Source organism: Callionymus lyra, chromosome 10 (genome assembly GCF_982586985.1).
Source record: "Callionymus lyra chromosome 10, fCalLyr1.hap1.1, whole genome shotgun sequence".
Classification (NCBI taxonomy): Eukaryota; Metazoa; Chordata; class Actinopteri; order Syngnathiformes; family Callionymidae; genus Callionymus; species Callionymus lyra.
In genome coordinates this window covers 18,829,247-18,951,569 of record NC_141827.1, presented here as the reverse complement: position 1 = coordinate 18,951,569, position 122,323 = coordinate 18,829,247, and the positions used below count along the sequence as shown (strand labels likewise).

At 39.1% G+C, this 122,323-nt stretch overlaps 6 protein-coding genes across 12 annotated transcripts; 3 read left to right on the top strand and 3 right to left on the bottom strand.

Annotated features, from left to right (window-relative positions):
- Positions 1-10,965: 10,965 nt before the first annotated feature.
- On the bottom strand, positions 10,966-15,842 carry LOC148070848 (protein unc-119 homolog B-like). Its single transcript, XM_087800737.1, has 5 exons — positions 15,559-15,842; positions 14,668-14,784; positions 14,497-14,596; positions 13,316-13,488; positions 10,966-11,770 (listed from the first exon to the last, which is right to left on the bottom strand). The coding sequence occupies exons 1-5, from the start codon at positions 15,788-15,790 to the stop codon at positions 11,658-11,660; spliced, it is 735 nt and encodes a 244-aa protein (XP_087656863.1). The 5' UTR covers positions 15,791-15,842; the 3' UTR covers positions 10,966-11,657.
- Positions 15,843-20,562: 4,720 nt separating this feature from the next.
- Positions 20,563-40,161, top strand: tnks1bp1 (tankyrase 1 binding protein 1). 2 transcript variants are annotated; one of them, XM_087800162.1, is made up of 10 exons: positions 20,563-20,703; positions 23,340-24,264; positions 24,953-27,428; positions 35,275-35,375; positions 36,276-36,369; positions 36,441-36,585; positions 37,503-37,627; positions 37,723-37,916; positions 37,981-38,053; positions 39,449-40,161. In XM_087800162.1, the coding sequence occupies exons 2-9, from the start codon at positions 23,342-23,344 to the stop codon at positions 38,048-38,050; spliced, it is 4,128 nt and encodes a 1,375-aa protein (XP_087656288.1). In that variant the 5' UTR covers positions 20,563-20,703; positions 23,340-23,341; the 3' UTR covers positions 38,051-38,053; positions 39,449-40,161. The 2 variants fall into 2 exon arrangements, with proteins under 2 accessions (XP_087656288.1, XP_087656286.1); XM_087800160.1 differs by having other exon boundaries at positions 37,978-38,053.
- Positions 40,162-41,540: 1,379 nt separating this feature from the next.
- Positions 41,541-82,573, top strand: cita (citron rho-interacting serine/threonine kinase a). Of its 5 annotated transcripts, XM_087800086.1 has the most exons (50): positions 41,541-41,595; positions 42,838-42,934; positions 43,015-43,156; positions 44,457-44,632; positions 45,134-45,235; positions 46,837-46,979; positions 47,383-47,476; positions 47,542-47,748; positions 47,825-47,978; positions 50,149-50,338; positions 55,373-55,478; positions 56,250-56,393; positions 56,973-57,092; positions 57,466-57,636; positions 59,607-59,660; positions 59,739-59,792; positions 60,411-60,551; positions 60,671-60,799; positions 61,075-61,170; positions 62,006-62,122; positions 62,547-62,656; positions 62,742-62,916; positions 65,051-65,248; positions 65,441-65,494; positions 66,026-66,223; positions 66,302-66,495; positions 66,665-66,800; positions 66,868-66,972; positions 67,587-67,727; positions 67,802-67,909; positions 67,996-68,191; positions 69,372-69,533; positions 70,340-70,363; positions 70,745-70,882; positions 72,685-72,865; positions 72,934-73,025; positions 73,093-73,197; positions 73,834-74,003; positions 74,304-74,348; positions 75,087-75,167; positions 75,253-75,388; positions 75,819-75,958; positions 76,054-76,146; positions 76,215-76,323; positions 76,421-76,549; positions 77,369-77,449; positions 77,524-77,602; positions 78,902-79,084; positions 80,245-80,632; positions 81,166-82,573. In XM_087800086.1, exons 2-50 carry the CDS (start codon positions 42,839-42,841, stop codon positions 81,187-81,189), a joined length of 6,411 nt encoding a protein of 2,136 aa, XP_087656212.1. In that variant the 5' UTR covers positions 41,541-41,595; position 42,838; the 3' UTR covers positions 81,190-82,573. The 5 variants fall into 5 exon arrangements, with proteins under 5 accessions (XP_087656212.1, XP_087656214.1, XP_087656213.1 ...); XM_087800088.1 differs by lacking the exon at positions 41,541-41,595 and having other exon boundaries at positions 42,579-42,934; positions 60,674-60,799; XM_087800087.1 differs by lacking the exon at positions 41,541-41,595 and having other exon boundaries at positions 42,579-42,934; positions 67,999-68,191.
- A 2,438-nt stretch (positions 82,574-85,011) lies between these two features.
- Positions 85,012-90,300, top strand: LOC148070845 (myosin regulatory light chain 2, ventricular/cardiac muscle isoform). Its single transcript, XM_087801896.1, has 7 exons — positions 85,012-85,064; positions 85,809-85,901; positions 86,381-86,456; positions 86,522-86,626; positions 89,749-89,827; positions 89,913-89,961; positions 90,023-90,300. Exons 1-7 carry the CDS (start codon positions 85,062-85,064, stop codon positions 90,125-90,127), a joined length of 510 nt encoding a protein of 169 aa, XP_087658022.1. The 5' UTR covers positions 85,012-85,061; the 3' UTR covers positions 90,128-90,300.
- An 822-nt stretch (positions 90,301-91,122) lies between these two features.
- LOC148070844 (interferon-induced GTP-binding protein Mx-like) lies at positions 91,123-97,680 on the bottom strand. Its single transcript, XM_087801155.1, has 12 exons — positions 97,411-97,680; positions 96,516-96,653; positions 96,299-96,453; positions 95,791-95,929; positions 95,530-95,728; positions 95,226-95,304; positions 95,033-95,155; positions 93,305-93,446; positions 93,031-93,189; positions 92,887-92,963; positions 91,985-92,224; positions 91,123-91,920 (listed from the first exon to the last, which is right to left on the bottom strand). The coding sequence occupies exons 1-12, from the start codon at positions 97,595-97,597 to the stop codon at positions 91,696-91,698; spliced, it is 1,863 nt and encodes a 620-aa protein (XP_087657281.1). The 5' UTR covers positions 97,598-97,680; the 3' UTR covers positions 91,123-91,695.
- Positions 97,681-99,663: 1,983 nt separating this feature from the next.
- LOC148070843 (interferon-induced GTP-binding protein Mx-like) lies at positions 99,664-104,245 on the bottom strand. Of its 2 annotated transcripts, none has more exons than XM_087801154.1 (12): positions 103,956-104,245; positions 102,963-103,100; positions 102,746-102,900; positions 102,448-102,586; positions 102,187-102,385; positions 101,883-101,961; positions 101,690-101,812; positions 101,321-101,462; positions 101,064-101,222; positions 100,919-100,995; positions 100,312-100,566; positions 99,664-100,187 (listed from the first exon to the last, which is right to left on the bottom strand). In XM_087801154.1, exons 1-12 carry the CDS (start codon positions 104,140-104,142, stop codon positions 100,023-100,025), a joined length of 1,818 nt encoding a protein of 605 aa, XP_087657280.1. In that variant the 5' UTR covers positions 104,143-104,245; the 3' UTR covers positions 99,664-100,022. The 2 variants fall into 2 exon arrangements, with proteins under 2 accessions (XP_087657280.1, XP_087657278.1); XM_087801152.1 differs by having other exon boundaries at positions 99,664-100,247; positions 103,956-104,244.
- Positions 104,246-122,323: the final 18,078 nt, after the last annotated feature.

Sequence of the window (122,323 nt, the reverse complement as noted above, 5' to 3'; positions counted from 1 at the left end):
ATTTTACAGGTTTTTAGTATTAAAGTATTAAATGTAGGTTGCACTGTATGTGTAATACGGTACACATGGCTGCAGTGAGTGTAACACTTTAACAAGAGTATAGAGTGCACTATGTACTTTTTTTTTCTTTTTTTTTTAACTCAGGCGTATTGCATATATTTTCTCACTGACTTCACTTTATATTTATGAACTTTAGGAGGTTTATATTTTTTCAACGTTTAAAAAAATAAAAAAAAGGTCAGGGTTGTTATATATAGTATGCTACACCTTTTTCTGCACTTACTGTTAGCTTGTAGCTTTTTCACACTAGCGTTTATTGTTGAAAAATACTTGTTTGAAAAGTATTAATATTGTTTAGGATTCATTGTTGAATCGTCCTCAATGAATGTGGAGGGTTTCTTTTTTGGCTTTTCCGTTTACATTACTTCTTTAGGAAAACCCTTAAATTATCAGTTGATTTACTTGTCCTTCTCTTTTTTGTAATAGATAATAGATAAGTTTTTCCACTAAAAGACCCTTACGTTTAAAAAAAATAAATTGAAGTGCAACCTCAGGAGTCAACTCAAAATAGTCTTTTGAGTAAAGATGAAGATGAGTACAGAGCCCCAGACATGACATATTTAAAAAAAAAAAAAATTTGTCTGTGCTTATTATACAGTTGTTGAGGCTGCAGTAGCAGACCTGCGCTCTTTGCCTTCCTTCTAAAGACTTGTGTACCTACAATATAATCAACTCTTTATACTGCATTATTCGTCCTGAGAACGATTTAATAACCACAGCAAGTTGAAGTTGAGTTGAAATGTGTATCGTGTAAACAATGCTACTGTTTCAACCACATTCATTTTCCTATGATCTCATTTTTCACATTTGTTTGTCCTCCTCCTCCTCCCTCGCTTCTGGTCCAGCCCCAAACACCTGTCTCCCCATCATTTACATCTCCAACAGCTGCGGTCACCTCTCCCTCCTGACTCTCTCCATCTCCGCCCTCGCTGCTCTTCTACTTACCCTCACTTGGTATTTTAGATCTCACCTTTACCCCCCCCTCTTTTCTCCCTCCATTTCCAAACCCCCCACGTGATGCGGTTCTAACCAGCTAAGTGGAAGATTAGCAGCATTAGTCCTAAGTCAGCCATTCTTCCTTGGAGGACAAGCCTGGTCAGCTGAGTGCTCTTGACATGGCAGCTATCTTCAAGTAACACGCCGGGCTTACTCTACTCATCAAATAACCACCCAGATACTCTGATAAATCGTATTCTGAAACACAGCCCCGGGAATGATGAGTTAACTTTTCCCAGCACCACATGATGATGCGAGCGCTGGGGTGGAGGGCGGGGGGGCGTGACCGTGGCCGAGCCCGGGAGAGGAGAGAGAACAGTATGTAGGACAGGGCCTCGCACCACGCTAGCCTATCCTGGCCGAGCCACAGTCGTGGGGCGTGTTGGATTTCTGCATGCATGATCAATGCTGCCGCAAGCCGGGATAGGTGGGTGTGTGGGAGGGTAGGAGGGTGGGACCTGCTCCGACTCGAATGTGCCTTCTAAAGACTTCCTGACTAAATAACAAACTCCATATACCTTGTTCAAGAGGGGCAGAGGACTTGGGGCAAAACCCACCAAAGAGAGAAGATGTTTCTCAGTTGACCAGAAATGTAAACTGAAAGAGATTCAAAAGGTTTTTTTTAAAGAGTGAAGTCTTGAGTTCTTTACTTTGCCTGATGCCCCCTCAACCTGCCCTGGGTTTGAACGAGGAAAATAAATCATTGAATAGTAATAGTAAAAGTAATTTTTATTTGTATAGCGCCTTTTCCAGACCAGGGTCACAAAGCGCTTAAACAATCATAACAATACTCAATAAAGTATAAACTTTAAAGATCAAGATAAAACTGATAACACAACAGGAGTTCCAGAAAATCAAGGAAAAGCCTTAACAAATAAAAACGACTTAAGATGTTTCTTGAAGGAGTCAGTAGATCCATCAAGCGCAACAGAAATAAGTCAAACTAAACGCACTTAACAAAATGAACATTCTTTGCAATGATCACCATCTGTACAAATAGTGATTTAATTTAATACATTCCATGCACTAACCAATTCATGTTTAAACTGAAATACCTTATATATATTTGACATTCAAAGGGGTGATAAAGAATGTTAAAATCATGGCCTTTTCAAGCCTTTAAACAAACATTTTATCTAATCAAGGATTTTTTAAATGTTGCAATCAATGGGCTAAATGGACAAGAAAAACATTTATACAACAAAATAAACGACTGTTTGACGCTTGTCTGACTGTGTTAAATTGCTTTTGTAAGAAAGAAATATCAAATGCCTTTTATTTTTTGTATCAATGGCTTTATTGTTTGATTGAAAATCAAATAACTAAGTTTAAAAACAAGTCTGAATAAGATTTTTATTTTTTATTTATTTAAAAACAATACAAATAAAATGAAACTATTAGAAAAGAAAAGCTTCAAACAGAATCATAGATATGATGCATGAATAGACAGTGGATGGACTTAACTTTTTCAAACTATAGTCATGTCAATTGCTGTCGAAATAACCATAAATCCTTCATTAACTTTCCCATTCACATACCTCAGATTTAATATAAAACAAATTCATGATAACTTACTAACTAAAATTACTTTTATAGATGAAAATGTTTGAAATGTATTATAAACACAAATACATATTTAATATACTCTCTACTACATATAGATGTGTCTATAATAGGACAAAAACATACATTTAAATATATTTTTTAAAGTAAATAGCATCATGTATCCAGAGGCTTGACTGCTGCATCGTAAAATCAGGTTCTTCAGAATCATTGTGTGACGTCACTGATTTTAAAGTTTTAAATCATCTCAACATCAAATGTCGGTTCTGTAAGAACAGGAAGCTTCTTTGGTTCAACAAAATGAATAGCTCTCTAGTTCGTGTTCCTTCTGCCTCCTAGTCACCGCCCCCTTTTTCTTTCCCTCGACCACATCTGACCTAGGGTGGGCGCTATTGTCTCCCCGTTGACCTCTGACCTCTGGGGCCTGGGACCTGCACACTCCTCCAGAATCAGAGGAGCCATCTTTCGGTCTTTCCTCCCCGACGTTGGCATTGCCAGACACAAACGCAGAAGAAGTCAGAGAGAGGTTGTTGCCTGGATCGCTGTTTGTTCACGGATAAGATCACAGGAGGGCTTCAGAGAAAGGCGGGTCGGAGTTCGCCGTCTTCTCTCCAGCTGGCAGGTGGCGAGGCCGACATGAGAGAGCCGAGGGGCGGAAACAAGCACACCTGTGGCTGCACCTCCGCTCCGGAGCCACAATCCCTGCGTCCCTGAGGGGAAGGTGTGTCTGCGAAGCGAGAGACAAAGGGACGAGTAGAAAGGAAGGAAGAGATTGTTGGGGGAGATTTACCGGCCTCTGGAGCTGAGTTAACCTTTTATTAATCAAACGCACACAAACAACTCCGGCAACCCAGAGAGTTTCCGAAAAGACTTCCTGTGAACAGACCACAAGATATTTACTCTGCTTCTGTCGACACACACTCACACACACACGTATTTCAATTCAGCAGAAAGTCAATGCTGCGTTTGAAGGCACTTTGTATTACCAGCTGATCCTCTTTTGTCGGACAAGAAAAGCTTTTATTTGAGTGATATCGTGTTGCCGCTCCACAGAGGGATCCATGACGAGCTTTTTGCTTTTTGAAATAAATTATTTTTAGATGCCACGCTCAGATATGATGTCACCTGGTGGGTTTCTGTAAATGACATCATGCTGGCGGCCACGCTCGTCTTTGAGAGTGTAGCGGATTGTGCCGTGAGTCATTATCTCTTTATCTCTCGGGGTAATGTTGTTAACACTCGAGGGGTTTAACACAGTTGGAGAGGAGAGCGAGTGACGGATGGAAGGTGGAGGAGTTCTGGACACGGCATGAAAGAACCACAATTAGGTGAATGAGAAAGTGAGCTAAAGCTAAAGGCCGATAAGCGATGATTTGGTTTTAGTATTTTTTAAACAAGTCTATTTTTTAGAGTAGCAAAAACTTCAAAAACAATAAAGCACTCATTTATTTATTCATACATTTATATATATAATATTTTATTTTAAAATAAATTAGTTATCCACTGTAACTGTCAGACAAGGTAACCAACACATTTATTTGAGTTTGTAATATTGTTTTTTTGACAATTTTTTTAAAAATTAAATAGAATAGACTTTTATCCGGAAGCCCGTAATCTCTTTTTTAATAGGAAAAGAAATTGCCATATGTTTAACCTTTAGAGGGAATTTTAGTATTTCAATAAAATGCACAAATTTGACTAAAAGAAGCAACATTTATGAATGAATTCGTTTTTATTGTCTTAAATCGGTTACTCAAAGTGTTTTGAATATTAAATATTTCTTGTGGAAAATGATAAATATTGAACAACATTTTTTCTGAAACAGTCTTTTTTTTCTTATAAAATGACATTGTAAATCAACCGAACCCACATAACCTACTTCTGTCAAAGATGATGGAGCTAACACCTGCAAAAAATATGAATCTTCTAACGCTTGTCCGGGGAGTTTTTGTCCAGGGGTCTCAGGCCCTAAAAGTGAAGTCACTCCACCAATCTATCACACGCCATCCTTGCTTTAACACATTAGATAAAACGATAACTGAGGTTTTAATCACATAATAATAAGAATAATCCCAGTCATTCTACGTCAGAGCTGAACACTAAAACACAACATGGATATCATGTTAAGTTCATTGACCCGAAAAGGTGAGGGACAGGTTATATCTAACAGGTCTGCCTCTGTAAGGCACTCCGCAGAAGTGACTCGCAGACGTAGACTAAGGTCCAAGTGGAGCGACTGTTCGTCTCTGTAGCACTTTTAATCCTTTTTCCACTCCCCCCCCCCGCCATTTCTCTTCACTGGACCCATCAACGCCATTCCTGCCTGCTATTTATAGGAGACCACTGTCCCCCCAACGTCCCCCTTTCCTGAGTGTGGATCTGCGAGTGCTTCGGCTCTGATATTCTCACTCTTAATCTGGCCGCCGTGTAATTCGGCGAACAGGATGGACGGCAAAGCCAGATACAAAGAAAGGTGTGTGTGTGAGGTGGGAGGATAGAGCCCGGGTGATTTATACGTCCTGTCCACTTGTTTCCGGTGTCTCCTGTGTCCCCCGTGATGCCTGTGCGTGATTGAATAACACAATCTGTGTATTCCGACAGCCGTCTCAAACCCTCTGACAGTTCCGCTAATTGATTTATGAGTTGACATTATCGGAGGCTGATCTCTGACACGCATGTTCTGATGGATATGTTCTTGGAGTTCGAACTGGTTAGATTATGGGATACACCATCACAAGGAATACAACGATGGTTATAAATAACACAATATATATTTTAAAAAAAACTACAAGGTTATTGATAATAAAGTAAATACTGTTTATTTTTTTATCCTGTTAAAGGACTGAGGGACTCAATTAAAGTGGTTTTGGGTCCAGATCCCCCCCAGATGAGGGCTGGAGTCTACCTCAGCTACATGGGGGGAAAAGGTGGGGAATGACCTAGGAAGGTCACTAGTCCATGAAAGGACACATAAAGACAAACTGCCGTGGTCGTTTATTTGACAAGGTGTTTATGCTTTTAAAAAAATTCTGTGTTTTTATTTTTTATTCCAGGAGAGGATTCTTTTGAGGGGTGTGAAATTTGATCACTCAAAATCCGTCCAAGTCAAGATCCTGGGCTGAAAAAAAAAAGATTATCACCAAACTAACTGCAATAGGAAGTATGAGTCTAACTGTGATACCGTCTTTTCATTCTTAGAGGCTCAATCTTTCTCAATTATCTCTTGTCTGTTCTCCTTCATTAAACCCATCCTTTACGTTGACGTCCAGATCTTAGTATTCCGCCTTCTGACCAAGCTACTCTATTGGTTAATCCTCAAGGCACTGCCTTGCAGCTGAGTAAGCTCAATGTTCTCGCCACCTCTTTGATGTGGACATCTGTGTGAGTGTGGAGTCTTCGGCTCCCGTAGGGAGGGAGGACACCCACGTCTGGGTGCTGCTCACGTCATTACGAACTGAGTGGCCTACCAGAAGATATCGGCCATCAGGGGGCAGCAGGTAGCATTCAAGGTGATAAGGGCTGAGGTGCTTCACCCCTCCAAGTCATGGATCCACCATCATTACGGGGGAACAACAGAGTGATGGTTGACCCTCTAAAAGTCCACTATTGCAGTGGAAGTGCAGAAAATGGTTGAGTTCCGGAGAATGATGATGGCTCGGTGTCCCCACGCAGGTTAGCAAGCTAAGCTAATGTGTTCTGCAATTCATAGTCAAAAAAGTTGTTCTCCTGCTACATAATTTGAAATCGGGACATTGGCAACTTCGTCCAATGACCCTTTTCGGGAACTCAATGCCCCTGGGTCCCGAGGCGGGGTCTTTGCATATCAATGAGGGACAGACCATGATGATCTGCCACATGTGTTCCATGATGCGTTTTTTTTCTTTCTTTATTTATTTTTTTCTTCTTCCATCTTGACATCTGTGTCAGTCCAAGGGTTCCCGTCACTCCGTTTCGATCCCGTTTCCGAGCCGGGCTCAAAGGAGCAGCAGTAGCAGTGGAGCTAGCAACAACGGTTCCGAATAGGTCGGAAAAACTCTACGCAACCAGAGGACAATCCTTGACCTGGGGTTGTGAAAGTTTTTCAGGCAATAAAAGATGAAGCCGCATGCATGTTACTGCATGCTAGTGACTATAACCTACTCCTACGCTTTGGTTAAGGCCTTTGCTGCTAATGCTAAGCTAATTTGTTCTGCCACTTAGAGTATGTGTGGCTTTCTTACTAAAGAGTTGGGAAGAGGTTAGGAGCATATTTTTTGGTTTGTAGCAAGGCCCTCTGATATTTTCTCACTTGGTGAAGAAGGCGGCTAGTAATTCTCCCATGGTTGTCTAAGGGGTTTGTTAAATTGCAGTGTGGTCCTCCTGTTGGGGTCACTGCAGAGGACCCTTGCGCAGCTGTGTCTTAGGCCTTCACCTTGACGTTCACCCCCTCACTGTGACAACAGGGTCAGTAGCCTACGCTTTCTTGGGTGCTGCCCATTCCCGAGAAATTCAGTCATTCAGTCATTTGACTAACAAACCTCTTCTGCGAGGAGTGGCCATCAGCTGGTGGTACAAACACCCTGTTGGTCTACGCCTTGGTGTAAAAGCAAAGCTGTGATAGACGGCGAAAACACTACGATGCTCAACCCTATGAACAGCGTGAATCCCTCAAACACGTTGTCCCGTTGCTCACCCTTCTGGGCTTAAACTAAATAGGAGAAAGTGCGGCACGAATCCCTTCCTTTTATATGATCTTTCTCAGCTGGGGATTAACCATTTACTATTTGTAGAACCTGGGTTATAATAGGGATCTTCTTACTCTAAGTATATTTGTTTGTCTGTTTACAAGCTTAAATACTGGTATGTTTAAAAGTCACAATATTAACATCCCACATTGAATGTTTATCTATCCATCTATATTTAGTTATTTTGTTTGGGCTGAAAAAAAAAAGTTGTTCTCCTGCTACATAATTTAAAATCGGGACATTGGCAACTTCGTCCAATGACCCTTTTCGGGAACTCAATGCCCCTGGGTCCCGAGGCGGGGTCTTTGCATATGAATGAGGGACAGACCATGATGATCTGCCACATGTGTTCCATGATGCGTTTTTTTTCTTTCTTTCTTTATTTTTTTCTTCTTCCATGTTGACATCTGTGTCAGTCCAAGGGTTCCCATCACTCCGTTTCGATCCCGTTTCCGAGCCGGGCTCAAAGGAGCAGCAGTAGCAGTGGAGCTAGCAACAACGGTTCCGAATAGGTCGGAAAAACTCTACGCAACCAGAGGACAATCCTTGACCTGGGGTTGTGAAAGTTTTTCAGGCAATAAAAGATGAAGACGCATGCATGTTACTGCATGCTAGTGACTATAACCTACTCCTACGCTTTGGTTAAGGCCTTTGCTGCTAATGCTAAGCTAATTTGTTCTGCCACTTAGAGTATGTGAGGCTTTCTTACTAAAGAGGTTAGGAGCATATTTTTTGGTTTGCAGCAAGGCCCTCTGATATTTTCTCACTTGGTGAAGAAGGCGGCTAGTAATTCTCCCATGGTTGTCTAAGGGGTTTGTTCAATTGCGGTGTGGTCCTCCTGTTGGGGTCACTGCAGAGGACCCTTGCGCAGCTGTGTCTTAGGCCTTCACCTTGACGTTCACCCCCTCACTGTGACAACAGGGTCAGTAGCCTACGCTTTCTTGGGTGCTGCCCATTCCCGAGAAATTCAGTCATTCAGTCATTTGACTAACAAACCTCTTCTGTGAGGAGTGGCCATCAGCTGGTGGTACAAACACCCTGTTGGTCTACGCCTTGGTGTAAAAGCAAAGCTGTGATAGACGGCGAAAACACTACGATGCTCAACCCTATGAACAGCGTGAATCCCTCAAACAAGTTGCCCCGTTGCTCACCCTTCTGGGCTTAAACTAAACAGGAGAAAGTGCGGCACGAATCCCTTCCCTTTATATGATCTTTCTCAGCTGGGGATTAACCATTTACTATTTGTAGAACCTGGGTTATGATAGGGATCTTCTTACTCAAAGTATATTTGTTTGTCTGTTTACTAGCCTAAATACTGGTATGTTTAAAAGTCACAATATTAACATCTTACATTGAATGTTTATCTATCATATCTATATTATATGTATATTATCTATATTAGTTATTTTGTTTGGGCTGGATTTGGCCCACATGACCCTAAACGATGCATGATGTCATATGACGATTTACCTTCATATTTAAAGTTCTGACTTGGACATGACTCTGAAAAAAAGATCCGATTGCAACGGCTTACCTGTGGCTTACCCAGATGTCTAACCTACCGCTAGGGTGTCTTGGGTCCTCGCAATTGAACCCCTCAATGGGGGGAGGGGGGGGGGGTGGGCGACCAGGAGCCATGGAGGACAAGAGGTTCTCTTCTGAGTATCTCCTGGATAAGCGAGGTTCAGAGTCCAGTTCTTAATGTCCCTCACTCGTGGTCAAAGCCTCAAGCATAAGATCAGAACGACAACATATTTACGTGCCTCCGTCCTGTGGAGCCAATTCCATTAGATACTTTATTAGCTTAACCTTTTTTAAAATGAAATATCCTCTGGCAATTTTAGCTATTTTTTCTATACACAGCACTTTTAATTGTCTTTGTGCTGGGATCAGACGAAATAGGAAGCTGGTGTGTGTGTGTGTCTCTCTGTGTGTGTGTGTGTGTGTGTGTGTGCGCTCTCATGTACTGTTTGCTGTATGAATGTGCTTCTGTGCCGGATAGAAGCGAAAAGAGAGCAGAGGGCCCATTGTGGATCTTTGTGTGGCTCAGATTGTCCTCTTCTCTGGGAAAGTGGAAACTCAACACTCATCTCCCGAGGTCTGGTTACCAGGTGAGAGCTTTGGAAAGAAAAGAGGAGCTGGAGAGCAAAAAAAAAAAAAAGGAGGGAGCGGCGTAAAGGTGTGGAGAGAGAGACACTGCAAGAGAGAAGCAGGAGAGCTGGAAGAGAGAGATGGAAAGTGTGAGGACCGTGGAACGAGAGTCCAAAGGCACTGAGGTGATGCAATAATCACAGTCCTTCAAAATGAGCAACAACACAGATATATCGCAGTGGCCAGTGGCTCTTCTCAGAGGTCATTCTGGTCTCCATATTTAGAGGGTCATAATCTATCCGTAAGACCTTGAAAGCATTCATCTCTAGAAGGATTACATCACATGCTGGTCCATTCCCCGTGATCACGTGATCTCCTGCACAGCAACCCGTGTTGATCTACGGTGACGTCATCGAGCACTATTGTGTTTACTATGACTGTGACGTCAATGAACCTGCAGAGCTCATTTAGCGCGCAGCGACACCCAGTGGACACACGTTAAAGCGCATATGGCTAAACTCTACGTTTTCAATTTTCTTGCTTTGGTCAGTGGTATGTCCACTGGTTTGCTGGCATTACGTCATCGTACGTCATCAATCAAATCCAAATATCAACTACCATGTTTTAAAAAAAATCCAAATTGTTTTATGTATTTTATTCATTAATTAAGTTTTCGACTGATTGTATAATGTGTATAATGAAGTTTTCTGGGTTAAATAAAAACAAAAATTCAAACTTTATTTTTTAAATCTTCAAACTTTATATTTCACTTTTTTATTTAACAGACAACACACCTGGACATTTTTAAGATTGACGTTGATATCTTAATTAAACTTAAGTACTGTGAGGAACCAGCTTTAATGAATACTCATCCTAACTCTTCTTATGATCGGGTTTCATTATTTTTGCTCTACTACGTGTATGTTTCTGTCACACATTTGTTTAACAAACTACCTGCGTTGTAAATGTGGGCACTCCAAATTTTCCACGTGTGTTGCAGCCAAATATATTCACATCTCCTCCAAGGAACTTTATAAGCGCTTGTAAACACCAGTAGAACACTTATAAAGAGATCTTTGTTAGAAGTGTTTTTTTTCTCAGAGTGAACGATAAAATACACCGAATAGTCCAGGGAAAGAGGAGTAAGATCAGTATTTGGATGTGTAAAACAGAAAAATAATGTAGCAAATAATGAGTATAAAGATAAATAAAAACTATTATGTAAACGTTTCACCTGAACACTACTGTTATAAGCGTTGCGTTCAGGGACACTTCTGTAAAAAACAGTACTAGACGATTAACAGTTGATTTAATGACTAACTAGAATGATTTAAAATAGAAATAAACGTTCCTATCAAACACATGTCACAAACTTTATCGACATGAATGTTCAGTGAAGACTTTAAACTTACGATATGTTGTGAAGTGTTGAAAAACATTGTGCGCAATTTAGTTATTTACCTTTTAAATATTTATTTTATGCTTTTGGAGCAACAATACACACGTGTTGAACATAATGACAACAAAGAATAATTGATCACTGACAGGTAACTGTAATATGAAACAACAACTTATTAAATAACCAAGAAAACATTAACATGTCTTCAACAGAAGTGAAATAATTCGAGGGAAATTATTCCCAAATGTTCTTTGGGAATTTGAATATAATCCTGATCGTTTCCTTCCAACAGGCTGATATTTACACAATCCGAGTCATATCTTTTGTCACAGACTTCTATGTTGTCTTTGTTCTGCTATAAATCCACCCTCAGCCTACACTTGTCTCACAGCAACACCTAAAAGCCAAAACACAGTTAAGACTAATTCCTGTAAAGAGGAATATTTTCCATACTCTTTCGGTATATAGCTCAACCTGAAAAATCAACCTGAACCAGGACGTCGAGTTCAAGTGAGTGGAGATTGCTCACCCTTTGTGCCCGTCAACACAATGGTACCAAACTGCCTGTCGTTCTATTGTGTGTGAGAGGAGTGTGTGCCGCCGTTGCAAGAGTGACCATGTGTGTTTGACAGAAGTGTTTTCGTGGACGGTTTCTCTCTTTTCTCCCCGGTGTTTGTCCGTCTGTGGGGGCGGCAGCTGTTTCTGACAAGCGCTGGGCTAAACACTGAGTGTGGAACGATTGTGTTGGTAAAGCGGATTTGAAAAATAACTCGTCAAAAGGTGACGTCTCTCAAGCTATCCGTGGATGGGTTTTTTGCGGTCAATCACTGTCCTCCGTCGTAAGCGTAGTCCGCCTTGTTGTGCATGACCAGTTTACTGTCCACAAAGTAGAAGCTGTCGGAGCGCGTTTCGTAAGGACACTCCACCATCTGACGCACTGAAAGACACACAGCAACAAAATCATGTCACAACTGGATGGCAAAGAAGTCTTTGAAGGGTTGAATTTTAGGCACTAATCTTCCTTGTTGGAACAAGCCCTGAAGATCCCATTTAATGAACAGTTTATGCGACACTTCCTTGAGTCTGCCGGAGCAGCCGGTCATTATAAGTGCAGCAACAACCCGGCCGTGGATCACAGCCTAGTTTACATGTCGACAAACACTGGCTGTGATTGTGATCCGAGTTGAGCCGCTTTCGACGTACATCTATAATCATGGATTCCACAGGTGGTGGAGTTTAGGCGTCTTGAGGTCTTGAGTGCCAGGACTCTACTATCACTGTGGTCACCAGCTTCTTATAGTGACCGCAAGAACAGGAAAAGAACCAGGAGTTTTTTTTCCCAGGTTTCTGGCCTCCCTCTTAAATGAAGAAGCTCAGTCGAGTCAGAGAGGAAACTCTGCTCTCCCAAGAGAAGCTTCCCTGGCTTTTGTCTAATGTGTGTCCCATTGAAGTCCGGGGCTGAACCCATGAATGGTTTCTAAGGGAGAGAAAAGTCTGCGACTGTCACCCGACCTTGTCAGCTGGATACAATTTTCCTGGAACAAGCCGCCAAATGATCTCGTATCCTGAACCAGTGCTGGCCATTAGTGCTATTATGACAACAGTTCCTACAGGCAGCACAGATTTCAGTGCTTTCCAGGAACAATTTAGTCTGAACATAATACTGAAAGAACACGACACAAAATGTATCAATAGGAGCACATCCAAAGTTAGAAAGAGGGTTTCAAACTGCGTGTCAAAATCGTTTTAATAGTAGTCGAAGCTGCGGTCCAAAAAAAAAACAATGTCCCAAACTAAATGTAAGTAAGTAAGTAATTTTTATTTGTATAGCGCTTTTCTAGACCAGGGTCACAAAGCGCTTAAACAATCAAAACAATATTCAATAAAGTATATACTTTAAAGATCAAGATTAAACTGATAACACAACAGGAGTTCCAGAAAATCAAGGAAAAGCCTGAAAAAACTGTCTTAAGATGTTTCTTGAAGGAGTCAATAGACTCCATCAAGTGCAAAGAGAGAGGAAGATCGTATGTAACAGGAAGTAGGAGTCTGATAATAATAATAATTCTTGGTGGTTTGATTTAGAGTATTAATCTCCATGTTTGATCTTCTTCAACAAAAAAAAACATTCCTTCAACATTATCTGAATGTTTCTGAATAGTTGCTGAAATAAATGGTCTCAGTGTCTTGACTTATATTAAACCCTGGCATCTTTAAAGGTCATAGTATCAACATAAACATAAATGAACTACATCAAATGACTTGGGCAGCCACATTTGGCCCCCAGGGGCCTTGAGTTTGACTCATGTGAGGTAGAACAAAACGATGCCCAATGAAGTGGCCATTGGAATGTCACATTTTGAACTGGTTCTTGCCGATTTAACCACTTCATGGATTAAGGCTTATGAATTTGAACTGTCTATGCATCTGTGAGTCACACCTGACCCCAAACCTGCCTGAAGTATCTCGACCACAAACGTACCGAGGCTGTCGGAGAGCTGGGGAAACTCGTAGATGTGCTCGCACGTGTTCCGGCTGTTGGGGATACAGAAGCCGAAGTCGAAGTCGAAGCTCTTCAGCAGCTGCTCGCGGAAATAATGTCTCTCGATCATGCGGAAATTGTTCAGAGGTCTGTTCCCGACTGTGAATTCCACCCTGCAGGTAAATACAGAGATGATGGCGTTATGGAGAGTGATTGAAGCCTGAATTCTCTGAAATCATGTTTGAAATGATTAGAAACACATCCAGGTTTGAGTGTTTGAAGTATAATGTGTGCCTCACCTCGACCCTAAGTAGCTGGGATAGACTTTCCTAGTTTATTGTTTTCAGAGTGACACATAGTGTCACCTTTTAGAAGTGAAAAACCTTTTAGAAGTTAATACGTATTTACTTATTTACTCTTGTGAGCATATAAGACTGTTCCCATTCCCAAAAGATTATCATAATAAAACTATATATAGATTTACAGTCCGTCACTCCATCATATTCATCCATACATAATTAATACATCCATCCATCCTTTTATCCTTTCATCCATCCATTCATCGATAAGTTTTTAAGGTAAGGTAGAACTTTATTAAGGTAGAAATTGTTTTTTTCCAGTAGCCACAGCAAATACAGCAATTTTTCATTAAAAATAAATCAAAATAAAATAAGAACAAGAACAAAGAGAAATAAAGAGAAAGAACAAGATGATACAATCTAAGTCTAAAGATAAAGAACATATACTATGTATACACTATATACAGAAAATTTGTTTTCAAAAGGTAAAAGGTTGACGTTTTGGTGGAGGATTTCTACTTTTCGGGGATTTACATTTTTTTTTCTCATTGGCTGTATTGCTTGTTTAATTTTGGGTCCTTTTCCACATCCTTTATGTATCCAACATTGCCTGTGCTTCGTTCTTTGGTCTTGTATATCTGATCTGGATTTGTCATTGACTTTTTTCTTTTCAAAACTTGGAATGATATAAAATAATTTTCTCACTTCAAATAAAATAATCTATCTGTCCTTAGCAGCTAAAACATTTTTTTTTACTACTCACTGGTTTAGTCAGATTCTGATGGTGTTTTAAGTGAAATTTGCCAGCGCAAGAAAGCAAACATTTACCTTATTTTAACAGTTGATCTGTTTGACTTTCAATGAACTGAATCAGCCACTCACGTCGCTCCGACGGTTCTCAGCCGCAGAAAAGCAGGGGTGAACTGGTACCGTACGAAACGTCCGGACGGAGCCTCCTTCTCTCTGCTCCCCTCATCCTCATCTGCAATCACAAACGTTTGACGTCATCTCCATATGCTTGTGATGCGACACAGTCAACATCCAGAGTCAGACCCGTCACGTTGGGCGGTTTGGCGATCTCAAACAGGACAGTGCCGGTCTCCAGGTCTCTGATCTTGAATCGGACGAAGTCGATGTTAAAGATGTTGTCCTCAGGCTTGCACAGGTAATCTGCAGGAGAAGGAAAGAGCTCAGAAACATTTGGAATCAGGACAATAAGTCACATGTCAAAACAAAAAAGTGTTTATTTTTCCTTAATCAACTATGGTCTTACTTCAACTGTATAGTGTCTTGAGATAACTTTGTTATGATAAGACACTTTAAATACAATTGAATTGAATTGAATTAATGTTATTCTCAACTCTCCTGCACTCGCAGTATCACTGTCCAATTTTTGAAGACATTTTTATCTTTTTTGCCAATTAATTCAGATTTGTTATCAATTGCAATGGTTACCACTTTTAACGAATACATCTTTAAAACGTATTCATTAGTACAACAGTGCTCGTGCTAGCAAAGAAATAGAGAAAAGTTCCAGATGGTGTTAATGAAAGTCTTAAAAAATGTATTTGGAAAATGTCTGAAATAAGCTACCAACAATAAATAATAAAGGTAAAGGGTACATTTAAATAAGAGAAATCAATCTTGTGAAAAGTTTCATGAACCTGATTTGACGACCAATACGAGCAATAAAAGCCATAATGTTTGGAAACTTGCCTGCTTGAGACCTTGGCTCATGCAGAATAATGTTATGTAACTTCTCTGCAAAAACACATTTTATAGAATAACCCTCTTTCGTACTATTCTGAATAAATATACATTCCTTTTTTCCCGCCAAACCATGTGACGCTGAGTGAAACACCGACACCTGTCCTCAGGACACATCCAATGATGGAGACTCGTTCTTTCCGATTTAACAATGAAATAAAGATGCCATCAACAGACCGCTGGTCGCCATCCGCAGCCCGAGCACATCCTCCGGGCTGGCGTGTCCCTGCTGGGTCCGCAGGTCCTCCTCGGTGACGGGCCTGATCTCCACCTGGCTCTTCCGGGACCTGAGCCTCTTCAGGACGCCTCCTCCGCCGGGCTTGCGCTCCCGCGGTGGAGCCGCAGCGTTGAGGGCCATGTTGTCCCCCTGGACAGGAGCGTCGCTGCTGCGGGCTTTGGCTCCGCTCATCTCCGGGCTTCTTTTTCCCGTCCGATGGAAGATGGCGCCGTAGAAATGTGGAGGAAAGTGTCAGTGAACGTCCAGGCTCTTGTTTATGAAGGCACATGCTAAAGCGTTGCTATGGCGACCGATGCAGTGGGCAGGGTTGAGCGTCCAGTAGGGGGCGCCAGAGACACACACACGTCACTTGACAAGCAGATATGAATTGTCGTTCAACAACTTCTAACGACAACCAAAATAAAGTTCCAGATTCTGGGGCCACTTAAGTAGTTCTCATAGTGACACAAGTAAAAAACTTTTTCGAAGTTGATACGTATTTACTTGTTCCCATTCCCAAAAGATTATCATATTAAAACTATATATAAATATAGAGTCCGTCTGTCCATCTCATTCATCCATCCATAATTAATACATCCATCCATCCTTTAATCCTTTCATCCATCCATTCAGTGTTTATACAGTATATATGGTAAATTTGTTTTAAAGGTAAAGGATTTGGTGGAGGATTTCTACTTTTTGGGTATTTCAAACTGTTTTTTTTTCATTGGCTGTATTGCTTGTTTAATTTTGGATCTTTTTCCCACCCTTTTTCCTTTTATTTATCCAACACTGACTGTGCTTTGTCCTTTGGTCCTGTATATCTAAACTGGATTTATCATTGACTTTTTTTCTTTTCAAAACTATGGAATGAAAATAATTTTCTCACTTCAAATGAAATAATCTATCTGTCCTTAGCAGCGCATATATTTGTTCACTACTTACTGGTTTAGTCAGATTCTGATGGTGTTTTAAGTTAAATTTGCCAGCGCAATTAAGCAAACATTTAACTTTTCATTTCAGGATTGAAGGAGTTCTTGTTATCTACAGTTGATCTGTTTGACTTTCAATGAACAACCAAATAAAGTTCCAGATTCTGGGGCCACTTAAGTATTTAATTGATCTCTGAATATATTAAGAAAGTATAATTGTAATTCATATTTCATGTCTGCTTGTTTTACTATAGCTTAATTTAGCAGCACCACCAAAGTGTTTAAGATCAGAATATACTAGTTTATATAGGTACAAGTATATTTATACTTCAATCAATAATTTTCACTGTATAGTGTTTATGTTTGGAAAAATAAAATCATAAAAATGACTATTCCTTCAACATCATCTGAACGTCACGCTGAAGTCAATGGCCTCGGTTTCTTATCTTATATTGAACGCTGGCTTTTTTAAAGGTCACAATATCAACATAAACATAAATGTATTCAGGCAACCTTTAGACAGTATATATATATATATTATTTTACTTTAACTCACTTATTTTAATTTACTGAGTGAATTTCCTGTACTTTTGAGTTAACCTTTTGCCGGGATTTTCCGAATTTTTAAAAATTAATTATTAAACTGCTCTATCTTGCCTTTTTTGTACATTTCTTGGTGAATAATTCTCAATGTCCCACTCGTATTAATTAAATAAAACTTTTTTATACGCCCTCCTTTTTCTACTATATAAAATAAAGATGTCTTAAGTTTTATTAATTTACTTTTCAGAAAATTTGTTCCCACATCTGTGATTTAAATAAAATACATTTGAAATTGGAATGTATAAATTCAAATGATTATTAATAGCATTTTAGGTAGCAATGACTTATACAGTCATGTTAACCAATCTTCAAATTGTCAACTGAATTTGAGTTGTTTATTATTACTGGAGTTGATACATAGCGGCACCTCAGGGTCTGTCGATTTATTTAATATGTGGTGAGTATAACTGCAACTGCAAGACTTCATCCTGACGAAGTTTAGTCTGAAGGTTTTCCTGCATGACAAGCAACTGGTGGAAAGAAAAGCTTCAATCACATCTTTAACTTGTGAGATCAAATCTGTCACCTGCAGCTGTCGTGAGAGAGGATAAAGAAAGCAGAAAAAAGGTCTGTGTGTTTGTGTTTGTTTCCTCGGGGCCAAGCAAATGAAGCCAGTATAGTCCATGTGTTATGGAAATGAGGGAATGCAGAGAGAGAGCTGAATGCTTTTGTTTGAGATGCTGCCCCGGGTTACCTCGGCGCTGCCGTCACTCTCAGTGGATCCATTTCCTGTCCACTCCTACAGAACCCGTTTATCTGGTGAACACTTTTATACAGTGGCATGAGTGTAGTCAATCTTCATAGCACACACAACTTCCTGCCCAAAACTGAGTTGCTACACGAGGAAGTAAAAATAAGTTAACTAGTAATTTTAAAGTGTTCATGTTTGAGTTTGTTCCAGTGTTTGTTTGTCTGAGTCCTGTGATGGACTTGAGACCTGTCAGTGGTTCCCCCACCTTTAACCCCAGATAGCTGAGAGAGGATACAACTCATGAAACAACATGGTCAATAGCTGCCTCTTTCCTTAACCCATTATCACCTTCTCTTATTTTTGTAAAAATCAATGTGCTTTTTCACCAGCTGACCCAATTCCAGTGTTGTCTAAAAACCTCACACATCATGGTTTTAAAGATTGTAGAAGAAAGTACAAAAGTTTGGTAACTTAATGAGTGACCCCTGGGAGACTAGCAACGTAGAAGAAGGGCCTTTTTAGTTCATCCTGAAGGTGACGAGTCAATTGCTCATTTGTAATTGGTAAGGAGAGGTTGGATATGCTTTCTTCAATTAAAGTGGGTAACATAAATAAATGATATACCAGGCTGTTCATGTACACAGCTTTGCAAATCATCTGTGGTTTCGTATGTTAAAAGCACGATTCTATGAAACTGTTTTCTTTAGTTTTTGCAAACTCATAAAATAGATCTTTTGTTTTCAATTTCAAGAACAAGAATGGGGATGACGTCCCCAAGTTTGGCATAATCCACCTAGAATAAGCACGAAATATATTCATCCTAATTGTATTTTATTTAAGCAGATTTGTATCTATTTTTCATGATTTTATAAAAGTATCCTATTTTGTGTTTAAAGAATTATCTTTCGTAGAAACAATGATTTGAGCAATTTAAAAGTTAGACAGGGTCTTTTAAAAAAAACATTTTAAATTAACATTTTACTTGAATAGTATATTTTCTAGATTAGCTAATTGATAACAGAGATAACTGCAGTCATTTTTAGCCGTATTTTATTCAAACCTTAAACAATGTCAGAGTTACAATGCAAAGAGTGATATAACATAAATAATGTATTATTAAATGTAAAGTTAAATGATTAAAACCTTAAACAATGTCAGAGTTACAATACAAAGAGTGATATAATATAAATAATGTATTATTAAATGTAAAGTTAAATTATTAAAACCTTAAAAAATGTCAGAGTTACAATACAAAGAGTGATATAATATAAATAATGTATTGTGAAATGTAAAGTTAAATTATTAAAACCTTAAACAATGCCAGAGTTACAATACAAAGAGTCATATAATATAAATAATGTATTATTAAATGTAAAGTTAAATGATTAAAACCTTAAAATACAAAGAGTGATATAACATAAATAATGTATTATTAAATGTAAAGTTAAATGATTAAAACCTTAAACAATGTCAGAGTTACAATACAAAGAGTGATATAATATAAATAATGTATTATTAAATGTAAAGTTAAATTATTAAAACCTTAAACAATGTCAGAGTTACAATACAAAGAGTGATATAATATAAATAATGTATTGTGAAATGTAAAGTTAAATTATTAAAACCTTAAACAATGTCAGAGTTACAATACAAAGAGTCATATAATATAAATAATGTATTATTAAATGTAAAGTTAAATGATTAAAACCTTAAACAATGTCAGAGTTACAATACAAAGAGTGATATAACATAAATAATGTATTATTAAATGTAAAGTTAAATTATTAAAACCTTAAACAATGTCAGAGTTACAATACAAAGGGTGATATAATATAAATAATGTATTATTAAATGTAAAGTTAAATTATTAAAACCTTAAACAATGTCAGAGTTACAATACAAAGAGTGATATAATATAAATAATGTATCATTAAATGTAAAGTTAAAATATTAAAACCTTAAACAATGTCAGAGTTACAATACAAAGAGTGATATAATATAAATAATGTATCATTAAATGTAAAGTTAAATTATTAAAACCTTAAACAATGTCAGAGTTACAATACAAATGTAATGTTAAATTGGCACCTGTTTTGAAGAATGACACAAGTAACCTGAGGACGAAGGGTTTGCAAGAGACAGGAACTACTGCACTAGGTTATTTTCATATCTTAACAAGAAGGGTCTGTCTTGCCTTCAGTTGATTCAGAACTCTGCAGCGAGAATTCTGACCTGCTCAAGTAGAAGAACTCACATTTCTCCGATCCTTAAAACTCTTCACTGGCTTCCAGTTCCTTTCAGGATCAACTTTAAAATTCTGGTTCTTACTTTCAGATCTATTCATGGTCAGGCTCCTCCTTACATCACTGATCTGATCCAGCCTTACACCCCAGCTCGGGCTCTGAGGTCTGTGGATCAGAATCTACTGATGGTTCCACGCACACGGTTCAGGACCAAAAGAGATAAATCCTTCCAGGCTGTTGCTCCTAAGCTTTGGAACGATCTTCCTCTCTCTTTGCTTTAAAGTATATACTTTATTGAATATTGCTTTGATTGTTTAAGCTCTTTGTGAATTGTGACCCTGGTCTGGAAAAGCGCTATATAAATACAAATGACTTACTTACTTACTTACATTGCAATTAGTTACGCTTTTATTGTGAAGGCAGTCATGGTTTCCGGTGTCGTTCCAAATGTGTGCGCGTGTGTGAGCGTGTGTGTGTGAGGAGGGAGTTGCCTGCTGGCTGCAGAAACAACTCTGACGTCTTGTTTCACAGACTCGACAGAGAGAGAAAGAACGAAAGAGCTGAAGAGACAGTCCCGGGAAAAAAAGTCTCTAAACTACTTCCCGCTTCTTCTTGTCCGGATGACAGCGTGAGAAGGTAACAACAAACTCCAAGAACAGCAGCTTCTTTAAAAAAAGTGTCTTAACGTCGAACTTGTTGAGCAGGTGCAACATCTTGTCAAACAATTCTTCTCCTCTCTTTTTTTTTTAATGTATCCACCTTCTCTTTTTCACTCGAGAGAGTCGTCAAACAAATCCATCTTTCTTTTATTTTGTTAGCGTGTAATAACGTCGACATAACGCCGAGTAACAGTCGCCACAGCATCACGTCCAGATTGCGAAGAGAAAAACGTTGAGTGTAAACACGAGTATGTAAACACAGATAAAAGCTGCTGCTCCGTTTTTTTTTTTTTCGCTGAAATGTGACCTAAATACACAAGAATGAATCAACATCAAGTCAGCAACAGCTGGACAGCTTTATCTCTCGAGGCTCGAACCCAAATGTTATTTAACCATTAACCCGCAGCCGAAGGAGAGAAACAGTATTAAAGTGAATGGAGTGGAGATACCGGTTGGTTGAAAAAGTCTTTCAGGTCAAACCAGATGACGCAGAGGATACAACAACGCCTGTGGTGCTTTGTTGAACAGATTTTGTTCTGATTATGTCTGCTACTTTATGGTGGTTTTCACGGGAGTGTTGGGTTTTTTCCTAAACTTTCAGTTAGTGCGGTGACTCAGCTAACACTCAGGGGCCAAAAGTTTTACAGGGTCATTCAACTGGTCACATCTTTCTCTAATATTTTATATTTTCATTATGGCTGTGAAAAACAAGGCAAGTTCAATTTAGATATAGTGCATAGGATATTCATATCTGGTATTTAGGGGTGTTAGAAAATATCGATAGGGTTATATATATCGCAACATTTTTTTTACCAAGATACTGTATCGATATTTGATAGCATTGTACCGATTTAATTTTAAGGAAATTAAAAAGTTGAATCATATCTATATTTAGTTTTATCTTGCCCTTTAAAGTATTTACTTTATTGAATATTGTTTTCATTGTTTAAGCACTTTGTGACCCTGGTCTGAAAAAGCGCTAAATAAATAAAAATGACTTACTTACTTACATATAATGTCTTACCACAAGTATGTAAGTAAGATTTTTCTCTAACTATTGTGTGGGTTTTAGTCGTATAATGTGTGTGTAAAATAAAATAAATAATTCAATTTTTTTTTAGTAAACACCATGTTCATTTTTGTGTGAACATTGAATTTACATGTGATCCAGGCGATGGCTGAGGACAAGAGGATAGCCGCTTTATCAGGCAATGTTTCGACGTATTTAAATTTAAAAACAAACAAAAGTACTTACGACTTGATCAAGAGTCATGTAGTTTGCAAATTCTGCAACACCAGAGTCAAGTACTTGGACAAAACAGTACTTGTTTCAACAGTATCACAATATATCTCAATATATATAAATATATCGTACCTTTTCCACTGTATCAAGAAATGTGTCATATCCCCAGACTCTCGCCCTCCAGTCATATTTATCTCCTTAATTTCGTATTAAAATGTATAGGTTTGTTATTTACTTCAGAATTCAATCTTGTATTTCAGGTTGGTTCAGTTAACTGTCTTATGGGGTAATTATAATATATACTGTATAGTATTTACTAGAACAGTTTCAATCATTCTTTTACAGTATGACATTCACAGTTTGAATGATTCTTTTAAATCAGATCTGGGAAACAGTGCGACCCAGGGGCCCTTTTCAATATATTCACGTGACCCTCATAAGGTCAAAGATCATGAAGAAACTAACTATTTTATTTTGTATTTATTTCTATTATTCATGACTTGTCTTCAAAAAATGACGATAGTAGTTTTAATAAGGACTTTTTCTTTTGCCATTTTTGTGTATTTATTTAATTATTTACATAATTTCTCCTTCAAGGTTCAATAAAGAATCTTTCTATCTTATTGCTCCTCAAAAAGGATTTAGGGAAAAATAAAAATATGGTTAACTTCGGCATATTAAGTTTGATCTTATTACTTGTTTAGAAAATGTGGCCCCTGGGGACCCACCACTAATTTAAATACATTTGAGATGCATGAAATGGACCTTATTTAAATGAAACCAAAAAAGTGACCAAGTTTCAAAGTTTAAGATTAAGCAAAGACAGAGTAAGATTCTGCTTCACGTAAGCTACTGAACCCGAGAGTCCAAATAGAAAAAGTCTAAAAGCCTCTTCTATAACTTTGACTTCAGCTATGATGTGAGTGGTCAGGTTTTGTTTCCATTTCATGGCTGCAGAATTGTGTTGGGGCGGTCCTGCTGCCGAGTAGCTCGGGGCTACCACAATGACAGCTCTCTGGTTTCAGATAGTGTTTACATTTTCGAGACAGGTGAGATCATTTGAAATGTCAACTCACGGCAGAAACAGGATTCAAGGGTTGAACTGAAACGCTATAAAACCTTTGTGGTTAGTTATTGTCTTAGTGAATTGAACTTGAGAAAATATGTTTGAATTTGTACCTGGGTAAGGAGCACACTCGTTGGTTTCGGTTGAGAGAGTGACAGCACGAGTGTGTTTTATTAACTAACCTTGGAACAGGGTTAGATTGCAAAAATCCAGACCAACAGGCTTTATCCGGCTTCTCACTATTAAGTGTTGACTCAGCTTTATTGTCTAAACACAACCTATCTTTATGTTCTGTGTCATGTAGTCATGGAGAGCTCTGTGGAAGCTTCCCGGACTTCAGGTGGGACGAAACCTGTGCTGGCTCCCAAACCTCTGCTCGCACCAAAGCCCTTTTCACTTCAGAAAAACACCTCTATTCGCTCCATCCATGCTCCGAGGACTATCACCGCTCCGAAAACAGCGGCTCAGCAGCCTAGAGGGTCAGTTTCACCAGCCTCGCCAAAAGCCCCGGTTGTTAAGAGGCCGCCTCAACAAGCCCCTGTGAAAGAGGTCACCAAAGACCCACCGGCTAAAGAGCCAGACACCACTGGTTCTCTGGCAGCAAAACCTCAACCGGCACCAGAGAGCGCTCTGCCTAAGCCCACTTCGGAGCCGGTCCACAAGGAAGGTCTGATCAAAGAGGAGCAAGTCAAAGTGCCTACCAGCACCAACAAACAACCAGATGCGAAAACCACAGCGGAGACGAAAAGCGGCCCCGAAACCAGCAATGGTAAACCTGCGGAGCAAACCCGGTCAGGTGACGACGATCCCCCCTCATCTGATTCTGCCTTCACATGGGGCGGCTCCAGGAAGCGTCTGTCTACACACCTCACCTCAAAGTTTGAGTCGGGCGGTCCGCCCCCGACCCCCGAGCCCACGAAAACCCCTAGCAAAGATGCAGCCCAGACAGTGCCAGTTCAAAAAAAGCCAAGCGAGACAACATCCGAGACGAAAGAGATCGACGGAGACGACCCTAAGGAGGAAACGGAGGGAGGGGGCAGCATAAAAGACAGAATCAGTCTCCTTTTTGACTCCTCATCGAGGCCAGAGGTATTGGACAAGAGAGACGAGCCAGACATCGTCAACGGAGGAGGGGTGAAGGAGAGGATCAAAAACTGGACATCAGAAACAAATCCTGAATCTCCGAAGACCGAGAAGAAGCCTCAAGTTATATCTCGAACTCCCAAAAGGTCAGTATGCTGTGCTTTCTCAGCTTGACGAGACATGAAAAAAAATGATCAGAACTTTCAACAAGTGCTTTCACGTAAGGCACGTACGAGTGCCTCTTGTTTCATTAAGACCCTTTCAAATAGAAAAAATCCATTACAAGTGTCACCTCAGAACTAGGTTTTCGACAATCTTGCCCAAGGGCGATTTCATTCTTTCTGTTGTGTAACACAAGGGTGAATTGGAATTGCCTTACAGAGAGAACATTGTAAGAATGTGTCGCCGTAGAGAAGACACGACTTGACTGGGGTGAAGACAAAAGGGGTTAATCAAGTCCTAAAATGTATTTGTAGAAAACAACAGATTCCTAGTAAGGGAATATTTGCATAATATAGGGTTTGCTATTAAACAAATGGCTATTCTACTCTATTGCATGAGTGTTTATTAATGGCTTCAGATCATCAGGATTGCTTAACATAAATAAAATGGAAACTTAGAAGGAATTTTGCTTGATCTACCTGTTCGTGAGTCATGTTATCAGTATTCCATTGTTCAGGGATTTGTAGATCGTCATGCACAAGCTCTACTCATTGTAACTTAAACTCATGGTAAATTGAGTCACTACTTTTCTAGTTTATTTTGTGACATTCTGCCATCAGAAAACCTTTCAATGCTAAACCCATTAATTGTATTCTTTCTCTATTTTCCAAGTGTTGAATCCCCGACTGCTCCGACGAAAGAGGTCCCACCTATAAAGTCTGAACCAGAGAATGAACCGTCCGCTGTTTTTGAGGAAGAGAAGGAGCGATCACAAGACAAAGCCCAGGATGCTACACCTGAGGAGTCAGTTCAAAAGCCAAGCCAAGAATCCAAAAACAATATACCAGAAGTTCGGCTAAGATCTCAAAGCCCTGCTGTTGAAGGGGCTACAGTCGAGCGGCCCCTAAAGAGGGACAACGGTAAACGTCGATCCGTCCACTTTGGTGTGGTGGAAAGAGATGACGGAGGACCACCCATCATCCTTGGCCCTGCGTCAGACTCCAGTGGTGATGAGGAAGAGGCACCAAGAAATAAACCTACTGAGAAGGTTCCAGATTCCGTGCCTACTTATAGACGGGTGGGAATTCTACACGACAATGACACTGGGCTCCAAAACCAACAGGACGAACAGCTGAAACACTTGGCGTTTGAGAAGCGACGGAAAGTCGAGGAAAGTACGCAGCGGGATGAAGAAGAGGAGGCAAAGGGAAAGCAGTCTGAATGGGAGATAGAAAGAGTTAAAGAGGAAGAGAGAGAACAGAAAAGACTGAGAGAAGAAGAGATCGAGACAGAGAGACAGACAGAGTTGATGTTGCAAAGACATAGAGAGCAGGATGAGGAAAAAGCTAAGCGAGAAGTTGAAAGACTTCGGATTCAGAAGGAAGAAGAAAGACTGAAGGAGCAGGAGAAGGAAGAGAGACACAGGGAATCAAGGTGGAAGCCGAGACATGAAGAAGAGGAAAGAGAGCTTCATCAAGAAGTTGCAGTGGAAGGAAAGCGGCAGGTGGCTGAGATGCATGAGGAGAGGAAACGAGAGGATGAATGGGAAACAGAATGGGTCAACAGAACAGGGAAGTCTGCCACGGATGAACCGAGAAACGAAGAATTGATGAGGGAAAGATCGAGACAAGAGGCTGAGGAAAGAGAGAGGAAAGAAGATGAGCGGCGGAAAGAGGAAGCAAGGATGCACCAACAGATGGAAGAGGAAAGGAGAAGAATAGAACTCCAAAGGAAAATGCAGGAAGAGGAACAAGCGAGAAATAGAATGATGGAAATGGAACTGGAGAGAGAGAGAGAGGAGCTGAAGAAACAGAGAGAAAGAGTGATAGAGTTGGAGAGACAAAAGGAAGAGCGAGAGAGAATTCTAATAATGGAAAGACAGAGAGAGGAGCAAAAGAAAGAACAAGAAAGAAAGGAGGAATTTGACAGACAAAGAGAGGCTCAAAGGAGAGAACAGGAGAGAGCGAGAGAAGAAGAAATCGAAAGACAGAGGGAGGCTGAAAGGAGAGACCAGGAGAGAGCAAGAGAAGAAGACATGGAAAGACAGAGGGAGGCTCAAAGGAGAGACCAGGAGAGAGCAAGAGAAGAAGAAATGGAAAGACAGAGGGAGGCTCAAAGGAGAGACCAGGAGAGAGCAAGAGAAGAAGAAATGGAGAGACAGAGGGAGGCTGAAAGGAGGGAACGGGAGAGAGCAAGAGAAGAAGAAATGGAAAGACAGAGGGAGGCTGAAAGGAGAGAAGAGGAGAGAGCAAGAGAAGAAGAAATGGAAAGACAAATGGAGGCTGAAAGGAGGGAACAGGAGAGAGCAAGAGAAGAAGACATGGAAAGACAAATGGAGGCTGAAAGGAGGGAACAGGAGAGAGCAAGAGAAGAAGACATGGAAAGACAGAGGGAGGCTCAAAGGAGGGAACAGGAGAGAGAAAGAGAAGAAGAAATGGAAAGACAGAGGGAGGCTCAAAGGAGAGAACAGGAGAGAGCAAGAGAAGAAGACATGGAAAGACAGAGTGAGGCTCAAAGGAGGGAACAGGAGAGAGAAAGAGAAGAAGAAATGGAAAGACAGAGGGAGGCTCAAAGGAGAGAACAAGACAAGGAAATGATGATAGCATATGAGCAAAGAAAGAAAGAGGAATTGGAAAGATTACAGGCAGAAGAACGGAAGTTGAGGGATCTCGAGAGTCAAAGGAACCAACGTCTCATCGACTTCGACTCAGAAGAGTTTGCCCCGAAATCTCCTGTGTCTCCAGAAGGTCGGATCGAAGTGGTGTACGACGACTTCTCCGTCAAGAAACCTCTGATCGACGTCGACTTTGACGACTTCTCCGTGAAGCCAATAAAATGGGGTTCGCAGACGAAAACGGAAACTACTCCCGTTGAGAGGAAGCCCATGATTTCATGGGACGAGGGACTTGTGAAGGAGATTCCGGAGTCAACGATCATCCAGCCGCGTGTCATAGAGCATGAGGAAATTAAGAAGGTGATTCCGGATTCATCACCTGTTTTGGAGGATCAGAAGCTAGAGGACGAAGAGAAGGAGGAAGACGATGCTGCGAGGCCAGATGGGGAGAACATCCTTATGAAGCTTCTGCAAAAGGAGGCGCAAAAGGAAGAGCCACGTGCAGATGACCGCCAAGATGATCTCGCACCAGAGGTAAAGCTTCTTTCAAGCCTCATTATTGTCAAAGAAGTTACTGTAAAAAACTCTCTGTTAGTCACGCGTGAACATGTGGTTGTGTGAGCCGTGAATCAAACTCTCGCCTCACCTCTCTCCTCTTGTGCGAGTGGAGCGATACATGTGTTGCTTCAGCCCGATGAAGCGTGAGAACCAGTCCGTATGCTCGTCCACGTAGGTGGGCGTGACTGCAGAGACATGTGTGGCCGGATATGATATGTGTGTGTGAGACCTGTTCAGCGTCCCAGACATGAACAAGAACAGAGCGCCGAGCTCGTGTGGGTATGTGGTGACGACGGAGCTAACGTTTTCACAGGTTTACGATACAAAACTACAGTAGCTCTGGTTCTCAACAATACACTGTTGTCGTTCATTGAAGTGTCATTTCATGATGGCACTTTCGAACTTTGAACGTTTTTGTTGAGGTTAAATAAGAGCAGTAAGAATGTGCACGTGTGGAAGAGAGATTAAAAGAGGGCTGTGGTGGCTGTGAGGAGGAAACAAACCCGAATAACGTGCATGCAAATCCTTTGAGGTTGCTCTTACCCTTTCATGACTACTTTGTTTTAGATGGTCTGGCGTTATCTTTAAGTTTCAGAATTCTGAGTATCCCTTCGACTGTATTTATGCGACCCTCATGAACGTGTTTCTAACAGCTAGCCATTTTATTTTTTAAATGAAATGCTTAAATCCCCCCCAAAACTTTCTGGTTTGTATAGCTAGGGGTTGGAACCCATGCATAGAAATTATGATATGTTCAAAATAATCACTTGCCTAATAATTGAGCACACAGGCTTTAGTGGATATTTACCTTCATGCCATCTTTTGTAAGCTCTAATATTCTACTTTCATAAATTGTTTGGAATGAGTTTGGAATTTATTGTAACGAGAGTTTAGTAACACTCGACACATGTGCAGGTGAATTTCCTACAGATATAGAGAATTCCATTAAAATTCAACTAAAAAAGTCAAATGAAATATATGTATTATGATTTGAGAACTATCAGGCATACACTAATACTCTTCTTTGTATCAGAAGTGCGCAGCACATGCAGAGGCCTGAAGTTCTGCAAAAACGATAATATAAGAGCAAAAAACAAGGTTTCAAATTGTGAGTTGATTGATGCTGAAGTTGATGATTTATTACGGAGAATAGACTAGTGACAATTAAGTGGGCGATTAAGGGACACAGGTAGAAGATCACATACTCAAAAAGCCAGGCTTAGACCCGGATTGACCTCAGTAATTTCAGGCCTATTTCTAAGCTCCCTTTCTTGTCCAATATCTTGGAGAAGGTGGTGTCTGAGCAGTTGTCATTGTTCCTGGATCAGAGCGACATCCATGAGAAGTTTCAGTCGGGCTTCCGCAAACATCACTCGGAGACGGCCTTGCTAATAATTGTCCAGTGACATCATGATGTCGGCTGATTCGGGTAAATACACCGTTCTGGTTCTCTTGGATCTGTCCTCATCTTTTGACACAGTTGATCACCAGATCCTGCTGAGAAGACTGAGGGATGAAGTGGGACTGTCTGGGTCTGTGTTACAATGGTTCTCATCATACCTTTCTGGGCCCAGTTTCAGTGTCTGCCAATCAAATGAGGTCTGAATCGGCGGACCTGTTGTGTGGAGTCCCTCAAGGTTCTGTTCTGGGTCCTTTATTGTGTTTGCTGTACTTTATTCCCCTGGGTAAAATCATTTAGAGATTTCCTGAGTTTCTTACCACATATTTGCTGATGACATCCAGCTCTACTGCTCTTTTGAGCCAAATGAGCTCCAGAGGCTGAACAGCTTAGTCAGTTGTTAGAAATACTGAAACTGAAACTCTGGTTATTGCTGCTGATGATAAGGTTCCAGGGTTCAGGGAGTCAGTACTTGGGTGACTTAGGCCAGACTGTCAAACTGAGCCTGATTGGATTTGTTGTTGTATTTGTATTTGACAAAAGACATGTCTCTAGTTCAACACTGCAGAAAACTGACCACAAACGGTTCCCTTCAACTGAGAAAAATCTATAAACTTAGGAAAATGTTGTCACAATATGATCTGGAGCTAGTAATCCATGTGTTTGTGTCTTCTAGTTTAGACTATTGCAACAGTTTGTTTTCATGTCTTAACAAGAAGGAGCCGTCTCGCCTACAAAACTCACTGGAGCGAGAATTCTGAGCCGATCTAGTAGAAGAACTCACATTTCCCTGATCCTTAAAACTCTTCACTGGCTTCCAGTTTCTTTCAGGATCATTTTTAAAATTCTGGTTCTTACTTCCAGATCTATTCATGGTCAGGCTCCTCCTTACATCAGTGATTTGATCCAGCCTTACAACCCAGCTTGGGCTCTGAGGTCTGTGGATCAGAATCTACTGATGGTTCCTGAACACGCTTCAGGACCAGAGGAGAGAAATTCTTCCAGGCTGTTGCTCCTAAGCTTTGGAACGATCTTCTTCTTTCTCTGCGTTTAATGGATCTACTGACTTTTTCAAGAAAAATCTCAAGACATTTTTATTTGTTCAGGCTTTTCCCTGATTTTTTGGAACCTGTGTTTGTCCTATGTGTCTTGGCCTTTTAAAGCATGTATTTTAACTGTTTTTGATTAATAAAGCGCTTTGTGACCCTGGTCGAGAAAGGCGCTTTACAAATAACATTTACTTTTCTTACTTTACTTACTTACTCTCGCACATACAGACAAAGAAGGTGCAAATGTTTTGGTAGGAATACTAGAAGATTTTTAATTTTTTGAAACCATTCATCGGTGAAAACTAGGGAAGCCTTGGTCTCTTTGCTTTGGCTGCTGCCCCTGGGACCTGACCTCTAATAAATAGCAGAATATGGGTGAAAGAAAAAACCTTTTACTTCTACATGAGAGACTCAAAGATGATCCAGTGATGCGCCACTGCAGGAGAAGCCAGTTGAGATCACTGTTTGGCAGAAATGTTTTAGTGCAAACAACTCTGGAGCTGGTGTTTTTTCTGGAGAACTCCACCTTGTTTTCCATCTTACGGGCAGAACTGTTTCCACATTTTTTCATTGTTTCATAGGTCTGAGTTATTTTTATATTTTGTTTTTGATAGTTATCTGGACTAATTTTAGTGGGCTAAATCAGTAGGGGCAGACCAAATACACTTCTCAGCTGATCTAGAAACACCTCACTATTCCTTGACTTCATAATTGTTCACATCAGCTTAAAAAGATAACATTATTTAGCCAGATCACACCTTTTAATATACTCCTATGGTAAGGAGGAGGAGACACACGGGTTAAAGCAAGTTTGCGTACATCATTAGAAGCACATATCTACACGAGCTGCCACTCAGATATATACATTTCTATTATACATATTTGTAATACTTATCCAGTGTTATTTTCAGTCATTATTTAAACTGAAAAAAAAAAATCTCCTTCTTCATATTTTTCATTTTAATCTTCACATTTTATATGATTGATATGTATTTGCCATATTATATATTTGCATTCCTCTCTTATATTCCATGATGTTAACTTAAACTCCTACAGGTTTTCTTCATACTTTTCTATCCAAATATGAACTTGCTCATTATTAAATTATACATATTCAGATTTTCCTTAAATGGCTTTGTTGCATATTTATCCATTTTTCAAAGCACACTTGTACATTTATCTGTCAACTATGTAAAAAATATATAAACTTTTTTTTCTTGATTTTCTGTTTACTTTTTTTATTTTCAACACTGTTTACGACACTTAATAGTGTCAACATGACAACACAACAAGTTTCAACCAGATCAACTGATAAATAATACAAAAAATAATTTCTATAATTTATTTGAAATAATAATATCAAAAACTAAAATTAAAAAGTGCAACTTGCACTGACCTGGTATTTTCTTTGCCTTATTCCTCTAAAAAGGTTCATTTTTTCAGGATGCTTTTCAGATATGTGCGTCTTGAGGTTTCGCCACAAGTGGGTTCTTCTAATAGCTTGTTATTTTAAGCATATTAATGATGAATAGACTGGTGGACCCCTAGTGTTTTCCGGACTCCTGGTTGTACCCGTGTTTTATTACATCGCAGCAGAGCTGCATTCAAATTTTATAATTGCAGATGATATTAGTTGTTTAATATGGAAGCCAAATCTTAATTACAGTTCAAATTGATTAAATGCACAGCCTTTTTCAACCTGTGCATGATTGAATGCTGAATTGACATAATGCAATTTATTCATTTTGACATTATTTTGTTTAGTGTTTTTTTAATTTATAAACCTCTTTTACATTGAGAAGATTAATTTTGCACCCATAATGGAAATAATGCAATTAATTTGATAGATATTGTATTAATCAACTGTTTACGTCAAAAAACATTCACAATTTTGAGTAGTTTCTCTAGCAGCTGGCGTGGCAGATCAGATCTCGGCCTGTTCGTACATGCAGCATATTTTGCAAGGTGAAAACGGTAAAGCTCTAATCTCTCTCTGCTGGTGTACGTCATAGTGATAGACACGTCTGTGCTTGTGGTGAAGCAGACAAACAATATTCCACATTCAGACACTATACAACGGTCCTATTATTATGAGGTGTTTTTTTCTTGCCGTGCTCTGATATCATCGACCACCAGATGTCAGCGTTGGTCATCAGAAACGAAGACAAACGTGAGGAAGAAATGAAAATAAATATGTAACTCATTTAATCTGGGGTTGTGTCTACAGTACAAAGAGAGTATAAGGGTGACACGTTAAACTGTCACACAGTTCTTTGGATTTGTTGGGCAGAGTTGACCATACATGGTGCTATTATCTGCTTCCTTTCCACCCTGATACACACACACACACACACTAGCCATGACCCCAAACAAGAGCAAAGAGAATCCTCTGGTTTGCTCAACTTAACTTCCCACTGCACTTCTCTGTTAGGAGATCTTGAGGGAGGAGCTCCTGGATCTCAGACGTACTGTGACTCTCAGTGTGGACTACCATTGGATGGATATCATGCTCTGTTTTTGAGGGAAAGAGAGGAGACTGAAGATTCAAATACATGATCCAACAGGTCGGACAGTAAATCAGCTGTGAGCCTGTTTTGAGCACAAAAAAATACAGCTTGATGCTGAATAAGAGAGTTCTAACTTTTGAATCTTGTCTTAAGCTTAAGTTGAGCCTTACAATCCAAAGTGTTTCCGACAAAGTGTCAATGAGGTTGATGCTGGATTCACATGCAGTACTTTGAGGAAAAGCTTTCCTCGGCTCAGCTGCAGGTGGCAGGCTGGGTAGGCAGCGTCCGACACTCCTTACGAGAGGCTCTGGACATCATACGGGGCACACAAGACGAGACAAGGAAGAAGGACTATGTGGATGAAAGAAACAGATATGGAGGACTCCAGGGAGCCATGTATCCTCTTAGGAGTCTCGCGTGGCGTATCAGGAGGTCCTGGCAGAGGTTTTCCCTCAGAGGTCATGAGGAGGGATCCACCAAGGCACGCTCTGTAAGAGACGTCTAGTACTTCTTCTGATCACTCACACATTCGTTGAATTCTGGCAAACCACCATTTTCACACTGATGGCAGAGCTCAAGCTACAAGAGTCATTCCACTGTCAAATTTCCAAAGATTTTGAAATACATTTGACAGTTGTTTTACATGATAACTAAAACCAGACAGAAATAATGATTCCGCCCTTGATTTTAAAAGCTATTCTGAAACATTAATTTCTTCCTTTTGAGAGCAATAAAGGTTTTAAGTTCCAACCCCTCAGTTTTACCAAAAGCATGTTGCAAAAAATTCTGTTCTCAAGCGTCTCAGCAGTTGCATGATGTGGCGCCTTCTCTTAGAACTCTACTGTTCTGTTTTTGACACTTGCTCTGGAACTCCAGAGTACAGTTGATCATAGAAAGACAGTTGATTTAAAGTGTAAAGTGTATCAATATGTAACTTAACAGTGAATCATCAACATCAGATCTTAGATAGTTGCATGGGTATTAGGGTGCTGGATTACGGTATGATTTGAAGACGTTTACCTTGATGGTGGAAAGTCACAGAATATAAGTTACAGTTTACACCAGCAAAATAAAATGTAGCTGTTTTGTTCCTTGAATCCTTTGATCCTTTGAAATGCCCTAATTTCAAAATCAGTTTTGTGGTCAGTGAGCACAACCAGAATTAATACATAAGGCTCATTGGCTTGTAAGGCAGTGCACTGTCAATAAGAAAAATAAGAGAAAATCAAAGGATTTAAAGAGCTTATCGTCCAGAAAGTACAGGGTATGGAGTCTGCCGATTTATAGACAATCGCTGGTATTTCCGATTAACCAGGAAACAGTAAAAATAAGTTCCTTAGTGGAATGTTCTCTTATTGGAACAACTTGTTTCCTGGTAGGCGCTTATGAAGTTGGGTCCGATTTCAGATCTGTTTGTCAGCTTCACGTCTATGTTATCGAAAAGTGTTATGGAAGTTTGGAGGTCCAGATAAGAGGGTATAGGAGCAGGTTCTTCCAGATAGTTTGTCCGTTAAGACAAGCACCAATATTAATCCGTTAACAAGAGCCAAATAGGACTGTATTGTGTGTACAGATAACGAGATATGGAAATGAGTTGGCACAGTGGGTTGTATAAAGAAGGGCAGTTATCTGATAAAAAAATACATTTACATGAAAATGATGATGAGATGATAAAAAACACAAACACTTTGTTTCCCTCCCGTAGTCTGTGTGTGTAGATGTGTGTGTTTGAGTAAGTTGTTGTTGCTCTAAATTATTCCAGGCTTCAGAATCTGCATGGGTCACATGAATAGTAGAGCAGTTACGATAACTCACTTTTTCATCAACAGCGACTTGAAAGACCTACAACAGCTTTCCAAAAAATGCTTGTTGCTCGTACTATTTCATGTTAATGACTGGCCCGCCACGCTTCACTTTCAGACTTTAAAGCCTGCAAGATGAGACTTGAGTGTTGCAGAAACGGTCTGGAGGTTTTAGCATACAGACGTGCTATTTGAGTTTAAACAGTGTGACATGAGCTGAAGGGTGTGTTTAAGGATACTTTTGACTTGTGCCTTTAAGTTAATGTATGGTTTCCTGCTTACTTAAATATCATTGCATAATTAGTCTTGTGTTTATGTGACAACATGGTTTATTTCTCTGTTTCCTGCTCATTAAGAAGAATGCTTGGCAGTCTTGTTTTGTTTGTCTCAATGAAAATAAAAATAAATAAAAACCTTTCCGTTTGAGTTCAGGTTAAAAGTCCTGCCGCAACCATCAGAGAAACAGTACAGGAGTTAAAATGTACTCCTTTAATATATATATAAAGCAGGTTTGGGCAATTCAATTTCCTCAGGGGCCACATTATATACTGTGACTGTTATTTGGGGAAAAATAATAGAAGCACCTTGTCATTTTGACTTCCGTTATAAAAATACAGAGAAATAAGCATGAATCTAATGATGATGACCGGATAGATTTGCAGCTCAACTGAAATAAACCCTATAAAGATCAAACTCTAAATAAGAATGTGAGTCTGAAGCAGAAATATATACGACTACATCTCAAACACCAGATTTTTTAATCATCATAAAATACTTTTTTTTGGAAAACTAAACACACATTCAGGAGTTGACGACAAATTTAGATCTTGTTTGCTCTAATGGTTACATTTTTTTTAATGTGTTGATATGAATGATATGTAGAAGAATATTATATAAATATAAGCTTGAAACAAAAATGTAACCCAGATAACCCAGAAATTTGTCTCATCAAAGTAATTTGCAATACAGCTGTCATCCATCGCGTCTTTAGCAAATATAGAATATTACAGCAGATAAACAGCAGTAATGAACTCATCTTAATCTCTCCTTAATCTCTCCTTCTAGGCTGAAGTGGACCGACATGATGTGGACGACAAAGATACAGATTTCTTAATGGAACAGGAAGAGAAGAGCGGTGACGATGAACAGACGACTGAAGTCAAGGGGTATGAAAGCACAGTGGAGTAAACATCACAAGCAATGCTTACTTTACGTTTCCTTCTTACGTTTTACTTCTGTTGTTGGTGTCAGTTCTGTGCTTCACATTGAGGTCTGGACAAGGTTCTCTTGACGGGACCACGCTGTGGCTGTGTACTCTCTTTACTTAACTTGGGAAATATAAAATGACATTGTTTTCTCTGTTATTTAATTGGATGCGCGAAGCAGAATGAGACCAATGTGTCAATATACGAGGGATATATAAAAATACAAATGACTTACAATCACGTAAAAATAATGTATAATTTCCGAGAGTGTGGCAGTGGCTCACACGAACTGAATGAGGTGAACGCAATATGGGAGCGAAACTGAAAAATAAGGAACACATATTTTAATGAGTACTTGATAACAAAGCTCGGGGACACACACAATCTAACAAACATCCACAAAGAATGCCTTTAATAATGAGATTTTTACATTTCTCAATGATTTGGGAAAGATGTACTGGGGCCTTGGAATTGCCACGTTCTTGAATCTGCTCCATGTTCCAGTTGACAAGCTGTTTCAAGCTGTGTGTACGTCCAGCTAAGAGAGCAGAGGAGATAAAACAAAATAAAGTTAGCAGGAAATGGCAGATAAGTAGTCTCTGCTTAATCTTCCCAGTGGGGTAAGCAGACATTTACGTAGTGTTTCTGTTAAAGCATTTTATATTAATACTTAAAATGATGAATTAATCACCAGTTTATTTTAAAATGTTATATTATTTTAAAGTTGAATCTGGCATTACAATGCAATATGTTTGAAATTCACTTTCTTATCTACGCCTCACATGTTGAGCACTCCTCCCCCTTGTGGCTGTTCAGTAACACGCATGGACATAATGACCACTTCCTGTTTTTTCTCCTCAGTCCTACATCTGCCGTCGAGGAGTTGCTAAAGGAGCTCTCACAAAAAGACGATCCAGATGTTTACTCAGAACCAGAAGTGGATTCTTTCCCAGAGGTACATGTGCTGACTCAGGTCCGATCACGTGACTCACAATTGCCTTCTTTCTGCACTCCCTGCGTCTGCAGAGTTCGAGCCTGCTGCTGGACAACAGTGCTCAGAGGTCAAAATTATACCTGAGTAAGAGGAGGAGTCGAAAACGTCCGTCACGCTCTCTACGCCTGGTGCCGGCTACGAGTGAGAACCAGGACTGGAGGGCCTGTGACTCGACGGGTAATTACAGCAGGTTAATTAATCAGAGGGTCTTCCCGGATAATGACTCTAATTATCATCAGTAATGTTCCTGAACGGCTGTTATGAATACTCTTTAATGACCTTTTTTGATGGGATTCTCTTCCAAGATATTGACGTGAATGAGCTATTCATTCTTTTTTTGAATCCAACCGGTATTCAATTATCACAGTCTGTTTTTGATTTTGTTCAAATTGTTAAAGGCAAACAAGACAAATGCATAACTTGGAAATAATTCTAAAATTACATGAACAAAAAAAAAAGCAGATGATAAATTTAAACTACTTACATGTACAATTCCAATGTCACCCTCCAGATGTTTTGGCTCATCGACTAACCCACAAACACAGCTCACCCTTTACCTCACTCCCTCTCAGTGAACTCATCACTGCTGCTGCATGTGCGGCACACTTTTCCCTTCATGTCTTTATTCGATTCTTTAAAACATCTTTCCCAGAACTGCCATTAACATTTTCTCACACAGTGTATACACTCCTACCATTATTGAAAATTCATAATGATTACTCGCGGCGTAAAATCTATGTTGCACTGCAGCAGAGCAGACGTGAGCTGCAGCTTTAGCGGCGCCGGCGTGTGACGTCAGCGCAAAAATATATATATTTTTAAATATCGATACAGTATCGTGAATACAAATATCGCGATATATCGTTGTATCAATATTTTCTTACACCCCTATTAAATATGCAGTACTATTGTAAAAAAAAACAGTGAGACGGCAGAAGATGTACAATAAGTTGAGGGGCCGGTGAAGAAAGTTTTCGGCTATTAGTCATTTTGGCATAATTAGTCCCTGTGTTAAGCCGTCTAGTATGTTGGGCAACGATTCACCAGCAGAAAAACATTCCAACTTGCTCACTTTCTTCCCTCATGTGGCGCAGATATCTTTCGCCCACGGACGGATTCAGATGCCGAAGACGAGTCGTCCCCGCCGAAGATGGTCGCCACACCCCCCTCCTCTCAGAGAGTGCCCATGTTCCCCGGCATGAGCCCCGCAGCCCTAATTGTAAGTTCACCCAGGGTTTGAGCGGTGCAAAAGATATTCCTTTTGGATTTTCATCATTTTAATATGTAACACGATTGCATCGCTCGCTCCCCAAGGCTCAATTAAAAAAGAGGGGAACAGGCGCCGGTGAAGCAAAAGAGGAAGAACCGGAGGAAGACCAGGGGAGAGACGAGAGTCAGAATGAGGAGATCGCACCTTCTCCCTCGGTGCTGTCCCGATCTCCTCGCTCGGCTTCTCACATGGCAGGAGCCGCCAGAGTCCTGCCGCCGATCGGAGGAAAAGAAGGAGGGTGAGGACTTGATAAAGGATATGTGCAGGCTACTAATTGATGGATTGATCTTGTGTGTTAGCAGTGTAGCCTCACCTGCCTGGCTGAAAGAACTGAAGTCAAAGAAGCGACTGAGTCAACATGAAGGTGTATAGCAGGTGAGTTTAGTTAACTATTAGTATTGTGTCGGATGATGACAATCCGTTTTGAAAAAGATGGCTGCATATATTGATAATTTTACTGTAGTTTAGTTAAGTATTCTATCGATTCTTTCTGTTGGTTAATAAAGAAATCACCAAAACGCAATAATATGCATCACATGTTGAAGTTTTCTTCTACAAGAATTTATCACTTTCTAAAGTTCTCCCTCGTCTGAAATCCCTGCGAACAAGAAGTTATGAGAGCAGAGTCCATTATGATGTAATAATGGGCTTCACTACTCCTCCAGACAGCTGTAACAACGCCCTGTTTTCATTGGATGAGGCTAAAGCACATTTTATAATGTAAATATTTCAATGAAAAGAGAGTTTTGTACAAACAGACACATACTGATAAGTACAATAGAGGACCAAGATCAATTTAAGAGACACTTAAATCAACACATTAGTTTCCCTTTAAGTTAATCTTAAAGCAGCACTATGTAAAATGTTGATTTAAAAAAAAAAATTAAATTAAATTAAATTGTATTTAAAGTGTCTTATCATAACAAAGTTATGTAAAGAAAAAAAAACAGATCCCAGCGAATCAACAATGAGGGAATCACAGTGTGGCAGTGGTTAGGAAAAATGTCCTTTTAGAAGGCAGAAACCATGAGCAGAACCAGACTCAATGTTTACGACCTCGTACTGCGAACGACTGGGAGGGTGCATGCAGAAAAGGTAGAGGGAGGATACAGTGAGACTTTTTTAAGTTACCAGGAATATAAAATGAGTAAACCAATAAACCTGTTAGAGGACTCACGTGTACTTAAAAGAACTGCAGGTGTTTTCAGGTAATAGTAAATTTGGCACTCTTTCAACTGTCACACTGAGGTTGATGCCAGTATGATACACAATCTGTGAATAACAGATAATTTTATTGATATTGTGAGTCATTTAGAATCTAAAGTACATTTAGATCAAATGCTTTTACTTAACTTGTGGCATTTGAACGAGATGTCACATAATGGGCGACAGAATGTTAACGATCTTTTGTCAATTTAGCAACAGAAATTGCTTCGATCTTCCTCTCATTCTGTGTTTGATGATCTACTGACTCCTTCAAGAAACATCTTAAGACATTTTTATTTGTGCAGGCTTTTCCCTGATTTTTTGGAACTCCCTTGTTTGTCTTATGTGTCTTGGCCTTTTAAAGTATAAATTTTAACTGTGTATTGTTGTTTGTTTAAGCGCTTTGTGACCCTGTTCTAGAAAGGCGCTTTACAAATAACATTTAATTACTTACAAGTGTCTATAGTGGCAACATTCTGGATGTTTTCTTTATAATAAAAAACAAATAATCAATACCTTAAAAAAGTTACCAGATTAATTGTGTGTTATCTTTATTTTCCGCAGGAGTCAGACCAGGTGACTGAGCAAGAATCCATCCAGGTTGTTTAATCCAGGAACATTCAGCTTCTTGCACCCATGAGTGGTTATGTTGGAACTTTAATTGCAAGAAGAGGAACCTGCAGAACAGCCCTAGTGTCTGGTGCCAAGTCATGTGTTGCCATGTCCATATTTGTAACGTCAAATCCATTTTAAGATGGTCTAACAAAGCATGTTATCTTGCCTACTTTGGTCTGTCCGATGCTCCTGATGACACTAGAACTGTAATGGAATATACTATGCAGAGCACAGATATATATTTGTATATCTTATTTTTCGGTACTCACATGGTTGTAGGGAATAGTTTGAATGTTCTATTTGTACAAAGTGATTTTAATGTCACAGAGATTCACCAGTGAACTTACTTAGCACTTTAAAATAAAAAATAAAAAAGCATTTTCTGTTTCTAGCTGCAGCGTCAGGGAACGAGGGAATCAAAGCTTTTATGTCACGGATGCCTTTCAGCCTCTTTATGCGAGATAGAGTCACACAGTTTTTTATGAGACCTGTATAAGTGAGGATGAGGAGCGAGTGTGTGTTATAGAGACTGGTTTCTATAGCAACGTGTGTTGAGTCTGTGTCAAAGTGCCTCTGTTTTTAATGGGAAATGCAAGAATGATCTAAGATGATTGATAAATGGAGTTATGGGAATTTTTATTAAAATATTTTCTATTATCTGACTTGTTTCTTTAATGTGGTTGCTTTTTGTCAATAACTGACTAAATGAAGTGTTCATTTAGTCAGTCCATCAATTGTTGCAAGGTTTTAATTGTCATTTATGTTTACTAGCACAGGGCAGAAATAATACTTATGGTGAATGTAGATCCTGGAAGACTAATTTTTTTATGTTGTGTCCTAAAAAAAATGACTACCTTTTGCTAATGCTAGTTAGCAACCTGCTAATAGACCAACACACAATTTTACAGGCAGACATGGGTAAACAACAACATGCCAGACTCAGCCTGCTACTATAATACAGTTGGTAAGAACTAAAGCCTAAAACAATATCTTAACATTCACAAAACATATCTAAACACAAATCTGCATCATCAAAATAAAAAATAAAGGCTATAAACGGTAGGGTTGTTTGGAAATACTAATCAACACAGCGATTTATGGTGATAATATTTTTAATTTCCGACAGCAATGTGTTGTTGTTTTTGCTTGTACGGTTAATAGTTTTATAAAGAGTGTTTGAAATAATCTAATTCGATGTTTAAACTTACCATTACATGCAAATATTCACATGTTGTGTTGCAATTAAACTTCATCCCGCTAGATGGCAGCAGTCATAACTGCCAGATCCTGGTGATGACTGAGGACGAGTGGATACATGAATTGTACGTGAGTAGCAAGTTTAAGAAAATTCAGATTAACGATTCATGAATCCTTGTTATGATGTTGAAGGCTCAGTAGTTGGCTCCCTCCGTTTAAAAAATGATCTGAAGTTTAATAAAAAATGGTTATTTAAAGCACAATAGAATAAAGGAGAGTGTGTCATCTAATGTGCTTTGATGGACTTCAAAGCCGACTTAGATATATCTTAAGAAGCATTGATAAAGAAACAAAGATAGTCTCTAGACTCATGATATTAAAATATGACGCATGTCGGTTCCAGACACACCTAAGAACAATGAAGCACTGGCGCTTTGACAATGATCTTTGACAAATCTAACAAGTGTTTTTTCCATCAGCTTGGCTTTCACTATCAAGTACTGTAAAAGGAGAGAAAATAAATATAGACCAGTCAGCTGAAATGGTCAAAGACGGCCCTAGTTATATATACAGTCTATAAGGTTATTAATAATTGAAACTGGATCTGACATCAGATCTCGCTGGAGAAAGATGGTGCATCATTAACTGAGATATTCCGTCCTCCAGTTCTACAAGACTTTCAAGGAAAGTTGTCAAATTAATTTTACAATGTTCTTGCGAAGGCCGGCTCGGTTGAGTCACTCATCATCAACCATTCATCTCTGAATCATCACTGGCCACGTCAGCCTTTTAGATTGTTGCAATGGATAAACCTGTCTCCACAATAGTCTGATGGTGGAGAGTTGAGAGACACACAGAGCACCTTGACACTTTCAGCCTCAACCCACACAAGGTTCAAGGTGTGTATGAGCGACACTGAATATAAGAACATTGTTCTCTAAGTTTAAAAGTTTTCAAAACATAAACATGAATACCCAAAAAGAGTCACAAAATGTTAAGGTTTTTGAGGTTGTTTAAAGTGTTTTTTCAAGTGCTTCTAACTAGTTAAATGCATATTCCTGAAAAAGATACTTAACCAGTCAGACATATTTGTGTCTATATAACTATATTTATTCATCTTAAGCATGTCACAACAAAATGATCAGCAAAAAACACATGTCCTCAACAATTGTCCATAACAATTGTGTATAAATATTTATTTATTTACAAATTACCATGTAATATCTCCCTTCATGTCTATGAAATCTTAGGGAAACTTAGGCAGCACATTCTTCAGAATAAACTCTATGGTGTCATTTATGTAAGAATAAAAATAATGTCTGAACAAAAGGATTTTTTTTTTTTTTAATTTGAATGTGCCCACCTGTGATCACCTTAATTAAATAAAATAATAAAAAAAAATAATGAACTGAGGATTACAAAGAGCTTCTAAGTTCAAATTCTAAATTCAAATAAAAATTTAAATAAATGACCCCCCCCCACTATTTATTCAAAATATGGAATTTGCGTGATAGTTTCTGATTATTTGGGATAAATGTGTGTGTTTTTTTTTTGTTGTTTTGGCATAAAAATGGACGAATGTCTCTGAAATAAGAACAATTCGGTTTTTGAGCTGTAAAATTACACATTTGATCGTCCTTTTAAATAAACTTCAGTGAGAATAGTCTAAGAGCATTAGCCTATAACAGTCTTCACAACAGCGTCTGCTTTGATAGCGGGAGCAGAATCGAACTGCACCGATTGGTTAAGATAGCGTTTAGTCCCGCCCTACTTCTCTAATCTGACCAATCGACATGCAGCTATAATGACGCTACCCGGTAGTTTGACAGGGAACGCGCAAAATTTGAAAGTTAACCGGAAACCACGTTAGCGGGGTAAACAGTGTGCCGAGTTAGTAGCGATGTTTTACAGCAGCTTTACGAATATTGTTTTTTTTATCAACTTAACAAAGTAGGGCGTCATATTTGGGACATGGTTTTTCAGTGAAAGGGATAATTTCGTGTTGTTGTTAGCAAACTAGTGTTAGCTAATATCTGTTAGCTAATAACGATGTGGCCACTTTAGAGTCGTGAAGACAGTTTTTTTTTTTAAATGTATTGAATTTGTTTTAGGTTATTGTTAATTTGCTCGATCATCATCAGGATGTTTAAGTTCAAGTATCATGGAAGTCTCAAGTCGCTTCCCACTTCCACGGATCCCATCACCAGCCGGAGCTCCAGACTGAACCAGGTTTTTCAGGTGTGTATCCTTTAATTCACACTAAAAATGTCTTTCTGGAATATTTCTAATTCTGTGACTTTTTTTAATTTATTCCATAGGGTCGATGCAATCTGGATTGCCAGCAAGGAGGCTATAGCCTGGGTCGAGAGGAGCTTCTGGACTCTTTGATTCTGTTGTATCAAGAGTGTTCCTCCCCTGAGCTCATGAAGTTACAACATGTGGCCAATTTTGTCAAGAAATGTAAGCACCTCTTCTCTTTCCATGCTGTTCTTCTTCATCTAAGTACATGTAATCATTAAAGGATGTTGACAACCAAGCACAAATGAAAGTAATATTTGTAGAGTGCTTTTCTAGACCACGGTCACAAATACACCCCAGCTCGGGTTCTGAGGTCTGTGGATCAGAATCTAAAAAAATAAACAATTTCCCCAAGAAGACTTCCTGAGGGATCAATAAAGTTCTATCTAAGTATCTGCTGATGGTTCCTCGCACAAGGTTCAGGACCAGAGGAGAGAAATCCTTCCAGGCTGTTGCTCCTAAGCTTTGGAATGATCTTCCTCTCTCTGTGTTTGATGATCTACTGACTCCTTCAAGAAACATCTTAAGACGTTTTTATTCGTGCAGGCTTTTGCGTGGTTTTTCTGGAACTCCTGTGTTGTTCTCTGTGTGTTCTTGACCTTTTAAGTATATATTTTATAGAGTATTGTTTTGATTGTTTAGGCGCTTTGTGACCCTGGTCTGGAAAAGTGCTCTATGAATATAATTTACTTACTTACTTACAAAGCACTTAAAAGATCAATACAATACCAAGTAAAATAAATACTTAAAAGGTCAAGACAACACTGAGACAAACACAGGAGTTTCAGAAAATCAAGGAAAAGCCTGCACGAATAAAAGTGTCTTAAGGTTTGGACCATTAGTTGTATTGTGAAATGGAAAAGAAAAATGGAAAAAAAATGGATTGACCAATACATCCTTATTGGTCAATCTTATTTATAATAAGTAAAGAGAGTGTCTATTATAACTTTAATAAAATAAGTTCAGTTCGTCCCAAAAATTGCAAAAACCTTTACAAATTAGCCCAGGTGTTCTTTGGCCCGTACAGTGTACAGCTCATGTGCTTTGTTTATTATCCTGGCCTGTCCTAGCTTTGACTTCTTCCAGTTTTGATTTAGCTATAAAAACCCTTCTTCTTCATTCTTTTTTAATAATATTTTCATTTATGACAAAAATAAATTGTATGGTAAATGGCTTTTCAATGAATTAGTCTCAGATTTTTGGCCCTGGGTCAAAGTCTGGGATAAAACCTGAAATGACTGATTTGTATCTCTTATTTTAAACTCTACAGTGTAGTAAAGTACATAACATGAAAAAAAAAACATCCATACAAAGTTTGCTGCTTACTGCTCTTGGATCCCAGTGCCGGAGTTTAATCAAATATGGGCACAATGTGGGTCTTGCTGTAGCATTGGTTTTAAAATGGTATTGTTTTTAATTGAATTTCGGATTTTTTAACTCTATAATGTTTCATGTCTTACAGATTCAGAGTCGATCACCGAGCTGCAGGCTTTACAACCAAAACTTCAGGACTTCGAGGTCCGTGCCGTGGTTGGCCAAGGTCACTTTGCTAAAGTCCAAGTGGTGCGGGAGAAGTCAACAGGAGACGTTTGTGCCCTCAAAGTTATGGAGAAGGCCGTTTTACGGACTCAAGACAATGTAAGAAAATGTATTTTACAAATTTATTTTTATAATTGATTCTTTAGCTTCATTTACAAAATAATTTAAATTGTTGCAAAAGTAAAAGTAATAACAGCAGCCAAAAAAGATTACGTGAAAGCCTTAATCTTGCATAATTACCACCATTTTGATAGATAAATAGATGGATGGATTAATGGATGGGTGGATAAACTTTATTTTTATTATATCCATCTCCCGGGGAACACTCAGATTCTAGTCGTGGCTACACCGACATAAGCTCAAAGAAATTACATTTTTAATATTTTCTAGATATTCTAATAATTCAAAGTGGACCATGTTGTTCTTTATTAGATTTCGAGAGCTAATTTGTTTAGCAGTTGAGTTATACACCTAAACACAAGAGGATGATGGTAGGCTTCATTGAAAGTTACACCATTTCTTCCCCTTAACCTGAGTCTGAGAGTTAAAGATGATGATTGAACGGATATAATCGTGTTTCCTGCTTTTTCTCTGGACTAGGCTGTGTTTTACGAAGAGGAGCGGAGGATTCTGGCCATGAGCAGCAGCCCGTGGATCCCGCAGCTTCTTTATGCTTTTCAGGATAAAGATAATGTTTATCTGGTGAGATATACATATAGAACTGTTTTAAAACCCCCTAATGGAGTTATAAGAAGTAAGCACTTAAGCTGCTTAACCCTTGTGTGGCCTCTGGTTCAAGGTGAGCCGGTGGCTGAAAACAAATGTGTTTGAGGTATCCCTTGTGTTCTATTATCCTTGTCTTCCAGATATACTGTACATATGCAGTTGCAGAGGTCGTCCCACCTGACCCAGAGACGACAGAAGGGATGCCACAAACTAATTTGTTTTCGGGTCACCTTGACCCAGAGGATGCTCGAGGGTTAAAATAATTGATCTTTTTGGGGAAAAAATAAAATGGAGTGGCAAAAATATATTGTTTGAAAATGGAGAGGGCTGGTATTTGTTCAAAGGGTCTAAAAGAGTAGATGAAGTAGAACTTAAAAAAAAAAAAATACAAATGTAAATGTTTGTTGTATTTTTACATTTTTAGAGAGATGACAAGATAAAAGGGAAATATTTGTGTGATCATTAAACAGTTATATAATAAAACAGTTTCCTGTTAGAGGAGCGGGGGTTGAAGTTATGGTCGATCCAAAATGTTTTTCAAATAGGTTTCAAATTTAAAAAGGAAGGAGGCGAGCTTGAGCCTCCGTCGGTCCCTAAGACGACGCCGTCGGAAGTCAGCTGCAATGTAATAAAAAAGCATAGTGAATATACTCTTTAAATGTCACCTTGAATAAGTTTAATAAATCTGACTCAATATGTTTCACAGTGAGACACAGCAGTCAGCACAGGAAATGAAATGACCAGTCAATCACACAAGATACCGTGTGTTACCTAATTATATTTAATTGACGTAGCCATTTAATCGCGTGTCTGGTCAGGAAGTTATCTTCAAACACTCGTGGGTCGTTGAGCAATCTTTTTGAAAGGGAGGGCTTTTTGTTTAGAACGATCGTCCAGACAAGTCATTCCTTATTTTAATTCATTTTGGCGTTTGTCTTCTGCATGTTTTCCATTTATTCATCCTCTGGAGTCTTAGGCGTCTCGTTTAGGGAGCGTGGTGTAAAATACAAAGCATCCATCTTTATCCGTTTGTCAGAGGGGCGCCTGGTCTCCCTGTTGCTAGGTAACACTAGAAAAAGCTCCCGTTCATTCAGACTCGCTGGCCATTCATGCACCAGGGGCTCCTCTCTTTTGGCTGTGTGCTGTCGGCTCATAGCTCAAATTAGGTTTCACTGCTGCTGCTCACCTCCAGATGCAGAGTGGACAGTCAAAAATGTGAAATTCCTTGCTTTTTATTTTTTAAGATGCTTATTTTGAGAAAAAAACGCAGATTCCCAAGGGGGTTGTTTATCTTGTAAGATCTCCACGCTTCATAGCACAATCTTGTCAATCAGACGTTCTCATTTTAAAGGAATCATCGCAGTCTGGTGTTGCGTAACCGAATCTAATGTGAGAACCAATGTATAATCTAAAAGGAATGCCCCTTTGATGTAAGCTCAGACACGTGTTGCCGTCTTTTCTAAATATAGCCGCACTCCCGAGTCTCCATAAATGTTTAAAAATCAAAACCATACTTGTTAATTTGAACTGCTCTCTTCACGAGGCATTGATCACATCTTTTTTTTTTCTCGCCTCAGGCGATGGAGTACTTGCCAGGAGGAGACCTGTTCTCGCTCCTGAACCGCTACGAGGACCAGTTCACAGAGTCCATGGCTCAGTTCTATCTGGCTGAGCTGGTGGAAGCCATTCACGCTGTCCACCAATTGGGATATGTGCACAGGTGAGAAGTTCAGAAAACCATGCCCAGACTAACAAGCTTCGGACACGTGTTCTCAACATTCATCCTTAGCTCAACACGTTTCTTGTCTTTAATGTGCATGTAGTGTTCTACCATCTGTCCTTCAATCAGCAAACCTTCTATCAATGCATCAGCCCTTTTATTGTGTGCACACATACATCACTTCCTTTCATTAATCAGCTCCTAGAGACTAATGACTATACAGGTGGGTTTTGTGCCCTTCAACTTTTGTCCCGATCTTATGCATCTTACAGTTATTCAGCATGATGAATGAAGCCTTTCGACTATGGCACAGTTGATTCCGATCTCTATTTCTAGATAAGATATGGCAACGCGTGGCAACGTTGTTTTCATTGGTCAGAATCACTGACTCTCCTTCTTACAGGGACATCAAACCAGAGAACGTTCTCGTTGATCGGACCGGTCACATCAAGCTGGCAGACTTTGGATCAGCTGCCAGACTGACCGCTAATAAAACAGTAAGCCCCGAAAAACCTGCTTAATCTGCAGTATTTAAGGCACTGACCAATTCCTGTTCCTCTAGGTGGCATCTACCACGGTGCCTGTGGGGACGCAGGATTTCCTCGCCCCCGAGGTCCTCGCAGCAATGAACGGAGGCTCCCAAAAGACTTACGGAATTGAGTGTGACTGGTGGTCTCTCGGGGTGATAGCTTATGAAATGATTTACTTTAAATCACCATTCTCAGACGCCTCACCCATCAAAACCATCCACAACATTCTGAACTTCAAGGTAGCTGCGGCTTATTTCACTAGCATTGTTTCCACACACATTTCCAGTCATTCATTTTCTTCTTGTTTGGGTCTAGAATTCACTGACGATTCCAGAGGAGCCAAAGGCCAGCAGGCAGTTTGTCGATCTGGTTCAAAGTTTGCTTTGTGTAGCTGAAGAGCGGCTCGGATATGATGGATTCCACTGTCACGCATTTTTTAACAGCGTGGACTGGAACAACCTTAGACAAGGTAGGGAATTTTGAAATGAATGATTTCACGATGAACGAAGAGTTCTGTAATGTTCTTGCAGAGCAATTGTTTTCAAAACTGTTGTGTTTTGTGTGTGTCTCTTAATCATTTATCACTAAAGATAGTTGTTATGGAGCACACAAAGCTTGAAAGGTACTTCTCTTGTTCTTTTTCTCCTCTTCTCAATTACAACTAAGGTGACAGTTTCTGTCTGGAAAAATAATAACCTCTGCCAAGAAGGTTATATGGTCCTCTGTCTGATGGCAAAATTGTATACACATATTTTGTTTGTTCTCATTCTGGCCCCTTGAGTGTTTGTCAGGTTTCCAATGTCACATATGTGTTCTTTTTATAAACAGAACTGCAGATTGAAGGATAGTAACTCAAACATTTATCTTTCTCTTCATATCAGCCTCTCGCTGTTGTAATTTGAATATGATATGCGTTTTTACTGCAATTATTAGATCATCTCTCCTCTTAAAGCAAAATGTTTAAAAGGTAGTGGCTTTTATTGTTGAATTATTGTTTCCTCAGAATATGTTTTATAGTGAGGAAATGTTTTTGTGTGCTCATGAAATTGCCCTCAGCTTCTCAGACTGCAAATGATGATGTGGTTCATGTAACCTTAGTCAGTTTTCTTTATTCATGTTGCTAATCTTAGGAATGAAATTGGTTTTCAGAGAATTTATACAGCTTCTCTCCATCTTTTCTGCTGGGTTAAGTTGTTTTGATAAACCTTAGTTTGGCTTGAGTGTGTTGGGTTCCGTAAACTTTGATGTGTCCATTTGGTTTTGTGTTTGTTTTCATCTATGCTAAGGTTTACCAAAGACGGTGTCATGTTTAACATTTTCTCTGCCAGGATTATGATGCATTAATGCAGTTGGCTTCATCGTTGCCCGAAGACCCCTTAGGAAGTGCCAAATTTCTGTCTAATCTCACCATCTCAGGCAATTTTACAAGTGTCTTTTGAGCCTCACTGTAGTAAATCTGATGTTTCTTCTGACTATTATCCACCCCATTTCCTTCGCGCACACGACAGAAACTCTGATTGTAAACATAGTAAGGAATGCATGTTATGCACTTTCATGATTGAGGGTTTTCAGCACCACAAATTTAACTGCTAATTTGCAAAGTGACTCTTCATCGATAGGAGCAGACGAAAGGTTGATTAAAGATGGATTCTCTAAGACTTTTCTTTCTTTGAAAATTCTCAGGTTATCATATACAGTATATATCTGGTGTCATCATTCCACTCTTGCATACATAAAATAGCTTTTTTTTATCCAAAATTGAGATATCAACCACATCTCTGAATCTGCACATTAGACAGAAACAGCGCTTGCCTTGTTGGGACTATTAAACTAATGAGCTTCTGTTTGAAGTTGGTCATTTGCCAGCTCTTTCTCCAACAGAGGAGCAGGAGGGGAGACACCGTACACACCAGTTCCAATGGTTGCTCAAATATTTTCACACCAAACACAATCACGGTATTTTAACTCGCACTTGAAGTCAGCATACATATCTTAGATCTTACTTGCCTCCTTTTAAAACCTTTTTTATAAAATCCCGCCGTGCCATTTACTCAAGCCTGGTTATTCCGACTCATTTATTCACTGCTAAATAATGGAAAAAGAAAGTTTCTTTTGCGGTCATTAATGCGCTTTCAACTGTTAAACTATTCACATGGAAGCGCTTAACAAATTCTCTCATCGGCATCAGCGTTGCCGTGTTTCATCTAGAACATTTTGTACATATTACTTCCATTCATTTTCTATTCATTGTTAATTCTTCTTGTGGTTAATGGAAAGTCAGGGTGGTTATTTAAAATGCAGCCCTCTGATAACTGGTCAGAGACGATGGTTTTAAAGCAGCGGCTCGAGCTGGGTATCCTGCTTTGCTGCAGTGAGGAAAAGTGAGTGAGTGTGAGAGCGATAGAGAGAAAGAGAGAGAGGGAATGAGGGAGGGACGGAGGCAGCATGTGCACCAACGTGCGACTTACCGCACTCTAGGCTTGCCCAGCTTCCGCTCCTTTCTTCCCCCTTTCCTCTCTCCCCTCTTTCTCCTTGTTGTACGTTGTTTTCTTCCAATTTACCTTTTTTTTTTTTTTTTTTTTCTCCTGGCCTCTTGCTTTAACCTCATTGACATCCTCCTCTCATCCCTTACTCTGCAGTTCTCCCTCCTTTCGTTCCTGCGCTGCACGCCGAAGATGACACCTCTAATTTTGAGGAGCCAGAGAAGGCAGCCCCCCGGCCAGCCTCAGCAGCCAGGCGAGGAGCTGTGCCAGCGGGCTTCCACGGTCAGGATTTGCCCTTTTTAGGATGGTTCTTTAGCCGAGCGTTGACAACGTTGGCCAAAACTGAGTAAGTGTCGCTTTTTTTTTTGTTGTTGTTTATTGTCTTCCATTCATCAGATTTTGATGGATTAACCCTACACACCAACACGAACACATGCGCACATTTTCCAAGACATATCAAACAAATTAAAAAAAAAACTATAATAAGCAAAAAAGCTGTGTATTCACATCAACAGATGGGGGGGTAACATATTTTCGTGACCACCCTATGACCCTGGTCAATTGGTTTGCCTTCCGGGGCTACAGTGTTTTTTTTCCTTGACCATCCTGATCGGCTCGCTTTTATTTCAGTTGTCTCAAGCTCCCTGCACGGATCAGATGAATTGCTTGTGAGACGGTGTTGTGTTGCTGTCTGCGTTGATTGGTATTCAGCAGCGTGCGTCCATGGGGTTTGATGAGAGGTGGAACCCCACACGCACACACAGTCCCACCCTCTTTCCTGCTACAGCGCCGCACAATGCCTCGCCGTCTCAAGAATGGGTTCTGGGAGTATAATTTCCCCTAATGGTGTTTGGCATCTTCACCTTCTTTTTTTTTTTTTTCTATTACAACGCGTGAGGATAGATTTCTCCTTGTTGCCACTCTGGCAGACGGCTCGTGGGTTAATGATGCCGGGGACTGCAGCTCATGACAGCAGCTGCAGGAAAAGGGGAAAAAAAAAGCAGATTAGACAGCGAAAAAGAAGAGGGCTAAGATAGACGCTATTTCTATGGTTACAACCACAGTGTTTTCCCCCAGTCCCCACCCCCCATCTTCACTCTTCTTATCGCCTCCTCTTATTTTCTCCATCAGCTAATGTCTCTTTTTGTCATCTGCTTTTTTTCCCCCACCTGAACAAGCCCTTTTTGTGCTGCTGCATTTAATAAAAGAGGCTCCCTGTAGAGATTGCATCCATTTGTCTGCACACAGCAGTGGCCGGTGATGTACCAGAGTCGGACTTAATCAGATGCTAATGATGTGTTTTGGCCGTCCTAGGTAGTTTTCTGTCATTTTCTTGTGTGAACTTTACTATTTTCTTTCTCATTAAACGAAAGCCCAGAGGAAGCTCCCTCGGAATTCCCAGGAGGCTTTTAATGATTCTCCTGGTGTACAGAGTGCACTGCAGTGTAGATGCTCCTAAACTTTGAATATTCGCTTTTCCCAAAAATACTTGTTTTTGTTGCCAGTTATGAATGGGGATATTAAACCACAGGGTCAACGGTTGTTGGGAGTGGGAATGTCACAACTGCTGGCCAAATGACAATGAACGAATGTAGCCAGATGGAGATTGAAAGAGGTTTTATAGCCCCGAGGGAATAATTCAGGATGATTTAGGCGTCCAAGTGACTTTTCTCAGCCTACATGGTCTCGTAGAATTTCTCCCTCACCAAGTATCTGAGGTAAAAGAAGAAGCAAATTAATCTTTGCTGGATGATAATGGTTTTTAAATTGTAAAGATTATTTTAAACTTAATTTTTTTGATCCCATCAGGTCAGATGAGTTAAAAAACAAAAACAATTTGTGCCTAATTTGACTGCCACGATAATTTATTAGCACCTTTACAGCATATCCATTTTCTTTATTATTTCATTATAGCATCTTTACAAAGACAAAGAAATCAAAATAGCTGCCCATTTCTTTCCATCCAGCAACATACTCCTGTTTGATATTTTTCTCTCTAGTCTTTGAGAAGCATAAACAATATCTAATTTATGTGATATTTCAAAGCTACTCCACTTTTATTTTGTGGTAAAACTGTTCTATTGTAGTTGTTATTTTGTTATCCAGCTCCTGAAAATCTCAGTTTGCCAGAAATATGCCTGACTATACAATACCTTATATATGCTTGATCATTATAATATGAAACTGTTGGTGATGAAAAATGTTAAAAGGATAATATTTGGAAACAATCTGTGGGATAATAATTTAATATTAATTGACCTATGACTCCTATGATTTGTGTAAACCCTTTGTAAAAATTAAGAAGTTAAAATATTCCATCCCAATCTATAGAACCTTAACTTTGTTCTATGTATTACTTTTCTTTAACAATATTCAAATGTATCATATTAGAGCGTTAAAAGTTTTCTTTTTAATTCAGGTCTAAAACCTTCACCCTTAAGACACTTTTTGCCTCAGGAAAAATCCCCCAAACAAAACACATTATCAACTGAAAAGGTGGACAAATTAACACGTTTCAAATTGACACTTATTAATTTTAAACAACATATTGGAAATTGAAAAAATCTTAACAATCTAAAAATCAACGGAAGTATTTTTCCAACACTAACCTTGTTCAGATGAAATAAATGCTTAATATGAAAATGAAAACTGGCTCACAATCAAAGTTGTGTGTGGACTCCAGTGGTGGTGTAGATTTGGTCATAAAACTGTTATTCTAATCTCGCCCACCAGTGGCTAAAACGCATCTCTGTTTTCACCCCACTGTTCCGGAAATCCCTTCCAAAGCAGTGGATGGGTTGGAGCTGACAGGGAGGATATTTTAGCCAACAACGTTCAGTCGGCTGATCGATCGGAAATCTCCACTGGTTGTTTCAGGAATTTCCAATCCGTAATTTACACTGATATTGGAACCCAATACAGATCCTGGATCGGATCAATCCCATCCCTATAGTCTTGCCGATAGTCTGACATTGCAGTTGTCTTCGCCCATTTTTTACCCTGCCTCTTCTCTAACTTGCTTAATCTCTGACCATTGCTCTGGATGATCGATCCCGAATCTACTCTGTGCATCCCTTCTTTCTTTCTTTCACTGGCTGTTATTTATTCCTTTCTCTTAAAACTGTAAGACACTCTAGATTAACAGGAAACCTTAAATTCATGTATGTATTCTTTAAAATACATCCTGCACCACTTCGGGTTTCTGTAGTCTCTGGGCTTTGTTTTCCTTTAGCAATTGAACGAGAAACAGTCACAGCTCTTAACTGTCTGTAACTAATTCCCCAAGAATCTCCTTTTAAATGCCACCATAAACTGTCATTATTTGCTTCGGTGAGACTGTTTGCAAGCCTCTTGAGGTTCAGTTCAATAACACAGCTGGCAATGGCCACCTATTCATTCTCACTCCGTAGATAAAACCACCACAATATCCTGTCATGAAAGATTCCCAATACTGCTCTTCATCTTATTTCTTCAAAACACTCACACGCTACCCTCAATGATCCTTCCATCACCTTGGATGTGAAAAATGAATCTTAGCAATCCCATTAGGGCCAATTATAAAATGCCCATCCTCATATTTACTGATCTTGATGCGCCAAGTTCACTGTGGCGTAAAGGCAGACACACACTAAGAGGCCGTGGGGAATGTCTAATTAAAAGTCGGTTTTTGTAAATGAAGAATGTGAATGAAAAATACAATTTGGCGCTCAAATAGTCACTAATGAAGACCATTAATGCACCTTGTTTGAATGAATGAAGATTATTACTCTAAAATTGGTAGCATTTGGTTAGAGATAGTTTTATCTGAATGCATGGTAGTGTTGTTTTGACCGAAAGGTAGTTCTTAATGCAGAAATCATTGCTCACTTTCAGGACTATTTTTAATACGCTGACTCACACTGCCAACTTTATGGAAGATCTTTTGCTGTGGTTCTTGTAGGCGTGGTCTTTTTTTTTTCTGATAAGGGCTTTTTATCAGTTGGATGTGAATCTTTGTTTGTTATATTAGGTAGGTAGGTAGGTAGAACTTTATTGATCCTTCAGGAATTATTTTTTTCCAACTAGCCACAGCAAATACAGCAATTTTTCATAAAACAATAAATCAAAATAAAATAAGAACAAGAACAGAAAGAAGAGAAATAAAGAGAAAGAACAAGATGATACAATCTTAGTCTAAAGATAAAGAACATGGATCAAAGAAAAATAACAAGGACAAAGGATACAAAGACTAACATAGAATAGAACATCCAGATACTTTTACTCCACTCCTGATATATATATATATATATATATATATATATATATGATATCCTGATATATTATGTTTTGGATATGCGTTGTTTGGGCGACAGACTGTATTTTCATTTTAGTCTTCTCTGTGAGTTCAAGTCTAGGGCTAAACGGTTAATATCTTGACATGGAAAAGCCAATTTTGTTTAAAACTGAGTAATACAAACTTGATTTAAAACCTTTGGCTGTCTTTATAATTGTTGTCATTGCAGGACTTAAAGAGTAGAGTTCAGTTGATGCAGCATTTTTGTGCCTTAAACATATTTGATAGACGGGGAGACGGGTGGACTTAATTGATGAACCCCATTTACGTAATTGTAGAATCTGCTCGAGATAAATTTACTTGGACTCGAATTTGGTCGACTGTGCTTTAAGACTACCTTCTTTGGAGGGATTTTTTTTGTTGAAATAGTATTGAATACATGTTTGAAGCTCTTCCAGCCCACATGGACTCTTGACTCCTGACTTTTGTCAACACTTGTTCAACCCCGCCTTCACGCTTATCCTCATCTGTCACACCTTCTCGCCTCTGCAGAAATGTGCCAAATATTTAGTCAACATTTCACTACTAATAGATCCACAAATAATAATTAGTTGTGAATACATATGCATACATTTAAATAACCTAAAAACTAAATGGTTCTTCCTGTTGAAGGAGGTCTGGCTACACTATAGATATATGAAACCTGTGATCACCAAAATCTTTTGGGCAGCCTACTTCATGTTTTCTTGCTCATATTTGTATGTGAGACAAGTGACTCAAAATAGGTTCCATCTGGAGGATGTGAGAAACGCAGTGTCTCTCCTCGAAAGGGTCAAGTGTTGGTACGCAAGGAAGTACACAAATTGCAAAGTGGTACGCGACAACAGGGAAGCAAGTAATGTGTCGCAGATTACGAAATGTAGCAATCATGCAGCAAAAGATTTTATACTTTCGAAGACCAATTCAAACATTTTCCTTTCGATGTATTCCATGAATTAATTGGCCAAACATTGTCGGGTATAAAATGAGTTATTTGGAGTCTTGAAATTAATCAACTGTTGCCTGTTTCATCATCCAAGTCATAACACACAACTTTCAATGTTACAGGTCAGTGTCTGCAGGACTCAACTCTCCGGCCAAGACCAACTCCATGGAAAAGAAGCTACACATTAAAAGCAAAGAATTACAAGAAACTCAAGACAAATGTCACAAGGTGAGATGATTAACCTTTATTATTTGATTTACAAAACATCTAATTAGAAGGTATTCTAGTCTAGCTTTCCGTAACACCATTTTTTAGGGTGAAAACAATCTCACTGACCAGAATTTCAGATGACTTAATAGAAAGGACTTGTATTGCCGGACTACAAAGACACGTAGGTGTGTCAGCATGAAACATTGCTGCAACATACTCAAAATAATAAAGTCGAAGGGAGGCAACCCAAGTTCCATGCCAGACCGTGTTATTCCTCAAGACCAAGGATGGGCAATTTCTTCAGGGGCCTCAATATATATTGCGACTGTCACCTAACCATGACTTTTTATTTAAATTCACCCAAGAGTCGAGAAATATACCAAACGTATACAAAAGTACTTGAACAAGTTTTATTTACAGAGAGTAAAATAATAAATATAAAAAAATATAAGCTTCTAAAAAACACTTTTTTAATGTTAAATACTGTCAGGGGCTGCATGTGTCTGCCAAAGACCCTATTCCTGCGCCACTTCTCATCAGTATTAGAAGCTTCCTTTTTCTAGATAAGAGATTATACAGTATGTCTTAATTTCCATGATTGTGTATTGTCTTATTGTTCAAAATGGTCCATGGTCATGCTTGTTATAGTAGACAGTACAACCCTTTTGCCATCCAAAATTATTTTTTGTACATACAGGCAATATTTTGTTTTTATATACCAGCCACTGTCGAAGTCTGTTTTTTCCTTTTCGTGCAAAGCTGATCTAACACCTACACCTGTATGTCTAGATGGAGCAGGAGATTTCGAGGTTCCAGCGTAAAATGAACGACCTGGAGTCAGTTCTCCACCAGAAGGATGTGGAGCTGAAGGCTTCTGAGACTCAGAGGAGCATCCTTGAACAAGACCTTGCGACTTACATTACCGAGTGCAGCGTGAGTTTAAACCTCCAAATATTACATGTTCCTCAAAGATGCTCCGAGAGGCGATGAAATGGTGGAATACTGTATTGTCTTTCCTGGCTGCTCCTAATGAGGCTCCTCTGCTATCATCAGATAAATCTGCGCCGCAGCTTTGGGCAAGAGAAAGTCAAGAAATTAAAAATGAATACTTATAACGTTCACTGCGGAAAACAATGAAACACAGGGCTTCTATCGACCAGATGGAGCTCAATTTAAATTAGTTTCATTATGGCTACAGAATTTGAAAATTCATTAAGTCTGACTTCAGTGCAATCTTTTGAGTTTCTACATATAGTCTTAATACACCACTATCTATCTGATCCACTTAAGTTGGTGGTTTCAATCCTGAGCGTAATCATTTTCAAATTTCTTATTTCTTCTTATTTTAGATTTTCTGTGACAAGCTATAATGGTATCTGGAGGCAGGTTAATCAAATACTATCACTTTTAGTTGAACAAGTTTTTCAATATCAAAGTCAAATCAACGTTGTACCTTGAAGACCATTGAATGTAGGTCGTCTCACCCCTTTATCTTTTTTAACCTTCTTGCAGAGTCTGAAGCGAAGCCTGGAGGAGGCGCGCGTAGAGGTCTCTCAAGAGGATGACAAGGCTCTACAGCTGTTGCACGACATTCGGGAGCAGAGCAACAAGCTCCAGGAAATTAAAGAGCAAGTGAGTAACTGTTCATTCATGGTATCTGCTTTCTTTTCATGGTGATACTAAAGTGAAGCTTGATGCCTCATGTCATTTTCTAAAACGGGATTCTTTTGTACAGCCACTACACAAAACAGTTGTAGCCTCTCAGTCTAATGATTAAAACAGTTGTCAGACTTGTTTAGTTCTGTGAATAAATATAATAAAAGCTGTTGCTCTCTTGCTACTATCCCATGGGAAAACAAAGTCTATGGCGGTGTCCATGCAACTTGTCATTTTTATAAAGCTGAAGTAATACATTCTGTGTGTGCATGTACGATTGAAGAAACTACTGATTGCCATCATGTGATGAAAAATAATTGATGCATTCTTTTATCAAATCTGACTTCAGGAGTACCATGCCCAGCTGGAGGAGATGCAGGTCACCATCAGGCAGCTGGAGGAGGATCTGTCCGCTGCCAGGCGTCGTAGTGACCTCTACGAATCTGAGCTGCGAGACTCCAGACAAACCAGTGAGGACCTGAAAAGAAAGGCAGTGGAGTACCAACAGAAAATCCAGAAGGTATGTCCCAAGTTTTTTTTTTAGAAAACAAGTTTGAACCTAGCGTTTGCTGGTCTGGGGAGATGCTAGTGCCCAGGAAGCGGAAAGAGTCTGGGGGGAGAGTGGGGGGGAGTCTGCCAGGGTAAGGGGAGATGATGGGTCTCCTCTGTTTTCTGGGCGTTCAGCTCCAGGTTGTTGCTTCTACACCAGCACACTAGCCGATCCACCTCCCTCCTCGGACCCATCCCCGTCCAAGATGAGTCCAATGAGGGTGGTGTAATGAATGGTTGGTTTCATTCTTTCATGACTCGCAAAACTCTATTTTATTAGTTTTTATATTAGCAAATTGCAATTCTCTTCTTTCGCAACTTTGTGTGAGAGATGGTGTTTTCGTATGACTGCAGTACCGGAAGACTTTCGGAAGCTACCATGAATTTAAAAACCTGCTGTTGTACGACTCGGAGATATTTGTGACAATAGTAGAGATTGGAGCTAATATAGAATACAAACTATAAACTATGCTGGGCAAAATTGGGAACAAACTTTACACACCTTAGTTTTGCCTAATACTGTTCAGGTTACACAAGCACCCTTCCCAGTCTTGTTGAGACACTCTTGATGGCTTTGTTACCAAGTACACATTGAAAGTGTAAATTTCCATCCCGTTTGTGTGCCAGATGGGAATGCTTCCAATTAACGTTTCAGACACATACTATTACTTTACAAAGCAGATGCTACGGGAAAGTAACCAAGAGTGAATACATTTTTGGTTTTTGATGATTAATGACAAAGATTATTCGGAAACCAAAACTAACACATTTGTTGTGTTCATTTTTGTATCACGACAGTTAAAAATGGTTCTACAGACAAAAAAAAAACCTCTTCCCTCTGCTTTGCTGATCTAATGCGATTACTTCCCATCCACCCGACATTATTAAATACTGCGCACTCCTCGCACAAATCGCTCCTGTCTCTCTTCATGGATCAGAATCGAGTCGCTGGGATCTTAATGTGTCTGGATGGAGTCCAAAGCTCAGTGGGAGTGGGATGCCTTTTCAGTTGGGAGTTTTTCAAGAGTTGGTGATTTATAGATTCACTGTGTAAACTCGTGGATTCCATTGTGCTTCATTTGATTTCACAACATCAATGAAGCATGAATGTTAATAAATCATAATGAATAATATTAATAATAATAATAATACATTGGTTTGTACCTTCCAAAAAACTCAAGGTCGCTTCTCAGAAACCAACAATAAAATCACACAATACAATAAAACCAGGAGGTGGAGGTCAAAAAACCCCCCACGGATAAAAGTGTTATGAGGGGCTATGCAGTGCCGAACAGGTGGGTTTTGAGGAGGGAGATAAAATCACAGTTGCAGAGGTCTGGTGGAAGAGAGTTCCAGAGTTTGGGAGAAGAAACTTCAGTCGCTGCCATGGCAGAAGGCACAGGATTTTTTTTAACTTGTTTTTATTTGTTTATGTCTTGTATGCTGCTGCTTCTGTATTATTCTCATTTTGGGTTATATAAAGTACAAGTTTATTGAGCTGCTGGGAATGTTTGTTTAAAGTGTTAAATAACCATACAATGTATTTGTATAGAATAATTAAAACCTCCAAACCTTGCAAAAGAACACTTTTACATTTTTGCCTTGGAACCAACAGTCACATGGTGATCTTATCTAACAACCCTAAAACACATTTTGCCAACAAAATCACATGAAAGTAGATTTCTTTGGACGTTGTTTAGATTTGTACAATGTGTTTAATTGAGTCATTAATAAAATACAATACATTTCTCTGTTTGTATGAGCTTACATTTTTTCATGGATTTCAAATTGTGTATATTTTTACTTGAACGTCCTTCAAAGAGTCATTAAATCCTTCTTGCTGTAAACTACTGAACATTTTAGTTGAAACAAGGGAGAGCCATATTAAAAGGAGATGTTTTCATGAGTTTTCATTTGCAAACGTCTATTATTAACTTTCAGGCTAAAGAGCAGGGAAGGGCAGATGTGGAGGAGCTTCTCCTTAAACTTGAGAAGGTAGAGTGAGAACAACAATGACATAAACCTTAAGGGCTTGTTACAAGTGGATTTATGCTTTTGTTTTGTTTTTTTAAGACGAACTCTGAGCAACAGATGAAGGTGCAAGAGCTTCAGGATAAACTTTCCAAGGTAAATGCAACGTTTTGTCTTCTATGAAAGTCGTGATGTGAAAGAATAGCTTTTTGTCGAACAAAAAAAATGCTGCATGATTATAAAAGTTAGTCATGTTCTCGTGCATGTCTAACTTGAAGGAGGTCCCAGGAAGGGCTGAAGACATGCAGGAAAAATAGGGGAAAGCTAAAAAATACAGATATACAACCTTGATAATGTTATGTTTAAAATTTCTATAGAATTAAAATGTAATTAAGAATTCGTTAAAACATGAAAGTAGAAAGAAGTAAACTTCTGGCTATGGAAATTTAGACGAAGTATGAGCTGATGTCCTTAAAAATGAGCTTGTGATGAATTGTGGCAAAGCTAAGTGAGAGCGAATTCAAAATAAATGATTTGGTAGATGTTTGTGAAGAAATTAACGACCAGATAATCGTCACACAATCAGCAGATGGTTTTATTCCACTGTAAAGTAGTTAAGCTCCACTTGCTGTGATTTAACTCTTACACAGAAACTGTTGCACACACAGTGTGTTGTGCTAGTATTCCCTAGGCATGGTCTTCTCATTAAGTATTTTTTGGAAACTTCTCCAGTGGCCTACCAAATAACAGTTTTGACACCCTCCCGTCCCTTAGGCAGTGAAAGCCAGCACAGAAGCAACTGAACTGTTGCAGAACGTCCGACAGGCCAAAGAGAGACTCGAGCGTGACCTGGAGCGTCTGCGAGGCAAGAGCGATTCCAGCGACACGCTAAAACGCCGCCTGAGAGAAACGGAGGTACCAAACTAAACTGGAATAGTTTGAGTGACAGGCTGTTGTTTTTAAGCTTCTGAATGTCATAAAGAGTCTTTCTTTTTTTTTGTGTCTTCCTTACGTGGTCCGTTTTGCTGTGTAAGCAGGAGGGCAGGAAGACGCTGGAGAACCAGGTGAAGAGGCTGGAGATGGTGGAGCGGCGTGAAAACAAGCTGAAAGATGACATTCAGACCAAATCCGGGCAGATCCAGCAGATGGCTGAAAAGATCCTGGTGAGAGAGATCTTGATTATACTGGCTAATACCCCCACAAACCCACCCCCTTTCTTAAAACCCGGAACCCCTCTTCTGTGGACAAATTCAACTTGCTCACCAGACTGTCGATGTTACTAACAAGCTCAAGTCAGTAGGTAGTTGGACTAGTGAGTCAGCATGAACAAACAAAGCTACTTCCGCTTGATGGATTTTCATCTATTTAGTGCAAGTCTTCTTATTTATTCTCATATCTTTCATTTCAAATGTGAAGTTAATTTCTTTTACCCCTCTAGGAACTGGAAGACAGCCTTCGCGATGCTCAGACAACGGCTCAAAGGATGGAAACCCAGCTGGTTCAAAAGGAGAGGCTTTTCGAGGACAAAATTAAGGTTGGCTCAATTATTTCATATGATATTCATGGTTAAGTTGTGAGTAGATTGATATTAGGATGCATTAATACAAATTAAATTTGCCTTAAGATACAGTCTAATCTTTGCTTCAGGTAATTGTACTAAAGTTTTATTTCCCTGTCTCAAGATAAACAAATCAACAATTCAATTGTTACCACTTTAAAAGAGAAAATGGGTTTACAGTGTTTTTTTAAAAACCACCATGTTTAGTTATTTAGTGCCAAATTTAAATCGATAAAAGAAAAATAATGTAGTTGGCCACATAAAGTTCACATGAAAAGTAATTTAAGAACTACAGAGACTCGGAGAGCAGAGACATCTGCCAAGGCTTTCAATGCAGCTTGTTTTCTGATCAAATTAAATATCAATATCATTCGTGGTCAAATTAAAAGGTGGTTGTTTCGGCAGCAGTAGCACTCTGGAACTTTTTTCTCAACTTATAATAATGAATAATTGTTCCTTTATCTACCATTATTAGCTTTGCTTTAAAATGTATTCAAATCTGTTCAAACAGTGTTTTTTTTTGTATTTCCTGGACTGACAGAACAACCTTCTTGGCATATTAAGAATTAGATTTGCCCAAAGGTTCATAGGTCAAAAGGAATATACGGAGAAAAAAAATTAAACTGACTCAAAAATGTCAAAAAAAAAAAAAAAATTGTCCAAAACTGAATCATGGGCAATGAAATTTAAAAATAAATATTCGAGTTACATTTAAAGCACATGGTAGACTTCATTGTGTGTTTGTTATTGCTTGTTTGCTGGTGTCATCTTCAACCCAATCATCCTGATGCCATTGTATAAATGTTTCAAGGTTCTGGAGACTCAGATGAAAGTGGACCTGGCTGATAAAGAGAGTCTTGAGGCCAGGAAGGCCCAGCAGGAGGAGGAGTCCCGAGAAAACAGCAAACTTATTGGTGAACAGAAAGCGGTAAGAAGACAACATTGTTGGATTGTTTCTGTGCACTTTTGGTTATTAAGTCCAACAGCTGGTCTGTGAAGGTTTGTTAGAAATGACTGAACGTTGTAGATGGACTGGCATATGTTGCGATGTTTAGGGATGAGGAAGCGCTCAATAGAAAGACTGATTAAATTGTATGATGCATCAAGTTGCATTAGGAGACTGAGCTGGAACTTTAATCTGGTTAATGTGGGAGAATTTGGGCAGCTAAGAGGCTTTTAGTCATCTGACATTGACAGAAGTAGTTCAGGCAACACCTAACAGAATTTTAATGAGATTTTGTTAAAGTAAAAACCTTCTGTTGAAAATAAAAAATAAAGCAAATAATGCTGACGTACAGTATAAAGATCCCTCGGCAGAGAGGTTTTAGTTAAAGCATTCCACTCTCCTGCAGACCATTAATGCCATGGACTCCAAAATGAAGAACCTGGAGCAGCGTATCTCTGAGCTCTCAGAGGCTAACAAGCTGGCTGCGAACAGTAGCATCTTCACTCAGAAGAACATGTGAGTCCCAGAGACTACTCCTTCAACTTAACATTTCTTTATCTTTAGCAGTCTAAATGTCTTTCGGTGGACTCTCTCTCTTCAGGAAAGCTCAAGAGGAGATGATCTCGGAGCTTCGGCAGCAGAAATTCTATCTGGAGTCTCAGGCAGGGAAGCTGGAGGCACAGAACGCCAAATTGGAAGAGCACCTGGAGAAGATGAGTCAGCAGGAGCAGACCAAGAAGACCCGTCTGCTGGAGCTGGAGAGCAGGCTGCGCGAGGTGAGGCAGTGTGCCGAGTGGTTCAGCTCAAGATTAAGCAATTACCTTTGACCGGCACACGGTGCAGCTTTGCATTATTACGATCCACCGCAGGGATTATAATCAGCTTATCAGCAAGTGAGCTAAGATTCCCCGCTGATAAATAGTTTAGCAATTGATAATGCAGGGATTAGCAACAGACAGCTATTCTCTTTGTTGGACTTTATAAAAATTGTAAAAAAAAACAAAAAACAACCTGATCTTTATTATTATTGGATTTTGATACTTGAAAAAAGTAATGCCCCTTCTGATATTATTCTTATTCTTTTAATTAATATTATATCATTATCATTATTTTTATTATTATTATTATTATTAATGCTGAGCAGCTATTTCTGTATCTGTATTGTGTAATTTTAATTTTCTTGGTGTAAAAAACTTTATAATGAGGAAAGACATCTGGAAATGTCATCTTAATTGATCTTTAAAGTATGTACTTTTTTGAGTATTGTTTTGATTGTTTAAGCGCTTTGTGACCCTGGTCTCGAAAAGCGCTATATAAATAAATATTACTTACTTACTTAATTCACCATTTATTTTTCAACATGTTATTTTTGTCCGATGCTACTGATAAGTGTTATCTTTTTGTAACAATTACAGCTATTATTATAAATAATAAACATCGTCCTTTTAAATAAACTGAACTGAACTGAACATGCTATTAGAATTAGAATATAACAATAATAATAGAGTATAACAAGATAACCATTTTAAGAAGAATAATCTTCAAAATATAATGTCTACAAAATATATTTAAATGGATCAAATTCATCCATACTTTACAAGATAAGCAAATGAACTTCAATTCGTTGTCATCAAAGCAGTACATTTTGCTCAGATGAATTGTGTGATGAATGTGCTATCTTTTCCTCCATATGTACATAGATTTGCATCCCATGTTGGACATGTGTGCCGTATAAATCAGATGACATTTACTTTAAGTTGTCTTTATTAAGCAAAAGTACATTTTCATCGTCACATTGTCAAGTCTGGAACAGCTGTTACCTAACAAATTGCTTTCTTCATCCGGATTCTGCCTCCTGATGTGCTTTCAGCGAGTGGACCCGCACATGTCAGATCCCTTCCTCCGCATACGTTTCCTGTTGAGATGTGATGCAAAGTTTAGCACTAATTGCTCGTCTCTGTGTGCTCACCCACAGTTCTGTCACACTCGAGAGGCAGTTTGCAGCTTTCCTCTCTAATGACTGTGACCTTATACACTGCTTGTTTTAAAGTTTAAGTTTCATCAACACAAAGCCAAACATTACATTTCATTATTTCGGTCACATTGTCGTTGGTTCGTGTTTGGTGGTTCACTTCTGGTTCTTCTTTCTTTGGTCAACTATCAGTCCCTGGATAAGGACATCTGTCAGGAGCTGAAAGCTCTGGGTGTTGATTAGCTCTGTAAAAAGGGTAATTACAGAGTCTTGTGAATCGGTCTCCATGGCAAAGTTGACTCATTTTAGAGGAGGCTCAAGCCTTTCAGATCTGAAAGAACAACTGTATTTTGTGCTGGATGTTGGTATAACGGTCTCAGCTCTCGCAACCATCAGCCTGAGGATGACCTCCTCATGGGCATTGTTGATGTGTAACTCGCATGGTCCAGTTGTCTAGGAGAAATTGTTGTTACTATTTGGACTGACCTTTCTTCATATATTCTGTAAAGGTTGCTTTCATTTTCTACAGTGAAGACTGGTATCAGTATTGGCATGATAAAAGTATCTTGAAGCCCAGGTCTATATTTGAGCCTCTCTGTGACAGACAGGATGATGAATAGGTAATGACAGTCTTTGAGGAATGACTGATTTTTAATGTACCCTTACGCTACAGCCGGATTGTGTGTGTATGCAGACTGTCATATTATTATGTGAGACCAGGTCCTGTTTTTCAAACAACAACTGTCTACTATTACTTCTGTCTGGCAAAGATGATGAACTGGATGGTAATAACTTGGGGATAGAAGGAGCAAGGAGACAATAGCATGTAGACCTTGTCTAGCTCATAAAGGAAACCCTGTTAAACATCTGTCATATTATCACGTGGGACACCGTCTTCTACTTTTCACTATACATTGACTGTGCTGTTTCCGATCCAGATGGGCCTGGAGCATGAAGAAGAAAAGCTGGAGATCAAGAGACAGGTGTCCGAGCTGACCCTCTCCCTGCAAGAACGTGAATCTCAGATTAGCAGCCTGCAAGCTGCACGTCTGGCCTTAGAAAGCCAGCTGCAACAGGCAAAGACCGAGCTGGAGGAGACGACTGCAGAGGCTGAGGAGGAGATCACTGCCCTCAGGGTAAGAACAACTGCTCTGTATCAGCTAATGCAATTGGACTCCGATTATCTTATTTTGCCAGGCCAAGCCGGAGTTTCCGACAATGCCACTTTTAACTGTGTTGGGAATATAGTGAGGAGGACGATGACAAAAAATAGCAGGTTTATCTTTCATATTTGAACTAAAAAATGCCTATTTTGTCTCTCCTTACAGAATCACAGAGATGAAATCCAACGCAAGTTTGATGCTCTGAGAGACAGCTGCTCCGTAAGTTAACCATTTGGGTTCCATCTTTTTATGACTAATTCTATAGAGTGTGGGTTTGTTTTGATTCTAAAACATACTATGAATGCGTGAATTCTTCCATTATTAATATCTAGCTATTTTTTATAAAACTAACTAATTCTTTTTCCAAACAATAACTTTATAACGTCAAAATGTTCTTTACTAATAAGTATGCTTTTGATGGTGTTGAATGTTTGTAAATAGTTAATTCTCAGTTAACTATTTTTAATAGCTGCGTGTAAGCTAATATTTACTTTCATAATGCCATAAATCCTTGGAAAGTTTCCTGCATTCAACTAAGAATTTAAGGGATATACTGGAGTTTGCTCAACTTGTAATGCTTTGAACCTGCCCTTGGGTGGTCAAGTGCTGCGAGACTATAGAAGCTAGTTGACTATAGAAAATAGAAATTGAGAAATATATCATGTGGTTTATAAAGCTTGGATCTTGACATTATGCTCAGATGCCGCTAAGATTTGTTGGGCACCTTTGAAGTTGATTGTTTGTCTTCAGGTGATCACTGATCTGGAAGAGCAGCTGACACAGCTGAGTCAGGAGAACGCCGAGTTGAACCGACAGAACTTCTACCTGTCAAAACAACTCGACGAAGCATCTGACGAGAGGGAGGACCAAATGCAGCTCAGCCAGGAGGTGGACCGGCTCAGGAGGGAGGTCGTGGACCGAGAAATGCATCTAAACAATCAGAAACAGGTGGATTGTTGATAGAAGCTGTTGTTGTTCATCACACACGCCAAGATCTCATCTTTTTCCTCTTTCCTCCATTGATAGAACATTGAGACTCTGAAGACAACATGCAGCATGCTGGAGGAGCAGGTGGTGGAGCTGGAGTCCCTAAATGATGAGCTGCTGGAGAAGGAGAGGCAGTGGGAGGCGTGGAGGGGAGCTCTAGAGGATGAGAAAAGTCAGGCGGAGAGACGCACAAGGGACCTTCAGCGAGTGTTGGATAATGAAAAGCAAAACAGGTACATTTTTAGATTACTATTGGAAAACTATTTCAGCACTGAAACGGTCAGTTCCACAAGCACAAATGTCACAACCACTTGTGTTACCTGTAATTGTAAATCACCAGAATCAAAGAGGTTGTTACTACCAAACGTGCTCATAACATCGTCTCTGATCTCCAATCTGTAGGCTCCGTGCAGACCAGCGCAGTTCAGAGTCTCGCCAGGCAGTGGAACTTGCCGTCAAAGAGCACAAGGCCGAGATTGTGGCCCTGCAGCAGGCATTGAAGGAGCAAAGGCTGAAGGCCGAAAGCCTCTCTGACACTGTGAGTACAGTGTACCGTGTCTGACAGCTGTACATTTTCTTTTGTCTGAACCTAAGAAATCTTACAGCTCAACGATCTGGAGAAGAAGCACGCCATGCTGGAGATGAATGCCCGCAGCTTACAGCAGAAACTGGAGACAGAGCGTGAGCTGAAACAGAGGCTGATGGAGGAGGTAGAACTGGCTTCATGAATTCTCTTGAGAAGATAATACAATCAAGATCCTGGACTTTCATCAGAATTAAAAAGGCAGCACCGTAAGGGGTTAATGTTAACGTTGAATCCAAGCAAGAACATTGAAGTTTCAACTCTTGGTCAGGAGGAAGTTACTTTGGTTGTTGGTTTGTTCTCTTTATGCTTGACTGGTTTCCTTCTGGACACTTTCACAGTAAATTGCAGAGAATAATGTATGAGTTGAAACTGCAGGAGGGAAATATCAATCATCATTTTCCAAGTTGAAGTGACTTCATCCTTCTGAAAAACTATAAAAGGAATAAAATGAATTTTTCATTGAGATGTCTAAAATGACCTAAAAGAAAATATTTTGACCACAGCCTTACAATAAATATACTTGAGAGTCCAGGAACCCCAGGAAATGTTTTGATGTCACAAAACTCCAAAATGGACAAACAAGAAGACGGATAAGAAAGGGGGACTGCATTAAAATGGTTTGAAAATTCTAGTGGCTGGCTTTGGAGTTAAACACCATAAAGGAGTCTAGGGGCCCGGTATGTCTTAAGAGGATCCATAACCTCATGAAATATACTTTGATTTCGATGAATCTTGCAGCAAGGTAAACTCCAGCAACAGATGGACCTCCAGAAGAGCCATATTTTCCGACTGACCCAGGGTCTGCAGGATGCACTGGACCAGACCGACATGCTGAAAACGGAGCGGACCGATCTGGAGTACCAGCTGGAGAACATACAGGTGCCTGTAGAATGTGTGTTCCTTTTGTGTTTTCTTGCAGGGAGAATAATAGCTTGTTTTTCCTCTCCCTGTAGGCCGTCTACTCTCACGAGAAGGTGAAGATGGAAGGGACCATCTCTCAACAGACCAAACTTATTGATTTCCTCCAGGCTAAGATGGATCAGCCCACCAAGAAAAAGAAGGTTTTTCTCAACTTTTGTTTTGCCTTAAGATCGCATGATCTCTTTTGGCGACGACGACGTCCTACTCTGGATATTTTATTTCACAGCAGGGTATATTCGGGCGGCGGAGAGAAGATGTAGGAACCACAACCAATGGCGCATTGCTCCCCCAGTCTCAACCCGCAGTGCCCATGCAGTACAGTGACATGAAGCTGGCTCTGGACAAGGAACGCTCGAGGTGTGCCGAGCTGGAAGTGGCTCTTCAGAAGATGAAAATCGAGCTGAGGTCGCTCAGAGAAGAAGGTAAGTCTCCTGGATGACGATGAGGGATGTAGGGAACTGACTAGAGTATAAGTGTGAAAGCCGCCCACAAATCTGACTCCGGTGTGGACAGTGAATGCTACACATTACATTGTTCAAACCTTTGGGTCCTAACATAGTTCTGCAGAAAAGCAGCAGTGAAAAGTGAAAGTTGATTGTTTTAGTTACATTTTTTTTTACGAATGTCTTTGTACCATTTTGGTAACGTTTTTTTGTGTTTTAGATATTAATGGCAATACATTTTTATCATTGCATCATGCATCAGAAGTATTTTCGGACACATTTATGAAATAAGGAACCTGCTCTGGTGCTTCTCTGTCGAAATACATGGCTGTTCTTGATGAACCAGAACAAATCCTCTTAATTATTTAATTTAAATGTGTATTTGATTTGCTACCTCATATTTGTTTGGTTTTAATGGTATTACTGTGCTTGTATAAAAGGCTTGATTGATGCCCGACATTGTAAAAACATGAACCCACGTATGGCCAAAACGATCATGCTTGTTGAGAAATTCAGTTTTGCTCAAAATGTCTCGGATCCTTTTAATCTTTGATGTTTTTTGTGTGGCATAATGCACCACCACTGACTGAAAACAACCCTTTATCCCCTTTAATATGCTTACTTCATCTTTTTACCGCCCTTAATCCCGTCTAATTAATTGACCAACTTGTTTTTAACGCAGTCTTCTAATCCATAAATGTATTCAAATTAAACTAAATAAAACCGCAAATTCACCTGGACAACATCATTTTTCTCTTTGTTGTATTCTTCATGGATACTATTTATTAATGGATTTTCTATTTCAGCCCTTTCACATGTAATTACTCATTTATCATCCCAAAGATTTCCAAATTTTATTATTATTACATCATCATTTAGTGAAGTGATATATTAAGGGGTACTTAGGAACATCTTTTAGATACTTTTCTGTAGTTGGTCATGTCTGATCCAGAAAGCTGTTTATTGTTTATTATGGTCGTTTTCCTTGTTTAGAAAAAAATTGAAAAAAACAACAACACTGAGCGAAGAACATATTTTGCTTTGTTCGGTCTCGGACACAGTTACCATGGTAACAACTGCTGCTACCTGCCTCGGAATCATTGACAAATGCATTCAGATATTCCAATGCTAATTAAAGGCGGTTGTTTCTTTCTTCCAGCGGCTCATTTCAAAGCACAGGATCACGTCCCTCCCTCCACTCCAGCCCAGGCTCGCCATCAGATCCTCATGTCGGCCATCGTCAAGTCTCCAGAGCATCAGCCAAACCCCTGCAGCCTGCTCAACCCAGCCACTCGCTGCAAAGAGACAGCCACACCTGAAGGTGAGTCATTCCCATCCAAGAGTACGCCCACGTGCGCGCCAGTTTTAGCTGCATAGGAGACGTAGAAGTCTGCAATCTTAAAGTTTGAGTGAGAATGTTTTGCCAATTATTATCTTTCCTGAACCAAAACACATGTAAACACAGACTGAATGCAGCACGGTGCCGTACATCAGTCATTTTTACGGGCATATGGGGGTAAATACTATAGTTAAAGAACATATTTTAAACTTGTGGCCTGGTTTCTTTTTTGACACTAAACAGAGAAATATATTTCACTGAAGGCAGGCTTTTACTCCTATAATATCTAGTTGGTTCGGTTCCTGTTGTAGACTTTTCAATGAATGTATATTTTGCCTACTCCACAACTCAAAATGTGTTTAAGAATATTTTTTCTTTTTTTTGGTTAATTTGACATCCATGATCATAAAAAGTCATAATGTGTCAATAACAGTTGTCTCTTTGTTGTACATTAACAATATGTCAGTGTTGTGTGTTTTATGTTTTAACTTATCACACTTAAGTTGGATTATTATGTTCAGCACATGTTAAAACTGGACCTCCATAGGCATGAATCAAACAAACCTGGTAATGCAAATCAACATTCTAATCGTACATCAGTCTGTTCTTAAAAGTCAGGTTGATGTTTGATTAGAAGGCAATGATTGTATAAATATTCATAAATATATACCACAAGGTCAAACTCTACGATTTAGCCTCTTAATTATGTGTGCGTGTTGTTTGTACGTTCACATTACAACTGTTCGACTGCTTTCCTCTTTCCGTCTCGCCCTTCCTGTTCCGTGCAGAGAAAAGAAGGGTCACCTTCGAAAGTAAGTTAGCAGTCGCCCATCCCATCGTTGCCCACGCATGTGCTCTTGTACATGCACGTATAAATGTGCATGGCTGTCATTCCGTTTGTGCGTCTTCTTATTGTTGGTCTGTACTTCAGTAGTCGTCCATAAGCCAAGTAACTCGATGGTCAGTGAAGCTTATGAAATATAATTTTTCTTTTTGATGCAAAACGGATTATCCTGCATTATGATTCTTGACGTTCTTTCATGCAGTTTTTGGCTGGCATGCAAAATCTACTTCAGTTAGTTCAGAGGTCAACAATGTTATGCTTCTATTCTGGATGACCCTTTCTTGACAAGCTGTGCAACCTAAACACATAGCAAGACTTGTCCAGCCTCACTCTGATCTCTTACCTGCAGAATACGGCCATCGTGTGAAGGAAAGAATGCACCATAATATTCCTCATCGCTTCACAGTTGGCCTCAACATGCGAGCTGCCAAATGTGCCGTCTGTCTGGACACTGTGCATTTTGGACGACAGGCGGCCACTTGTCTGGGTCTGTATCTGCGCTCCCACCACACTTGAGCTGTAATATTTTAGAAACCCCAATTGTTTGGCTGTAAACAGAAAAACACTTAAAAGCAAGGATCACCCAACCCCCATAATTGCACATAGTGGAAATATCTCGTCTATTTTTAGGTGCAAATGGCCCTGCTTTGACTGTCGCTCTACTAACCACTTGAAGTGGGCGACATCGTTTAGATTTTTCAACAATAATTTATGGTTTGTTCAGGGCACAAATTTACAAGTTTCTGAAGAGGGCAAGACTAAATATTTTGTTCACAAAGAAGCAGCAATTTTGCGAATAAACGAAAACTGCAGTCGTTTTTTAAGCTTAAAATCAGCTTAAAAAGTAAATAAGGTGTATAGTGTAGTAAACTAAAAATAAAATTAAACTTATCAGACCACGATATTTAAAAACGGATTCTTTAAAATCAAGCAAGTTTAAAAAATAATAATCATGAAGATTAATCTTTAAGTTTATTTTTGATAAAGCCGTCTTTCACATGGTTCAATACTTTCTACTCTCATATAAAGTGCCCGTATTACACCACTGGTAGTTACAATTTCGTTGTTTTTTTCCTTTTTATTCTATTTTATGTAATGATTGCTGGAGTGTAATGTAATCACCAAACCAGTGTGTCAGTAATGGTGTTTTCATATGAAGTACTGAGAGACTTCTCAAAGAGTCCAAAGACAATGTAAGAAGAAACTAACAAAACAAGGGCCTTTATCTCATTTTGTAAATAAACGTAGTTTTGGAAACCCAAACAAATGAGTAAACACATTGCAATGACACTGTTCTGACAGGCGGGGGAAGCAGAAACAATATTTAAGAACTTGAGAATTGACACTTAAAATACCAGGTTTATGTTAGTAAAAGTAACGATACTGATGTGAATACACTTTTCTAAAGTTCAGCTAAAGAACAGCTCCTTTGAAATAAATAAATAAATGCTTCTCTGCCCATGGCAGTAAGTAAGCAAGGAGTGAGATTTTCTATTTTGCGGCAGAGTGGTAACATGTTCAAAAAGTGGAGTCAACTCTGTATTTTATTGAGTAGTATAATATAAACATATAACAGGATTTAGCAACATTCTTTGACTTGGATAGCCTCACGGTAGGTTTATTGGTTATCTTTGTTTAAAAGCCAGACTGTAGAATAATCCAAATATTAATTTACTTAGTTGTTGGCTGCACATTGGAAATATCTGTCGTCACTTATACTCGCATTACATGACTAAATGAGGTGCCACTTATCCTAGAAAGAGACACTTATAATATAATCCCTATAATTTATCTGAAGCATCCATGATGCATTCATGGATCACTGCAGAAATTCTACCTTTCAAATTCTGATCCACTGTAATTATACTCACACTTGAGCGATGGAGAGCTAAATATAGTTATAATCATGTAGAGGTGATGGATATGTTCCTTACATGCCACCGTTTTTCTTGTTCATTGACTTATCTAAAGACGTTAGAGAATGAACTCCTGAGAGAAGTACCTTTTTAGTTATGGAGCAAAAACAAGAAGGAGATTCATCACTGATACAAGATCAACATTTAGTTATATTACTTTAATTTGATGTGCAGCTAGGAGATACCAATGAAGCACCTTCTTTCCTTCTTGGTTGGTCATATTCCTATATTGGGGTTTGCTGCATAAAGTTAATTTTACACAAATTAATACACATAAACCTCCCTCTCCTCATAATTCACAGATGGATTAAGATGTACGGAAATAAGCGTGTAGCGATCTTACAGAACCGCTTGTCTTCTCTCGATCCTGTAGAGTGTAACACACTGTGTCATCCCAAATGCTCACCGTGTCTTCCTGCCACTTGCGGGCTGCCAGCCGAGTACGCCACCCACTTTTCAGAGGCCCTGTGCCGAGAAAAAGCCAACTCTCCGGCACTGCAGGTGAAGGAAGCCAGCGGACATGTTCGCCTGGAGGGGTGGATGAAGCAGCCGCTGTAAGCACAAGAACGTTCATCGCTTGTGAGATATGTCAACTGTTGTCAATCAGTAGTTTTGTTGACAGAAACGGCAAGCGAGGTCAGCAGGGCTGGGAGAGGAAATACGTGGTGCTGGACGGAACCAAACTGTCTGTCTATGACTCAGAGCCCAGAGAAGGTCAGTTGGTCCGATAAACAAGTCATGTTTCCTGACACAGATTGTCAATGTTACACTCTCTCTTCAGACTGTGTGAGAGCCGAGGAGGAGTTTGAACTCTGCCTGCCTGATGGAGAGGTCACAGTTCATGGAGCTGTTGGCGCTTCAGAGCTGATCAACACCGCCAAGTCAGGTAATGGCTCAGAAAAGACACTCTTTTCCATTAAATTATAAAGTACATAGGCTACAATTCAACACATATCTCTGGCCAAGAACTTATTTCACATGAAAAACCTTTTTTTGTAAATGTAAATTAAAAACAAGTTTTAATTAAACACTTTCAATTAAGTTCATGTGTGTACTACATTGTGATCACATTCTTAAAACATTTATAAGGCTTCATTTAGAAGTGGTGATGTTTTTTTGTCATGTATGGCAACTTCTGAAAAGTGTTATGAATGGTGGACATACAGTGAGAACACTGACTTATTACAAATTGCATATTATATTGTGAACCAAACCAGCCAAATACAGTGTGATTTGTAATTACAATGTGATAACAAATTTTTAGTTAGATACAATTAGTTGACATAATTGTATAATATATATACAGTCCTATAAATGCATTAAAATGTATTTAGAAAATGTAACCAAAGTTTCTTTTGATAACAGAAAATCGGATAAAAATGGTGATCACATGACCTCGTTTGGTAAATCTTGTGTTCTATGCTGTATAAGTGCCTATAACAAAAACACACAGGCACTTGGAGCAACAATAATGTGTATAATTCATGTCAAACCAAATCTGATCGATGCGTCTCTGTGATAGACATCCCATACGTGTTGAAGCTGGAGTCGCACCCTCACACCACTTGCTGGCCCGGACAGTCTCTTTACTTCATGGCTCCAAGTTTTCCTGACAAGCAACGATGGGTGGCGGTGCTGGAGTCTGTGGTGGCTGGTAGTCGAGGATCTAGAGATAAACTGGAGGCTGACGCTGTAAGTATCACGTTTGAACCTTTTATTCACGGCTCTCTGTGAATTTCCAGATAACCAGAGAAAGCTTAAGGATGTAAAAAAAAAAAAAGCATTGGTGCATTGCTTTTTGCTAAGCTCTTTAAATAATAAATAAATAATTACCACCATAAAACATTAGCTCGAACCTTCACTCTTCTTTCTCCTTCTTCTTTCTCTCTGCATGTTCTCCAAATCTTTGTGTGCCTCTTTGTGTCATTTTGTGTGTGTATGTATGTATGTGTGTGTCTGTTCCATTCAATATGGTGGCGTCAATCATTATAGGCAGGTGTTTCTAAAAGACAGAAGAACCTTTCACACCTGGTTCAGGTACAGTAGCTGCACGAATGCTTGGGCTTAAGTGATGGAGCGGCTGAGCATGTTGTTGTTCATACACGACCTGGCAGACGTGTCACGTGTGTGTCACATGATCAACTGCCTCTTGGAATATAGATGCAGTCTGATACTTTGAACAGCAGGTCGATGCATGGATGTCACTTTGCTGCTGCGCATGCTACATCGTGTTGCTGCTATGGGCGATCTTACTGAGGCAACATGCATTCATGAATGAAGTCTGGTTTTGATTTTAAGGGGATCACTTTAAGAAGGAGGTGCAACTCCATATCATTGTTGTAATTGTGTAAACGTTTTACTGCTCTGCTGTGCATAGTTTTTTTAAAGACCATTTTGAACCAAAATATGTTTTTATAAATACAAATTCAGTGTGCATTAAAATAGAATAAATTCATATGTTGACTTTAGAATAAAATATATTTTGCTGCTACTGCTTTAAGTATAGAATGTGTCTAAGCTTCTGCCTGCTTTGCTAAGGAACTAAATCTCCTGTACAGAAAAAAAAAAATCCACTGTGCTTTTTTTCCACTTGTGTTTATTTCGCTAATATCTCCTAAAATGTGTTACTGGTATAAGATAAGGTACCTCAGATGAACTTGTCATAAGAGGAAAAAAATATTTGTTTATTTACAGAGTTACATTTTTTTTATTGCATCATACAGATGCCTTAAAAGTAATGTTTCACCATTTTCTTCTTATTTCCTCTCTTCCCAGAAACTTTTGGGAAACTCGCTGCTCAAGTTGGAGGGAGACGACCGCTTGGACATAAACTGCACTCTGCCGCTGACAGACCAGGTGCAAAATCGGTCAACATTGCAATTGATTTCTGATTCTTTGTGGTCACAGTGCTCATCACGTCTCCTGGTTTCGTTTGCTTTAGATTGTGCTGGTGGGCTCTGAGGAGGGTTTGTACGCTCTCAACGTCATCAAAAACTCTTTGACCCACATCCCAGGCCTGTCCTCGGTGTTCCAGATTCAGATCCTGAAAGATCTTGATAAGCTTCTGATGATCACAGGTCGGTAACATGCCCTCCCTGTACACACCTCATGCGGCAAACTTGAGGCATAGGTTCCAATTTATCTTAAATGTTTATGTTAAAAAACTATTTAGCACTGCTTTGGATTAACTGCTTTCTAGCTAGCATTGACTGTACCAAATTACCACCTATATTATGGAAGCTTTCCAAAAGGAAAAATGTTATGGTATTTTATGAGAGAGATTTGAAAGTATTTGGTAAAAAGCAATGTTTGCTAAGTTGGTGATGTATTTAGACAAGAACTACAATGATTATTAATGCTATTATAATGATCATTCCCTGTCAAAGAAGCACTTTGAAGCAAGTTTTTTTGCCAGTTTTTCTATAATATTTGGGGAGGTGGGGTTTAAGCTGTGTCCATTTCTTTGTCCTACTGACTTGATTTCTTCCCTTGTGTTTGTTGTTCCAGGTGAAGATCGAGCTCTATGTCTCGTGGAGATCAAGAAGGTGAAGCAGTCCTTGTCACAGTCCCACCTTCCTGCTCAACCCGACCTCAACCCCTTCATCTTTGAGACAGTCAAGGGATGCCACCTCTTCTCCTCGGGAAAGGTCTGAACTCTTATCCTCTCGCTCGGGTCCAATAATATTTTTTCTAACATCAGGGGGAGAGGTTTCATTATTTAACTTTGTCTGTAATGTTCCAGATTGACAATGGGATCTGCATCTGTGCAGCGATGCCCAATAAGATCACCATACTGCGCCTCAACGAAAGTCTCAACAAGTTCTGTATCAGAAAGGTGAGTGTGAAGCTTCAGCCTAATGCTCACCGTCCCAGCCATATCTTTGACAAAATGTGTCCCCGCAGGAGATCGAGACATCCGAGCCCTGCAGTTGCATTCACTTCACCGGCTACAGTATCATCATTGGCACCAACAAGTTCTACGAAATTGAAATGAAGCAGTACGTCCTTGAAGGTAGCCAGACCTCTCAGTCAATTAGACGACGATACTCTTCAGAGAAAGTGCTTCTGGTTCCTTTTGTCTCATTGTTCGACCAATTCCTTTTATGCAGAGTTCCTTGACAAAAACGACGTGACACTGGCGTCCGCCGTCTTCGCCGCCTCCTCCCACAGCTTCCCGATCTCCATCATCCAGGTCACCACGGCTCCGCAGAAGGATGAGTACCTGCTCTGTTTCCATGGTTAGATCTTGTCCTCCTGCTTAAAAACATTTTATATAACCACGTGAGAATACCTCAATTATCATTCTTCAAATCACTGTTTTGTCCTTCTTGAAATGAAGAAACACTGGAGGGAAAATAACAGGAGATATAAAATGGAAATTATATCTACAAATGGATCAGCCTTTCAGTCGAATGCTGTAACAAACCTAAACACTTATAAACACTTATATAAGGTAGAAAAGGAGAATGAAATCTCCGAATAATTATGTTTTCGTTTGACATACACAATCTTGTCAAAGATAATTTACATTTGTATTTTTTTTTTCCAATATAAGTTCAGAGATGTTTTTTACTTTCTTTGGTTGCAAGTGTTAATGAGACACATTTCATATTATAACAAAGGTTGTGGGCCACATGAGATTTTATTAAACCAAAACTTTCCCTCCCAGCTTTACTTTGGACAACTCGTAAATCATCCATAGAAAGGAGAGGCCACATGTACTGATGGTCATAAAGCATTAATTGCATCAAATAAAGTGATTTTTCAGTCTTTTTGTCATGGAATAAAATCCTGTTCCAGTGAATGGTATAGTCTCTCTCACCACAGTGTTCCCCTGAGTCAGGGTGCTCCCCGTCTTTCGTGAGTAATCCACCTGCCTCGTTTTGCAAAATAGGCCACAACTTGAACCCCCAGTATGACAGATGGATCAGTACATGCCCCACAAACCTCATTTTCTGTTCTGCTGATGCCCAACAATGATGTGTGATTCCTTTCGTTAAAATTTCTCCCCCTCGGCAGTTTGCACAGAAATCAAGTCCATCTTTCATTCCCTGCAGAGTTTGGCGTGTTTGTGGACGCGTATGGCCGGCGGAGTAGGAGCGAAGATATCAAATGGAGTCGGCTGCCTCTCTCTTTCGGTAAATAACATTCGCCTCCTCCTTATCCGTGTTGGCCATTTTGAGAAGTAATATCATGGTTTGGTGTTTTTCAGCCTACAGAGAGCCGAACCTGTTTGTGACCTACTTCAACTCTCTTGACGTCATTGAAATTCAGGGACACGCTTCTCTGGGGTAAGACTTGACTGTCGCCTTAGTCGTCCATGCAAACAATTGCGTGATTGTGGCGCCGCAGGGCAAGACGGGTCATGTGACGCGTGTAACATTAATGTAGCTCCCAGAACTAACGCAGACCAGATTCACCTGCACATGAGTCGAGCATTATGCAGGCTCCACAGTACTATATCCTGTCAAAGCTTTCCATAATATACGTGCATTTACACACTCAAAGCATGAGCAGTGATGGATTCACTGGGAGGGAGTGTGTTGAATAAGATGATCTTGCACTCTCACACACTAGAGAACAAGATTCTGACTTAAAACAAGCATCAATTATACGAGGAACTTTTTAAGGTCCTACCATACCAGCTAGAAACACCTGGACACATATTATCAACTTGCAAAAAAAATGTAATGATAAAATTCCAAGAGTAAAATAAATAGGGGTGTTCAAGGGCTGCCCTTGTGAAAAGTTACACTGATAACAAATTATAACCGTTTTGACGAATCAATAATCGATTTAGTTTCTTTTTCTGGTCTCCTCCACGTTCATTTCTCTTCAATATAAACATGCATGCAAGTGACTCGGAGCTGCTGTTGACCAATGGTGTAGGTGTAGGGTGTGTTTTTGTCATAGGACTCAGAACTTGTATCAACAATACAAACATAGTGCAGCTTTGCATGCACACAGGTCCATAGTCTGGAGCCCTCGCAGGGTAATACTTTGGCGCTTTGCAGGGAATACTATGAAGCCTTGCAGGATGGATTTAGGTCTGATGTCTTTAAATTTAGACAGAACCCTCTAGGGGTTACATAGCGCAACTGCGAAAGAAAGATGGCATTATCAGAGAGCAGAAATCTGTTAAAAACTTCGCTTACACGTATATTAAAAAAATTGTAAATGTTGACACCCCTCGAAAGAAATGAATTCTACTGGTTCGTTTTTCCCCTTTTTTGAAATTTCTATTGTTGTTACACTGTCAAAAACGAATGTTAAGTGGAATAACCACTGGATGATGTACCTTAAATTAGAAAATGGGTCAAAAGTGCTTTGTTATATAAAAGTGTAAATAATTGCAAATCAAAATAAAGCTTGATCACCTGTCTACAATTTTAGTTAAAGTATTCAAATGTCATTTAAAGTATATATAATATGCTGTGTTTCTTCAGGTAAAGCCAATTTGAATGAACAGATTTCAATAAGAATGTCATCAATAAGAGCAGAACTATCATTGCAAAAAAAAAGGAGAGAAGAGAAACATTTCAATCTCTGAAAGTGACTGACAGATGTTCATTGTTTGCTTTTCTATCCAGTCCTCACTCATACGCACACCTGGACATCCCCAACCCTCGCTACCTCGGCCCTGCCATCTCCTCCGGCGCAATCTACTTGGCTTCGTCGTACCAGAACAAGTTGCGGGTGATTTGCTGCAAAGGAAACCTGATGCAGAGTCAGGAGGGCGGAGGAGACCTTCAGCGGAACGGATCTGGACGAAGGTAAACACATTGAACTCTGGTGTGATCCAACACGGTGGTGGTGCTGCGGTGAATGTGTCACTGACTATTGTGGGAAGTAGACGCTGTTGCACTGTTGGGCACTGCGGGGCACTTGTGGTGAACGAGCTTCAAAATCTTTACTAAATTAAGTCTACAACACTTTTTTGCAGGAGGAAGAGTGCCTTTTTTATTTGTAGCAAATCCTGACTCAATTTAGACTTTGTAGTCGTGTTTAATAAAGACTCTTCTTGTTTACTGGAGAATTTCTTCCATAGTTCATAGTTGGTCAACTTGACATGAGATTCCATTGAAAAATCTTTTTGATCATTGAGGAATTATTTTTTTAAATGAGCAAAAGGAACATATTACAACCTGAAAATGTAATGGAGTTTATAATGGAATGTCCTTGTAAAAGTTCTGTTAATTCATATATTTGGGGGAAAACCTCTAAAGATGATCCGTTCTTCTCTGGATGAAAGAAGCGCATAGTAACTCTATTCCATCATGTGGACGCTTTCAACCGTGAATCATAAACATGACTCTTGTCTCTAAATGTGGCTCCAGCTAGACAAAAAAATGGTTGAGTTGTTCAGTAATATTGATGCCCTAAAATATCTTCTTATAGCAACAATGATTGACTTCTCGACATTATTATTCTTATTATTCTTTTCATTTTTTCCTTGATGATTGATTTAATTTTGCACGATCGTTTACTGGATTTCTAGTTATTATTTCAACATCAATATTCTCCGCTATGTATTTGTATAGACGAACCAGCCGGAGAGTCAGTGAGTGTCATGTGACCACCAAACTACTTTAGTGGGTCAGAGGCAGTGTTTTCATATACAATATTTCAGCTGAAACACAACAGTGTTCGATAGATTTGATGAATTTAGAAAATTCAACATGTAACGACTTAATTGAAATTAGTGCTGTAAAAGATATGATTGACAGACATTTGAACCGTAAAATAAAATAAAGTTAATTCTGTATCAACTCCTTCCCCATTACGCCCAAATGTCACATAATTCAATTTGGCCCCTGTGAAAATTGTCTGGATCCAAACAGCCCTGCGGTGCCCAAAGCTGTCCGTCAAGAGTCGTAACTTGACCTTTGCCCCGCCAATGTTCTTCTGTTCTATTTGGCCTCCTCTCCAACAGCCCCAACAAACGAGGGCCCCCGTCCTACAATGAGCACATTTCTAAAAGGCTGGCAGGCAACCCTCACTCCCAGGGAGACCCGGGAACGCCGCACCGGTACCGAGAGGCCCGCACGGAGTTCCGCCACGACAAGTCCCCCACGCGGCCCCTGGAGCGAGAGAAGTCCCCCGCCAGGATGCTGGAGAGCCGGATGGTGGGCTCCCCCGGAAGAATCATGGCCGACCCCAGACTAGAGCGCTCCCCGGGACGAGCCATGGCCGACCCGAGGCTTGAGCGCTCCCCGGGCCGGATGATGGACGTGCGCAGGGAACGATCTCCGGGGCGCTACGAAGAGAGACAGCGACTTCACACCGGCTCCGGACGCACTCCCATCAATCCTGTCAACAAGGTCGGTGGAGTTTCTGTCTCCGTTCGTCTTTCCGGCTCCAACGGTTCTATTCTATTCACGAGGGAGATGATTGGTCCAGGTTGTCTTACAAGGAATGCTCTATCTGAGCTGTGAAATAAGTGAGACACCGATGTTTACATTTTGGTGGTGTTCTGTAGGTCCATCTGGATCTAGGAACCTTTTGAAGGATTTGTCATTAGTCTTGACAGCTCCTCCCTGCATTGTACGAAGAAAAACAAATCCCCATAAAACACCGAATCAAGAGAAGCATAGATCCAAAATTATTATTGGGACAATTGTTTAGTTTATGTCGCCCTCGGTGTCAACGCTGTCGCCCCCTGGTTTGATTCCAGGTCAGGGTTCATTTTAACTTGATGGTATACTGGGTTTTTAAACTTGTGTTCGATGGGGGCTCCTTGGAGGAGGTATGCATGTCTCTCTGGTCTAGTTGACTATACATTGTTCAAGACTTACTGTTTATATTTCAACTAAAACCTTGAAGAATACAAAAGGCTCTTTTTTTTCCTCCACAGGTTTGGGATCAGTCATCCGTGTGAGCGTGTGTGGACACATCTTTGGAACAGAGAAGAAGAAAAATAGAAGCTGATCCTGCAGCACTGCCACACACGGGGCTCAGATTAACATGTTTTTAGAAAATGGAACCAAACTGTTGTTCAGGCTGTTCTGGAGATTTCCAGAGAAGCTGTTCAGCGACTAAAGTTAGCATCTTAACAAGCACATCCTCCGGCGAGAAGTTACCATAAACCCCTTCTGACTCCAAACGCCATGGTCGGCCAATCGCAATCATTCTCTGCTCGTGTCAGTCGGGTTGCCACGGCGACCAGAGCACAAACCAAAATGCATCACGAAGAAAGCACCACAGGAGACCGCCTCGTCCGAGAGACGGAGCTGCACTACCCACAATCCCCGGTGAGCACGAAGCAGGACCTTTCTAACCCCACATCGATGCTGTCTGATTGTAAATATTGAGACCTAATTTTATAACTATATATATATATTGAGAAGGAATTTCAAGGCTGGATAAGCCGTGTCTATTTTTGTTAAAGAAAAGAATCTGTCCTCTTGAATGTCCAACAAGTCTCTTTTAACACGTGCAAATGTGCTTTATCCAGTGAGTGATTGTATTCCAGTCGTGTGCGAACCTCTCGAACCTCCGTCCAGACTCTGAAGCATTTCTTTTCATTTAGTTGTACAGTGTGATCCCTCTGTTGTTCCCAAACTGATGCGGTTGTCATGGTAACAGAATAAACTCAATCTGGGATGAAGTAAACTTAAAAGAACATCAGTCAAAACATTTATTTAATTTCAATTGTCCTAGAAAAAGTTATATTTAAAGTTATAATTCTGATCATCTCTACAAAAAAAAAAGTAGTCGATGACTATTAGGGAAGGAAAGTTAAATAAATATTTATGCAGATCAACTATCCTTTAAACTGCCTAAAATAATGGGATAAAAATGGAAACTAAAACTTAGATTATAAGGGAACAATGGAGCGGTCGTCCACTACTGTTGGAAATGTTGGAGGGAAAAATGATAAAAATGATTATTATTAAATAAAATAAAAGCATGAAAAAGATGTCTACAATAATGGTAACTTTACTTAATCCTCCAAAAAATGAACTGAGAACTGTTGAGGGAAAAAGGAAAACATTGGGAAAGAAATGCCCCTAGAAAAAAGCAGTCATAATAAATAACGTGTAAAGAAAGAAAAAGTAAACTCAGAGAATGTTATTATACCGACAGCGAACTTGTATAATAAGTTTTAACGGCCATCTTGATTTCAAAAACGTAAGGACCCGCCCCGCAGATCGCACACTTCGGAAGTTTCCTCTTTTTTTTTACATTTTTGTTCCCTGTCAGTCAAGCTGAATATATCGATGTCTGATTTTGTCAAAAGATATTAAAATATTATAACGACTGACCGTCCGTCTCTTTTGTCGCCCATTGAAATGTAATTTTTTTTTTTTTTTTTCAAGGAGACTTTTTTAGCTCCGCTCATACTGGTCTGGCATCTCGGCCATTGTAGTCGTCGCGTTGCTGTTGGGACGATTCCACGCTAGTCTGTCCTTGAGGTAACAATACCCGTGACCCCGTCTCACATGCTTCTGGACGACATCTGCTGCTGGGTCGTCATGTTGTTGACAGAGCGAGGGGTGCTTTCAGCGCCTCACTTTATTTAGATCTCATACCTCATATCAATGTGAGCCGCCTCAGAGAGAGCTCCCTGTCACTTTCCTTGACCCCCTAAGTCCAACCCTGACACTTGAGGACCTGTTAAGTTGTCGGATGCATTCTAAGGATGCGTTCGATAAGCGCCGACAAAACTTGAGCATGTGGCACCTCCTGCCGTTGACACACTCGGCTCAGACTCATGAGCGCTAACTGCCCGACAAGTCAGTGCGTCACACTGAAGGCACCGACCAAAGGGTTCTTTATGATCAGTTTTTGCGTTGCCTTGGTAACTTTTATTTTGAACATTTGACACAATTTTCCTCATTTAGTCAGATTGTATTTAAAGTTCCCAGGTTGGAGCAGTATCTCGGGGTCTTGATCACAAGTGAGGGACTGATGGAGTCGAACCAACTTCCCTGAGAAGTTGTTTTGAAATAGGGCTGTATTGGCAAGAATCTGGTTATATAAGGTGTACCGTGATACAGGGGCAACAATATACATTTCAATACTGTAGAAATGCTGATGTATTTGAAGTGTAGTCCGAACACCTCACTAAGGTGTTGCAGAATTCCCAGACCACATGACTCTTGTTCAAGTCATGGTTGTTTTTCTTGCTTTTAATCCAAAATATGTCTAAAGAACAGTCGACTGTATCGTCTCTTGTTCATCGGGATATCCTGGGATGTCATTCAGAAAAATGAACCAACGCCATGAAGTATTTATTTTATTCTACACACTGTATTATATATCAATTTTCTTCTTTCACACCCTTAGTTCAGAAAACGCGGTCATCCTCCAGGATATTTGGAGGTTCCTCAATAAAGGGAGAGGAGGATGTTGGGCCTCTCTTCTTCAGCTGCTGCCCCCGCCACCCTACCTTGGCCGATCCCTGGAAGATAGAAGCCTTATGATGAAAAGTATTTTTTCTTCTACAGTCAGCATCTCTTTTTATTCATGTTACAAAAACAATTTCTACAATTTCTGTTGAAAATCAGTAAACGTAGTTGAGTCTTGAATCCAGGTCCCTTCTACGCTCTTTTTGTGTTTTTAGCTTTTACCCTGTTCTTCTTTATTTTCTACTTCCTTCTATTTAATTGCTAAAACTAAAAAAATGGCTACTTATTAAAATCGACTTACAAGTCTGCCAGGTTTTTTGCCCAAGAGGATGTTAAACATCTTTAGTGTTAATCGTTTTCAATTGTTCTACACGTGTAGTCGAGGCTTTTAACCGTCGTGTAACTGGATACACTTGAGTTTACCACTAGAGGGTTCTTTCAATACCTCCTGAAAACCATCACAGCAAAGCCCTTCCAGTCACAAGACACAAATTATTTATTCTTTTAAATCCATAAAATATAAGCTACTAAATTATCGGCAACATAACAGATTTATCATAGAACTTAATTGACCGTATTTTTTGGACTATAAGGCACACTTAATATCCTTTACTTTTCTCTTTCCTTATAATCATTTTGTATTAATTCTGGTTTAACTTACTAATACGAACCGATGATGTGATACCAGATTAACTACAAAGCCACTAATATTACTCCACAAGGCGTATTACTATGAAGCCTCATGAAATAATACTACGAAGCCACAGTTTACGAGCGTTTATGCATTAATAAAATTTTAGGTTTAACAACCGTTTGTGAAAACTCTCAAAACTTTCGACACCACAGTCTTCCATCGGAGTCCCACATCACATGCCCTAAACACACACGCCTCATAGGTCATATATTTGCGGGTATTTACTTTTCTAGTCGTTTGTGATCCGTGTTTACACGTGTAGAAGTTGATGCCACTACTCACCGTGAATAGGAAGGTTAGCAAGTCATCCGGGAACGGAGTGCTAATTTTTTAAAGGTACGCCGTGGTTCCAGATTTGGCCCCCGGGCCATGAGTTTGACCCACTGATAAATGGACGTGGTCGGACCCACAGCTGGAAGAAGTAAAACAATGAGTGGGTTCCTGACGTGTGTTATCAAGGCTCTACAACAGATGTCCAGTTTTAGATGTCGTTATTCGACTCCTTTCAATCACAATCGACGCACATTGTCTTCCATACACAGCCGTGTCGTAAGTGTGTGCGCAACATCATTTACCTGACACTTCCTAAAGAGGACATTGTTTATAAATATCGTCCAGTGGAGCTGGGGGACCGGGGACTACAAAAGGAGGCTCTCATCCTGCCCCCTTTGTTCACCGGCACCAGACCACCTCAGCTGCTCAGCCATGGTGAGTCCATGATGATGATGATGATGGTGATGACAGAAACTCACACTGGGAAAAAAAACTACTTTTTTATGTCTTAAATTTTCTTTTTTTCTTCCTAAGTTTATAGTTGTCTTGTCATAATGTTGTTGTTATTATGTTGCGTGGTTTTAATATTTCTATTTCCTTCAGCATACAAGCAGCTGACAACCCACCTCCACCGCTGCTTCACTCTATTATGCGACTATAGACAAAGCCAGATGTTAAATTGGAAACATGTCTACATCTTAATGTTGTCAATATTTAAAAGCTTTTAATACAACATTTTTTGTGACATCTTTGTCATAAAAGTTTAAAGCGTTTTTATTCCTGATTTCTTTTTTTGCCCTTTTTTTTGGGAACTCTAAAACATTTTCTAATGTATTAAAAAAAATCGCTTGATCTTTCAGCAAGATCACATCTCTATTCTTTATTCTCCCATTTTAATGTATTCATATTTTCGATTGATTTGTGTAACAAGAAATTTCTGTTCCAAGTAAGTGTTTCAAATAATAATACAAGAATATTATTTTTATTGTCTCTAATTGCTAACTTAAAATATTATTATATTACATATATATATATATATATATATATATATATATATATATATATTATAACATAAAACATTTTTATGGATTTATTTGATTGAATTCGTTTCAAAATGTCGCCAGAAGTGAACATAAGTGCTGCATGAATGATAAATAAACATTATTTTTGCCTCACAAGGCACCCAAAAAAGCAAAGAAGAGATCAGCAGATGGCGCCAACTCCAACGTCTTCGCCATGTTCGAGCAGGCGCAGATCCAGGAATTTAAGGAGGTGAGAAGTTTCAAACTGTGCACTTAAATGTCTACTATAGTCTGTATGCGTGAGACACCCTGGACAGATTCATCACAGACCACCTCTCATTACAGACCATATTTCACACTCCTAACTAGTCCAGGAGACACAACGGTCTTCTCTAGAAGGAGCTACTCCAAGTCCCTGCTGGATGACGGAGCGTCAAGAATCGCGTTATTTAATCGGTCTAGCTCGTCTCTGTCTTTCCACTGTTCATCCTGCAAACACCTGTCCTCGCTCGCTCCCTGGCCCGGGCCAGCAGAGAGCGCAGACCGGCATGTTGGTATGAGCCCCGGCCGAGCCCTGGCATCCAGACGAGGTCATCCTGTACACGACTGGCACGAGTCGTGATGGGACGGTAGGGATTATCGGTTATAAATACCTAAGAGATGTTAGGCCGACTCACCCCAGGAGTGTTGCAAGACGGAGACAAAACATCTGGGTTGCTTCTCCCGCAGGCCTTCACCATCATGGACCAGAACAGAGACGGTTTTATAGACAAGAACGATCTGAGGGACACCTTCGCTGCTCTTGGTGAGTTCACCTGCTCCTGACCCGGTCCTGACCTCAGCGACCTCACGCTGTCCCGCGGCCCGCAGGACGTCTGAATGTGAAGCAGGAGGAGATCGACGAGATGCTGAAGGAAGCTCCTGGTCCCGTCAACTTCACCATCTTCCTCACCATGTTTGGAGAGAAGCTGAAAGGTGACAGAAGTTTCTTTGCCTTTCACATTTGTACCCAGCAGAGGTTTTCACATGTGCTACTGTAATGATGTCTAATTTAAGCACTAGAGGTTTTCACTTGTTGTAGGAATCCTATGCGCCTTCTTACGTCTGTGATAGAGGTTTTCTCAGGTGTGGATAAGAAGTCTTCCTTCATCTTTGATAGAGGTTTTCTCAGGTGTGGATAAGAAGTCTTCTTACATCTTTGATAGAGGTTTTCTCAGGTGTGGATAAGAAGTCTTCTTACATCTTTGATAGAGGTTTTCTCAGGTGTGGATAAGAAGTCTTCTTACATCTTTGATAGAGGTTTTCTCATGTGTGGATAAGAAGTCTTCTTACGTCTGTGATAGAGGTTTTCTCATGTGTGGATAAGAAGTCTTCTTACGTCTGTGTTAGAGGTTTTCTCATGTGTGGATAAGAAGTCTTCTTACGTCTGTGTTAGAGGTTTTCTCATGTGTGGATAAGAAGTCTTCTGACATCTGTGTTAGAGGTTTTCTCATGTGTGGATAAGAAGTCTTCTTACGTCTGTGTTAGAGATTTCTCATGTGTGGATAAGAAGTCTTCTTACGTCTGTGATAGAGGTTTTCTCATGTGTTGATAAGAAGTCTTCTTACGTCTGTGTTAGAGGTTTTCTCATGAGTGGATAAGAAGTCTTCTTATGTCTGTGTTAGAGGTTTTCTTATGTGTGGATTAGAAGTCTTCTTACGTCTGTGATAGAGGTTTTCTCATGTGTTGATAAGAAGTCTTCTTACGTCTGTGTTAGAGGTTTTCTCATGTGTGGATAAGAAGTCTTCTTACGTCTGTGTTAGAGGTTTTTCATGTGTGGATAAGAATTCTTCTTACGTCTGTGATAGAGGTTTTCTCATGTGTGGATAAGAAGTCTTCTTACGTCTGTGTTAGAGGTTTTCTCATGTATGGATAAGAAGTCTTCTTACGTCTGTGTTAGAGGTTTTTCTCATGTGTGGATAAGAAGTCTTCTAACTTCTGTGTTAGAGGTTTTCTCATGTGTGGATAAGAAGTCTTCTTACGTCTGTGTTAGAGGTTTTCTCATGTGTGGATAAGAAGTCTTCTTACGTCTGTTTTAGAGTTTTTCTCATGTGTGGATAAGAAGTCTTCTTACGTCTGTGTTAGAGGTTTTCTCATGTGTGGATAAGAAGTCTTCTTACGTCTGTGTTAGAGGTTTTCTCATGTGTGGATAAGAAGTCTTCTTACGTCTGTGTTAGAGGTTTTCTCATGTGTGGATAAGAAGTATTCTTACGTCTGTGTTAGAGGTTTTCTCATGTATGGATAAGAAGTCTTCTTACGTCTGTGATAGAGGTTTTCTCATGTGTGGATAAGAAGTCTTCTAACTTCTGTGTTAGAGGTTTTCTCATGTGTGGATCAGAAGTCTTCTTACGTCTGTTTTAGAGTTTTTCTCATGTGTGGATAAGAAGTCTTCTTACGTCTGTGTTAGAGGTTTTCTCATGTGTGGATAAGAAGTCTTCTTACGTCTGTGTTAGAGGTTTTCTCATGTGTGGATAAGAAGTCTTCTTACGTCTGTGTTAGAGGTTTTTCATGTGTGGATAAGAAGTCCTCTAACTTCTGTGTTAGAGGTTTTCTCATGTGTGGATAAGAAGTCTTCTAACTTCTGTGTTAGAGGTTTTCTCATGTGTGGATCAGAAGTCTTCTTACGTCTGTGTTAGAGGTTTTCTCATGTATGGATAAGAAGTCTTCTTACGTCTGTGTTAGAGGTTTTCTCATGTGTGGATAAGAAGTCTTCTTACGTCTGTGTTAGAGGTTTTTCATTTGTGGATAAGAATTCTTCTTACGTCTGTGATAGAGGTTTTCTCATGTGTGGATAAGAAGTCTTCTTACGTCTGTGTTACAGGTTTTTTCATGTGTGGATAAGAAGTCTTCTTACGTCTGTGTTAGAGGTTTTCTCATGTGTGGATAAGAAGTCTTCTTACGTCTGTGTTAGAGGTTTTCTCATGTGTGGATAAGAAGTCTTCTTAAGTGTGTGTTACAGGTTTTCTCATGTGTGGATAAGAAGTCTTCTTAAGTGTGTGTTACAGGTTTTCTCATGTGTGGATAAGAATTCTTCTTAAGTGTGTGTTACAGGTTTTCTCATTTGTGGATAAGAATTCTTCTTAAGTGTGTGTTACAGGTTTTCTCATGTGTGGATAAGAAGTCTTCTTACGTCTGTGTTAGAGGTTTTCTCATGTATGGATAAGAAGTCTTCTTACGTCTGTGTTAGAGGTTTTCTCATGTGTGGATAAGAAGTCTTCTTACGTCTGTGTTAGAGGTTTTTCATGTGTGGATAAGAAGTCTTCTTACGTCTGTGTTAGAGGTTTTCTCATGTGTGGATAAGAAGTCTTCTGACATCTGTGTTAGAGGTTTTCTCATGTGTGGATAAGAAGTCTTCTTACGTCTGTGTTAGAGGTTTTCTCATGTGTGGATAAGAAGTCTTCTTACGTCTGTGTTAGAGGTTTTTCATGTGTGGATAAGAAGTCTTCTTACGTCTGTGTTAGAGGTTTTCTCATGTGTGGATAAGAAGTCTTCTTACGTCTGTGTTAGAGGTTTTTCATGTGTGGATTAGAAGTCTTCTTACGTCTGTGTTAGAGGTTTTTCATGTGTGGATAAGAATTCTTCTTACGTCTGTGATAGAGGTTTTCTCATGTGTGGATAAGAAGTCTTCTTACGTCTGTGTTAGAGGTTTTTCATGTGTGGATAAGAAGTCTTCTTACGTCTGTGTTAGAGGTTTTCTCATGTGTGGATAAGAAGTCTTCTGACATCTGTGTTAGAGGTTTTCTCATGTGTGGATAAGAATTCTTCTTAAGTGTGTGTTACAGGTTTTCTCATGTGTGGATAAGAAGTCTTCTTACATGTGTATTAAAGGTTTTCTCATGCACTATATTTTGTTTGCTTACAAGAGGGTTTTCTCTTTTCTGTACTACATTTTTGCATGTGTTTATTAATGAGTACCTTAGAGGTTTGGACATCTATTTGAGGTTTTCAAATCTGTATATTTTTTTGTTCAGAGCCAATACAATGAGTGCATTGGAGATTCAGCTGAGATGTCGAACACAAAAAAGTTTAGTCTTATTAGTTCAGTGAATTGATTTCAGGTGCCGACCCAGAGGAGACCATCCTCAATGCGTTCAAAGTCTTTGACCCCGAGGGCCAAGGAGTTCTGAGGAAGGACTAGTAAGTTAACCACATACAAATGAGATGAATCACGGAACATCATAAGCTGCTCCCAAAGTTACATAATCCTCTCCCTTGGTCTCAGTGTGACCCAGATGCTGACAACACAGGCGGACCGGTTCTCCACAGAGGAAGTATGTTTGACAAGCTTCACCATCAGAGACTTACCTCAACTCAACACATTGTTTCTGTTAGATGGAGCAAATGTTCGCTGCTTTCCCTCCAGACGTGGCGGGAAATCTGGACTACAAGAACCTGGTTCACATCATCACTCACGGCGAGGAGAAGGACCAGGAGTAACCCTGCATCAAACATGAGGTCTCACTTCGAAGTCGTTGATGAAGAGCGCGTCTCCTCTTTTGTACAAACATATTTATTCTCCTCGTCCACTTGATCTGATCAAACGATCCACTGAAAGTTTCTCATCTGATTAAAAATTGTGAACATTTGAAATAAAAAAGCACATAAAATCAGATAGCGCCTCCATGTGGTGTGTATGCGCGTAACACACATTGTCACCTCTTTCCCAGGTGTGGACAGAAAGCACGTCCATATTACGTTATTTCAAGTCACAGTCGGGGGCAAAACTATTTCTCCAATTAGCCTTTACCATGCCCGACGGAATCACAAAGCCCATGGATAGAGGTCTTGCCAACATACCCAAACAGGAGTGCCTGTTTTACCTCAATAACATACTGTCCCCAGGGGCTCGATTCAAGTAGCCCTGTAAGTCCTGTGGTGGGTTCTCTAGTGTGCTGAAGCCACAGGTCTAAAGTCCAAGCTTAACCCTGAAGTGTTGTTGCTTGGTCATCTATATGGAATAGATGGCATGAGTTCCTTGGAGATAGGTAGGTAGGTAGGTCGGTAGGTTGGTTGGTTGGTTAGTTGGTTAGTTGCTAGGTAGGGATGGATGGATAGGACTTGATAGATGGATAGATAGATAGATAGAACTTGATAAATAGATAGATAGAACTTGATAGATTTTAAAGAAGGCCTTAATAGACTCACCAATCTTTCCTTTTGTCATAGACACAGACGGCAGAGATGTTGAGATCGGGGCAAGTCGCTCTAAAGGGTTAGGAATTGGTCCCATTCTTTATAAGACTAAGGGCCAACATGAAATCTTACAACCAGCTCTACAGTTGGTGTAATTGGAGCTTAAGCTGTCCTGGTACAAGGTTGCAGAGTGCCTTTCAATCACTTGACTCTTCTTAAAATGTAAGGCTTTCAGTAAAAAAGATCCGCCGAGCCTTAAAAGAGCAACCCACAGGAGTAAAAAACATGGAAGGCTGTCATCTTGTTGATGGACTTTATTAGGCACACAAGTACCCTTGTGTTACAGGGTAGTGAAAAAAACAACCATAAAAAGCCTATATAAAAAGAATCGCCATTTTCACATAATATCAGAAGGACCAAGATATGAACCTCCCTCTTACCTTGATGGCTTATATTGCAGCTCTCAAGTACTCTGTACTGTATTCTCTTGGGGATTATATCCCAAGAAGGAAAAAAAGAACAATGTCTGAAACTAGATTACCATTGGATTGGCCAAAGTACTAGAAAGATTGATAGAAATTGTCTACAGAGTACAGAGGCACGCCCTCCATAGCACCTTTTACTCTTATCTAATGAAAGAAAGTAGTCAACATGCATCACAGGGCCCTTAAAAGACTTCCGTTGCCACCTGGAGGCAGAGACAGATGGGGCCCCAGCATACCTCTTCTTAATCTTTTGTGACCCCTCAGAAGAATATACCAACAATGCTAACGAAACCAGGAGAGTGACATCAACAAAACAAAGGAGAAGAACCTGAAATCAGAATAGTGCGGAATGGACTTAAAATCAAATAATAAATGAAGAGCATGACACTAAAACTCTAAAAGGTATTTTTGAGCTTTTAGGAGGCGTTTAAGTCGACACTCTAACTTGACCCTTTCATGGCCAATGTCGGAGTCCTCCTTCAGCAGAAACTCCACGTTCTCCTTGTCCAGGATCATCTTCATCGTCTCCCTCTTCAGCTCAGTCGCCAACTCCTGCAACATCAGGTAACGAATGACGAGAGGGATCTGGTCTGCCAGACGCTGACTGGCGATCTGCAGTAAGAAGAAAAGTAATTCACAAAGCTACACGAGGACCTTTTAGCTGCCAGTTGCTTACTTTGTAGTACGATTTAAGGTGCAGTATCATCTCCTTGAGTGATGCATTGTTGTTCTTCTTCACCATAGCAGGTGTATACAAAACCCCAACCTCCACCAATTTCTCATATTCTTTTGTTTTACTAAAACTTTCGCTGTACGTCTTGTCCTGCGAGTAAACCATCTGCTCCATCTTGAACTGAATTCTCAGCATCCTCTCTGCGGTCGTCTCTTTATCTTGTTTGATGGTCTCAATCTTTGTCTGAAAATAAAGATTTAGTTTATTTACATGCACACTGTTGTCAGAATAAGTCAACAGATTTACTTTTTTGTCCTCCTTTGTCTCAAAATACAAGGATATGAGAATACTGAATTTCAGGAGTAATATTACATCCTAATTGATGAAGGGGATAATTTTGACTAGAGTATGATCAAGATATTTGGACTCTGTGGAAGCAGAACACTAAATCCAGACTAAGGCTAGAGTTCTGCTTCCACAGAATCCGACTATCTTCCACACAGCAGTACACTTTGTCCTCTGAGATGTGTTTGTGGCAAATAAAAAAAAATCCAAAGGGAAATGGAAATGTTATCGCATTACATCCAAACTACTTTAGCATGTTTACAGTTTACCAGGAACCTCGCCTGGCATGATCCCATCTCAAATAGCTGATTCGCCGATATTATTATAGCCACGGAAAACACTACAGCACAATTCATCCGGGATACAAAACAGACGAGGCAAACGCGATCCCAAAAACTCCCCTTATCCCAAAAAATAAAAAACTTACAGAACTAGACCAACAATCTGATACTTACCAATAAACTGAACAATTAAAAAACAATAAAAAAAACAAACACTATCACACTTTATCCCTGCTACTTTCACACACTGTGAGAAAAAAATACTCATAAACCTCCAACCTTGATGCTCTTGATGAGATTGGGGAATCCAGTGAAGCTGCTGTTGGTGAGCTGGATGAAAGCCTTTCTGGTAATTTCTGGAAGAGAAACACACAATATGAGTGCTGCAACAACAGTTGAGCGCCAACAGTTTTCTATACACACCAGCAACATCCTTGAGCTTCTTGACCGCAGGGTCTTCTAACCGCTTCATCTGCTCCTGGACCATGACCTCAAAGGTTTTGTAGTTGATGAAGCCAGGCAACTCTCTTCCACGAAACCTGCTCTCGTATTCTTCTATCTCTTCATCGATCCTGCTGTTGACTACAAGCCCCAAAAATCATGTTTAAGAAAAGATTAGCACATTGTTAATAAAAGAATGACATCATCAGAACAACAATAGAAGATCTGTCACTGTCTGGATGATGAAAAAACTCACATTTATCTCCATCATGGTAAAGGTGCCGTTGCCAATTGGCGAAATCTCGCCTGATCACAGAAAACACGTTGATCTTCTCTCCACTAATGAGCTTCTCCCCTATCACCAGACTTGTAATGTCTTGATTGAAAGCCGTGACTTTCTGTTGAACAAAAACACATTTTTATTCCAACAGAGAAGACACAGGAGTCAAGCGGGGGGGGCTGCTGGCAGCAGCATGGGACTGGCAGTTGAAGGTTGACCTAGTGAGACGGCTCAAGTTCATCGCAGTGACAACACTCAGGCCAGACATGGCCCAGGTGTCTGAAGCAACGAGGCAAGTGGTCCTGCTTGAGCTTACTGTCCCCTGGGAAGAGTGGATGGAAGAAGCTTTCCAGAAGTGCCAGGATCACCTGTCATCCTGGCACTACCCGTACCCTCAGCTTTCTCAAGCGCCACTTCTGGTGGTCTGACTAAGCAAGGACGTTAAGGACTTTGTTGCAGCTTGCACAATCTGTTCATCACCTCGCCTTCCTGCAGGTCTCCTTCCACCACTTCCAGTTCCTACCCATCCTTAGTCCCACCTTTCCATATACTTTGTCACTGGTCTGCCTCCTGAATGACTGTAATCCTCACTATCGTCGACAGGTTCTCCGAGATGGTTCATTCTGTCCCCCTGGTAGAACTCCTGTCAGCTCTAGAGACCGCTGACCTCTGGTCACCCATGTTTTTAAATGGCACGGGTTACCAATTGACATTGATGGAGTCTACTGACTCCTTTAAGAAACATCTTAAGACATTTCTATTTGTTCAGGCTTTTCCTTGATTTTCTGGAACTCCTGTTGTGTTATCAGTTTTATCTTGATCTTTAAAATATATACTATATTGAATATTGTTTTGATTGTTTAAGCGCTTTGTGACCCTGGTCTGGAAAAGCGCTATACAAATAAAAATGACTTACTTACATTGTTTCTGACCGAGGCCCCCAACCTGACCTTCCATGTCTCCCTCTTGAAACCTATCACCACCAGCCACCTCAACCCTCCTTCCGACCTCCCACAACCCTCCCTGCTGATCGACAACCACCCTCCATTCCGGGTAAAGAAGATTCTAGATGTTCGTCGCCGAGGTCCGGGACATCAGTACCTGGTTGACTGGGAGGTATATGGCCCGGCGGAATGGGTCTCCAGATCCCTCATCCTCGACCGAGCCCTTATAAGGGACTTCCACTGTGAGTTTCGTTTTTTGTTTTTTGTATTTTAGATCGCCTGCAGTCTGGACTCCTCCTTTGTTCCCCTTCACTTTTTGGCTTGCCTGTGGGACGTTTCTCGCTCTGGAGTTTCGCCGCATCAACCTTTTTGGAATTGTTTGTTTCGAGAGAGTGATTAAAGAACCCTAACATTTAAAGAAGACTTTTATTTCTGCACTTGGATTCTCAGATCCTCGCACATGACAGAACCTTTGAAAACCTTAGAGTGAAGAGCTGGTCCACTGTTAAAATGAACTGAATATCGATACCCAACCCTATACAATGCTTCAAGTTACTAAATTGTTTATTTTATTTATTTATTCACTTACTTTATGCACATGGGTCTCCCACCACTGTCCTGATTGTTATAAATGAATATGTGAGGTGATAACTCTAAATGTGACCAGGAGGAATTCACAACATATCCTTATACATCCTATAAAGTTGAGTTGAGTGCTCAAAGTTAAAAAAGGTAACGTACGATCAGCTATATGACTCACGTCAATGAGGAAGGTGATTCTCTCAGACGGGTCGGACGGAGGTCCATTTCCGTATCTCTCTAGCTCTGTTCGAGTCAGCCCCAGCTTCTCCACCACCTGCTCCCCCAGGCGGGGCAGCGACAACTGATGGTCACAACAAGGTTGTTACTTTTGAAAATGGTCAAAACTCAAATTGCAATATTTAAAATTGTACCTCAATGTGGTGAACCAGTTCTAGTGTAAGCTTCTCGGCAAGTTTGGGGATGGTGGCTTGACCGTCGTTGTAAAGTTTGCTGCAAGTGAAAAAACGTCGATCTGAATTGAAGTCTTTGTTAACAGCAATAGTCAACGGATAATTATGTTCTTAATGAATCAGCCTCTCTATTGGAGGTTCATTTAATGTTACTACTTCACCACTGACCTCGTAACACAAGATAAAGTGTCAAATAACAAACATTTAAATTTCCATCTTTCGTCAAATTCCATTCTCTAACTTTTCTAACCTTTCCCAAACCTACTCAAAAAAGGCATGATCTCTGAAGAAGGCTTTTTCTCTGCCAATGGCCTCTGTGAGGGGAACTTGTTCTGTGATCTCTTTCTGTCCGCGGCACTTCACGATCATGTAACCCTTCTTCAGCGGCACCACTTCGTTATGGATGATGTCGACCACTGTCTGTTCTGTGCCTTTGTCCACCAGATCCGGCTTGGTCAGGATACCTGCAAGGGTTGTTTGTTAAGATTGCACACACTTTTTCATCAAAATCATCAAAATCATATACCTAGAGTTCTCTCTCCGTTGGGATCAACCTCCTGTGCCATCTTCAAGGCCTCTGTGGTCGCAATGTCCACATTGCTAGGAACCACAACCAGACTAATGGTTTCTTGTTTTTGGATTATCTTCTGTATCAGTCTCTTTATCTATAGACAGTTGGAGAAAAACAAACCTAAGATCATCACTTCCTTTAACATGTTTTATCACCATTCTGACATGTGCATTTTGATTAACTAGTCAAAGGTTTATCCCACCTACAAACTAAAAACACCACCTGGAAGATGAGACCTGGGATGTTGCACTCAAACAGTCATTACAGTACAACCATAGATGGGCAGAGTAATTGTGATGTCAACTGTTACTAAACCATGGTTTTGAAGCAAATTTGAGGCCATCCTGGAAATGTAGCACATACCTCCATGTGTTATCAGTCCACACACAAAGAATAAATCATTTTTACAAGTTTGTTGTATTGACAAGTGCAATATGAAAATCCCACATCAAATACTTCTTACCTGCTGCTCAATGTTTTCTTGCTGTCCCCTCACTGCCACTCTGGCGATGCCAGGAAGGTCAATGAGGGTCAGGTCAGGAACATCAGGGGAGGCAATTTCAAGGCTGATGGCCTCATCGCTGATTCCCACTCCTACTCCCGCCAGCTCATCTTGAGCTGTTGAGCAGATTGTTGAATGAATGTTGATTGGTTGAATTAGAAAGTTTGCATGTTTATACCATCTCGAATGTGTTTCTCCACGTCAGCAGGACTGTCAATCTCTTGCTCAGTCGTCTGATAGATGATTCTTCCCCGCCAGGCCTCTCCCTCGTTTAGCCGCTTCATTTTCAACTCCAGGGGACATCTTGTCACGATACCTGTGATGGGGAAGATGAGTCTTAGTCAAAATGATATCTTTCTACCAGCTTGCTTGTGTGGAAACGCATATGATGCATGTATTTATGTGGGTGAGCTGTGTGTACATGAATATGTGTGAATGAATTCATACAACGATTCCCTTGAATTTGGCATCTTCCGGAATTGATGACACTTCCTGACAAACCTTGATGCTTGACCAATCTCAGCAGAGTGGGTGTTGTTAGGGTAAGTTCAGTTGGGTTTAAGTGTATTTTCTATTATTTCTGCTATTTTCTTTTGCAAACAGACAAATGCTTGTAAAATTAGTACAATATATGCCCAAGATATGCACTCATATTTACAGAATCCCGGATCAGTGTGTTAAACCATGATGCCAAGCAGGGTTTCCTCTCTCAGGCCAACTTCAGGTGCCCATTTCCTCTGGGTTGTATAGGTTTCTACAGCCTGGATATTGACTAAGAGAGCTCCATCATCAGATTAACCAAAAGAAAAGCTCAGTAAGAGGGCTTCTCTCTATTCGTAGCACCTGGGTTTTGACAGGTAACCTGGAGTTCAGTTTTAAGGTAAGGTAAGGTAAGGTAAAACTTTATTGATCCCTCAGGAGGTCTCCTTCGGGAAATTGTTTTTTTTCCAATAGACAGCAATTTTTCATAAACAATGAAAAATAAAAAATAAAAAATAAAATAATAAGAAGAACATAAAGAGAAAGAACAAGTACTAAATATAAGTATATATTAGTTCTCAACTCTCACTGACCGCTTCCTCTGGGTAGAGCCACACCGGACAGCGCTTCCAGCACAGAGCTCTTCCCCGAACTCTGGTCACCGATCACGGCGATGGCCGGGAGCGCCAGGTCCTTCTCCACACCGAGAGAGCGTAGAGAGTCGATGAGGTCGATACATGGACGGACTCTCTCCTCATAATGCTCGTTTAGTGTCGCCATGATGGTCAGATCGCTCCAGGATCAGAGAGTGAAGAGACAGTCCCGAGTGCTGCGAGGAATAAAAGCTGAGTTTCCTTTCTGTCGTTTCCTTTATTTGGCGACTCACTTTCGTTTCTTCGGAAAGTGCCTGGTGGACACTCACAAGTACTTAACAATTATTATTATTAATAATAATAACACAATTATTATTATTAATAATAATAATAATAATTATACAATTATTATTATTGGTAGTAAGTAATATTGGTATTGTTATCATTAAAGTTATTATTATTATGGTAGTGTGTCATCTCGGTTTCTGCACAGTTATGAACCGAGAGAACTATTTGTGTGACATCCATGTGTTTTAATACATTTAAAGAATACGTGATGATTTGTTCAAATGACTGTAAACAGCAGAGAACAGAGTTATTCACTAGAAGGACCCTCACCAGTTTTAAAGAAGTACTTAACTATTATTATTATTATTATTGTTGTGTTGTGGTGAGAATGTGTCCAAGAGGAGTGTCAACAGGTTGGACAGGTGGATCAGGAGGGCTGGCTCTGTGGTTGGCATGAAGCTGGACTCACTGGTGACAGTTGCTGAGAGGAGATCACTGAACTAACTACTGTCCAACATGGATGGGATGATGACAGTCATCCTCTGAACACTGTCATCAGTGAGCAGAGAAGCAGAATGAGTGCACGAATGCTCCTTCCCAGGTGCAAAACAAATAGACTCAAGGACTCATTCATTCCTCGGGCTATTAAATTGTACAATTCTGAGTTCGGGGGCAGGCGTGGAGCGAAAGTATCATGATTTTCTGTGTTAGTCTTTGTATCCTTTGTTATTTTTCTGTGATCTATGTTCTTTATCTTTAGACTAAGATTGTATCGTCTTGTTCTTTCTCTTTATTTCTCTTTATTTCTCTTTGTTCTTGTTATTTTATTTTTATTTATTGTTTATGAAAAATTGCTGTATTTGCTGTGGCTAATTGGAAAAAAAACATTTCCCGAAGGAGACCTCCTGAGGGATCAATAAAGTTCTACCTAACCTTACCTAACCTATTATTATTAATAATAATAATACATTATTATTGGTATTAGTGAGTAATTAAGTAAGTAATATTTTTATTGTTATTATTATGGTAGTGTGTCATCATGGTTTCTGCACAGTTATGAACCGAGAGAACCATTTGTGTGACATCCATGTGTTTTAATACATTTAAAGAATACGTGATGATTTTTTCAAATGACTGTAAACAGCAGCGTTTACAACCAGAACACTTTAAGTTTACTTGATTTATATATATATATGTGTATGCCATAATTCTTCTTTTTTTTCTTCAAGGTCAAAAATGTTCCCCGCAAAGACATGGACATCATTTATTTATATATACCATGATTTCACCATCCCGACCCACTTAGGAATAGATTTTCCTCCATGTGATTGACGCTGATAAGCAAGTCAGAGTTTGAGGCCCCCCTGAACTGAATATGCTAAACAACAGTTCCAAGAAACGTCTATGTTTTGCTCTTGCCACAGCATACCCCTCCTGACCTTGTCATGCCATCCAGAAGGCCAGCAGGTCCTCCAGGTGTGCTGGAGTTCTAGAACAGGGGACGATGCCTTAGCCATGATGGAGAAAATGATTCCCGGTATTCTACCCCAGAGGGACTGTTCTTTTTATCGCAAAGAGATTGAAGTCATTCATTGTGAAAACTTTCAAGAACGTCACGTGATAACTTCATGATCATCAAGACATTTTCAGGAAGCGGCAGCATTACCGAAGCCTTTCGGCCCTTTTCATCCACAGGGATGCATTTTTGATGTTGAGGAACTGCACCAACCTTCATTCCTCGTAGCATCCTCTTCAATGCATTTTCATCTGGGCGCTCCAGCATGGCTCTATTATGTTGTCGTGGCTGCATGTGTGCCAAAAATCTTGTTTTCTACGGCTCATGATTCTTTACGGTTAAATCTTAGCCGTTACCACCCCTGGACACCTTGACTGGGCCCATAAGTCTTTTGTTATTGAGTGAGATGCAGATAGGTATGTTATTCTTTATGCTTAGTAATTCTGGTCTTTTTTCCTGATAGTGGAATTTCCCTCCTTTATTGGTTATGTGCAAGAACATATAAACTACAACGCTGAACTTGGGTCACACTGCTGCCTTATGGCCAGGTGACACAAGATTACCATACAATGGGAAATACATTCACAAATGATTTTGTCATATATGATTAACATATGAGTAGATGAGCTCATATACACCTAACAGAGAGAAACATCACCAGAGAAAGGAGAAGAACCTGAAACGGAATGGTGCTGAATTGACAATAAAGGTAAGGTAAGGTAAGGTAAGGTAAAACTTTTTTGATCCCTCAGGAGGTCTCCTTCGGGAAATTGTTTAACAAGACAAAACAAAACAAGAATAGATGAAACTAGAACTCTAACAGGAAGGTTCTAGCTCTCAGGAGGCGATTAAGACGACTCTCCAACATGACCCTTTTCTGGCCAATGTCGTAGTCCTCCTTCAGCAGAAACTCCACGTTCTCCTTGTCCTGGATCATCTTCATCGTCTCCCTCTTCAGCTCAGCCGCCAACTCCTGCAACATCAAGTAACGAATGACGAGAGGGATCTGGTCTGCTAGACGCTGACTGGCGATCTGCAGTAAGAAGAAAAGTCATTCACAAAGCTACACAGGGACCTTTTAGCTGCCAGTTACTTACACTGTAGTACGATTTAAGGTGCAGTATCATCTCCTTGAGTGATGCATTGTTGTCCTTCAGTACTGGGAACAATTGCGTTTTTTTAGGCAAACGTTGAAGCCCATTCTCCTCCTCTTCTTCGTCCTCTTTAGTTTTGCTAAAACTGTCGCTGTACGTCTGGTCCTGCGAGTAAACCATCTGCTCCATCTTGAACTGAGTTCTCAGCATCCTCTCTGCGGTCGTCTCTTTGTCTTGTTTGATGGCCTCAATCTTTGTCTGAAAATAAAGATTCAGTCTATTTAAATGCACACTGTTTTCAGAAGAAGTCAACAGATTAAGTAGATGAGAATATTGAATAAGTCAGGTGTTCTTTCCCAATTACCACCAGAGTGATGCTAAACTGTGACTGGCAAATGCTGGTCAGCAATATAATCTCAAAAACTCCCCTTAAAAAAATCTATACAACCCTACACCAACACGGTACAGAGATAGACAGACTGCCAATGAACTGAACAATAAGATAGATGACGCCCAGAAGCCCATTCAGTTGCTCACAGTTTCTTTCAGCTTATTCCACACACTTCCACTCAGAAGAAGAAGAAGAAGAATCCCGTTATTATGCTCCAACCTTGATGCTCTTGATGAGATTGGGGTATCCGGTGAAGCTGCTGTTGGTGAGCTGGATGAAAGCCTTTCTGGTAAAGTCTAGAAGAGACAACACACAACACAAGTGCTGCAGCAACAGTTGAGCGCTAACAGTATATTATACACACCAGCAACATCCTTAAGCTTCTTGACCGCAGGATCTTCTAGCAGCTTCATCTGCTCCTGGACCATGACCTCAAAGGTTTTGTAGTTGATGAAGCCAGGCAACTCTCTTCCACGAAACCTGCTCTCATATTCTTCCATCTCTTTGTCAATCTTGGTGTTGACTACAGGCCCCAAATATCACGTTTAAGAAAAGATTACCACATTGTTAATAAAGGGTGTCTATAAACTCTGACGCTGTCTGGACGTAGCAATAACTCACACTTCCCTCCAGAATATTCCAGGTACTTTTGCCATTTGGCGAAATCTCTCCTGAGCAGAGGAAACACGTTGATCTTCTCTCCACACTTGAGCTCCTCCCCTGTCACCAGACTCGTAATGTCTTGAAGGAAAGCCGTGATTTTCTGGTGGACAAAAAGACCTTTTTGGTCAGTCCAAAACAGTCAAGTTGTTATATTTTTAGGTTTTCTTTCTATTTAAGGTAATGCTTCATTTAAGGTTAAATCTAATCTGGATATTGATACTTCAGGTTTTGGTTTCACAGCACGGGGTAAAACATACAAACTCCACACAGAAAAGGCACAGGTTGCCTCATCTGATACCTGAAAATACGATCAGCGACATGACTCACGTCAATGAGGAAGATAAGTCTCTCAGACGGGTCGGACGGAGGTCCATTCCCATATCGCTCTAGCTCTGTCTGAGTCAGAGCCACCTTCTCCTCAATCTGCTCCTCCAGGCGGGGCAGCGACAACTGATGGTCACAACAAGGTCATTACCTTTGAAAATGGTCAAAACTCAAATTGCTTTATTTAAAATTTTACCTCAATGTGGTGCACCAGTTCTAGAGTAAGCTTCTCGGCAAGTTTGGGGATGGTGGCTTGACCGTCGTTGTAAAGTTTGCTGCAAGTGAAAAAACGTAGATCTGAATTGAAGTCTTTGTTAACAGCAATAGTCAACGGATAATTATGTTCTTAATGAATCAGCCTCTCTATTGGAGGTTCATTTAATGTTACTACTTCACCACTGACCTCGTAACACAAGATAAAGTCTCAAATAACAAACATTTAAATTTCCATCATTCGTCAAATTCTATTCTCTAACTTTTCTAATCTTTCCCAAACCTACTCAAAAAAGGCATGATCTCTGAAGAAGGCTTTTTCTCTGCCAATGGCCTCTGCGAGGGGAACTTGTTCTGTGATCTCTTTCTGTCCGCGGCACTTCACGATCATGTAACCCTTCTTCAGCGGCACCACTTCGTTATGGATGATGTCGACCACTGTCTGTTCGGTGCCTTTGTCCACCAGATCCGGCTTGGTCAGAATACCTGCAAGGATTGTTTGTTGAGATTGCACACACTTTTTTATCAACATCATCAAAATCATATACCTAGAGTTCTCTCTCCGTCGGGATCAACCTCCTGTGCCATCTTCAAGGCCTCTGTGGTCGCAATGTCCACATTGCTAGGAACCACAACCAGACTAATGGTTTCTTGTTTCTCGATAAACTTCTGAATCAGTCTCTTTATCTATAGACAGTTGGAGAAAAACAAACCTAAGATCATCACTTCCTTTAACATGTTTAATCACCATGGTTGAGGCCATCCTTGAAATGTAGCAGGGCAGGTATGTGTTATGTGTTATCAGTCCACACACAAAGAATAAATCCCACATCAAATACTTCTTACCTGCTGCTCAATGTTGTCTTGCTGTCCCCTCACTGCCACTCTGGCGATGCCAGGAAGGTCAATGAGGGTCAGGTCAGGAACATCAGGGGAGGCAATTTCAAGGCTGATGGCCTCATCGCTGATTCCCACTCCTACTCCCGCCAGCTCATCTTGAGCTGTTGAGCAGATTGTTGAATGAATGTTGATTGGTTGAATTAGAAAGTTTGCATGTTTATACCATCTCGAATGTGTTTCTCCACGTCAGCAGGACTGTCAATCTCTTGCGTAATCTCCTGATAGCTGATTCTTCCCCGCCAGGCCTCTCCCTCTCTCAGCCGCTTCATTTTCAACTCCAGGGGACATCTTGTCACGATACCTGTGATGGGGAAGATGAGTCTTAGTCAAAATGATATCTTTCTACCAGCTTGCTTGTATGGAAACGCATATGATGCATGTATTTATGTGGGTGAGCTGTGTATACATGAATATGTGTGAATGAAAAGTGTTTGAAAGTTCAAAATCACTGATTTCCTACTCCCCCTCATGTCAACTAAGGGTTTTGATTATTTTCAGAGTAATCTGTTTCTTTTTCAAGTTATAGTCAAATACGTACGTCCATTTTAATGTAGCAACTGATGCTCGGGTGTCTTTGTCCAAAATGACACACTTAAAAACATGAAAATACCTCTGTGGTGCTCATCTGTAATGTCCATCTTGGATGTAAGCCTCATAAAGAAGAATTGTTCAGGAAAAAACCTAAACAAGTCTTGAAGTATTCCAGGTAAATATTGCGAGTGAAAAACCCAACCCGACTTCCTCATCATGATGATGTTTTGAATTTATTAGTTTACAAAATTCTCCCCCAACTTAAATCTCGACAATCGAGAGCAGAACCCATTATATTATTATTCATAGAACCTGAGTTCTGTTAGATAACCTGAGGTCCCGTTTTCACACACGTTGTAACTATGAATATACACACACACACACACACACACACACACACACACACACACACACACACACACACACACACACATAAATATTTGTCTTAGAGTGTATTGGCATACAGGTGTTATCTATTGCGTCCGTATCAAATACAGGATATAACTTTAGACTTTCTTCATTGTCATTGCACAGAAGAACAGCAGTGAAAAACTGGCCGTTATATTATTAGATATTCCAAAAATATATAAATATAAATGTATATTATTCCACAACTCTCACTGACCGCTTCCTCTGGGTAGAGCCACACCGGACAGCGCTTCCAGCACAGAGCTCTTCCCCGAACTCTGGTCACCGATCACGGCGATGGCCGGGAGCGCCAGGTCCTTCTCCACACCGAGAGAGCGCAGAGAGTCGATGAGGTCGATACATGGACGGACTCTCTCCTCATAATGCTCGTTTAGTGTCGCCATGATGGTCAGATCGCTCCAGGATCAGAGAGTGAAGAGACAGTCCCGAGTGCTGCGAGGAATAAAAGCTGAGTTTCCTTTCTGTCGTTTCCTTGTATGACGACTCACTTTCGTTTCTTCTGAAAGTTCCTAGGTGGTCTCTGACCAGTCTTAAAGAAGTACGTTACTATTATTATTATTATTAATAATACTGTAGTATAATAATACAATTATTATTATAAGTAGTAGTTAGTAAGTAAATAAATAATATTTGTATTGTTATTATTAAAGTTATTATTATTATTATGGTAGTGTGTCATCTCGGTTTCTGCACAGTTATGAACACTTTAAATGCAATCTGCTCATCGGCAGTGTGTGAGGATGGAGAATGCAAGAACTTAGAGAACAATTTGAGTTTTCATTTTTCACAGTTACACGTGATCATCTCGCCCCCCAAAAAACTATGCTTTCTCTTGAAGTTACCACCTCCTGCTGTCCAGATTGAGAAAATGTTGTTGGACCAGAAGTGAAAAGTTATTTTGATCAGACTTTTTTTTTCATGAGACTGGAATTCAAATCTTGAAAACGGGTTCTTTAGAAAGGGAAGCAGGATTCTGAAATGGGGTTGGTTCATGTAATGCAATCCTAGTATTAATCTGGATCCAACCTTCACTTCTTTGTTTAAAAAGATTAGAAGGATCTGAAAAACGTTGATCCAAAAAAAACACAAAAAATACAGGACCATACTGATCGGAAGAGGGCATATAATGAATATCAAGGTGGATTTTCCGATGGGAAATATAGAGAAACTTAAAAATGTGTCAAATAATCAATTTGTATAAATGTGTTGATATGCTTTTATTCATATTTTCCACTTGATTCATTCAAGTGTTACTATGATGAAGTAGATAAAGTCGACAAACTACCAATTATAGGTTCTTTGTTGTTGTTCAGATTAGTGGTCAAATTTATTTTTTTTGTCTCATAAATGAAATTGCTAGTAGCCCACATTTTGATGATCTAGAAGACATATTTATACAATCAATTGTTGCTTTGAAAAAACTGGCATTTAAGAAACTTTGGATTATGTTACTGATCCAGATATACAGTTTTTATTCAAACTTGTTCTTGAAAACGAACTTCCATTGCTCTAAATAGGATTACATATAACAATGTTATAGTACCAACAATGTAAAGAACATAGTGGGATCATTTTATCATTACTTATTTTAATTTTAAACTAAATACAAAAGTAACATAAACGTCCACTTCCTGTGGATATTGTGAAAACGTCTTGACTTATAAAAGGTCTAAAAGTTAAAACAATGACGAATGTTCAAGGTTCTTTATCCAGGTAGAAGAGACCAGCGGATGTTAAGTTTTGTTCCTGGTTTGCTTCGGTTTGGGAGACGATGCCAGTCCCGTCATGGCTCATCACTAGTTTTCTTGAAGCGACCACACCTGGGCAGGTAACGTTGCAAAACCAGATGTGCAATGGAGGGTTTTTAAACTGTCTTAACTACTTATCATTGGAACCACAGGGAGCGAGCAACACCATACCTTTGTGTGTTTTCCAGGACAACTCTAGCAGATGTAATGAACAGAAGATTTGTTTTAACTAATATACAGGGATGAAAAATATTGAATATGTTTTATTTGTTATTCTTGGGGAAGATCGTTATTTTTACTTTACTATATTGGTATCTACTTTACTTCACTGTAACAGCTGAACAAATCAAGAGGAATTTACGAATAAAAGTATGTTGAGCGAATCATACATGTTAAAAATTTTGACCAATTTTAAAGTGTTGCTACATCTCCTTCTTGAAAGCATAACCCCCTGTTGGGTTGAGCATACTCTGGTTATTTGGATCAGTTTCCCAAATCTTAAAAATGTTTTGAGCAACACAAAATGAAGGTTTTATTCAAATTGAAACAAGTACTGGATTCCATAATCTCAGAATTATTCCCTCTTTTAACCTGTTCCAAGATTTGATCCAATGAAATTACCAAAATCCCATCAGACTACCTTTGAACAACTGGTTCCTGGTGTCAGACTGGATTAACAACTGTCAGTGTTCCCTCAAACAACTTTGCCTGAAGACACAATACTCTCTACTAAACTAGTTGACAACATGTTACCGTGTCTCGTGTCTCGTGTCTCGTGTCGATCAGGATGTTGTTGGATGATCTTGGCCAGAGCGTCATATTCTGAAATAATTTAAAAACATCCACTTTTGGATGATACTTTGGGTTATATATGTCGAATTATACCGTTATTCAAGGCTTCAAAAAACAAATGATTCAAATCGGTCGAATTATACCTTATTTTGAGCCTTCAAAAAACAACATTTTATACATTTTGATTTTATTTTAATTACGCAAACTTTAAAAAATGTTGTCCGAAAATGGAAAAAAAAGTCGGAATACTTAAGTATGATATCAGACGCACCATGTGAGCGCAAAAGATTGTTACGAAAATGCGTAAAATGTCGTTTTTTGAAGGCTCGAAAAAAGGTCTATTTCGACCGATTTTTTTTTCTCAAACTTTAAAAAATGGCCCAAAATCGACGTGTCCGAAAATGGAAAAAAAGGTCGGAATACTTAAGTATGATATCAGACGCACCATGTGAGCGCAAAAGATTGTTACGAAAATGCTTAAAATGTCGTTTTTTGAAGGCTCGAAAAAAGGTCTATTTCGACCGATTTTTTTTTCTCAAACTTTAAAAAATGGCTCAAAATCGACGTGTCCGAAAATGGAAAAAAAGGTCGGAATACTTAAGTATGATATCAGACGCACCATGTGAGCGCAAAAGATTGTTACGAAAATGCTTAAAATGTCGTTTTTTGAAGGCTCGAAAAAAGGTCTATTTCGACCGATTTTTTTTTCTCAAACTTTAAAAAATGGCCCAAAATCGACGTGTCCGAAAATGGAAAAAAAGGTGGGAATACTTAAGTATGATATCAGACGCACCATGTGAGCGCAAAAGATTGTTACGAAAATGCGTAAAATGTCGTTTTTTGAAGGCTCGAAAAAAGGTCTATTTCGACCGATTTTTTTTTCTCAAACTTTAAAAATTGCCCAAAATCGACGTGTCCAAAAATGGAAAAAAAAGTCGGAATACTTAAGTATGATATCAGACGCACCATGTGAGCGCAAAAGATTGTTACGAAAATGCTTAAAATGTCGTTTTTTGAAGGCTCGAAAAAAGGTCTATTTCGACTGATTTTTTTTTCTCAAACTTTAAAAAATGGCCCAAAATCGACGTGTCCGAAAATGGAAAAAAAGGTCGGAATACTTAAGTATGATATCAGACGCACCATGTGAGCGCAAAAGATTGTTACGAAAATGCTTAAAATGTCGTTTTTTGAAGGCTCGAAAAAAGGTCTATTTCGACCGATTTTTTTTTCTCAAACTTTAAAAAATGGCCCAAAATCGACGTGTCCGAAAATGGAAAAAAAGGTCGGAATACTTAAGTATGATATCAGACGCACCATGTGAGCGCAACAGATTGTTACGAAAATGCTTAAAATGTCGTTTTTTGAAGGCTCGAAAAAAGGTCTATTTCGACCGATTTTTTTTTCTCAAACTTTAAAAAATGGCCCAAAATCGACGTGTCCGAAAATGGAAAAAAAGGTCGGAATACTTAAGTATGATATCAGACGCACCATGTGAGCGCAAAAGATTGTTACGAAAATGCGTAAAATGTCGTTTTTTGAAGGCTCGAAAAAAGGTCTATTTCGACCGATTTTTTTTTCTCAAACTTTAAAAATTGCCCAAAATCGACGTGTCCAAAAATGGAAAAAAAAGTCGGAATACTTAAGTATGATATCAGACGCACCATGTGAGCGCAAAAGATTGTTACGAAAATGCTTAAAATGTCGTTTTTTGAAGGCTCGAAAAAAGGTCTATTTCGACTGATTTTTTTTTCTCAAACTTTAAAAAATGGCCCAAAATCGACGTGTCCGAAAATGGAAAAAAAGGTCGGAATACTTAAGTATGATATCAGACGCACCATGTGAGCGCAAAAGATTGTTACGAAAATGCTTAAAATGTCGTTTTTTGAAGGCTCGAAAAAAGGTCTATTTCGACCGATTTTTTTTTCTCAAACTTTAAAAAATGGCCCAAAATCGACGTGTCCGAAAATGGAAAAAAAGGTCGGAATACTTAAGTATGATATCAGACGCACCATGTGAGCGCAACAGATTGTTACGAAAATGCTTAAAATGTCGTTTTTTGAAGGCTCGAAAAAAGGTCTATTTCGACCGATTTTTTTTTCTCAAACTTTAAAAAATGGCCCAAAATCGACGTGTCCGAAAATGGAAAAAAAGGTCGGAATACTTAAGTATGATATCAGACGCACCATGTGAGCGCAAAAGATTGTTACGAAAATGCGTAAAATGTCGTTTTTTGAAGGCTCGAAAAAAGGTCTATTTCGACCGATTTTTTTTTCTCAAACTTTAAAAATTGCCCAAAATCGACGTGTCCAAAAATGGAAAAAAAAGTCGGAATACTTAAGTATGATATCAGACGCACCATGTGAGCGCAAAAGATTGTTACGAAAATGCTTAAAATGTCGTTTTTTGAAGGCTCGAAAAAAGGTCTATTTCGACCGATTTTTTTTTCTCAAACTTTAAAAAATGGCCCAAAATCGACGTGTCCGAAAATGGAAAAAAAGGTCGGAATACTTAAGTATGATATCAGACGCACCATGTGAGCGCAAAAGATTGTTACGAAAATGCGTAAAATGACGTTTTTTGAAGGCTCGAAAAAAGGTCTATTTCGACCGATTTTTTTTTCTCAAACTTTAAAAAATGGCCCAAAATCGACGTGTCCAAAAATGGAAAAAAAGGTGGGAATACTTAAGTATGATATCAGACGCACCATGTGAGCGCAAAAGATTGTTACGAAAATGCGTAAAATGTCGTTTTTTGAAGGCTCGAAAAAAGGTCTATTTCGACCGATTTTTTTTTCTCAAACTTTAAAAAATGGCCCAAAATCGACGTGTCCGAAAATGGAAAAAAAGGTCGGAATACTTAAGTATGATATCAGACGCACCATGTGAGCGCAAAAGATTGTTACGAAAATGCTTAAAATGTCGTTTTTTGAAGGCTCGAAAAAAGGTCTATTTCGACCGATTTTTTTTTCTCAAACTTTAAAAAATGGCTCAAAATCGACGTGTCCGAAAATGGAAAAAAAGGTCGGAATACTTAAGTATGATATCAGACGCACCATGTGAGCGCAAAAGATTGTTACGAAAATGCTTAAAATGTCGTTTTTTGAAGGCTCGAAAAAAGGTCTATTTCGACCGATTTTTTTTTCTCAAACTTTAAAAAATGGCCCAAAATCGACGTGTCCGAAAATGGAAAAAAAGGTGGGAATACTTAAGTATGATATCAGACGCACCATGTGAGCGCAAAAGATTGTTACGAAAATGCGTAAAATGTCGTTTTTTGAAGGCTCGAAAAAAGGTCTATTTCGACCGATTTTTTTTTCTCAAACTTTAAAAATTGCCCAAAATCGACGTGTCCAAAAATGGAAAAAAAAGTCTGAATACTTAAGTATGATATCAGACGCACCATGTGAGCGCAAAAGATTGTTACGAAAATGCTTAAAATGTCGTTTTTTGAAGGCTCGAAAAAAGGTCTATTTCGACCGATTTTTTTTTCTCAAACTTTAAAAAATGGCCCAAAATCGACGTGTCCGAAAATGGAAAAAAAGGTCGGAATACTTAAGTATGATATCAGACGCACCATGTGAGCGCAAAAGATTGTTACGAAAATGCTTAAAATGTCGTTTTTTGAAGGCTCGAAAAAAGGTCTATTTCGACCGATTTTTTTTTCTCAAACTTTAAAAAATGGCCCAAAATCGACGTGTCCGAAAATGGAAAAAAAGGTCGGAATACTTAAGTATGATATCAGACGCACCATGTGAGCGCAACAGATTGTTACGAAAATGCTTAAAATGTCGTTTTTTGAAGGCTCGAAAAAAGGTATATTTCGACCGATTTTTTTTTCTCAAACTTTAAAAAATGGCCCAAAATCGACGTGTCCGAAAATGGAAAAAAAGGTCGGAATACTTAAGTATGATATCAGACGCACCATGTGAGCGCAAAAGATTGTTACGAAAATGCGTAAAATGTCGTTTTTTGAAGGCTCGAAAAAAGGTCTATTTCGACCGATTTTTTTTTCTCAAACTTTAAAAAATGGCCCAAAATCGACGTGTCCGAAAATGGAAAAAAAGGTGGGAATACTTAAGTATGATATCAGACGCACCATGTGAGCGCAAAAGATTGTTACGAAAATGCGTAAAATGTCGTTTTTTGAAGGCTCGAAAAAAGGTCTATTTCGACCGATTTTTTTTTCTCAAACTTTAAAAATTGCCCAAAATCGACGTGTCCAAAAATGGAAAAAAAAGTCGGAATACTTAAGTATGATATCAGACGCACCATGTGAGCGCAAAAGATTGTTACGAAAATGCTTAAAATGTCGTTTTTTGAAGGCTCGAAAAAAGGTCTATTTCGACCGATTTTTTTTTCTCAAACTTTAAAAAATGGCCCAAAATCGACGTGTCCGAAAATGGAAAAAAAGGTCGGAATACTTAAGTATGATATCAGACGCACCATGTGAGCGCAAAAGATTGTTACGAAAATGCTTAAAATGTCGTTTTTTGAAGGCTCGAAAAAAAGGTCTATTTCGACCGATTTTTTTTTCTCAAACTTTAAAAAATGGCCCAAAATCGACGTGTCCGAAAATGGAAAAAAAGGTCGGAATACTTAAGTATGATATCAGACGCACCATGTGAGCGCAACAGATTGTTACGAAAATGCTTAAAATGTCGTTTTTTGAAGGCTCGAAAAAAGGTATATTTCGACCGATTTTTTTTTCTCAAACTTTAAAAAATGGCCCAAAATCGACGTGTCCGAAAATGGAAAAAAAGGTCGGAATACTTAAGTATGATATCAGACGCACCATGTGAGCGCAAAAGATTGTTACGAAAATGCGTAAAATGTCGTTTTTTGAAGGCTCGAAAAAAGGTCTATTTCGACCGATTTTTTTTTCTCAAACTTTAAAAAATGGCCAAAAATCGACGTGTCCGAAAATGGAAAAAAAGGTTGGAATACTTAAGTATGATATAAGACGCACCATGTGAGCGCAAAAGATTGTTACGAAAATGCTTAAAATGTCGTTTTTTGAAGGCTCGAAAAAAGGTCTATTTCGACCGATTTTTTTTTCTCAAACTTTAAAAAATGGCCCAAAATCGACGTGTCCGAAAATGGAAAAAAAGGTGGGAATACTTAAGTATGATATCAGACGCACCATGTGAGCGCAACAGATTGTTACGAAAATGCTTAAAATGTCGTTTTTTGAAGGCTCGAAAAAAGGTCTATTTCGACCGATTTTTTTTTCTCAAACTTTAAAAAATGGCCCAAAATCGACGTGTCCGAAAATGGAAAAAAAGGTCGGAATACTTAAGTATGATATCAGACGCACCATGTGAGCGCAAAAGATTGTTACGAAAATGCTTAAAATGTCGTTTTTTGAAGGCTCGAAAAAAGGTCTATTTCGACCGATTTTTTTTTCTCAAACTTTAAAAAATGGCCCAAAATCGACGTGTCCGATAATGGAAAAAAAGGTCGGAATACTTAAGTATGATATCAGACGCACCATGTGAGCGAAAAAGATTGTCACGAAAATGCGTAAAATGTCGTTTTTTGAAGGCTCGAAAAAAGGTCTATTTCGACCGATTTTTTTTTCTCAAACTTTAAAAAATGGCCCAAAATCGACGTGTCCGAAAATGGAAAAAAAAGTCGGAATACTTAAGTATGATATCAGACGCACCATGTGAGCGCAAAAGATTGTTACGAAAATGCGTAAAATGCCGTTTTTTGAAGGCTCGAAAAAAGGTGTATTTCGACCGATTTTTTTTTCTCAAACTTTAAAAAATGGCCCAAAATCGACGTGTCCAAAAATGGAAAAAAAGGTGGGAATACTTAAGTATAATATCAGACGCACCATGTGAGCGCAACAGATTGTTACGAAAATGCGTAAAATGTCGTTTTTTGAAGGCTCGAAAAAAGGTCTATTTCGACCGATTTTTTTTTCTCAAACTTTAAAAAATGGCCCAAAATCGACGTGTCCAAAAATGGAAAAAAAAGTCGGAATACTTAAGTATGATATCAGACGCACCATGTGAGCGCAAAAGATTGTTACGAAAATGCTTAAAATGTCGTTTTTTGAAGGCTCGAAAAAAGGTCTATTTCGACCTATTTTTTTTTCTCAAACTTTAAAAAATGGCTCAAAATCGACGTGTCCGAAAATGGAAAAAAAGGTCGGAATACTTAAGTATGATATCAGACGCACCATGTGAGCGCAAAAGATTGTTACGAAAATGCTTAAAATGTCGTTTTTTGAAGGCTCGAAAAAAGGTCTATTTCGACCGATTTTTTTTTCTCAAACTTTAAAAAATGGCCCAAAATCGACGTGTCCGAAAACTGAAAAAAAGGTGGGAATACTTAAGTATGATATCAGACGCACCATGTGAGCGCAAAAGATTGTTACGAAAATGCGTAAAATGTCGTTTTTTGAAGGCTCGAAAAAAGGTCTATTTCGACCGATTTTTTTTTCTCAAACTTTAAAAAATTGCCCAAAATCGACGTGTCCAAAAATGGAAAAAAAAGTCTGAATACTTAAGTATGATATCAGACGCACCATGTGAGCGCAAAAGATTGTTACGAAAATGCTTAAAATGTCGTTTTTTGAAGGCTCGAAAAAAGGTCTATTTCGACCGATTTTTTTTTCTCAAACTTTAAAAAATGGCCCAAAATCGACGTGTCCGAAAATGGAAAAAAAGGTCGGAATACTTAAGTATGATATCAGACGCACCATGTGAGCGCAAAAGATTGTTACGAAAATGCTTAAAATGTCGTTTTTTGAAGGCTCGAAAAAAGGTCTATTTCGACCGATTTTTTTTTCTCAAACTTTAAAAAATGGCCCAAAATCGACGTGTCCGAAAATGGAAAAAAAGGTCGGAATACTTAAGTATGATATCAGACGCACCATGTGAGCGCAACAGATTGTTACGAAAATGCTTAAAATGTCGTTTTTTGAAGGCTCGAAAAAAGGTATATTTCGACCGATTTTTTTTTCTCAAACTTTAAAAAATGGCCCAAAATCGACGTGTCCGAAAATGGAAAAAAAGGTCGGAATACTTAAGTATGATATCAGACGCACCATGTGAGCGCAAAAGATTGTTACGAAAATGCGTAAAATGTCGTTTTTTGAAGGCTCGAAAAAAGGTCTATTTCGACCGATTTTTTTTTCTCAAACTTTAAAAATTGCCCAAAATCGACGTGTCCAAAAATGGAAAAAAAAGTCGGAATACTTAAGTATGATATCAGACGCACCATGTGAGCGCAAAAGATTGTTACGAAAATGCTTAAAATGTCGTTTTTTGAAGGCTCGAAAAAAGGTCTATTACGACCGATTTTTTTTTCTCAAACTTTAAAAAATGGCCAAAAATCGACGTGTCCGAAAATGGAAAAAAAGGTCGGAATACTTAAGTATGATATAAGACGCACCATGTGAGCGCAAAAGATTGTTACGAAAATGCTTAAAATGTCGTTTTTTGAAGGCTCGAAAAAAGGTCTATTTCGACCGATTTTTTTTTCTCAAACTTTAAAAAATGGCCCAAAATCGACGTGTCCGAAAATGGAAAAAAAGGTGGGAATACTTAAGTATGATATCAGACGCACCATGTGAGCGCAACAGATTGTTACGAAAATGCTTAAAATGTCGTTTTTTGAAGGCTCGAAAAAAGGTCTATTTCGACCGATTTTTTTTTCTCAAACTTTAAAAAATGGCCCAAAATCGACGTGTCCGATAATGGAAAAAAAGGTCGGAATACTTAAGTATGATATCAGACGCACCATGTGAGCGAAAAAGATTGTCACGAAAATGCGTAAAATGTCGTTTTTTGAAGGCTCGAAAAAAGGTCTATTTCGACCGATTTTTTTTTCTCAAACTTTAAAAAATGGCCCAAAATCGACGTGTCCGAAAATGGAAAAAAAAGTCGGAATACTTAAGTATGATATCAGACGCACCATGTGAGCGCAAAAGATTGTTACGAAAATGCGTAAAATGCCGTTTTTTGAAGGCTCGAAAAAAGGTGTATTTCGACCGATTTTTTTTTCTCAAACTTTAAAAAATGGCCCAAAATCGACGTGTCCAAAAATGGAAAAAAAGGTGGGAATACTTAAGTATAATATCAGACGCACCATGTGAGCGCAACAGATTGTTACGAAAATGCGTAAAATGTCGTTTTTTGAAGGCTCGAAAAAAGGTCTATTTCGACCGATTTTTTTTTCTCAAACTTTAAAAAATGGCCCAAAATCGACGTGTCCAAAAATGGAAAAAAAAGTCGGAATACTTAAGTATGATATCAGACGCACCATGTGAGCGCAAAAGATTGTTACGAAAATGCTTAAAATGTCGTTTTTTGAAGGCTCGAAAAAAGGTCTATTTCGACCTATTTTTTTTTCTCAAACTTTAAAAAATGGCTCAAAATCGACGTGTCCGAAAATGGAAAAAAAGGTCGGAATACTTAAGTATGATATCAGACGCACCATGTGAGCGCAAAAGATTGTTACGAAAATGCTTAAAATGTCGTTTTTTGAAGGCTCGAAAAAAGGTCTATTTCGACCGATTTTTTTTTCTCAAACTTTAAAAAATGGCCCAAAATCGACGTGTCCGAAAACTGAAAAAAAGGTGGGAATACTTAAGTATGATATCAGACGCACCATGTGAGCGCAAAAGATTGTTACGAAAATGCGTAAAATGTCGTTTTTTGAAGGCTCGAAAAAAGGTCTATTTCGACCGATTTTTTTTTCTCAAACTTTAAAAAATTGCCCAAAATCGACGTGTCCAAAAATGGAAAAAAAAGTCGGAATACTTAAGTATGATATCAGACGCACCATGTGAGCGCAAAAGATTGTTACGAAAATGCTTAAAATGTCGTTTTTTGAAGGCTCGAAAAAAGGTCTATTTCGACCGATTTTTTTTTCTCAAACTTTAAAAAATGGCCCAAAATCGACGTGTCCGAAAATGGAAAAAAAGGTCGGAATACTTAAGTATGATATCAGACGCACCATGTGAGCGCAAAAGATTGTTACGAAAATGCTTAAAATGTCGTTTTTTGAAGGCTCGAAAAAAGGTCTATTTCGACCGATTTTCTTTTCTCAAACTTTAAAAAATGGCCCAAAATCGACGTGTCCGAAAATGGAAAAAAAGGTGGGAATACTTAAGTATGATATCAGACGCACCATGTGAGCGCAACAGATTGTTACGAAAATGCTTAAAATGTCGTTTTTTGAAGGCTCGAAAAAAGGTCTATTTCGACCGATTTTTTTTTCTCAAACTTTAAAAAATGGCTCAAAATCGACGTGTCCGAAAATGGAAAAAAAGGTCGGAATACTTAAAATGTCGTTTTTTGAAGGCTCGAAAAAAGGTCTATTTCGACCGATTTTTTTTTCTCAAACTTTAAAAAATGGCCCAAAATCGACGTGTCCGAAAACTGAAAAAAAGGTGGGAATACTTAAGTATGATATCAGACGCACCATGTGAGCGCAAAAGATTGTTACGAAAATGCGTAAAATGTCGTTTTTTGAAGGCTCGAAAAAAGGTCTATTTCGACCGATTTTTTTTTCTCAAACTTTAAAAAATTGCCCAAAATCGACGTGTCCAAAAATGGAAAAAAAAGTCGGAATACTTAAGTATGATATCAGACGCACCATGTGAGCGCAAAAGATTGTTACGAAAATGCTTAAAATGTAGTTCTTTGAAGGCTCGAAAAAAGGTCTATTTCGACCGATTTTTTTTTCTAAAACTTTAAATAATGGCCCAAAATCGACGTGTCCGAAAATGGAAAAAAAGGTCGGAATACTTAAGTATGATATCAGACGCACCATGTGAGCGCAAAAGATTGTTACGAAAATGCTTAAAATGTCGTTTTTTGAAGGCTCGAAAAAAGGTCTATTTCGACCGATTTTTTTTTCTCAAACTTTAAAAAATGGCCCAAAATCGACGTGTCCGAAAATGGAAAAAAAGGTGGGAATACTTAAGTATGATATCAGACGCACCATGTGAGCGCAAAAGATTGTTACGAAAATGCTTAAAATGTCGTTTTTTGAAGGCTCGAAAAAAGGTCTATTTCGACCGATTTTTTTTTCTCAAACTTTAAAAAATGGCCCAAAATCGACGTGTCCGAAAATGGAAAAAAAGGTCGGAATACTTAAGTATGATATCAGACGCACCATGTGAGCGAAAAAGATTGTCACGAAAATGCGTAAAATGTCGTTTTTTGAAGGCTCGAAAAAAGGTCTATTTCGACCGATTTTTTTTTCTCAAACTTTAAAAAATGGCCCAAAATCGACGTGTCCAAAAATGGAAAAAAAGGTGGGAATACTTAAGTATGATATCAGACGCACCATGTGAGCGCAAAAGATTGTTACGAAAATGCTTAAAATGTCGTTTTTTGAAGGCTCGAAAAAAGGTCTATTTCGACTGATTTTTTTTTCTCAAACTTTAAAAAATGGCCCAAAATCTACGTGTCCAAAAATGGAAAAAAAGGTCGGAATACTTAAGTATGATATCAAACGCACCATGTGAGCGCAAAAGATTGTTACGAAAATGCGTAAAATGTCGTTTTTTGAAGGCTCGAAAAAAGGTCTATTTCGACCGATTTTTTTTTCTCAAACTTTAAAAAATGGCCCAAAATCGACGTGTCCGAAAATGGAAAAAAAGGTCGGAATACTTAAGTATGATATCAGACGCACCATGTGAGCGCAAAAGATTGTTACGAAAATGCTTAAAATGTCGTTTTTTGAAGGCTCGAAAAAAGGTCTATTTCGACCGATTTTTTTTTCTCAAACTTAAAAAAATGGCCCAAAATCGACGTGTCCGAAAATGGAAAAAAAGGTCGGAATACTTAAGTATGATATCAGACGCACCATGTGAGCGCAAAAGATTGTTACGAAAATGCTTAAAATGTCGTTTTTTGAAGGCTCGAAAAAAGGTCTATTTCGACCGATTTTTTTTTCTCAAACTTTAAAAAATGGCCCAAAATCGACGTGTCCGAAAATGGAAAAAAAAGTCGGAATACTTAAGTATGATATCAGACGCACCATGTGAGCGCAAAAGATTGTTACGAAAATGCGTAAAATGTCGTTTTTTGAAGGCTCGAAAAAAGGTGTATTTCGACCGATTTTTTTTTCTCAAACTTTAAAAAATGGCCCAAAATCGACGTGTCCGAAAATGGAAAAAAAGGTCGGAATACTTAAGTATTATATCAGACGCACCATGTGAGCGCAAAAGATTGTTACGAAAATGCGTAAAATGTCGTTTTTTGAAGGCTCGAAAAAAGGTCTATTTCGACCGATTTTTTTTTCTCAAACTTTAAAAAATGGCCCAAAATCGACGTGTCCGAAAATGGAAAAAAAGGTCGGAATACTTAAGTATGATATCAGACGCACCATGTGAGCGCAAAAGATTGTTACGAAAATGCTTAAAATGTCGTTTTTTGAAGGCTCGAAAAAAGGTCTATTTCGACCGATTTTTTTTTCTCAAACTTTAAAAAATGGCCCAAAATCGACGTGTCCGAAAATGGAAAAAAAGGTCGGAATACTTAAGTATGATATCAGACGCACCATGTGAGCGCAAAAGATTGTTACGAAAATGCTTAAAATGTCGTTTTTTGAAGGCTCGAAAAAAGGTCTATTTCGACCGATTTTTTTTTCTCAAACTTAAAAAAATGGCCCAAAATCGACGTGTCCGAAAATGGAAAAAAAGGTCGGAATACTTAAGTATGATATCAGACGCACCATGTGAGCGCAAAAGATTGTTACGAAAATGCTTAAAATGTCGTTTTTTGAAGGCTCGAAAAAAGGTCTATTTCGACCGATTTTTTTTTCTCAAACTTTAAAAAATGGCCCAAAATCGACGTGTCCGAAAATGGAAAAAAAAGTCGGAATACTTAAGTATGATATCAGACGCACCATGTGAGCGCAAAAGATTGTTACGAAAATGCGTAAAATGTCGTTTTTTGAAGGCTCGAAAAAAGGTGTATTTCGACCGATTTTTTTTTCTCAAACTTTAAAAAATGGCCCAAAATCGACGTGTCCAAAAATGGAAAAAAAGGTGGGAATACTTAAGTATGATATCAGACGCACCATGTGAGCGCAAAAGATTGTTACGAAAATGCTTAAAATGTCGTTTTTTGAAGGCTCGAAAAAAGGTCTATTTCGACCGATTTTTTTTTCTCAAACTTTAAAAAATGGCCCAAAATCGACGTGTCCGAAAATGGAAAAAAAGTCGGAATACTTAAGTATTATATCAGACGCACCATGTGAGCGCAAAAGATTGTTACGAAAATGCGTAAAATGTCGTTTTTTGAAGGCTCGAAAAAAGGTCTATTTCGACCGATTTTCTTTTCTCAAACTTTAAAAAATGGCCCAAAATCGACGTGTCCGAAAATGGAAAAAAAGGTCGGAATACTTAAGTATGATATCAGACGCACCATGTGAGCGCAACAGATTGTTACGAAAATGCTTGAAATGTCGTTTTTTGAAGGCTCGAAAAAAGGTCTATTTCGACCGATTTTTTTTTCTCAAACTTTAAAAAATGGCCCAAAATCGACGTGTCCGAAAATGGAAAAAAAGGTCGGAATACTTAAGTATGATATCAGACGCACCATGTGAGCGCAAAAGATTGTTACGAAAATGCTTAAAATGTCGTTTTTTGAAGGCTCGAAAAAAGGTCTATTTCGACCGATTTTTTTTTCTCAAACTTTAAAAAATTGCCCAAAATCGACGTGTCCAAAAATGGAAAAAAAAGTCGGAATACTTAAGTATGATATCAGACGCACCATGTGAGCGCAAAAGATTGTTACGAAAATGCTTAAAATGTAGTTCTTTGAAGGCTCGAAAAAAGGTCTATTTCGACCGATTTTTTTTTCTCAAACTTAAAAAAATTGCCCAAAATCGACGTGTCCAAAAATGGAAAAAAAAGTCGGAATACTTAAGTATGATATCAGACGCACCATGTGAGCGCAAAAGATTGTTACGAAAATGCTTAAAATGTCGTTTTTTGAAGGCTCGAAAAAAGGTCTATTTCGACCGATTTTTTTTCTCAAACTTTAAAAAATGGCCCAAAATCGACGTGTCCGAAAATGGAAAAAAAGGTCGGAATACTTAAGTATGATATCAGACGCACCATGTGAGCGCAAAAGATTGTTACGAAAATGCGTAAAATGTCGTTTTTTGAAGGCTCGAAAAAAGGTCTATTTCGACCGATTTTTTTTTCTCAAACTTTAAAAATTGCCCAAAATCGACGTGTCCAAAAATGGAAAAAAAAGTCGGAATACTTAAGTATGATATCAGACACACCATGTGAGCGCAAAAGATTGTTACGAAAATGCTTAAAATGTCGTTTTTTGAAGGCTCGAAAAAAGGTCTATTTCGACCGATTTTTTTTTCTCAAACTTTAAAAAATGGCCAAAAATCGACGTGTCCGAAAATGGAAAAAAAGGTCTGAATACTTAAGTATGATATCAGACGCACCATGTGAGCGCAAAAGATTATTACGAAAATGCTTAAAATGTCGTTTTTTGAAGGCTCGAAAAAAGGTCTATTTCGACCGATTTTTTTTTCTCAAACTTTAAAAAATGGCCCAAAATCGACGTGTCCGAAAATGGAAAAAAAGGTGGGAATACTTAAGTATGATATCAGACGCACCATGTGAGCGCAACAGATTGTTACGAAAATGCTTAAAATGTCGTTTTTTGAAGGCTCGAAAAAAGGTCTATTTCGACCGATTTTTTTTTCTCAAACTTTAAAAAATGGCCCAAAATCGACGTGTCCGAAAATGGAAAAAAAGGTCGGAATACTTAAGTATGATATCAGACGCACCATGTGAGCGCAAAAGATTGTTACGAAAATGCTTAAAATGTCGTTTTTTGAAGGCTCGAAAAAAGGTCTATTTCGACCGATTTTTTTTTCTCAAACTTTAAAAAATGGCCCAAAATCGACGTGTCCGAAAATGGAAAAAAAAGTCGGAATACTTAAGTATGATATCAGACGCACCATGTGAGCGCAAAAGATTGTTACGAAAATGCGTAAAATGCCGTTTTTTGAAGGCTCGAAAAAAGGTCTATTTCGACCGATTTTTTTTTCTCAAACTTTAAAAAATGGCCCAAAATCGACGTGTCCGAAAATGGAAAAAAAGGTCTGAATACTTAAGTATGATATCAGACGCACCATGTGAGCGCAAAAGATTGTTACGAAAATGCTTAAAATGTCGTTTTTTGAAGGCTCGAAAAAAGGTCTATTTCGACCGATTTTTTTTTCTCAAACTTTAAAAAATGGCTCAAAATCGACGTGTCCGAAAATGGAAAAAAAGGTCGGAATACTTAAGTATGATATCAGACGCACCATGTGAGCGCAAAAGATTGTTACGAAAATGCTTAAAATGTCGTTTTTTGAAGGCTCGAAAAAAGGTCTATTTCGACCGATTTTTTTTTCGGAAACTTTAAAAAATGGCCCAAAATCGACGTGTCCGAAAACTGAAAAAAAGGTGGGAATACTTAAGTATGATATCAGACGCACCATGTGAGCGCAACAGATTGTTACGAAAATGCGTAAAATGTCGTTTTTTGAAGGCTCGAAAAAAGGTCTATTTCGACCGATTTTTTTTTCTCAAACTTTAAAAAATTGCCCAAAATCGACGTGTCCAAAAATGGAAAAAAAAGTCGGAATACTTAAGTATGATATCAGACGCACCATGTGAGCGCAAAAGATTGTTACGAAAATGCTTAAAATGTAGTTCTTTGAAGGCTCGAAAAAAGGTCTATTTCGACCGATTTTTTTTTCTCAAACTTTAAATAATGGCCCAAAATCGACGTGTCCGAAAATGGAAAAAAAGGTCGGAATACTTAAGTATGATATCAGACGCACCATGTGAGCGCAAAAGATTGTTACGAAAATGCTTAAAATGTCGTTTTTTGAAGGCTCGAAAAAAGGTCTATTTCGACCGATTTTTTTTTCTCAAACTTTAAAAAATGGCCCAAAATCGACGTGTCCGAAAATGGAAAAAAAGGTCGGAATACTTAAGTATGATATCAAACGCACCATGTGAGCGCAAAAGATTGTTACGAAAATGCGTAAAATGTCGTTTTTTGAAGGCTCGAAAAAAGGTCTATTTCGACCGATTTTTTTTTCTCAAACTTTAAAAAATGGCCCAAAATCGACGTGTCCAAAATGGAAAAAAAGGTCGGAATACTTAAGTATGATATCAGACGCACCATGTGAGCGCAAAAGATTGTTACGAAAATGCTTAAAATGTCGTTTTTTGAAGGCTCGAAAAAAGGTCTATTTCGACCGATTTTTTTTGCTCAAACTTTAAAAAATGGCTCAAAATCGACGTGTCCGAAAATGGAAAAAAAGGTCGGAATACTTAAGTATGATATCAGACGCACCATGTGAGCGCAAAAGATTGTTACGAAAATGCTTAAAATGTCGTTTTTTGAAGGCTCGAAAAAAGGTCTATTTCGACCGATTTTTTTTTCTCAAACTTTAAAAAATGGCCCAAAATCGACGTGTCCGAAAACTGAAAAAAAGGTGGGAATACTTAAGTATGATATCAGACGCACCATGTGAGCGCAAAAGATTGTTACGAAAATGCGTAAAATGTCGTTTTTTGAAGGCTCGAAAAAAGGTCTATTTCGACCGATTTTTTTTTCTCAAACTTTAAAAAATTGCCCAAAATCGACGTGTCCAAAAATGGAAAAAAAAGTCGGAATACTTAAGTATGATATCAGACGCACCATGTGAGCGCAAAAGATTGTTACGAAAATGCTTAAAATGTAGTTCTTTGAAGGCTCGAAAAAAGGTCTATTTCGACCGATTTTTTTTTTCTCAAACTTTAAATAATGGCCCAAAATCGACGTGTCCGAAAATGGAAAAAAAGGTCGGAATACTTAAGTATGATATCAGACGCACCATGTGAGCGCAAAAGATTGTTACGAAAATGCTTAAAATGTCGTTTTTTGAAGGCTCGAAAAAAGGTCTATTTCGACCGATTTTTTTTTCTCAAACTTTAAAAAATGGCCCAAAATCGACGTGTCCGAAAATGGAAAAAAAGGTCGGAATACTTA

What these genes read in the sequence shown, in the direction of transcription:
- LOC148070848 (XM_087800737.1), bottom strand. Translation starts at nt 15,790, where the DNA reads ATGAGCGGAGCCAAAGCCCGCAGCAGCGACGCTCCTGTCCAGGGGGAC. An exon ending in GCTGCGGATGGCGACCAGCG is followed by an intron (nt 14,785 to 15,558) that starts GTCTGTTGATGG and finishes CTTCTCCTGCAG; the next exon opens with ATTACCTGTGCAAGCCTGAG. An exon ending in CAAACCGCCCAACGTGACGG is followed by an intron (nt 14,597 to 14,667) that starts GTCTGACTCTGG and finishes TTGTGATTGCAG; the next exon opens with ATGAGGATGAGGGGAGCAGA.
- tnks1bp1 (XM_087800160.1), top strand. Translation starts at nt 23,342, where the DNA reads ATGGAGAGCTCTGTGGAAGCTTCCCGGACTTCAGGTGGGACGAAACCT. An exon ending in ATATCTCGAACTCCCAAAAG is followed by an intron (nt 24,265 to 24,952) that starts GTCAGTATGCTG and finishes CTATTTTCCAAG; the next exon opens with TGTTGAATCCCCGACTGCTC. An exon ending in AAGTGGATTCTTTCCCAGAG is followed by an intron (nt 36,370 to 36,440) that starts GTACATGTGCTG and finishes CTGCGTCTGCAG; the next exon opens with AGTTCGAGCCTGCTGCTGGA.
- cita (XM_087800086.1), top strand. Translation starts at nt 42,839, where the DNA reads ATGTTTAAGTTCAAGTATCATGGAAGTCTCAAGTCGCTTCCCACTTCC. An exon ending in GGGTGGATGAAGCAGCCGCT is followed by an intron (nt 72,866 to 72,933) that starts GTAAGCACAAGA and finishes TTTTGTTGACAG; the next exon opens with AAACGGCAAGCGAGGTCAGC. An exon ending in CTCTGCCGCTGACAGACCAG is followed by an intron (nt 75,168 to 75,252) that starts GTGCAAAATCGG and finishes CGTTTGCTTTAG; the next exon opens with ATTGTGCTGGTGGGCTCTGA.
- LOC148070845 (XM_087801896.1), top strand. An exon ending in GGACACCTTCGCTGCTCTTG is followed by an intron (nt 86,457 to 86,521) that starts GTGAGTTCACCT and finishes CGCGGCCCGCAG; the next exon opens with GACGTCTGAATGTGAAGCAG. An exon ending in ACCGGTTCTCCACAGAGGAA is followed by an intron (nt 89,962 to 90,022) that starts GTATGTTTGACA and finishes TGTTTCTGTTAG; the next exon opens with ATGGAGCAAATGTTCGCTGC.
- LOC148070844 (XM_087801155.1), bottom strand. Translation starts at nt 97,597, where the DNA reads ATGGCGACACTAAACGAGCATTATGAGGAGAGAGTCCGTCCATGTATC. An exon ending in AGAGATCATGCCTTTTTTGA is followed by an intron (nt 95,305 to 95,529) that starts GTAGGTTTGGGA and finishes TTTCACTTGCAG; the next exon opens with CAAACTTTACAACGACGGTC. An exon ending in TTACCATGATGGAGATAAAT is followed by an intron (nt 93,190 to 93,304) that starts GTGAGTTTTTTC and finishes TGGGGCTTGTAG; the next exon opens with TCAACAGCAGGATCGATGAA.
- LOC148070843 (XM_087801152.1), bottom strand. Translation starts at nt 104,142, where the DNA reads ATGGCGACACTAAACGAGCATTATGAGGAGAGAGTCCGTCCATGTATC. An exon ending in GGCTCTACCCAGAGGAAGCG is followed by an intron (nt 103,101 to 103,955) that starts GTCAGTGAGAGT and finishes TCCCCATCACAG; the next exon opens with GTATCGTGACAAGATGTCCC. An exon ending in ATCTCATCAAGAGCATCAAG is followed by an intron (nt 100,567 to 100,918) that starts GTTGGAGCATAA and finishes CTTTATTTTCAG; the next exon opens with ACAAAGATTGAGGCCATCAA.